Source organism: Haliotis rubra, unplaced genomic scaffold, assembly GCF_003918875.1.
Source record: "Haliotis rubra isolate DU_JTF1 unplaced genomic scaffold, ASM391887v1 Scf161, whole genome shotgun sequence".
NCBI lineage: Eukaryota > Metazoa > Mollusca > Gastropoda > Lepetellida > Haliotidae > Haliotis > Haliotis rubra.
The window spans coordinates 1,282,691-1,385,795 of record NW_025765570.1 but is presented as its reverse complement, the minus strand read 5'-3'; the positions used below and the strand labels follow the sequence as shown (position 1 = coordinate 1,385,795).

The 103,105-nt window shown below is 39.4% G+C and overlaps 3 protein-coding genes and 1 long non-coding RNA gene across 5 annotated transcripts; 2 read left to right on the top strand and 2 right to left on the bottom strand.

Moving 5' to 3' along the window:
• Positions 1-2,150: 2,150 nt before the first annotated feature.
• Positions 2,151-35,283, bottom strand: LOC124271567 (myocyte-specific enhancer factor 2A-like). Of its 2 annotated transcripts, XM_046706721.1 has the most exons (10): positions 35,149-35,283; positions 34,833-34,912; positions 21,685-21,758; positions 20,634-20,837; positions 20,183-20,323; positions 18,059-18,248; positions 16,881-17,029; positions 10,157-10,253; positions 8,300-8,423; positions 2,151-8,041 (listed from the first exon to the last, which is right to left on the bottom strand). In XM_046706721.1, the coding sequence occupies exons 3-10, from the start codon at positions 21,736-21,738 to the stop codon at positions 7,855-7,857; spliced, it is 1,146 nt and encodes a 381-aa protein (XP_046562677.1). In that variant the 5' UTR covers positions 21,739-21,758; positions 34,833-34,912; positions 35,149-35,283; the 3' UTR covers positions 2,151-7,854. The 2 variants fall into 2 exon arrangements, with proteins under 2 accessions (XP_046562677.1, XP_046562678.1); XM_046706722.1 differs by lacking the exons at positions 34,833-34,912; positions 35,149-35,283 and adding an exon at positions 24,858-24,921.
• Positions 35,284-47,263: 11,980 nt separating this feature from the next.
• LOC124271564 lies at positions 47,264-47,820 on the top strand. Its single transcript, XR_006897078.1, has 3 exons — positions 47,264-47,339; positions 47,385-47,478; positions 47,801-47,820. It is a non-coding gene; the product is annotated as an uncharacterized LOC124271564 (long non-coding RNA).
• Positions 47,821-58,659: 10,839 nt separating this feature from the next.
• On the bottom strand, positions 58,660-91,229 carry LOC124271563 (E3 SUMO-protein ligase PIAS2-like). Its single transcript, XM_046706702.1, has 14 exons — positions 90,966-91,229; positions 88,351-88,511; positions 86,586-86,701; positions 78,705-78,734; positions 68,059-68,202; positions 67,557-67,641; positions 66,629-66,679; positions 66,450-66,540; positions 65,905-66,039; positions 64,429-64,540; positions 63,918-63,991; positions 63,270-63,430; positions 62,348-62,526; positions 58,660-61,897 (listed from the first exon to the last, which is right to left on the bottom strand). The coding sequence occupies exons 1-14, from the start codon at positions 90,999-91,001 to the stop codon at positions 61,329-61,331; spliced, it is 1,944 nt and encodes a 647-aa protein (XP_046562658.1). The 5' UTR covers positions 91,002-91,229; the 3' UTR covers positions 58,660-61,328.
• LOC124271562 (NADH-quinone oxidoreductase subunit B-like) lies at positions 90,717-102,450 on the top strand. Its single transcript, XM_046706701.1, has 7 exons — positions 90,717-90,790; positions 95,479-95,605; positions 96,319-96,454; positions 96,912-97,091; positions 98,016-98,151; positions 100,827-100,961; positions 102,221-102,450. The coding sequence occupies exons 1-6, from the start codon at positions 90,733-90,735 to the stop codon at positions 100,922-100,924; spliced, it is 735 nt and encodes a 244-aa protein (XP_046562657.1). The 5' UTR covers positions 90,717-90,732; the 3' UTR covers positions 100,925-100,961; positions 102,221-102,450.
• The last annotated feature ends 655 nt before the right edge of the window (positions 102,451-103,105 follow it).

Below are 103,105 nucleotides of genomic sequence, written 5' to 3'. Positions count from 1 at the left end.
AGAATCCCGGGATCCATGTGAGCTTTAGCGGCTTCAGATTGATCAACAGATGATAAGTATTTCCAATTAACGTTTTTACCTAACCCAGTATTGTGATTACTGGCCCTGGGAAGCAAGCAAGGGAGCTATTGGATTTTCTCTTTCGTGAACGGTAAAAATAAGTATGGTTTCTCTTGAACTTAAAACACAAAGAAACATTTTTAACAGCCATAATGCATAAAAAGTGATTAAAGTGCTAATCGTACATCCGCCCCTTCAATTTCGGGAAGGTCGGGGCAGGTTCACGAGGACGTCCCTCTGTATTCGACATGCTATTTAACTTATTTTAAATGTGTGTGGAAGAGACAAATCTCTTATACCAAATATATATATTCATCCAAGTTTGTGTGTGTAACTGTCATGTTGACTGATGTCTAACCTCTCGTCTCCGTCTATGCTTTAAACGCCCACCTTCCAGCGATGAGAAGCTGAAGTAGTAAGGCTACTTGTCTGTAGACAGAACTTTTCAACTGCTCAATGCTACAGATACTATTTTCAAAACTCATCACATAATTATTATGTTATCTGAATAATTCTGCAATTAACCCTGAGCAGACAGCGTCGCACATCCACCAAGAGACCACATGTGCATTCAGCCGTCGCCCAACACAAGCCAAGAATCCCTGTAGGGTTGCTTGAATGATGTACGAGGAGACATTTGCTTACAATGTTTCATGAAGAAATAATGAACGGCTTATGAGTTATGCTCCGGAAATGTGACGGACAGAGCCCGTTTCTACATCCCCGTTTGGACGGAGGATAAATATTCATCATTAGATTCCCGCATCATTTGCTCTGGTCGAGCTGGGGCGGATTTTACAAACGCTTCTGTCAACACCAACAGCTAACTTTTCCCCCTGCAGCCACTTCGGAGTTGTGCCCCTTGTCGGTGCTTTTCCCGTCCAGTAAGTTCCACGAAACCTCACACTGTTCGTATTCAAATTCTCTGATTTGTTAACCATCATCTTAAGTTTTACATTACCCCTGATTAAGGAAACGGTATTATTAATATACACATAAAACTCATAACACATACATAACATAAACTCACCAAAATCTATTTATTCATTCACGAGAATTACACACTCTGCATGCATTACATTGTATTAGTGAAATATTTCCAAAGCAGTCGTATTGTATGCTAAGTTGAAAACAAATCAAAGAAAATAACATAAAGAATTACCCAAATTTCCAGACCCAAGATTGTTTAGCACAAAGTACAGCTAGCCACCTGACCAAGAAATCTGCCTTTTCTTGTGATCCGTCATACCAAGACCTCTTGCTCAAGCAGCAAACTTGCCTTAGCAACTGCACCAAACCCTTCCCTATCAATCATCCTGCCTTACCACACTATACACTTATCAAATCCTTCTGCAGTTGTCATTACCCCTCATGTGCTTTCCATGTTTACAGGCATGGAGATATTCTAACATTCGAAGACTGTTAAAAGACATCCAGTTCTTCAGGGTGCTGACACACTGAAGGAACATGAGGAGGCATTCTGTATCTCCCGGGTTAACAATGCTGCTTGTCCATTTGTCCCAGCCTGGAGAACATGAGGGATAAGTTCTTTTCCACCAATGAGTGAGTGAGTTTAGTTTTACGCCACTTTTAGCAATATTCCAGCAATATCATGGCTGGGGACACCACAAATGGGCTTCACACACTGTACCAATGTGGGTAATCGAACCCAGGTCTTCAGCGTGACGAGCGAACACTTTAACCACAAGGCTACCCCATCTTTTGCACCAAAATGTGTATATTTTGCAAAACCGAACAGTTTGATATGAGCTCTGGACCAGTTGGATGTGACCAAGGGTGTGTGATCTCTTTGACTGAAATTGGACAACCATCACTCCTGTGGGGATTCCAGATCAGAACTGGTATGATGCCTTGCTGGTTGTATCAGGTGGTAAGGCCTCACTCAGCAATATTCCAGCTATATGGCGGCGGTCTGTAAATAATGGAGTCTGGTCCAGACAATCCAGTGATCAACAGCATGTGCATCGATCTGCGCAATTGGGAACCGATGACGTGTCATCAATAATCTAACCCGGACCTTCACGGGTCAGAAAAGAACTCAGCTTCTCATGAACAACACAACAAATAAATATGTACAAAAGGCATTTATTGACTACCAGTATGTATCTAACCTCATATGACAGAAAACTGATTGATGATTCACTAGGTATTATGAAAAAGTCTGAATAAGATACATGTCACGCGAAGCACCAAATACGAAGTACTTATGTTCCATCAAATCATGCACGTCTTCCTCCTCCCAGTCTCATGACCATGTCAGATCTATGAAGGTGAGTCGTGAGGACAGTAGGACACACATCTGTTAGTACTGTACAAACTCCCTGGCCACCAGTTTACACCGGCATCACTTATATCACAACAACTATCCACTGTTTATAAAACAGGACCAACACAACAGTCACTTACCTGTGTAGTTCAAATAGTAATGACATATATAATTTGATCATTTGTATGTGTACCATCATGTGTTGCTTGTGTGTCAGTACTGATAATATATGAGAGCTTGTTTTTTAACATTACTTACTGTTCATGAAAACTGTAGTCCAGTAATCTGACACCAGTAGAATTCAAGGACATTTCATTGCCGACTACTACTTTCTCTGTATGTGACATGTGCACTCTGATAATTCCTTGCAAACTGGTGAAAATATAAATGAATTTCTAACCGTGTATGTTTTCTGCAACTGACTTAAACCACTCTGAACTGTATTAATGTCTGTCCTACAACAGATTTTCTGTAAAGAGAGAGATTTTGTCGTGGTAAAGGGACACAACTCTGCACAGCAAACTGTGGTCTTTCAGAACACCCATGACCACTGTCACAAATTACAATTATCTTAGGCATGCATCAAACATAATGTATACTTAACAAGACCTAAATATGGTGCTAAAATAGAGAATTTACTCTAGCCAGGGACTTGACCTATTCCACTGAGAAAAACAGCTTCTGCTGAAAATATGAGGTGACATGCAAGCATTTTTGTGCAATATTTAGAAATAGAAAAGAAGAAGCACAAATCAGAGACTATCTTTCTTCAACAGATAGTCTCTGCTTTAAAAATTCAATGTACAAAGAAAAAACCTGTTCCATATGAAAGTCCGGAATGACAAACATCCATGTTAGTGAGTTATTCCCTGGAAACTTTGAGTCCTCACTCAGTGGGCCTGGTTCCAAACAGCAGTAACATCCTGTGTTCGGACAGCATCAAAGACAGGCACAGTAGTGTCTCCTTTGGTCTATGACTCTTCTTTGCAAAGGTTACACTTAATAATGAAAATACTCTGACAATTATCCAAAATAACACCTCAGCCATTTTCACAAAATAATGTTTGGTACTCATTACTGAAACATACAGCACTTCTTGCAGTGGCTACTTTTATCATTTCCATCTTTCTAATTGTGTTAAAAAAGAGGACTGGTTTGTTGTAAAATGAAATGTGAATGAAATATTGATAAAACATAACCAGGTAAAATTTCATCATCACATTTATATAAACTGCCTTGATATATCTATCAATTACAAATGTTTATAATAATGTTTAGTCAATAACAGACTATAATTACCTCTTGTCCAGAAACTGCTGTAAAACATGAACATTGCAGAGAGCCCAGCGATCCTCCCTACTCTGTATAATCATTACACCATGATGGCATTATCCAAATATGTGCATCAAGATTAAGGCAAATTATTTCTGCACAACCTTTAGCAATGATAAATGAACGTATGAAAAATGAAAACAAAAATAGTCAATGTTATTTTCTTATATTTGAATGATATGGAGGTTAAATCTGTGATGATTGCATGACATGGCTCCATTACTGGTGTTGAGATGCTGCACTGTCAATGGGACATATAGGCCTAAAAGGCATACAAGGGAAATGTGTTTATAGCTGATGAGGAGTACATTTAGAAAATCACAAACTGTCTAGTGCTTGGCCCCATTACACAAAGTCATCTCAGAGCTATGATGATTGTCAGCTCAAGATACAATTATCTTAGTTCTAAGACTGCATGGTGTAAAGGTGCACTGGTGTAGTATATGGCACGAGAACATCACCTGCGCCAGTCAGATGATCAAGTGTAGTCAGGTGGATATAAAAAGTGTATATTTCCTGTTCAGCTATGAAGATATACATGATATGCACACAGTATGTATGATACAATGTCAGAAGGTTGAACCAATAGGACAAGTGAAATCTACATGTGGTAATACTTGTCACACTATCATAAGAAATAAGCTAGTCAATAACACCTGCCTACATACATCACACTTCTGTACAAGTCTAGTAATCTAATGGATGAAAAATGTCAAACCAAAATATTCACAAGAGTAATACAACAATCTGATGATTAAAGACGTTTCTGTTACATGAGAGTGAGACTCAAAATATGAGTGTAAATGGTAAGTAGGACAAGGTCTGCCGAACAAAACTGATTTGTATAACAACTCTTCTTATAGTTTTCAAAAATAGATTTGCCTTTCTACATATACACACACGTAATGAATAGAGTGTTAATCAACTGAGCACATCAAGGGACATGTCCATGTTTCACCAGGAACTAACGGGGGAGTATAACTGTATATTCTTGAGTCCGAGATCTCACCCAGTCAGACTAAGTCCAACCAGTTATTCAATGACGAGATGCCAGCCATATATTCTGTGGTTTTAGTAAAAATTCTTATTAAAATCCATTAAAATGAGTAATTTTGATACAAAAAACTAAAATAGTAATCATATACCCCTGTACTTTATGACTACATCCACAGTGAGAAGCAGTTATGGAATCTTATAACATTTTCAAAAGAATCGTTCCACCAAGAGTTTGTAACTGTTGCACTAGCCTGCTATTGCTCATCATCTGATTTCAAAAAGTATGGTGTCATTTACTGTTCGGTACATTTATTAGGCTTTAGTCTTGCTGATTTTTTCATTACTAATTAAGACTCATTGCAATTTTTGACAAAAGCATTTGTCAGATAAATGATAATTGTACCCACATTTAGTCTTTTCGCAACAATACCCAAACTAAAGAGTTGGCATCTTGACACAATGTTGCCACTATCCATGGTCTTAGATTTTGTATGAATGTCACAGAAGAAGGAACAGTATACTGCAGGTTTAGTTCTTATATTCTTAATTTTGACTGAGGATTGGTCTCAAATGTCTACTAAGTGTTGGTTGTAGGAGTCAGAAAATTAAACTTACCTAAAGCTGGAATTCCAGTAGCCAAAGTTTGGAACAAGTTCAAGATTTCTAGCATGAAATCACTATCATTTAATGAACTTAATCTGTTAAGATCAGAACTCACTTTTCACTGTTCTTTTGGATATTACATTTGATAAAATTCAGAAGTAACAATTCTTGAAACAATGTAAAAGATTACACCAAATGAACACAGAGTTTAAGTACATTGGCTCCTAAAACATATTATGCATTTTCAAATGCAGTTAACATAGATATATAAATGACATTAGGTACTTGATGGCAAATGTATTCCTGATAAAACATGGATGACATACAAATATTGCTTTGTATATATAACATGAAGTCTGTGAAAATCTGGGGGGATATACGAGTAATAACCCTACATGGTATAGGTTAACAATCCTTAATAACACAAAATAACAACCCACACTCTCACACATGCAAGTGTGTATCTACAATACACCTGATAATTTACACTGCCCCAGGGACTGGTCATTTGTTATCGATGTCAATATCAAAGTATCAAGAAAACAGGTATTGCTCGGTTTCCCAGACAAAAACAATGACCCTCTCAATATTATTATTATCATCTTTAAAAACCTAATTTTTGGAAGAAGATTAAAAAAACAGTGTGCCACCATTCCATGTTTTCCAGAATGAAATTAGACATTATTATATGATAACAAAGTGCTCTTCTTTAATGGAGTGTAATATCAGCGCCTTTTATAAGTTCTGGTCTTCATGTCCCAAACTGTTCACATGATTTGTACATCATATGCTTGTATTGTATTGTAACCTGAATGTCCTTTGTTGAGTTTTCGGAATAGACTGTAAAACATCTTTTAAAAACAATAAAATTATAAATAAAATTAATTTTTTTGGTTATAGATGGAAGGGACACTTTTTAAATTGTAGTTGTTCTTTAAATCTTGTCAATAACAATGATTCAAAACTCAGGCTTAGTATCTTCCCGTTCACAAGTTATCTTCACATATTGAACAGCTTGTCAGTCAAGACAGTATATTCAGTTTTGTATTCTGACATTAACTGTACTTAGTTTTCTGTCGGTGAACACATAACTTAATAAAATATATCATGTTTTTCAGGTTTAAATGTCTTCCTCCAGTTTTTGTTTTTATAAAGATGAGTGGGTCCTTCAACATGTTTGAAAGGATTTCTGTATGGTCAAAATACTGAAAGCAAAGAACATCACCTCTCCAAATGGGTTATACAGTCAGAACAACAGTGTGGGAATAGTACTGAAGATTCCCATCAGTTTTGGGCACTAATGGTGTTATTTGTCAAAGTCTCATGATTCACATAGCAAGTGACCAGTTCCTTACAAGGGTGGAAACAACAGACAGGCATTGTGGGTAGCCTTGAGTACATTTCCAATAGGTTGTCAGTCAATTAATTGAAACAAAAGAGACTGAGACATTCCTCTCTAGAGATACAGACTTGGCGGTGTCAGCTGCCTCCAACCCTGCAGTGGCGGAGTTCTGAAAGTGTGTTATCAATCAGAAACTGTACACTAATATTATACATAGCACTGGTGGAGGGAGATGCTTCGAACCCCTATCTAATACTATTGATAATGAAACTTGGTATACTGTACTGTACTGTACATAAACAGCATAAACAAATTGTACGATTAGAAATTCTAAAAGGTTTCAGGATCAAGCTTACAATGTGCCCCCAAAGTAACGGTGATAAAATACACATAAAACTTAACAATGTTTTACATACATAAAAACAAGATGCCATTTCTCAATTTCGCCAGATACATTCTTATAGAAATCAATTTGAACATTTTTCATCTCATTTTGTAAAAGTTGACACGTAGACAAAGAGATGTCAAAATTTGTTAACAAAGTCTGAGAGACAGTAAGGGTCTCAGATGATAATACATTTTTCAACAAGTCCCACGCAGGTGAGTAAGGCATTCGTAGCATCACAGATGGGTCCTCTCTTGTACTTGGCAAAGTTGGAAATGTTAGAATCAGCTGGCAATAAATGCCAATGCAATTTAAGATGTTTACATGAAAATGGTATCAATAGTCAATAAATGTCCAGTGAATATCATTAATTTCACATAATTGAATTCATCCTGTAAATGTCATTAGAATGGCAGATATTGAAGTGCTATGGGCTGTGTTAGCTATATAGACATGTGACAAAGAGTTTATTTCATTATACTGTTAGCATCATTACCGTACTGTACAAGAAACAGAATGTGAGCAGTTATCTAGATGTATACTACACAACACTCGATAGGATTCTCAGATATTTATGTTTGGTATAAAACTAGATGACAATTACCAAAATAATTGTGTCTTTTCTTTTTCTTAAAGCTGACACAAAGCTGAAACTGCAGTTTTATGACCGAATCCCAAACTGTTGTCTGAAGATCCCCATCAAGAGTTGAGTTGTATGTTCCATTGATGAGCTATAGCTTCCATTAGTACACAATATACACTTGTATCAAACAGGTTCACATCCCCTATCAGTGCTATATATCTCAAAATGCACCCCATAATTTACATTCCTCCTAGAGCACGGTTGCATCAACCATCTCGTGTCCGCTTCTCTGGCGGTTCATCTGATGCTCCAGGAGAAGGTGTGGGTCTAGCTTGGGCATTCGAGGAGTTAGGTGACACCGGCTCAGTTTTTATACCCATTCCTGCTGTTCGAACGGGTAATGTGGTTGTTAAGATGGGCACTCCTGATGTTGTGGCAAATGTTAATGAACCTCTGAAACAATGAAATGACAAGATCACTACTTGTAATTGATAAAATTATAAAGATCAGTGTTCCCATGCAATTATGTAGGACAGTGAAAAAGTGAATGTTGTCTTACACATAAGTCAGCAGTATTCCAGTCATATCTCCGAATAATAAATTATTCTGAGGATTGCTGCAAGTGACAGTGTCTGTCATCTCAACAAACAAGTTGTGCTGGTGGTTCATCAATGGCAAACTGGAGAATGGGTAACAGTGACAGTGACATACCCTGGAGTGAATTGTAGACCCGATGCTTGAACAGCTGCTGTAAGAGGGCCAGGACATTGCCCACTTGACCATTGGACAAGGGGAGACAATCCTGTCAGGTCTGCACTTGTTAACTGGAACTCGCCTGCAAACGAACAAAACATGACAACCTGTACACGAAGAATTCTCTTCAAACACGTTTTTACAAAGCGAGATTAAATCTAACAGTGAATTTATATATAGCTGAACTTTCTATGAGGATAAATCTACTGCAAGGCCATGACAAGACACAAAAGAACAACATGTAGGACGACATGTAGGAATGACAGACTCCACACGTCTTGATATTACCATCATACAGTAAACTAAGTTTATAACTAAGGGGCCGTTCATAATTTATGGCTAGGGGTGGGGTGGGGTGGGCTGGGTTGTAATTGATTTTGTTTATGACATGCAGGGGGGTTCACTTATTTTGTACATAAATTTTAAGGGGGTGTGGTGGGGTGGGGTGTGGTGTGGGTGTGTGTGGTGGTTTGTTGTTGTCATTCACATTGTACATGCTTCTCCATAAAAATCATCATCAACCCTCCTAGCCATAAATTATGAACGGTCCCTAATTCACTTGTAACAAATTACTATTCGGTCTAAACTAGTTGCCGTATGTTTTAGTTGAAATGCATTCCTATAACAAAGTAAAATGTGTTGTCTCTTTGAGTTTGTTGAAACCATAGGTTACCCTGCTTACACATGATCGACAAAATGATTTAGATAATTCCCATAGACTTAATATTTTATACATTAGAAATGGAAGCAAACTGTGAAACACTGAGAGACAAAAAAACAACAACCCAAAACACAGAAACGGAATTACGATGAGGAAGGGGTTTGAAAGACATGTCTGGTCATGTCGACACAAGAGAAAATAATGATTGCAAATGGCGTCTAATGTTTCGATGCATCAACCTGGTTTCTGGCAGGTATGACCAAATCCTTGAAATACGGCCTAAAACCCAAACTACAGTAACACAAATGTTTATAGTCAATTGGAAAAAGGAAAAGGGGCATAACTGTCTATGTTCAGGATAAATGTGGATAAAAATAATTCAGTAGTTAAGTTGTTACTGTGAAAACATGTCCCCGTTGCAAACATCATGCATTACATTAAGTATCACTGATCAAGGTGAGTGAGTTTAGTTTGAGTTTAGGTGGGGGACACCTGAAATGAGCTTCACACATTGTACCCATGTGGGGTATCAAACCCGGATCTTCAGGTGATGAGCAAACACCAGTGATCAAGGGCTGCATCTGTGTACTTTTTTACAACACTAATTTTCAGTCTGTCTTCACATGTACCTCTTAGCACACAAACTGTTATTAATGTGCCCTCATTAGTTCCTCAGACTGACTGAGTTTGGTTTTACGCCGCTTTTAGCAATATTCCAGCAACATCACGGCGGGGGACACCAGAAATGGGCTTCACACATTGTACCCATGTGGGGATTCGAACCCGGGTCTTTGGCGTGACGAGCCAACGCTTTAACCACTAGGCTACCCCGACGCCCCAGTTCCTCAGAAGACTTGTCTCCAAGTCATGCATTTTGCTTTAAGTTAGTATGGAAGAAGGGTCACAACTCAATGAAAAATTCATTTAAGAATGTAATTTTGTGAACACATTTTAGATCATGACCAGTAACATCAGTGTGTTAAATTTCAGGTCTCTAACTTCAACAGAATTCAAGAAAACTTGTCCCCATTTCACAAAGTATGGCTAAAAGGGCTATCAATGTGTAAAAACCAATTTAAGACAGCAACTTATTTTAGACCATGACCGTCACAACAGTGTATAAAATTTCATGAACTGGAACAATTGTTTCTCACCAGACAGAAGGGACGTTGGTATGGACGGATTCGTATTAGCAGCCGGGGTAGCCATAGTTGACACAATAGGAGTTTCCAACGTCGTTCGAGGATGACCCTGTGAAAAAATATGTTCATTTAATGGGAAGAAGCAACTAAGAGACCAGTTCTTCTGTTTGTTGTCAAAAGCATAGCTTAATTCAACATGTTGAGAAAACACCTCATTATCAGGGTGTACTGCCAGCCTAGGGAGGATCATTATCAGGGTGTACTGCCAGCCTAGTGAGGATCATTATCAGGGTATACAGCCAGCCTAGTGAGGATCATTATAAGGATGTACTGCCAGCCTAGTGAGGATCATTATCAAGGTGTACTGCCAGCCTAATGAGGGTCATTATCAGGGTGTACTGCCAGCCTAGTGAAGATCATTATCAGGGTGTACTGCCAGTCTAGTGAAGATCATTATCAGGGTGTAGTGCCAGCCTAGTGAGGATCATTATCAGGATGTACTGCCAGGCTAGTGAGGATCATTATCAGGGTATATTGCCAGCCTAGTGAGGGTCATTATCAGGGTATAAGCCAGCTTAGCGAGGGTCATTATTAGGGTGTACTGCCAGGCTAGTGAGGATCATTATCAGGGTATACAGCCAGCCTAGTGAGGATCATTATCAGGGTGTACTGCCAGCCTAGTAAGGATCATTATCAGGGTGTACTGACAGCCAAGCGAGGGTCTTTATCAGGGTATACAGCCAGCCTAATGAGGGTCATTATCAGGGTGTACTGCCAGGCTAGTGAGGGTCATTATCAGGGTATACTGCCAGCCTAGTGAGGGTCATTATCAGGGTATACTGCCAAGCTAGTGAAGGTCACTATAAGGATGTACAGCCAGCCTAGTGAGGATCATTATCAGGGTATACAGCCAGCCTAGTGAGGATCATTATCAGGGTATACAGCCAGCCTAGTGAGGATCATTATCAGGGTGTACTGCCAGCCTAGTGAAGATCATTATCAGGGTGTACTGCCAGCCTAGTGAGGATCATTATCAGGGTATACAGCCAGCCTAGTGAGGATCATTATCAGGGTATACAGCCAGCCTAGTGAGGATCATTATCAGGGTGTACTGCCAGCCTAGTGAAGATCATTATCAGGGTGTACTGCCAGCCTAATGAGGATCATTATCAGGGTATACAGCCAGCCTAGTGAGGGTCATTATCAGGGTGTACTGCCAGGCTAGTGAGGATCATTATCAGGGTGTACTGCCAGCCTAGTGAGGATCATTATCAGGGTATACAGCCAGCCTAGTGAGGATCATTATCAGGGTGTAGTGCCAGTCTAGTGAAGATCATTATCAGGGTATACAGCCAGCCTAGTGAGGATCATTATAAGGATGTACTGCCAGCCTAGTGAGGATCATTATCAAGGTGTACTGCCAGCCTAATGAGGGTCATTATCAGGGTGTACTGCCAGCCTAGTGAAGATCATTATCAGGGTGTACTGCCAGTCTAGTGAGGATCATTATCAGGGTATATTGCCAGCCTCGTGAGGGTCATTATCAGGGTATAAGCCAGCCTAGTGAGGGTCATTATTAGGGTGTACTGTCAGCCTAATGAGGGTCATTATCAGGGTGTACTGCCAGCCTAGTGAAGATCATTATCAGGATGTACTGCCAGGCTAGTGAGGATCATTATCAGGGTATATTGCCAGCCTAGTGAGGGTCATTATCAGGGTATAAGCCAGCCTAGTGAGGGTCATTATTAGGGTGTACTGCCAGCCTAGTGAGGATCATTATCAGGGTGTACTGCCAGGCTAGTAAGGATCATTATCAGGGTGTACTGACAGCCAAGTGAGGGTCTTTATCAGGGTATACAGCCAGCCTAATGAGGGTCATTATCAGGGTGTACTGCCAGGCTAGTGAGGGTCATTATCAGGGTTTACTGCCAGCCTAGTGAGGATCATTATCACGGTGTACTGCCAGCCTAGTGAGGATCATTATCAGGGTGTACTGCCAGCCTAGTAAGGATCATTATCAGGGTGTAGTGACAGCCAAGTGAGGGTCTTTATCAGGGTATACAGCCAGCCTAATGAGGGTCATTATCAGGGTGTACTGCCAGGCTAGTGAGGGTCATTATCAGGGTATACTGCCAGGCTAGTGAGGGTCATTATCAGGGTATACTGCCAGGCTAGTGAAGGTCACTATAAGGGTGTACTGCCAGCCTAGTGAGGATCACTATCAGGGTATACAGCCAGCCTAGTGAGGATCATTATCAGGGTGTACTGCCAGGCTAGTGAGAGTCATTATCAGGGTGTACTGCCAGCCTAGTGAGGATGATTATCAGGGTATACTGCCAGCCTAGTGGGGATCATTATTAGGGTGTACTGCCAGGCTAGTGAGGATCATTATCAGGGTGTACTGCCAGCCAAGTGAGGATCATTATCAGGGTATAAGCCAGCCTAGTGAGGGTCATTATTAGGGTGTACTGCCAGGCTAGTGAGGATCATTATCAGGGTGTACTGCCAGCCTAGTGAGGATCATTATCAGGGGTGAGGTGAGGGTCATTATTAAGGTGTACTGCCAGGCTAGTGAGGAGGGTCATTATCATTATTAGGGTGTACTGCCAGCCTAGTGAGGAACATTATCAGGGTATACAGCCAGCCTAGTGAGGATCATTATCAGGGTGTACTGCCAGCCTAGTGAGGGTCATTATCAGGGTGTACAGCCAGCCTAGTGAGGATCATTATAAGGATGTACTGCCAGCTTAGGGAGGATCATTATCAGGGTGTAGTGCCAGTCTAGTGAAGATCATTATCAGGGTGTACTGCCAGCCTAGTGAGGATCATTATCAGGGTGTACTGCCAGCCTAGTGAGGATCATTATCAGGGTGTACTGCCAGCCTAGTGAGGATCATTATAAGGATGTACTGCCAGGCTAGTGAGGATCATTATCAGGGTATACAGCCAGCCTAGTGAGGGTCATTATCAGGGTATACTGCCAGGCTAGTGAGGGTCATTATCAGGGTGTACTGGCAGCCTAGTGAGGGTCACTATAAGGATGTACTGCCAGGCTAGTGAGGGTCATTATCAGGGTATACTGCCAGGCTAGTGAGGGTCACTATAAGGATGTACTGCCAGGCTAGTGAGGGTCATTATCAGGGTATACTGCCAGGCTAGTGAGGGTCATTATCAGGGTATACTGACAGGCTAGTGAGGATCATTATCAGGGTGTACTGCCAGCCTAGTGAGGATCAGGATCAGGGTATACTGCCAGCCTAGTGAGAGTCATTATCAGGGTGTACTGCCAGGCTAGTGAGGGTCATTATCAGGGTATACTGCCAGTCTAGTGAGGGTCATTATCAGGGTGTACTGCCAGCCTAGTGAGGATCATTATCAGGGTGTACTGCCAGCCTAGTAAGGATCATTATCAGGGTGTATTGCCAGCCTAGTGAGGATCATTATCAGGGTATACAGCCAGCCTAGTGAGGATCATTATCAGGATGTACTGCCAGGCTAGTGAGGGTCATTATCAGCATATAAAGCCAGCCTAGTGAGGGTCATTATCAGGGTGTACTGCCAGCCTAGTGAGAGTCATTATCAGGGTGTACTGCCAGCCTAGTGAGGGTCATTATCAGGGTGTACAGCCAGCCTAGTGAGGATCATTATAAGGATGTACTGCCAGCTTAGTGAGGATCATTATCAGGGTGTAGTGCCAGTCTAGTGAAGATCATTATCAGGGTGTACTGCCAGCCTAGTGAGGATCATTATACTGCCAGCCTAGTACCGCCAGCCAAGTGAGGATCATTATCAGGGTGTACTGCCAGCCTAGTGAGGATCATTATCAGGGTGTACTGCCAGCCTAGTGAGGATCATTATAAGGATGTACTGCCAGGCTAGTGAGGATCATTATCAGGGTATACAGCCAGCCTAGTGAGGGTCATTATCAGGGTATACTGCCAGGCTAGTGAGGGTCATTATCAGGGTGTACTGGCAGCCTAGTGAGGGTCACTATAAGGATGTACTGCCAGGCTAGGAGGGTCTTATCAGGGTATACTGCCAGCCTATCAGGGCCATACTGCCAGGCTAGTGAGGGTCATTATAAGGATGTACCGCCAGGCTAGTGAGGGTCATTATCAGGGTATACCGCCAGGCTAGTGAGGAGGATCATTATCAGGGTATACTGACAGGCCAGTGAGGATCATTATCAGGGTGTACTGCCAGCCTAGTGAGGATCAGGGTATCAGGGTATACCAGCCAGCCTAGTGAGGATCATTATCAGGGTATACCGCCAGCCTAGTGAGGATCATTATCAGGGTAGGGTGTACAGGTGCCAGGCTAGTGAGGATCATTATCAGGGTGTACTGCCAGCCTAGTGAGGATCATTATCAGGGTATAAGCCAGCCTAGTGAGGGTCATTATTAAGGTGTACTGCCAGGCTAGTGAGGATCATTATCAGGGTATACAGCCAGCCTAGTGAGGATCATTATTAGGGTGTACTGCCAGCCTAGTGAGGAACATTATCAGGGTATACAGCCAGCCTAGTGAGGATCATTATCAGGTGTACCGCCAGGCTAGTGAGGGTCATTATCAGGGTGTATAAAGCCAGCCTAGTGAGGGTCATTATCAGGGTGTACCGCCAGCCTAGTGAGGGAGGATCATTATCAGGGGTATACAGCCAGCCTAGTGAGGATCATTATAAGGATGTACTGCCAGCTTAGGGAGGATCACTATCAGGGTGTAGTGCCAGTCTAGTGAAGATCATTATCAGGGTGTACTGCCAGCCAAGTGAGGATCATTATCAGGGTGTACTGCCAGCCTAGTGAGGATCATTATCAGGGTGTACTGCCAGCCTAGTGAGGATCATTATAAGGATGTACTGCCAGGCTAGTGAGGATCATTATCAGGGTATACAGCCAGCCTAGTGAGGGTCATTATCAGGGTATACTGCCAGGCTAGTGAGGGTCATTATCAGGGTGTACTGGCAGCCTAGTGAGGGTCACTATAAGGATGTACTGCCAGGCTAGTGAGGGTCATTATCAGGGTATACTGCCAGGCTAGTGAGGGTCACTATAAGGATTTACTGCCAGGCTAGTGAGGGTCATTATCAGGGTATACTGCCAGGCTAGTGAGGGGATCATTATCAGGGTATACCGACAGGCTAGTGAGGATCATTATCAGGGTGTACTGCCAGCCTAGTGAGGATCAGGATCAGGGTATACCGCCAGCCTGGTGAGAGTCATTATCAGGGGTGTACTGCCAGGCTAGTGAGGGTCATTATCAGGGTATACCGCCAGTCTAGTGAGGGTCATTATCAGGGTGTACTGCCAGCCTAGTGAGGATCATTATCAGGGTGTACTGCCAGCCTAGTAAGGATCATTATCAGGGTGTATTGCCAGCCTAGTGAGGATCATTATCAGGGTATACAGCCAGCCTAGTGAGGATCATTATCAGGATGTACTGCCAGGCTAGTGAGGGTCATTATCAGCATATAAAGCCAGCCTAGTGAGGGTCATTATCAGGGTGTACTGCCAGCCTAGTGAGAGTCATTATCAGGGTGTACTGCCAGCCTAGTGAGGGTCATTATCAGGGTGTACAGCCAGCCTAGTGAGGATCATTATAAGGATGTACTGCCAGCTTAGTGAGGATCATTATCAGGGTGTAGTGCCAGTCTAGTGAAGATCATTATCAGGGTGTACTGCCAGCCTAGTGAGGATCATTATAAGGATGTACTGCCAGCCAAGTGAGGATCATTATCAGGGTGTACTGCCAGCCTAGTGAGGATCATTATCAGGGTGTACTGCCAGCCTAGTGAGGATCATTATAAGGATGTACTGCCAGGCTAGTGAGGATCATTATCAGGGTATACAGCCAGCCTAGTGAGGGTCATTATCAGGCTATACTGCCAGGCTAGTGAGGGTCATTATCAGGGTGTACTGGCAGCCTAGTGAGGGTCACTATAAGGATGTACTGCCAGGCTAGTGAGGGTCATTATCAGGGTATACTGCCAGGCTAGTGAGGGTCATTATAAGGATGTACTGCCAGGCTAGTGAGGGTCATTATCAGGGTATACTGCCAGGCTAGTGAGGGTCATTATCAGGGTATACTGACAGGCTAGTGAGGATCATTATCAGGGTGTACTGCCAGCCTAGTGAGGATCAGGATCAGGGTATACTGCCAGCCTAGTAAGAGTCATTATCAGGGTGTACTGCCAGCCTAGTGAGGGTCATTATCAGGGTATACTGCCAGTCTAGTGAGGGTCATTATCAGGGTGTACTGCCAGCCTAGTGAGGATCATTATCAGGGTGTACTGCCAGCCTAGTAAGGATCATTATCAGGGTGTATTGCCAGCCTAGTGAGGATCATTATCAGGGTGTAGTGACAGCCTAGTGAGGATCATTATCAGGGTATACTGCCAGGCTAGTGAGGATCATTATCAGGGTATACTGCCAGCCAACAGATTGATACATCCAAAACACTTGTTGTCCACGGGCAAGTGATTAAGTACAAGGATGCCTCTCTGGGATTAGGGTACCAGACAAACTAGATTGATGTAAAAACCTATAGGACCCGTGGGCATTACATGGTGTACATTACCCAGAGAGGTGAGAATGATAACTAAAATACCTACAATCATCAGGTCAAGGATATTTGGATGCGGTCTACAAATATACAATACAATAATACTGTGGAAGACAAGTTCCATTCTAACATATGATTACATTTTTCCCAACAATAGAGTGAAGAATGAACTAACAAAGTTGGACTGTCTTTCTGGTATGAGCACTTTCAGGTTTGGTTTCTTTTCTCCAGCAGCTTCCCTTGGTGATTCTCGAGGGGCTGGCGAGGTGCTAGGTGGTGCTGGCGACGTTCGTGCAGGTAGAGGGCTGGATGTCAATCGGACTCCTGAAACAAAGTCTGCCTATTAGTTTGATTTTCAGGAATATAAAACAAACAGATGGCTCATGATGTTGACAAGGTTGTGGACATATATCTGAAATAGCTTAACAAGTATATCCCAAAAAAACCACTGCTGTTGAGGTTACAGAATAAGAAAAACATGTTAAGTAGACAATGACTCCAATGACTCCAACACAATGTTTAGAGAGGGTCCAAGAAATATAGCATGGTTCAGAATAGAAGATACTGTATTGAAAGTGGTGACAGTTTGACAAAGACGTTTTTGACTTGTCTAATGCTGACTTCCAGTAAGACATTTCATTTGTCATTTAAAGTTTGAGAATGGTTGTTTTGATGTGACCTGTTAAAACGTATCCTTATATATTGATGCAGCAACAATTAGCATCTTATCTGAATGCCACGGAATACAGGAACTGTTGGAACAGGAGAAGTGAATGTGCATCAGGTGTTATCCAGGATAACCAAACAATGGTAATATCTATTATTACTTGCCCGTGGAAGATACTGCAGTGTAATATTTTTACGGCAATATTACACTAGTGTAATTCCGCTAGACATATGACGTCATAATGATTACAGTTATGACTTCACAAAGCAAATGCCTCTATTGCAATGGTATTAGACCTTGCTTGACTCGCGGAAAATTGACATGAGAGTCAGCACACTGTAGGCAGTTTCTATCAATTTATGTTGGAGAGTAATAAACAGAATACTAAACTAGCTTTCGTGAAATACCATTTTTCTTAAACTCGTGAAAGATTAAGCATCAAATCATTAACTCGTTTAATAAAATTGGTATTACACGGAAGGTTGTTTAGTATCCTCTATATATACTTTTATTTGTTTAGTGATCATGACAAGAAGGTAGGTTGATGGTCCAGCATACTTACCGGACATATCATTTGATACAGATTTCAAGGATCAAATTTAATACCTCCACCTATTTGTGAGATCAGCATATCTGTGCTCATATACAGGACATGGATAGTAAGAAACTACACCACCCTCACTGACCTGATCCTCCTGAGGGACTTGCATTGGAAACTGGTGTCCCAGGGGGTTGCAGGAGGACGACCGTAGGGGCCACGCTGGCCCCTGTGGCGGTCTGTGTGACAGCTGTTGTGGTGAAGGTCTGGGAGGAGCTGAACTGGGACTGCACTGGCACTGCCACAGGCATGGATGCTGGCTGGTACGTGGCCAGGCTCTGCAGCAAGAGACAACCTCATACAACGCATAGCAGGACACACACTGCTGGGTCATCAACATGTCACCACCAGTGGTTATTGTGAGCACATTACCAAGATATCCAATATGTATAGTGTAAAATGCAGGTCAGCAAATGTCTGGCTACATCAAGTAAGCCTGGAAATAATATCCCATGGTAACCACTTCACTGTAACTTACCTGGAGATGTAGTGAACAGTTTGAAATGTCAACAAAGACAGACACTCTTTAGCTTTCTCATTCGAAGAAAGATACACAGGCTTGAGATCAGCTACCTAAGCCACATATGCCTTTGAAAAATGTTAAAAACATGACAAAAACAAGGTCGAAATATATAATATTGCATGAAAAACAAAGAACTTATGTTTAAAACAATTACCACATTTTATCAAATTTGCAAACAAAATTAGGCAGAGTAATAGAGTTCATAAGAAAATATTCATACCTCATTTATCAATATGAAATCACAATTCATGTGTTCACATGACACTAAACTTCACAACCTTAAATTAGGTGCTTAATTATTCATGAAAAGTAGCTGTCCATTACTTTCATCACAGTTGACAGGAAAGTGATACAGGGAACTTTGTATCATAATCTGGATTCTGCCATCTATTTCCAACACAAAATGAAACCATCACCATTCATGAGAATGTCCTTGTATTTGTCATATGTTTCATTTCCATCTCACATTCAAGATACCCATTCTGTACTTCTACCTTATCTTCATAACAGCTGAAAGGCTTGCTGTATCTACAACATCCCACCCTCAATTCAGCTTACCTGAACTTCATCAGCCTTTCCTGAAGGTGTATTCCCAGAGTGGCCCCCCTGTCTATTACGTAACAACCAAATTCAGGGTCCACTCCGGGACAACTCGTTAAGAAGGTGTGAACATGGGGCTCAGGGACCATTGTGGGAAGGGCCACTCCGGGCATAAACCTTTCCTGAACCCTTTCCATTGACACTCACTCCCTATGCAGCATATGGGAAAATCTACTCAACGCTTAAGGGAACACTCATCCCCCAATTAATTAGTGTTGGGAATTGGTAGAAATCTCACAACTGATGACTGGTTTATTACCAATGAGCAATCATCGTAAAAAATTGGTTAACATCATTTTTAACATTTTCTTGTTGAGGTTGTTATTGCAGATAAGTATAACATGGTTCTCTATTGTTTTTTGTTTTACTTAGATATTGCGAAAATTGCACTTGTAAATTTCACATCCAATGTAAAATGATGCAACTTGCTACTTTAAAGTGATGATTAATATATCATGAACATAAACCTCATAGAGTCTTCAAGAAATATTCAGTCATGACTTTTCAGTAAATGAAGTCAGTTTTCTAAGAATTAAACACGTTTTCAGGCCCTGACAACTTCTACGATATGTTCCACCATCAACTGTTTCAAGCACTAAAACAGTGGGTACAAATTCATTTATGTTCGATTGAGAGAAAATGTGATCGATTGCTTGGTCGTTTGGTCACTGAGATTTCTTCAATTATTTCAATTAATCTGACCATCATTACAATCAATGCTGTCTTCAAAACACCTCTCCCTCCACCAATATCCAATATCTCATATCTATCAACCCTGCCTACCTGAACATCCCCAACACAATACCACTGCTTTTGACCCACACACATTCAATCACACAACTGAACAATGCTTCCTCTAAAAAGCTATACAACCAGCAGCCTAACCCAACAGCATGCATCCAGTCAAATTTTAGACAAGGCAGTCAGACCGTGTACTCATTAGATGAAACTTTCCCCTATTGCAATGGTTTCACACATTGTACCCAAGTGGGAATCGAACCCAGGCCTTCAGCGTGATGAGCGAACGCTTTAACCACAAGGCTACCCCACCGCCCCATTTGAGATACAGATCCACCCCGTTCTGCATACCTTGACTCCCCCGTGCTGCATGACCCGAGCATACTCTTGATCTATCCGCTTGTAGGATTCTTCTGTGCGTGGTGTCAATGTGTAGTCCTCATCCTCGCCGTCCATGGAGTCATTGCCTCTGTGCTCTTTCTTACTGAGCAGCTGGAATACACACACGTTCAGTATAGGAACATTTGCATCTACTATCCGACAAAAAAACACAACCCAAAACAAATTGCTCCATAATTTTCACTTTCAACCCTCAATTTTTAATGTCTTTCAGATGTCAAAGGAGTGAGTGAGTTTAGTTTTACGCCGAACTCAGCAATATTCCAGCCATATGGTGGTGAGATGTCAAAAGAACTCATGTAACCTTTTATCAAAACCTAGAATTTACCACAATTAACAGAAACTGATTAACATTGTGGAACCATATAGTGGCCCTCCCCCAGATACCAGTTGAGGTACTCACATCAACAATGTCCTTGTTAGTCTGGCTGACCACCGTGTCGTTATACTCTGTGTACTTGAGCAATACCTTGTCCATATCGGAGCTAGCATACTGATACAGCTTGTTGTTGCTGGTGAAGATGATCAGGGCAATTTCACAGTCGCAAAGAACACTCAGTTCATATGCTTTCTTCATCAAACCAAATTTACGCTTGGTGAACGTCACCTGAAGAAACAATGAAAGCATTTATTATGTTTGCTCACTATTCAACGGAGAAATTTTTGAAATATATTTTGTTTTACTGGTGTGTCTATGACTTTCGCATATTTTTGGGTCAGAGTTGTCAAAAGAACATCATTTTTATGATTAAATGCCAGTAAGTCACCCGTCACTCATGACCTGAAGACATATAGCTCTGATAATGCCTTTTCCCTCCCATTTGTATTCCAAAAACAGTTAAAGGTAACAATAATCCTTATGGTATATGTTAAGAACAAATGGGGATCTTTGATGGAGATACTATACAACACCTCAGATGCTTATTTTCTAACACTGTTTGAAAGTCTTGTCAATGTTTGGAAATTAACCACTAATGTCAAGAGGTCTTCATCAAACCTAATTATAGACACTGAAGATTTACGGTGTCACTAGATTCACATCTGGATAAGTACAATAATTTCGAACACTCTTCGTATTACTTAAAACTCTTTTTACGCCAGTTAAAGCAATATTCAAGCAACATGACAATTGGAACACAAGATCTTACATTTTTGGGGAGATTTAAAAACATCATTGTCATCATACCAAGTTTGAACAAAATATAACTGTTTTGTCATTTCCATAAGAAGAAAAGAATTAGGCCATCACCCACTCATCAAAAATCCACTTCATCTTTCATTAGAAACTTAGACATTCATGCTTGCTGTTTCTAGATAACAGGAGGTTAGCAATACAACAAGAGTGAAAGTCCTCATTTCCCATTTCCATGAATCTAATAATCAGACACTACCGCATCCTGCTTCAGGCAAAACTTGCAGGATGTCCCGCCATACAGGAAGAAGAAGGACAATACCTGACGATTCCTCTCGTCATTGATACGAGCAATTTGTATCTTCTTTCTGCCCATCTTGCTTCAGGATGATCTCACTGAAAGATGAAAGAACCAAGCTACACATTAAATTCAAATCATGCTTATCATTTGAAACAAGTGGTGCATGCACTTAAAATGTTTCTTTGAGTATTACACGCTAAGAGGGAATTTTCCAGGATTAAAAACAAAGTGCCCCTGGCAAGAAAACTGGGAAACAATGACCATTTTGTCCAAATTGGGACTTTTCAAAATTTGAATTTTCTTAACACTCTTGAGTTTGGATGTCTTTTAACATTATTATTAACATTACATTTGATCCAAAAAATGTATAACTAAACAAGAAAGCATCTCAACGTACACAATACCATAATGCAAGTTGTTTTTTCCAAAGTTTATTTAAACTTATTTAAAAAAATAAATATGTTTTGATACAGTATTCTAACTTTAAGCGACCTTTCAGAAAGAATGATGACAGATGACCCATGGATTTCAACTTCTGTTATTCTTTTCTTGCTCAAAAAAGTTAAGCAGTTAAGTACTGTACATTTGCAGTCTTAAAATATAAGAAGTTGAAATCCGAGAACAATGCGGTCCTCACAGGTGTGGTACTGGCATTTGTTGGTAATTGCCCTGAACACATTGATGGTCAGTGCTTTTAAATGTATTATTTAACAATTCTGATCAGACCTTTATTTCATGAAATTGTTCGTCACCCAGATACAGTCTAAGGCAGGAATTACGATTTACCGTATATTACCGTCTATAAGCCGACCCCATAGATAAGCCGACCCCCAAACTTGACCCTTAAAATCAGTGTCAAAATGGTATGTTTCGTGAATAAGCTGACCCCCCGTGATTGGGTCCTAATCGCGGCAAACACAGACCACAGACAACTTGCGGTTACCAATAATTATAACTTTGGTCCACATTATTAAAAAAATTCAAAATTATCTTGCGTCTACTCACGCATAGAAATGAAGTGTTGTTGACAGAAAATGGATAATATATTTTGTTTCGCTAAATATAATACACATTGTAGTTAGACGATAACATGTCAACAAACTGGCTTGCTTATTATCGCCTTGTTTTCCATGGACTGCTAGTTTACAGTAACATCGGTAAAAATGTGTGAATTTAAATGGCTTGCTTATTTTGCCCCATTCCATGTGCGTACAACTTACCACGTTCATGAGGGTCAGTATAACCTTAGTGTTGATTATATATTTTACATTTATAGTGCAAAAACTGTAATTAAAATTAAACAATGCTAGGATATATTTCTTTGGTTTAAATAATAGTACTCTGGATTATATTTTACTGATGACTGCGCCAGAATTCATCCCGCTATATTATTGTGCATGTTTGAACTTGATGGCCGGGAAACGTGTGCACAGCTGATTGTACGATAAATGTCATAATGACTAATATGTAATAATATGTTGAAATAACGTACAGGTTAATATGTATTTTATTCATCATTCACAACATAAACGCTGTAATCGAGGCAAACATCCTGACAGATGTACCGGTAACCTGTAACATCGTCCTGGCAGGGCACTGGCGAGCTAAAAAATACTTCCTTGAAATTGTATCTCATAGATAAGACGACCCCCCTTCTACAGACATATTTTTTTGGGTCCTCAAAATTAGGCTTATAGATGGTAATATATACAGTACTTAACATTTATCCTTCAATAATAATCACGGGTCAGGTCAAAGTTGCAGTGTGTTGGCTCAGTGACTGCACATGAAAGGGTAATTGCTAATTGTTCTAGCAGCAAACTTGCTGAATGAAATTGCTTTATCAATAAAACAGACTGTCCTTGTATAACTATTTTGGTGGTCCAGACTGATCGTCTATTATTGCATGTATTGGGATACATAGAAGATTGGGCTGTGTAAACCATGCCACTGTTACTGCAGGCTTTAGTGTGTAACTCCTTGATGTAATACAAGTAAACCCTATTGACACATACACCATGACATAAATACAGTGACTTTGGTGGAGATAAATTGGACATTTTCATGATATTTGCAAAGTTTGATAGGACCTATACATATACCATTATCTATCGGATATCATGTATAACATTTTGTCAACATCCGAGAAATGAGTCCATCAGAAAGCCCCAACATAGACTTAAGTCAAAGAATCATTTAAGACTCTGTTAACATCAGCAACGGTGTCTAAATCTGAATTGAATCAAACAACCTGTCTTATGATGAAATAAGGGAATACATGAAGGGAATGATGAATAATGATAGAATGATAAGAGACACGTTGTCAACATTTGCGCAAGATGTTTCAAGTAAATATTCAGATTTACATCATGAGACCTGGCTGATAGAAATTAGTTGTAGAAACAAGGCATGAACGTCAACAAGTTCTTGTCATAATGATTAACTACGTAACAGGGGTCCATAATTCTACAGAAAACTTCATGGACACCCTTTAATACCACACTGGAGGTTGACATTGTTGGGTCAGGATATGCTGCTCTAAATCATGTCTACACCTCAAACATACATGATTGATGCAAACAGTAAACCAAGGCACAGCATAATCACAAGCTGTATTTATAGGCATGATAGTGTACCACATAACAGTGTACAGGTCAGACATATACATAACATACAGGTACAATAACAGTTTTGAGGAAATGGATAACTATATACAGTAAAGTTTGGTCTTTGTCGTCAAAATTTGAAGTCTCCCATTACAAAACAATTCCTCAGACTGTCAAAAAGATTATTTTTATCTGACCTACATGAGGTATCTTCCCTGCAGGCTACACAAGAAAGTTACATTTGTGATCAAACTTAATGTCAGCCTCTATTCTTGACAACAAGGAGATGTGAGGATTACATCCATAAGATTTCTTCATATTCAAAATTCACAATTCAAGCCCAGAAACAAAGAATTACTAAAAAGATGACATTTCTATATTAAGATTTCTGTGTCACTCACATCCAAACCAGGAAGAAGGCATTGTGGGGGAAATATCAGACTCAAAAATAGCTATCTTCCAATCAGATACTCCTAACACTTTCAGAACATCACTACAGTCTTCAAAGTTCCACAAGTGCCAACCTGACAGAGTGAGTGACATCCCTGAATATGTAAACACATCTCATGAACACACTTAAACACTGACCTTCATTCAACAACTTCTCCCGACAGTGAAAGAAAATGTCTGCCAAGCCTGTGTCATGATAGAGGGGAATCCCCTGCTAAAAATAGCAATGACATCAGTGCATTGAGCCAGCTTGTCCGATCATGACACAAGACACATGCAGACATTTTGCATAAGCCCTGGACACATCATTGGGCCACAATTGTCAATTCACAAACAATGGTTAAGTGATTATTGATCTGACCCCAGCCATCCTGTCTCTCAGCTGTATTTAAAGTGATGTGGAGAATATATTCCAAACCACTGAACAGTTCCATAACTGAGTTAAATGCTCATGATCTTCAGAGGAAACTTTGTTTGAACTAAACACTAAACATACAACAGGCCTGTCATGAAATATCCTCATGGCAGTTCAAAATGAAGAAAACTAAGGACTATATCTGTGCCTAGACTGATAACTAGTCATCAACTTTCTGCTCGAGTCTATGAATCTACTTCAGTATCTACTTCACTCATCCTTATCATCACCTCGAATGATTGACCATTTGATCAATGACAACTACCATTTGATTGCCACAGGTTCATTGACAACTTCAGAAATCACAGATGTTGCAATGATGGCAATTTTTAAAATGTATTTCAATATTTTCACAACTTATTTTTCTTCGCATGATACTATTATTTGGAAATGCTAGATTGAAATAGATTTTACTTGAAGACCGTTTTGAGCATTCATTCACTCATGCCATCTCTTTTTTTTGAAGAACTGTTTCTGCAATAGAGCTGGTTGTCAGTCTGAACATACATAATCAACCAAACCAAAAACCTGACATTTAACTCAACCTCACAACAAGTGTTTGGGACTAAAGTACTGTCGGAAATGCTAGAAAAATGCTTTTCAGCCTTACTATCTTTATAAAGGTGATAAATGTACTATGATGTCAATATATCAACTCGCCTATAGTGTACCTAATTTTTATTTCAATCGATTTAATATTCCCATGCATTTAAAGGGCAGTTTACAGGAGAGAATTTCGTACCAAAACAACTCAACAACAGAAATCTTAAATAGTCTTTACATTAATGCTAATAATACAGGCGGTGTAAAAATATGAATTAGCGTTTTTCTTAAACAAATAAATGTTGAATGTTTCTGTTACTTTAATTTATTATAATGTTAGTCTTGATAAATAAGTTTCCCGTCATGCATGCACATCTTTATCACACTTCACTATGGCCAACTATTTGCAGTCGATTGTTGCAAAGGTTTATAAGTTTTTTGTGCGTGAAAAAGACAGAGGTACACCTTTCATTAGTTTAGAAAGGGTTTATTACAGAACTTGTAGAGCTGTTGGTATGTCTTACCAACAAGTTTACAATATTGTAAACAAATCAGATAAGACAGGGACCGTCCCTCAAGAGCAAAACCGGGACGTAAAACCATCCTTGACAACTTTGACAAGGGAGTACTAAGAAGAATATATATAGTCTAGACGAAGCTACACCAGTGACTTCGTTAAATCTTTGGCCAGTGTTCACAACTAGATTAAACTGACCAAATTACATCCATATTTTTGCACTGAAATATACTGTTGACATGCAAAACATTTATTTAAACGTTGCACATTTCTACAATCAATCGATAAGATAACACAAGTGATAGGATTCTTTCCAATGTACAGTAGTTCATATGTTTATTTCAAAACAAACACACACACACACACATACATATATGTATATATTAGGTATTGTTGGTGTGCGAAATTTGGATATCACATGATCCCTTACATAACCAACACGTATACTTACACATATTCAACATTTTGAAGAAAACATCTATTGAGATGACCCCTCGCACGAGCGTGTGCTCAGGTGTCAATTTCACCTGTCGATACCGTGCATGCTGATGACATAACACAGGCAGTTAATGTTTGTATCAAATAACGTCCCACTACCGCTTATTTTTCTAAGTTTTTGGTATTTTCATCAGTAAAAACACATTTTAGGGCATGTCTCAAAATTTATTCCCTCGGTCTACATTAGGTAGATGTTTCTTAAAGTGATATTTGTTACTTAAGTAACTGTAATACCTCTGAATTTTAAATATGAGTCAAAAAGCATTTTTCTAGCATTTCCGACAGCACTTTAACATGACAATGTTCCCCCACTGCTAAAGAAGAATGAAACATAACATATTTACTAGTTCTTATCTTTTCGTCACATAGAAGACTACCTTTTGTGTGATGCAATTATCGTTTTAACAAGATTTTGAAAAGTGTCATGTGACCTTGAAAATATGATCAAGGTCAACCTGAAATGACGGGTGTCTGCGGAATCACCCAATGAAGACTGTCTACATAACTGAGGACATTGGGTAGTGTTGGGAATCGGAAACCAAAACCACTATCAATTATCGGAGGACTTGAGGTGAATGATCATCGAAATATATACATTTTTAATGAAATCACCAATTATAAGGATATTTCCCCAGGTTTTTTCTAATTAATGTTTTTTCTAACTAATACTGTCATGCCATAAAATGCACACATGCAAGAAAGACACTGGAATTGTAATTAAACAATAAAAGTGGTTAAAATTTTACAATGCGCATAACGTTACGTTCTCGAGCACGTTTGTTCTTGAATATTCGTCAAATTTAATGGTTAGCTTAATTCATTCAGGTGTGTTATACTAAAACAACCAAATTCCGATTAATAGAAAATATGTTTTTTTACAATCGATCATCATTCTTAATCCTTCTTTCGATCGATTTTCGATCATCGGAACATCACTAACATTGGGTGTAACTTTTTATGAAATATTGCATTTACATAAGTTTGAAAAGTGGTTAAAGTGTCAAGGTGGTCTTGAAGATAAAGTCAAGGTCACCCAAATCGATTGGTGTCTGTGCAATTCCCAAATGTAGGCTGTCACCAATTTTGAAGACATTGGGTACAACAGTTAATGAGATATCACTTTAACATGAGTCGGGACATACGTACACAAGATGCTGAATACAGCCCCCCGTTCCATGTTGCAGCGGGAGGACAATGAAAGTAGTTTGCATTATTATCATTATGAATATAGATGTGTATCATACTGCCATCATCCACATAACAATAAAGACAATGAAAAAGGATTGCACTACAATATCAATTTATTGGGAAAATGATGCCGGACGTTCCATGACCTCTCCATGCAAACATAGCTCTGATTAAACTGTTTGAACAGAAGTAGACATTGCTGATTGTGATCTCCTTGGTGTGATCTTACAGCAACATAACGTCTCCTCATGGACAGAAGCACCTGTTGGAAGTTGGAACACTCTCACTGTATTCACCTGGCTTCAAGTCTGGGGAACAGGAAGGCCATTCGATGACATCAACATTATGTAAGAAGTTGCAGATGGGGCATAGAAGTGTCATATGGTGAGTGAACGAGTTTAGTTTTACGCTGCTTTTAGCAATATCACTGCAGGGGACACCAGAAATGGGCTTCTTACATTGTGATGAGGGGAATCGAGCCTGGGTCTTTGGCGGGACGAGCAAATGCCTTAACCACTGGGCTACCCCCACCACCCCGGTGGCAGGTGGAAATGTCAATTCCTGACATGTAGATGCATGAATGGCACAAAGGTCAAAACTTTGGCCAGATGCTTCTGGCAGTAAGATGCTGGACTACAATCAATTGAGGTCTCCCCAAACTATTATGCCTCCCCTTCCAAATCTCTCAACCTCACAAATACAACACTGTTCAATGTGCAAAGTTCAATGTGAAGCATGTCATGTCACTGAAGACAATCATGTTCCACTGCTGGTTGAATCTAGTATGACATATCTTAAACGTTGAGCACAAAATGAACTTGAGTCAGGATAGCTGTAAGTGTGCATGGTCTAGCTCAGAGACTGGAGATGTCGAGTTGAAGCCTGATAATCTGTGCTGACATTCTACGTCTGAACAACTGTCTCCTAGTGGAGGTTGCAGTCACAAGTCTGTTGCGGAGAAGACATAACCTGCTTTGTATGTCATCTTCACGTCTAATACGGCATCCCAGGTCTAGTTTGATCTGCAACACTGCCATCTTTTGCACTGTATAATGTCTGATGCCTACAGACCTGGGCTGGTACTACTGTTGCCATGGACTGACCAGCATTCAGCCTCACTTTGCTGTTTTGTCAGTCACAGCATACTTGCTTTTTGTAAAAGTTGCAATTTTCATGCTTTTTCAGTTTAACATTCCTGTTTAACAATATTTGTGTGCTTGTAAAATCTTTGCATTCTTAAAACGCATAGCCCCTGGAATCTTTCCTGAGTCCTTCCTTTCCCCACTTCCTTGCAGAGCATTTTATCATCATTCACAAGTTAAATCATCCTCGATAACCTACAGGGTATATGTTACGATCACTCTCCACTATACTCTGGATGCATCCACAGCTTGGCCCGATAATTATATTACCTCCCTTTGCTCGCTCCGCATTCTCACAGTAGCCAATCAGCTAAGCCGCCGTTACATCCGAGCTTGCCAGTGTCAACAAAGATAGTGGTCGCAGTCGCGAAGATTTGTTCGCAGTGCCACTCAGATTTTTGGGGAAATCATACAGACAAATTGACAGATCTGAAACTAAAATAATATATGAAAGAGCTCCTTCTACCTCTTTCAGAGTACCATCTGCATCAATTGTGTTGCCAAGTTTAATAGGTTAGAAAGTTTAAAAAGTGAAAGGGAGTTGTGATTGGTTAGCTCAACTTCCCAGTGTAGACACCTGATTGGATAAAAAGCCAGCAAAGGGAGGTAATAAAATCATCGGGCCAAGCCGTGGATGCATCCAGGGTATAGTGGAGAGTGATCGTAACGTATACCCTCGAGATTATCGAGGATGAACTCAAAGTAGCTGAGAGAAAGTATATTTTATTTTTTTTGTTACCTTAGAGAAAATATGTTTTTCAGTTACCTCTTGTGTTTCACGAACCATCCGTTCACATGTCCACAGTCATCGTCATTATTTTGCAGAAGAATCAACTTAACTTTCACCCATTCAACGAGTTTTACAGTTACATAAACAATTTGGGGTAAGTTTGCTGCATGACAAAAAATTCTTACGGAAACTCCAGCGATAACAACAAACATTACAGTAACGGGGAGATGTGGCCCACAAGAGGTGACTCAAAAATGTTATCTGAAAATCGTGAATAACAATATGGTATGAATTCGTGATATATATGGTCATACACGGTTCAGAGTTTTGCACGCCATCTGGCAGGACGCTATTTATAAATGGGGAATTCCAAGTTTTGGTAACATCACCATGTCAAAACGGACGATGTTACATCTTAGTATCCTGAGAGTTAAGGAAGTAATTTAGAAATGTAACTATCCACAACACAAAATGCCTTGTGTGCAGAACATGCAGGTAGAAAATACCGTGCGTGAAATGTAGATGTATTTGCGTAAAACATGCAAGTTTTTGCATTAACATGAACACTGACTGGTATTCGCTCCATTGTGTATCAGGGTTCAAAATACCCCATATATTAGCGTACCATGGCACGGTAAATATAGAAATGGCATGGATAAAAAATGTTCTTGTGCCCTTATGGCATGCCTAATTTGTAAGAGATATAACTCACATTTAATCTCCAAAATATAATCCTTACGCAAATAACAAACAAGCAAAAACATTTATTGACTTTATCGCCCACTGGAATAATGATGGATGATGTAAAGAAATCTGGTTGTTTTTCCATTTAGTGTGACGGGAGTACTGTAGTTCGGTTACTGAAGAGGAAATAGTGTATGTTAGATATATTGAACAAGTGAACCTGTCACAAAATTCTTAGCTATTAAAGGTGTTGGGAATGCAGAATAAATGAAGCTTAAGAAAGGCATCATAAACAGAAGACATATCAGTGAAAACAGAAAACAGGTTACATTTGTTGTTTACTAACAATATATTTCAAATGATCATCATCATTGCTGTAGTCATTTATTCTAAAAACATGTGGGCACACTTGACTTCTGAAAGGCACATTTAAAATATTTTCCTGGTGCTTAAGGGAAACACAAAGGGATTTCTATCCCAGTGTATTATTTGCATCTTTGTTCCTATTTTTTCTAAAAGGAAGCTACAATACACTTTTCATTGGCTGCATATTAACCTGGGCCTAGATTTTCAAAGCTCTCTTAGCGCTAAGATAGTCATAACTGCCATACATAACTAACTGAAAATCCTTCCTCATATAACGTCCCTTCTGGTTTGCTGCTGTGCTCTGGCAACAAAGTTACGTAAACTCTATGTGGTTTCATTGGCGGGTGAGAGTGAAGCAGACGACATTTTGGCAACTTTTAATCGCTCGGTATTTATTAACCACAAGTTTTTAAGAATGAAAATTTCTTTCATATGTAATGGTTAAAAGAGTACAAAAAACCCAAAAGTTTATTTGTTCTTTTATGTGAATTATTAGTGTACTTGATATGTTATATAAATCAATAGATTAACAAATAGGTTATGTAATTTCTTTGGTTGACACATGAGAGTGATATTGTTTTGTAAAGCCAACAAGCAATACATCGTTATAATGCTGTGAATGTTTGGGAAAACTGTTGCAAGGTGCTATTGCCTAGCTTTTACACATTTCATGATTCATATCTCACTTTCATAAATAACACACAATTTCAAGTTACAAAAACCCCACTTGTTTAAAATAAATTCATACATATATAACCACGAATAATGAACTGAATTCACAAAGGGATATGATCTGATTCACTGAATATGTTGGTTGGTTTTTTTATTTTTTAACACCGCTCTTAGCACTATTCCAGCTATGTGGCGGCATAACCATGATAACAATTGAGTCTGGACCAGACAATCCTGTGATTAATATATCATGAACATCGATCTATGCAATTAGGATATGATGACATGTGTCAACCAAGTCAGAGAGTCTGACCACCTGATCCTGTTAGTCGCACCTTACAACAAGCATGGGTTACTGAAGACCAATTCTAACCCGGATATTCACGGGTGGACTGAATATGTGGGCATATGGTAACAAACCTAATACGTTAGCAAGACTTTATCAACAGGTTTGACAGACAAGGTGCAAGAAAAATGGGGATGAGATTGGGGAGCACATCCCCATGCAAGTATACCCTCTGGATCAGCAGACACTATTGAGCATAAATGTCGTCTTCTCAGCGTAATGATGAAAGTTAAAACAACGTCTAAGTGGTCCCTTAGAAGCTAATACTGCAGTAGAGTCTATACAAACTGTCACAGAAATATTTATTTCAGTTATTGTTTACACCATGTATATGCTAAAACAGCAGCTATTACTAACCACATGAAACTATAAAACACATTTACTCTGGAAGTTGTTTTGTATTTAAGTACTTTTCCACCACTTGCAGGTATTTATCAACAATTCAGTCTAAACACCTAGTGCAGTGACAAAACTATAAAGATACAGTTGCAAATGGCTTAAGTTCTCAGTTCATGTTGCAATCTGTCACCCTGGACTGAAGCAAATGAAAGTGAAACTAGGTAAAATGCACCAACATACCCTGTAGTCAGTAATCAGTAGAGAAACTGAAATGGCAATTTCTTGTCACACTATCAATAACATATGGACACATGAGATCATAGTTACGCTGATTCATTCTGATTAACAATATACTTAATGAAGATATTCATTGAAATATCTGGATCTATTGTGTGTTGTATACACCATTTGACCATGTTAGTCATTTTGTATAACATGAACTCATGTCATTAAGATTTCTTGAAAACAAAATAAAAACGGCTCTTAGCTGTCTTAAGATTTGTCAGGCTTTGAACATTTGTGACATTTTTCCTGTTGTAATTTAGTGGAATAGCAATTCTCCAGTGTTGAGTCTAATGGCAGTATTGGTGGAGTTCCCACTGAGACACTCAGGGATATCAATATTGTAAGGCGACACAGATACCTAAAAGCATTTTCAACAATCACTGTCCACCATATCCCAATTATGTTTAAATATCTAAAGCACAAGTGACTTGAAAAATGTTCTATCACAAGGTATTTTACCTATACATGACATACTGACAACAATCAGAGCAAGGTCTTTTGTTCCAATACCCTAACAAAGTACACTGTACAAGTATCTCTCTACAGTGTCTCAATATTTAGAGGGATCTGTACAGTTTTTGATACAGTATGTGAACTTAGGGACCATTTACACCTTAACTCAACAATAGGACCACAGTATGAAAACCTTGAAATTCAGGCTTAATGTCAAACACTGATAAATATAAACACCAAAACATATAAAAGGAAGTGGAATGATGACATTAAACTGAAAATTTGGTACTGACAGTTGGTACAGTGCACTCTTTTCCTTCTCATCTGAATGTTGCAAAATGTCCTGTATAACAGTATATGTTTCCAAGGACTTTAATGTAATGTATACAAAGCTGTAAACTACTGACAGGCTGTATGCAAAATGAAACATGACAATGGAACTAAAAAAGTGTAAGATAACCTTACAGGGGTGGAAATAACTTTAAAATTGCTAGTGTACTCCGGTACAGTGGCACATGTAAAATCACTTGCCCTGATAATTTTTCCGCTATACTGACCGATTTTCTTGGTGATTGTTTAAATAAAAAACATAATTAAAATTGGAATGTCAAATGGACACTGGTACTGCATGATGTACAAATGTGCTTGCCCGACAAAAAAACCCACTGGACTCGGACAATGGGTTATTTCCACCCCTGCCTTAATGTTGATAAGTGAAAACATCATTACGTTACCACCTCATTTCCTAACAATTATACTCCACAATATCCATTCACAACATGAAAACCTTAAGTTCCATTAATTACAGTGTGGGGAAAAGATGTGAACACATAAAGATGATTAATAGATCACAACACACAAATTATTGTGGGTTGCACTTGCAGCATTGTTTCATATGCAGATGGCATATATGCCATTCCCTGGGATTGGGAAAGGCAGTGGCCATGGGCCATTTTGCACATTAGAATATAAAATGGCCCATTAAAATTTTGAAGTTTACTATTGATACAAGGGCAGTGACCCATTCTAAATTCAGAAAATGTTTAATAATCCTTAAAACTGGCCCACTGTCAAAGTTCTCTATCCCAATCCCTACATTCCCATATTGTGCTGGGAATAATACCCATAATATCCTAATACACTCTCCACAAAAGCTTTTTCAGTCAACTGATTCAAACTTGTAACTTGACTTGTCTATTAATCCCAAATCTCAATGGGCCAAACTAACTTCCACTATACACTTGATCTTCAGATCAAAATGTGCAGACTGTCTTGGACAATATTAAAATATATATTGACTAAATGGAAGGATGACCTACTGAAGCTGATAATGCAGAGGCATCTCATGCACACTTATAACATGAAAACAATGTTTTCATTCTATTCGCTTGTGAGCGTATGAAAGCCACACTACAAATACTGCAGTTGTCTACAATTAACTCTGTATCATGAGCATATAAAACAAACCATGTTCATCATATCAGCCTTACTTCCCAGATGGATTATATAGCTTAAGATTCTAATTTCAAGGTGCATGGGTCGCCACCAACTGTCATTGAAACAACAGTCAAAACTTTGAGGAAATAGGATAATATTTACCATACACTAGAGGATGCATTTGTAAATTCAGAAGTGAAACTCTCAACATGTACATCAGGGGGCTAACAGTTAAACTTTAAGCTCATAATACAAAAATCAATTAATGGAGACAGATCTTCACTCAACTTACGTATATAATAGCCTTATATAAATATGACCTAGGAATTTCTATACAACATTTACTACGGGAGCTGAAAAAATCAACAATTAAGAATCATTTTTTCCTAGATATTCCATCATGACTTGGAACAGAAATATAAAGGCAACTGATATTCACGCCTTACACATATTAAACACTGTGGCCTCCAGAATGAAGTTAAAACCCCACAAACTCACCCAAGCAGAGAAGTAGCCAAATATGTCAAGGTCTGTGCCTGAAAACTTCAAACTTCTTGGTGACACAATTTGACGATAATCTGTCAGAACAGAGAAATGAAGGCATTGAAAAGGTTGTCAAAGTGATTCATGACAGCACATGGCATCAACAACAGAGAGGGAAGTATACGAAAACGACATGGAAGACGGCATAGTCGAGAAGCGAACACAGCGGCTTGGCGACTCGAATTCCTTCTCAAAGTACGAAGCCATTTTTCCTCGGAAAGCCCGACAACTTTACACAACATCATTTCGACTAAGTTTCCATCAATCTTACCAAAACAATACCACGAGATGAGCAAAAATATCCGTGCGGTGTCTATTTTTAGTGTCCAGTAAAATGTTGCTCAGTGAAAAATCTACAACTTGTGCTATTTTAGGGAATGGAAATTACGATGGTATTTATAGCTATTTCCAATATGGCGATCCTTGCGCATGTCAATGTGGTGTCAAATTTCCTTTCAGATCCACTTTTTAAATCGGGAAATATTTAATATGAAATTATATAATATGCCAATGATAGTTACACCATCCAGATACACGATAGAGTATTGTGGTCGGAAAAAAGACACACAACATAACTAAACATAGAACTATATTATTCGGCGGATTGTCATGGCGACCAATTCCATACGTTGTGTGTCACATCCGGTTCTTAATAACACATAAATTGGTAACTTTTAGGATATATGAAGTTCCCAAAACGTACTTAAGAAAACATATTGTCAAACACGTTCAACGTCATACATATTAGGTTCACGGAAACAGTAACTAGAAAGAATGAAAGAAAGATGGCGGGAATCTATCTGATAAATGACGTCATATCATCGCGCACTGAAGAAGGGGGAGATAATTGTGGACTACTTTCGTCAGCAACTGACAGGGGGCACCTGTCACACATAGAGAATGATTGTACTAATGATAGGTGGTATTTTTCATTTTACACGTAACACGGGCCTATTTGTTATTTGGGCAATTGAGAATCAATGTAACTGACACTATTTTGGGTTGAGAAAAATACTACAGTGTCTATAGTTAAGACAAAAGATTAACAGCTTGATTACCTGTAAGTGGCCAAAAGCTCATTTTCAAATGTTGTGTAAATTATAGTGACGGGTTGACTTGAAAATAAATACAAAGATAGCTGTATTCGTAATTCAATACGTGCTGCTTGCAAAAGAAAGTTTCAAATGTCTCTATACTTTACAGGACAAACAAAAGAACTACCACATTTCTTTAAGAAAATGGAAAAAAATGAGTAAATGAAAGAAAACGTACAATATTCAAATGATTTAACACCAATCAAATAAATAGTCCAGGATAATTGTAAATGACTAAAACGCATATAATCGATTCCAAAATCGGAACCATTTAGACACTCTCTCTCTAAATCATTTCTCAATTTATCTCCATATTACTCTTACCACCTTATTCCATCGCAAGTACCATAACACTATACCGCCAGAAACACAACACCGTTCCGTTCCGTTCCTACAATGCTATTCCAATGCTCAAACAACCTGACCTGTCCAACACTGTACCCATGCCAAAACACAATGCCAGAGATGCAAAATCACTACCGATAACGCAAACCCATGTCCCTGTCAATAACATAAAACATAACAACACTATATACCTACCAATTAATAACAACACTTTACCACAAGAAATAACACAATCATACTATCATTGACACAAGACTATACCCTTACCTAAACACAACACATTGGCAATACAAACAACACAACACTATCATGACTATGCTATTATCAATAACAACTACAATAAACACATATCAATAACCAAACGCTATTTATAGAACTGTCAGCAACAATACCCTACAATTTGTCCAGTAACTGAGTGACTTTAGTTTTAGGCAGCACTCAGCAATATTCCAGCTATACGGCGGCGGTCTGTAAATAATCGAGTCTGGACCAGACTATCCAGTGATCAACAGCATAAGCATCGATCTACCCAACTGGGATACGATGACATGTGTCAACCAAGTCAGCGAGCCTGACCACCAGATCCCGTTAGTCGCCTCTTACGACAAGCATGGGTTACTGAAGATCAATTCTTACATCACCACATCTCGTCACTACCAATAACACAGTCCTATCCCATGTATGTATCTAAAGCACAGCTAAGAAGTCAAGAAAGTATAGGGTATCATATATAATATTGCTCAATTTCATTTTTCAAAAAGTGGACTAACACGGTTGATATTGTTCCCCATGGCTAGTTTTCGAGCTGAAGACTGACTGACTGACTGAGTTTAGTTTTACGCCGCTTTTAGCAATATTCCAGCAATATCACGGCGGGGGACACCAGAAATGAGCTTAACACATTGTGCCCATCGAGCTGAGGAGAAAGTTCACCAGACACGACCACAGTGTTATCTTAAGGATTTTGCTGGGATTTATATCATATTAAAATGGAGACACGAAACCCTAGATAACTTGGCACAACCAATACTACAACTGGTGCAGTGGGGACTACAGTAGAGTGGTCAAAGCGTTCGCACGTCACGCCCAAGACCAAAGACGCTGAGTAAATATAGAGTGCACATGCATTTGTACATGCACACACGTAGACAACAAGAGCGAAAATCCATTCCTACAATCAATAGAAATCTCCACCATGGTTCGATTCCGACTGTATCAGGACCACGTGTTTTTGAAGTACTGTATGTAAAAGAAAGACAGTATTCATATATACCTTGAATCAATTTGAACAAACTTTGAGAAAATGACATACCATGTCGCCATTGGCAGTTGTGACAAGAATGGTCTTCTATCGTAAATATGTGACTGTTCATGTTTGACGGTGACGTCAGGGGCATTTCCCGCTAACCTTTGGACTTCATGATGTATGTGCTACCCCCCTTCTAAAAATCATGGATCGCCCCTGGAGGGCATGCAAATTACAAAATACAGTAGGTTCATCTGGGTTTAAACCTGCTGTTTTTTTTGCAATGAATGATAATTATCTGTGAACATAACATACAGGAGGCTATCAGAGGTGGAACTGATTAGACTAGCTTACCCTACAAAGTTATCTGGTCCACACAGCTCTGTTAAGGGCCTTCCTCGACGAGCCCCCACCCCGTTGTTTTTACGTCACAGGGTTAAGGCAGGGCCCTGCTTCAATTATTATACGACGGTCATACATCGAGTCCATACGTCCTGAAGTGACACTGGCTATCCAATCGACGTCAGTTAAAATTAAGGTTACTTCCACAAAAATGTAAAACAAAATTCGTCGTCTAGATTACCAGCTGTCCGACTTCCAGTTTTGTGGAAGCCGCGGCGGGCGAGCGGGTTCGACGGCTGACTTTGTGTGCTGGCGATTAGGTGCCTCACTCTAAGGGTGTGGCTTCGAATCCCGCATGGGACTCCACCCAAAAACAAAAGTACTAGAATCTGTACTTTACTAGGAAAGTGTAATCCCAAATATTATATGTTACATTTGACCACTTTCTAAATGGCCTTGTGTATTCATAACTTACGAATCAGCTGTACCGCTTCAGTGCTTTGACGAAACGTCAGTCTGTATTCCACCCAGAGTATATACAGGACAGTAGATTCTATAGTGATTGTGGTTGCAAGGGTCGATATACTGCAGACACACCCAAGACATTATTGGCAGTGTCCGACTGCAGTTGGAATGTTCAGAAGCTCACTTCACAATCTGGGAAGACAGGGACACCGACCCAGCCTCATCTCCTGAAGTAAATGTCCAAGAATGAAACAATGCAGAAACTGGGAGACTGGCGAAGAAACTACCATTTCTCCAGGACGTACCAGTCACATGCTTTCAAAACGTCCCTTATATTATAGTGACTGAGTATATGTGAATTAGAGGTGCATAATCATACAAAAATGTATTGAGCGCCAAATGGTATTCTAAAGAACTTATGAATTATGACAAACTCTTGCGGACATGGTGCTGTGTAGTCGTCAGTGTATTTCTCTAAGAAACTTCAGAATCTGGACTCTATATGGTAAATATACCTCACCACTAAATCGTTTAAACTGTACCCAGTGCTACTGTGCCACACAAACAAGAGAATCAGCCTAAACATTTTAAAGCCCGAATGAAATGCTATTGCATGGAAAGACAGATGTTTCAAGGTATGGTAACGATCAACAGTCGAAAAGAACAGTGTACCTGGTATATGCAAATGAGCCATAACACAATGAGGTCGTGTGTTTGTGCGCGCGTGTGACATACACATTCAGCTGGTGAGTACCGAGTGTGTCCACCTTGTGTGCTGATGCAGTCCTGGTACCTTTGCCCTATTGAGGTCCCAAAACATCGATGAAAGTCTTGGGGAAGATCATTAATGATTACATACCCCAGGAAGGGTTTGACGGAGTTCTTACAGAAGATTCGGTTGACCTCAGGTGAGGTGTGAAGGGGAGGGCGGTGTGTGTGTGTGTGTGTGTGTGTGTGTGTGTGTGTGTGACAGATCGGGGGATGTCTTGCAGGCCAGAGCAACACATTAACATTCTTCTGAGTAAGATACTGGGTCCCGTTTCACAAAGCCCTCGTAAGCCTAAGATCTCGTCACTTTTCTCGTAGTATTCGTACTTCCCATACTATAACACAGGAACTTCGAATGCTACGAGGAAAGTTACGAGATCTTAGGCTTACAAGAGCTTTGTGAAACAGCGCCCTGGTGTACAACTCGAGGAATATATGTGGTCTGACGTTATGGTGTAGAAACGTCACTCAAGGGTTCTGTTGCCCAAAATGATAAAGCGATCCTTTGTAAAATCTCGTCTCTGTACCTCAAAGCATTCAAGCCTCCCTCTACCACAATCACTGGTGTCCTTTCAGTTGCCGGTATCAGCACCACAGATCATAACGCCTCAACCCCCAAAACTTCTGCCCTTTGTAAGACTTCACTGAGTGGGAATGAGAAGCGTCTTTTTGTCTGGCCTTATAAAGTGAATATTATTGGCTATCTCTCTTGTAAATTAAATGCTTTTTGAAAATTTTATGCCATTCGAACAACAGCTTTGTTGCCTTTCATCTACCATTTTAATACCCTTTCTCTGGTTCAAACATAAAACATCATCCTCTAAATTAACAAAAGAAAAATGCTTCATGTCACTATAAGTTCGGCCTCTGAGAGTATATTTAGTTTGGTTTTTGGTTTTGCCAGCTTGAATTTCATATTGTGTTGCATACCTCTGTTGTAACCTTCAGTGTGTGCACGGCAGTATATTGCTGGAAATAGCGTTGATGTGTTGTCAGGAGAGATGCAGGGCAGTATGTTGTTGGAAATAGCGTTGCTGTGTTGTCAGGAGAGATGCAGGGCAGTATATTGTTGGAAATAGCGTTGCTGTGTTGTCAGGAGAGATGCAGGGCAGTATATTGTTGGAAATAGCGTTGCTGTGTTGTCAGGAGAGATGCAGGGCAGTATATTGTTGGAAATAGCGTTGAAGTGTTGTCAGGAGAAGATGCAGGGCAGTATATTGTTGGAAATAGCGTTGCTGTGTTGTCAGGAGAGATGCAGGGCAGTATATTGTTGGAAATAGCGTTGATGTGTTGTCAGGAGAGATGCAGGGCAGTATATTGCTGGAAATAGCGTTGCTGTGTTGTCAGGAAAGATGCAGGGCAGTATATTGTTGGAAATAGCGTTGAAGTGTTGTCAGGAGAGATGCAGGGCAGTATATTGCTGGAAATAGCGTGTTGGTGTTGTCAGGAGAGATGCAGGGCAGTATATTGTTGGAAATAGCGTTGCTGTGTTGTCAGGAGAGATGCAGGGCAGTATATTGTTGGAAATAGCGTTGCTGTGTTGTCAGGAGAGATGCAGGGCAGTATGTTGTTGGAAATAGCGTTGATGTGTTGTCAGGAGAGATGCAGGGCAGTATATTGTTGGAAATAGCGTTGCAGTATATTGTTGGAAATAGCGTTGATGTGTTGTCAGGAGAGATGCAGGGCAGTATATTGTTGGAAATAGCGTTGAAGTGTTGTCAGGAAAGATGCAGGGCAGTATTTTGTTGGAAATAGCTTTGATGTTTTGTCAGGAGAGGTGAGGTGAGGTGAAATTGGGTTTATCGTCATGCTTGAGAATATTTCGCTCATATGACGATGTGCATGCGTGTGCATGTGTATGTGCGGCTGCTTGTACTAGCCCAGACTTAAGCTGGTTTTATAGTGCTAGCCCACTGAGATACCATGCCGCAGTGAAGCATGAATACCCCACTCAGACACATTATATTGACTCCGAGCCGACCAGTCCTTGCTGTACCCATTAATGCCGAGCGCCAGGCAGGGACCAACAAGTACCATATTTTAACGTCTTTTGGTATGACGCGGTCGGGGATCGAACCCGCGACCTTCCACTCTCCGGGCGGATGCTCTAACCACTACACCACAGAGGCGGTTTGTCAGGAGCAATGCAGGGCGGTATATTGTTGGAAAAAGCGTTGATGTGTTGTCAGGAGGGAAACCAAACAGGATCAGGATGTAAATTGTCACAATCAGTTGTATAACGTTGGTTAAATGTAGTATTCTCTTGTACTATGACAGCAAGATACTTCCTGGTCTGATGATTATTGAATTCCTTCACACACAGTGCATTCTGAACATCCTGAATGAATACAGCTGAATACATCCCTTTGATTATGACAAATATCACCAGTTTCATCAATCAGTCAACTTAAGTGTGCTGGAACGTTCATCACTGGGTGTGGTTTGAAGAAGACATTACTAATCATTATTGCTGAAATACAGATGCTCATATCCCCTTCCATCTCCTTTGAAAAACATTGTCATTAATATAGGTCATGGTTAAAGGCATGATTACATGTGACTGTTCCATACCTACTTGAGGTGAGGTGAAAGTGGGTTTAACGTCGTGCTTGAGAATATTTCGCTCATATGACGATGTGCATGCGTGTGTGTATGTATGTGCAGCTGCTTGTACTAGCCCAGACTGAAACTGGTTTTATAGTACTAGCCCACTGAGATACCATGCTGCAGTGAAGCATGAATACCCCACTCAGACACATTATACTGACTCAGAGCCGACCAGTCCTTGTTGTACCCATTAATGCTGAGCGCCAGGCAGGGACCAACAAGTACCATATTTTAACGTCTTTTGGTATGACGCGGCCGGGGATCGAACCCGCGACCTTCCGCTTTCTGGGCAGACGCTCTAACCATTACACCACGGAGGCGGTCATACCAACTTGAAGCTATATAGCACTGCTTTATGCCACTGAAATGAGTATCTGGTTGCTAACTACAGTGAAATAGTAAAAGCAGAGCTGTACTTATATATATTGATTTTTGAACATAAAGTGACAGGTCCCAGAGTGTTTGGTTAATGCCTGCTAAATTGCACCTACTTCTGCACATGTTCATGAGGGGACAATAGCTTTTTGCACACAATATCTACATAATGGGCCAGCATGTCAATCCACCGACTACTTCGAACAACAAACACCAGCATAATGTACAAGTGTGTCAGAAATACATGTAGTTTTTTCACAAAAAAACCCACACTTCCTCTTCCTGGTGACACTGATAAGAAACTATTGTAAAAGGTTTTGTAGCTGATCTGAAAGCTTGTTGAATATTATGCTTTAAATATTTAATGTCTCAAAAAGGCAAACATAGGTATGCAGAAAGCAGAACATTGCCCTGGCTGTTTTGTGATACTTATGTTACCATTGCAAGTCTTAGCAAGACACTGCAATGTTAAACTGAACTCACTTGCACCAACTTAATCGCTCACCAAGGCATTATTGGCCAACTGTAGATGGAATGTTCAGGTCCCTGTAGATCTGAGAGGAACACTGCTCCAGGCCTCATCTTGTGAAGCAAATGTCCATGGATCAAAAAGTGAAAGGACTGAGAGAGAAAATTTCATTTCCCACAGGCTTTGTGAAATGTCAGCAATATCCTTAAGAATAAATTACTGTGTGGGTGTGTGCATTTGATCATGCTCCAAAATCGTGTGCATTAAGCATTAAAGGTATAGAAAAAAACACCTTTATATGAATGCTGTTGCCACAAGTGAGTCTGTCAGGTTTAATATTGCCATGAGCAGTATTCCAGGAGTGAATGAGTGAGTGAGGTTAGTTTTACGCCTCACTCAGCAATATTTCAGCTATATGGCGGCGGTCTGTAAATAATCGAGTCTAGACCAGACAATCCAGTCATCAACATAAGCATCGATCTGCACAATTGGGAACCGATGACATGTGTCAACCAAGTCAGCGAGCCTGACCACCTGATCACGTTAGCTGCCTCTTACAACAAGTATGGGTTACTGAAGATTAATATTCTAACCCGGACCTTCACGGGTCCAGGAAAAAGCTCAAGTGGTGTTTGTTTCTTCAATAAGAAGAGTACAGTAGGTCCATCCTGTCACATCATAAGCCAAAGTTATAAAGGTTGATAAGAAAAATGAATGAAAAGTATGCGTTTTCAAAAGCATATCCCCACATCTAATGTTCAGTAAATTGATCCTACAGAATCACGACAAACACAAATACTTTTATATAATTATTTATTTGCATGAATAGTTGTCAGTTTGAACATTTTCAAGTGAATGCCAGGAAATGAGTGAGGTGAGCATCAAGGAGTGGAACCCATCTCGGGTCGGTCTCTCATGGATTTACTTCCGAATCAGCTGTCTTACCTGCTTCTAACAATGATGCATTCCACAACCTATATGTCAGTTGTCCTCCACACTAAGCATCTATCATTGATCACATTATAAAACATGTTATACATCAGAGCTGGAACAACCTGTCATAGTTCTGTCCTGATTGTTTGGATGAATTAACATGCATAACATTTAGACCCTGGATATCTTAGTTACTGCCACACCGTTTATTGTGAACCAAGTTTCTTGCAAAATAACACAATATCATATTTGGCAAGAGTAGTTTGATAAGGATTCTTTGATTCAAAGCTATCTATAATCATTATATAGTTTCTTATTACAAAACATGTAGATATTTACAGTGAAATTTGTACAGAAAAGATACACAAAAAGACAGAAATAAAATGAATGAAAAAAAAAATCACACAATAGGATCAAGAATGTCTTTTTCAAAAAAGGAAGTTGCTGCCAGACCTGATATAGCCACAAAACAGGGAAATGGTATGGCATAAGAACTGATATTCGATTAATTTACATTTACAATCAATTCAATAAAACCTTGCAACAAATGACATTTATATACACTTAGTAACAATATACATAAATATCAACCCGTATCATGTCAGATTTGACTATCAATAAAACACTTTCATCCACAAATGTTTGCAGATGCACATTTCAAAGAAAAAAAATATTTATACAGACTTTCCATCTCAGGGTGTCTTACTCGGGTATGCCAGTGCCACGGTACGCAGAGTGACGTAACAAGCAGCTAGTCTGCAATATCAACCATAAAACTTAACATATCACAGAATGGGAGGGTCAATGATGAAATGAAATATTGACATTTTGTTATCAATTTAAATGTTTGAAGGATGTGTCCTGAAGACTAGGTGGAAATATTACATATCGGTTAATCATATCCTTTCACTGTTGCAGTGCTTCCACCTGTCATACAGTTTTCATATCCGATCAGTTGTAACTGTGGGTATTACAAACACAAGCATGCTGTCTTTACACAGACTAATAGAGACAGGGTTGACACAGATTCCAACTACTTCCTTCTTTCAGTGTGACATTCAGTGCATATGTACAAGACAGTTGGAGTCCACACATCCACCCAGCTTCACTGTTACTAGGGCTCCTCAATACCACTTTAGAAGGTGGTAAGGGAATATTTATCACTGCTGTTTTCAATAATGTGTATGCCCTTATGTTTGCTGATGATGTTTCGGCTCTTTCAGACACTTGTATTCAATTGCAGAAAAAGATAAATGCCCTTGAATTATTTTGCAAGGAAACAGGAATGAAAGTAAACCTAAGAAAACAAAAGTGGTTGTTTTCAGAAATGGAGAGCCTCTTAGATCATATGAAAAGTGGTATTTTAATGGGGAACAAATAGAAACACTATCTTTTTATAAATATATTGGCATTATATTTACACCAAAACTTGTTTGGTCCAGGGCACAATTGTGTTTAGCATCTCAGGCTAGAAAGGCAATTTTATCAGTTAATCACTTTCAAAAGAAATTCGGAAACATTAACTGTACAGATTTATTCAAAATTTTTGATGCATTGATCACACCAATATTATGCTATGGCTCAGAAATATGGGGAACTTCTTATTGTAAAAGTATTGAATCGGTACAGCTTGATTTTTGTAAAAAGTATCTTAAAATAAATATGTCATCTTGTAATTCCATGGCCCTGGGTGAATGTGGCAGATTGCTAATTATATGACCCGTGTAATCAAATATTGGTGTAGATTGTTACAACTTCCTCATGACAGATTACCTTTTCAAAGCTACCTAAAGCTTAAGTCATTAGATGATAGTGGTAGAACAACATGGGCGTCAAAAGTTAAGTCTTCTTTTTAATTTTGGTTTTGGATATGTTTGGTTGAGCCAAGATGTTGGTGATGTAAAGATGTTTATAAGCTTATTTAAACAAAGATTATCAGATAATTAAAAACAGTCCTGGTACTCTTCCCTGAGTAATTCCCCCAAATGCAACTATTATCAGTATTTTAAATCTGCGTTAAATGTTGAACGTTATTTATCGTTTAACCTTTCTACACATTTAAGAGCTGTTTTAGCACAATTTAGGCGTAGTAAGTTTAAAATAGCTGTAGAAACTGGGCGTTATAACAACACTGAACAAACATTTCGTACATAATGTAAATCTAAAGGTCTTACCTATATTGAAGATGAATTTCATGTACTGTTCATTTGTGAATCCTATTCACAACTAAGAGAGAGATTTATTACAAAATGTGTTAAAAAGCCTTATACTGTATATTCTTTAGCAAATCTTTGCAAGAACACTAACATGTATCTATTTTATGTTAAAAGGATTGCTACAAACACACTTGAATGATCATTGTGCCCCTGACTACAATGTGATTTCCTTTTGAATGTATTTTGGGCCTACGGCCTTTTACTGGAAATAAACTCACTCTGTCTCTGTCTGTCTGAATGCCACTTTATGACATTTCACACAGGAGAGACAAAATAAGAAAAGTACATTTCCAGAGAACAAACACACAAACAGATGTATTCAAGAATTCAAACCCTTATTTACCTCTGCATCTGTTTATGAAACCCCATACTCATTCCTATACTCAAAGTATCTTTGACAACAGCCAATATAGTCAGCTGTTGGCAAACAACTACTGTTTTTACTTTTTTTCATAAGAATGGGTGACAACATGTTTTCCTTGATGAAAGTACTATGTATGATAATGCCTTGGTATGACTAGATTTCAGATGTTCAGGTGTGTCCACCAGTCCAGGGTCCCGTTCCTCAAAGCGATCGTAGCGCTACGACAGTCATAAGTCTATATTAAAGTATGGGAGTAACGATCACCTTAGCGTTACGGTCGCTTTCAGGAACAGGGCCCTGATCCTGAATTGCTGTTCAGATTGGCAAAGTAAAAACAAGGTAATTTGTCCAAGAAGTTTCTGCTTCAGGTACATTGATGATCTGAACAGTCGATATCCTCTTTTCCACTGATTTACCAACCTGAATGAGAAATAATGGAAGCCACATAGCACCATTCACTGTTCATAGATAGCTCTCCACGACACATATTGTCTGTTACTGGTTCAGACATGACCATGTACTCTGCATGTAAGCAGGGTTTCAGCATGTCAGAAAACAACAACCCAGACTCACATATGAACAACTGCTGGTCAAGCATATGAACAACTGCTGGTCAAGCAAAGGCAAAGTAGCTGACTCACATATGAACAACTGCTGGACAAGCCAAGGCAAGGTAGCTGACTCACATATGAACAACTGCTGGACAAGCCAAGGCAAGGTAGCTGACTCACATTTGAACAACTGCTAGACAAGCCAAGGCAAGGTAGCTGACTCACTCACATCTGAACAACTGCTGGACAAGCCAAGGCCTGATTCACTCACATCTGAACAACTCACAAGCCATATGAACAACTGCTGGACAAGCCAAGGCAAGGTAGCTGACTCACATATGAACAACTGCTGGACAAGCCAAGGCAAGGTAGCTGACTCACTCACATCTGAACAACTGCTGGACAAGCCAAGGCCTGATTCGTAACTCATATATGAACAACTGCTGGACAAGCCAAGGCAAGGTAGCTGACTCACATATGAACAACTGCTGGACAAGCCAAGGCAAGGTAGCTGACTCACATATGAACAACTGCTGGACAAGCCAAGGCAAGGTAGCTACTCTCACATATGAACAACTGCTGGACAAGCCAAGGCAAGGTAGCTGACTCACAATGAACAACTGCTGGACAAGCCAAGGCCTGATTCGTAACTCATATATGAACAACTGCTGGACAAGCCAAGGCAAGGTAGCTGACTCACATATGAACAACTGCTGGACAAGCCAAGGCAAGGTAGCTGACTCACTCACATCTGAACAACTGCTGGACAAGCCAAGGCCTGATTCGTAACTCATATATGAACAACTGCTGGACAAGCCAAGGCAAGGTAGCTGACTCACTCATCTGAACAACTGCTGGACAAGCCAAGGCCTGATTCGTAACTCATATATGAACAACTGCTGGACAAGCTAAGGCAAGGTAGCTGACTCACTTATGAACAACTGCTGGACAAGCCAAGGCCTGATTCGTAACTCATATATGAACAACTGCTGGACAAGCTAAGGCAATGTAGCTGACTCACTCACATATGAACAACTGCTGGACAAGCCAAGGCAAGGTAGCTGACTCACATCTGAACAACTGCTGGACAAGCCAAGGCCTGATTGACTAACTCATATATGAACAACTGCTGGACAAGCCAAGGCAAGGTAGCTGACTCACATATGAACAACTGCTGGACAAGCCAGCTGACTCTGACTCACATATGAACAACTGCTGGACAAGCCAAGGCAAGGTAGCTGACTCACATCTGAACAACTGCTGGACAAGCCAAGGCAAGGTAGCTGACTCACATCTGAACAACTGCTGGACAAGCCAAGGCAAGGTAGCTGACTCACATCTGAACAACTGCTGGACAAGCCAAGGCAAGGTAGCTGACTCACATCTGAACAACTGCTGGACAAGCCAAGGCAAGGTAGCTGACTCACATCTGAACAACTGCTGGACAAGCCATATTAAAGTAGCTGACTCACATCTGAACAACTGCTGGACAAGCCATATTAAGGTAGCTGACTCACATCTGAACAACTGCTGGACAAGCTGACTCACATATGAACAACTGCTGGACAAGCCAAGGTGACTGACTCACATCTGAACAACTGCTGGACAAGCCATATTAAGGTAGCTGACTCACATCTGAACAACTGCTGGACAAGCCATATTAAAGGTAGCTGACTCACATCTGAACAACTGCTGGACAAGCCAAGTCAAGGTAGCTGACTCAAATCTGAACAACTGCTGGACAAGCCAAGGCAAGGTAGCTGACTCACATCTGAACAACTGCTGGACAAGCCATATTAAAGTAGCTGACTCACATCTGAACAACTGCTGGACAAGCCATATTAAGGTAGGTGACTCACATCCCCAGACAGGCTTCATGAGCATTAGCTTATTAGCATATTTGCCCAGCTGGAATGCTTACAATACAAAGCTTAGACACACAAAAACAATAAATACATGGTGATATACAAATCTTAAACAAAGACCCGTTTCATTCATGAAAACAACAAACGATGTGTGATGTATTTCCATGTACAGTATACCTTCAAACAGGGTATTCTTGAGAGCACCATTTCCTGTGTTTCTGATTAAGACACTCCCAATTCCCTAAAGTTATTTTTTATTATTTTTTTTGAAATCATCATATCTGATCCTGTTACTGCATTGAACCAGCATTCGAAATACCTGCCTGCCCGACTGTCCTGGACGGGTTATTTTTAACACAGACTGCCAGATTCTCAAATTCACCTGCCCGACAGAAAGGTTAAAATTTAGACATGTATATGAAGATATTCATCATATTTCTGGATAATAAGTCATTATTAATTCACTCGTAAAAATAATGATGAATTCCAATTGGATGATAAACTTGTCACTTGTCAAACCTAAATTATTTGCGGGCAGGTAAGTTTTGGTCAGGAATGACAAGTTTTACATCTAACCAGCCCTGTGGTCTGGCTGACATTTTTGGGAGTTTCATACCCCGATTGAACATGAATATATTTTCATATCAATAATTAAGGTAATTTTGACAATTATCACCAAGAATTATGTAAACAGAATTACAGATTATACAACCCTCACTAACAAGAAGACAAAGTCATCAATATCCCCCTCAATGGCAAAATACTCTTCATGATTATGTCTACGAGTTATGATTATGTCAAACATTTAGGTGTGTATATAGAAAAATGGAAGGTATTGAAAGTTTTTTAAAGTTCTGCTCCAGAATGGAGCACTATCACCAATTTCAGTCTAAGTCAAACTTGTTGCCATGGAAATGCCAAAACTATTTTATTCAGAATTCCAAAACTACCAAAAGGCACCAGTACACCACCAGACCAATCTATGTGCCAAGTTTGGTGAAGAAATAGTGAACGGTTTTAGAGTTCTGCTCCGAAAAAGAGCACTATCACCAATTTCAGTTTAAGTCAAACTTGTTGCTATGGAAACGCCAAAACTATTTTATTCAGAATTCCAAAACTACCAAAAGGCACCAGTACACCACCAGATCTATCCATGTGCCAAGTTTGGTGAAGAAATATTGAATGGTTTTAGAGTTCTGCTCCAGAAAAGACAAATGTGCACGGACGGGCAGACGGACACATGCACGCACGGAGTCCATTTTAATACCCCCCGCAAAACGCTGCGTTGGGGGGAAAAAAAAATATTGTCTAGAAATACTTGATCTGGACCTACTAGAAAATGTCATGTAATTATGCAGTATGATATGCTTGTCTGCAGCAGAGGAAGGAGACACATCCAGTGTTCGAAATAATCGCCAGCCTGGAGGCCCAGCATTGGCTGTTATTGTATCGGTTTCAAATATGTGCAGGCCCTTGCGGCCTTCAGTAAATTATTTGTCATTTTTTTTTCAATTGGAATCTTTCCCATAATTTTTTTCTTTATTAACATTTGGGAATCATCCATGATCCACCATGTTACGATACTTACAGTTTCACTTCCTGGTATTTCAGCACTTTGCACATAGGAATGTCAACACCAGTCTTTAACAAATAAAAACTTCTCCCTGCGACATAGGCTTCGCTAGTTGATTTTGCAGAAAGTGTGTACTGTGTAGTCTATTTTGTTTTTACTGGTTTGACTTTAACAAAATGGACCGGTAGATTTCATTCAGGGCCAGAAGATTTTAAAGCCTGCAGGCAGCAGCAGGCCCTGATAGCTAACTGGCAAATTAAAGTATTGCAAACACTGGACACATCCCTGTAATAACGAGTAATCTGATTCCATATTACCTCACAGTTCTACCTAATGTGAAAACATCTGTTTGGTTACTGGTCCTAAGCCAGGGATTCAGATATAATTAACGTTATCTCCTTTTAGAAAAACAAATCGTATCACACTCTTATTATCAGGATACAGTCTCATCACATCATTAGACCTCTACTGGAAACACAGGTTCATTCTTCTTGAGCCTACGAATGTGTTTTTTTAAATTGAAACAGCATGTTAATTTAAACTAAAATGAGGATGCAAAGTGGTTATTTAAACTTAGCTTCCAGTGGGTTATGGGTTATTTATTTGAAATAATTCTCCAAATGTGACGGTTCTATGATACCAAGATGAACACGGACAAGACGACAATATCTCAAAGCAGCTGGTTCACCTAAACAAACTGGAGTATCCCAATCCAAATTTGAATATATTTTGTCAAGATGGTTGACAGATATTATTTCAGATATTACTGTTATGGTTAGTTCATATATTACTGTAATGGCTTGCATAAGTATAAGTATGTGAGGATTCTGTTGACTGGAGTTGTTCCTTCTGTATCCTATGTATATTCTTCATAAAACTGTTAAAACAGTTGGTTCTTGTGAGTATTGACATATAAGGCAAGACAGTCTCCAACAGACCTAAAAGTGGATGAAAATAGCCTTATAAAGTAAGGAAATGTTCAACAATTTCTACTTTTACGACAGCTACCTAGGTGGCATTGTATAACAATACAGGATGACAGCCACCATGTATTGGCTACTGCTGAGTCAAGAATGTAGTGTATTAATGAGATAATGTACATATTAGTGACATGTCACATGGTCAAGTCACTGGCTGTGTCAAGAAAGTGGACACATGGCAAGTCACCCAACACGTGGTCACGTCATATCAGATGTATTTGTATTTAGGTGTAGAAATAACAAGCATAGAAATATACAAAGACTCTGTCATCCAAAAAATAAACATAAACTATTTACAGAATTATACATAAACTGACAAAGTTTGTAGTGAGTTGACCCTGTATAGTTCCCAGATTATGTCGCACATCAAGGAGAGAGGATACACAGTGAGATTACACTGCATGAACGATACAACACAGGTGTTTCTCGCTGCTCACTAGTAGATGCATGAAACACATGTAGACAAGCTGTCCTCTGTGACCAGTACTCCAACTTTGGCACAGGATTTGACTATTTCGTTTGCTTGGGACATGTTACATACATAAAAGATGACAGATTCACCTCACTGATGCTCCGTTAAGCCAATGTAACCTAATTCTGATCAACAGGCAAATGGTCTTTGTTTCAAGTGTACATATATATTCGAAAATATTGTGCACTACCAACATAACAGTACAGGCATATCAAGAATATAGCCTTTGTATGATATAGTCACTGTGATCAGCACCATCTGAGAATCCTGCCTCTACTGTTTCCACGATTGTGTCGTCCATCTTCTTGTGTTATCCCTTGGAAACTACAATAAATAATCCTACAGCTTCCCTCGTGACTAGATGAGCATCTCACGGACTCTCCTCACAGACAAGTCCTTCTACTTCAATGGAAAGTGGTGGAAACTGACAGTACATTATGACACATGCAGTTACCAAGATGTCAAGTCATCTACTGGATAATACAAAACTACATGTGTTTGAATCCCTGAAAATGTTTTGGCCCAGGAAATACTTGAACTTATTGAGCCAAGTGTCAGTGCCCACAGCACGCAGATCCCTTCTGTTCATATGGATTTCAGTCACTCATCATTTGCACTTCATCTGCTTAAACTCTTCCAGTCACCTTTGTTTGTCAGTCTAATGATATCACATCATTATACAGGTTAAAAGTATGCTGTGAGGAACTCGTGGAAGATGGCGGCCGGAAGTTGAGCATTGAGGCTGACTGAGAGAGAAAATCAGGAATCTGAAATAGACATACAGAATATAAAGCAAGGTTATATTTCTAAATTCATTTACGTAAGTTTGCAGATGAAAACTACATTGGGTAAATGACTTTAATCAGAACAAGGGACCCGTGAAGGTCCAGGTTAGAATATTGGCCTTCAGTAACCCATGCTTGTCATAAGAGGCGACTAACGGGATTGGGTGGTCAGGCTTGCTGACTTGGTTGACACATGTCATCGGTTCCTAATTGCGCAGATCGATGCTCATGCTGTTCATGCTGTTGATCACTGGATTGTCTGGTCCAAACTCAATTATTTACAGACCACCGCCATATAGCTGGATTATTGCTGAGTGCGGCGTAAAACTAAACTAACTCACTCACTAATCAGAACTGTTGTTTGTCATATGCCAGCTTCATGTGAGGTGAGGTTTGAAGGGACCCACACCAGTAATGACCACTCCTGCGGGTCAGCACAAGAATGCTTCTCACAGACCAACTGGGGCAGATCTTCCATTCAAATCAATGACCAGCAGATCCTGGTTTTTTGAAGGAACTCATCTTGTATAAATATAGATCAAACATCTTATATCTCAAGGATTTAGGTTATCTCCCTAAGATGTTATTGTAGAGCATCAAAACAGGTGAAAGCAAACATAGTCATATGGTTGAATTACTGTTATCAAATGTACATTTCTAATATCTTTTACTGTTTCATGTTCATTGTACAATTCTGCTAGTAACAGCTTCTTCCTGAATACAATGGTCAGATAGAAAGTGAAGGAGGGTCAAGTGTCCCTCTCTTCTGAGGTATTTGAATCTAGGGAGCTTTACGAGGGACGAGTGGGTATGGTTTTATGCTGCTTTTAGCAACATTCCAGCAATATAATGGATGGGGACACCAGAAATGGGCTTTACACATTGTATCCCTGTGGGGAATTGAACCCGGGTCTTTGGCGTGACGAGCGAAAACATTAACTTAGACTACCCCCGGCCCCCTAGGGAGCTTTTAGCCATTACATGAAAGCCCGTGATCAATATAGTGAGCAACGATCCACAATGAGGCACATAATCATTAAAGTCACCAAGTCAGACCACAAGATCTATTTGGCCATGTCTTAAGCCATCATGGGTTTCTTGGGACCACTTCTAACCTGCAGTCCACACAGGGCAGGGTTTTCACAAGCACCATTTGCTTGAAACTAAGGAAGAACCTGTGGTATTTGATTCCAGTGAACCCGATCTTCAACTTTTAAGATTACGGTAAGGATACTGATCCCTTGGGCTTTGGTGTTACATTTTAAACACTGTTTACCCATGTCCATGCATGTAACCACATAATGTGTAACAACAAGGGCAGGCGAGAGGGAAAGGTCATACTTACACCGACCTCCTCATCTGATGCTAGGATTGGCAAGAGGTCATCATCTGATACAAACAAAAACTACATTAACCACAAAAATGTTCAATGTCAAATCACCTAATGAGTATGCAAAGGAATAATAAACTTATTGGATCAACAACAAATACAGGGAAATATTCGTTGTACCCCAAACTATAATCCTATACCCTTTACTTTACCCATAGCAGAAACTACTTATAAATCTTATATCAGAAGGACATACAACCAACCCTACCTGGGCTATCTAGAGACTGATGGAGATTAGAACTTGTTTGATGGACATAAAATCCTCTTATTATCAAGGCTTATTTTTTCTCTCTCATTTTTCTCCATAAGTGAATACAGCAATATTTGCTTTAGTACTACTCTTTGTTTTCACCAACAGCGTAAATCCTCAACTAAATAGAACAAAACAATATTTTATGCTATATACAGTAGATGGGAAAGGGAATACAAACTGAAGCGTTCAACAACTTATCCTGTAAGTTGGATGCAACAGAAGAACATACAATCCATGCACTAACACCAAGAAAGAAGACTTGACATGATTCACAATAAGTTAACTTGATGTGATTAACTTAAAGCACATTTACTGTTTTCTGAGAAAACACTGTTTTGGTATGGTCAACTGGTCAAACACAAGCAATGTCTGTGATTCCATACTATGGTAATGTTATGATCATGATTTATGATTTGAACTATGGATATTATTCTTATAATTTCAAGATTTGAACATGTCACAAGATAACTCCCTGTGTCATGTCAGTTCGGACCTGGAAAGTGACTGGATTGTGTTCTCAAGGTCATAAGTCAACAAGAAAACAAGGAAACAAGAATAACTTCAACACTTCAAATATCCAAGCTCATTTTGACACTTCCAAAAGTATGTTCTTTTGACAAACAGAAAATCTTATCTTAATTTTTCCCTTAGTTTACTGTCCTGATTGAAAACTTCACGAGAAATGTAAGTGAACTTCAAATAACTTCAGATATTTAATCCTGAAGTAAATCCCCCCAAACGATTCTTTACTTAGTTCACAGATTCTTGGAAGTCTGGGTGAAATGTATTTCAGTTGTAAAACTGTTTCACTGATGAGCCTGGTTGAATTGTTGCAGATGAACTAGAACAGCATAAAGGAACAAGGTAACTGTGTTGGAGGGGCTACTTTGTATTGATGTCCTGCATGTGTGATAAGGCTGTGCACTGGAGACAGCCCCTCAACATAATGTACACTGACTTATTCATGGGGCGGCTGGACTATCAAAACAAACGTTCACCGACGCTAGATGGATCTAAGTATCTTGTTTGAGTGGTATTTTAGAAGTTGAGACGTACAATACAAGTTTTAATGGATAACAACTTCTCTTGCTTGACAACGGTACAAGAATTTGAATCTGTATCGAAACGTCGCACTCACGAAATAAAGAAGTTGTTATCCATAAAAACTTGTTCCATATTGGATCTAAGTATCTCGTACTGAAGGTTCTAACTTACCAAATGAAGGCACATTTGCAAAGGGATGAAAATTTGAGACCCCATTCCTGTTGAGACCTGATGCAAGAGACAATGGAGCTGGTCTGGGTATCGTCAGACATGATGACATTGGCACAGCCGCCATCATACTCAGGGGCGATGTCATCATGGGATGGACGTAGCCAAACGGGGGATACATTTTCGCTGTTGGAAGGTGAGTAGGTAATGGTCTTGGTACAGGTGACCGTTGTTTGGCAGGTGGTGAGGATATTTTTGTCGGAGACTCTCTTTTACAAGGAGAAGAGGAGAGACTCTCAAGAGATTCATGTTTAACTGTCGTGCCAAAATGTATTGGTGACTGCAGATGAGATTCCAGTTTTGGTGGTGAGGCAATGTTGTTTGGTGACCGCAGTCTAGAATGATAATCAAACAGCGATGCTGAGCTCAAGAGGGAGGATTGTGATCGCAGTCGACACAAGGTGTCCAGTTTTGGTGAGCTGAGGGGTGGGGAGCATATGCCCCGCGGTGACTCCAGTATCCTGGGGGAGCCTATGTGTGGTGGAGATCCCAGGTTGTTAGGGGTGCTCATGTTAGAGAGTGAGGGGGAGGTCGAGGGAGTTCTGTTAAAACAAAAAAGTCAGTATGAACAGGTGCTTTAAAAAATCTCATCAACAAGTTGTGAATGTGATGTGTTTACAAAAAAAATCATACACTATCCACAGTTTATCAAATATGGGAATATACCCAAAACATGTTTCTCAAACGAAACTGAACAAGTGTTCAGAGGGCCTATTCTGTAAATGCATCACAGACATTATCAAACACAATCCCAATACCAACAGCAAGACTCATCAAGTGCAAAGATAGGATTACTACTCTATGCGTATTTCACTGTGCTCCTGGGATGCACCACGCTGCTGGTAACACCTGGCCCGAGCTCTGCAATAGGTATACACGCAAGGTATCATACAATTAGGTCATCACAACTAACTGTGTACTCTGTCATCTTCAAAACAAATACTTAGCCATATGTATATTTAAGTCAAAATGTAGGATGACAGCTGTTTATCTGCCATGGTCAGAAATGGTACATTCAAGCTGTTTTCAAAGATAATGTTCTTTCATGTATGAATGGGTACAATGAAGTATTTTACTGGAACTCTAAGTGAGCAGGGCTAGACAGTTAGCACTTCCGTTGAACCTATTCTGAGTGGTGTGGTAACATTTATGAAACCTCGAAAGAATATCTGGAGAACCTATGGCTGTGTTGAATCCTGATTCAGTGGAGGTCCAAATCAAATCTTGATGTACTTAGATGTTAGTGCTCCGTATCGCCACATTCAGATCCTATGAAACATCCGCGAGCTTTGACCGACCAATTAATGACTACCACGAAATTGACATTGGCCAATCAGAGAGCTGTTTCTCAAGCTTTACAGAATTAGCTCAAAACTGGTGACCTTCAGACTAAACGTTGAAGAATATCTATTTAAAATTTGAAAATCAAACAAAAGTAAATTCTGCAAAATCTTCCAGATAGCCAAGCACTTCCTTCAGGATATGAAAAGTCTCTTCCATTTCTTAAGTTTATCCACTTGCAGTGAAAGGTAGATGAAGTCACTGGACATCTGAACCACCCCATGCTAACCTTGTACAATTAAAAGACGCATTCAGACCGTCACTTTCCATATCAGGTTAGTGACACTCTGATTGCTTGGATAATAAGTGACTTGTAATTTGTTGTTTGCAGATCTATGTTATGCGGTAGTGAGATCTATGATCTCATTTGTTTAGGGTTGGACAAGATGAAAGCTATCGTCTTACTGCTGTCCCAATTGAGAAGTTATTAACAGCTCAATTGGCCACAAGTTTCACTGGGTGTTTTTTTCAAGTTGCTTGATTTGTACATGTTGATTTTGGAAAGGGTTGGATCATATAGTTTCCTGAATGCAATGAAACGTTTACGTCAACATTTATCACTTGAACACACATGGTACCAGCCATCTAAGGTTTTCACATCCATCTGATCTGGCAGAGCTGACCTTGTTATCTAACCTGTCCACAAACATTGGAATTTGTCAGTTGTAAAACAGGACTACAAATCACAAAAATATACCTAAATGGTCGAACGGTGGAGCACACTGGTGACTACTGATACACCTCAGTCCACTAGCAGTTACAGTTTTTAACGACCGACATGTGAGACATGTAAGAGTGTACCAGTAACATGGCAGTGGCCCAAATCAAATTGTGATGATTATCAAAAGGCTCAGGCCGCACGGAAAGGAGAATGCTCTTCAGTGTTTGACATTTCTGTTGGCCTTCGGTTGACAATTAAATGAAACATGGCCTCACAAACAGGTCTGTCCAAATTCAAAGCACTTCTGATTTCCTTACAAACTCCCATGAAAAAATAGGTATTCGTGTCAGAAATATGGCCAAAACAGACCACCAGCAACAGAATCAAAATCTAAATCTAACAATCTGACATAGCAACACTTTATCAACCAGGTTTTTGTGTGCACAAAGTTTCAGGAAAGAATATCATTTGTTTTAGAACGAGAGCCAGACAAAATTGAGTATAGACAGACAGAGCTGATTGATATACACTCTTGCATTGCACATTGGGGGACAAAATATATTTCCTTGATTGAAACGGCAGGGTTATTTTCAGCTGTGTAGCCCCATGTCTTTACTGTTACTTTGGTGATGAATTTCTTGAACAGATGAAGCAAACGTGTGTGTTGTATCTCTACAGAAAGACTCTGAAAACACATTCAATGTTGTTGCTCTGGATGTTGATGTTTTCCGGATCATATAACCGGTTCATATCTCATCGGAGGTGTTTGAAGATGTACATGAGTACAGGAATACTCATTTTGTATTTCAAATCTGTTTTCATAATGAGTTTCCATTGAGTCAGAACATGCTGTGGATCTAACCTTTGTTCAGTGAACAGTCAAACCTTGATAGTCCACAACCTTTCATCTAGGAACTCTACCTTATTTCCTACTTCGAACAATCACATATCTGTGTTCATGTGTCAGGAATCAAGAGGACTTCACAGAGAAAAAGGCTGTTTCACTGTATTTGTAAATTCACAACAAATGTAAAACCTGCACTGAAACAGTGTTCATGTGTGGTTCATCAACTCCAATAACCTTTAAAGCAAATATTCACTATATGGATGTTTAATGTGTGATTTGTGCGAGAAACCTCAATTATTTTTATAAACTGGTTAAGTTTGTGTAATACCACCAGACTATTGCGAAGGTACAGTAAACAGAAACATAAACTAAGTTCACCTGTCCTGCAGAGATTAAACAACTGGCACTGGATGGTTCCTTGGTGACGTGTGAGCTGCAACAGTGCCTTACACCACGCTGATACAACCACAACACATATTTGTCTTGGCTATTCCACCTCCTTCACAGAACTAGCTAGATCTTGTGCCCAAATAAAAGACGCTTGGAAAGGACAACAGACAATGAAGGATCTGTTTTAATGATAACTTTAATTACACTTTGTACAAGTCTGTTATAGCCCTTTACCAACTGATTTGACAAAGAGAAATGAGTTGGTTTGAGCCGACATAAATGACCAGTGGATGTCATAGGCAAGAGATTATGTACAGTAAGAAATGTACACAGAAAATAGTCTTCCTAGTGATTAATGGACAACAAGCAAAAAGCAGCGTCTTTTACAAGAGCACAAAATGCAAGCTAGAACTATTCCTAACATCATCACAAACTTCCTGCACCAACTTCATGAGAACTGGATTGTTTTGACGAAACTGAAAATTCTCAAGATGGCATCTGTCCTTAAATTGGAACTGATGTCTTTGATCTGGGCAGTTTTGGTAATTTTGTCGAAAAGGTATCACAGGAATGTTTTTGCTCAAATTAGAAAGAATGCATACCTGTGAAGTATTGTTGAGCCCATGAAAAATGCCATGTTAAAGTTGAGATGATGTTGAGATGCAGAGATTTGCTATCTACAATGCAGATTTCAAATTTGAAGCCGAACATTCGCCCCAACATAAATATCTGACACTATGTACATAATCTCTTTAGCTGAGACACATGAAAATAATTGATGCAGTTGAGTGTGAACATACACGTGGCTAACAATGCATGCAGGTGGGAGCAGGGGGAGACTCTGCACAATAGAAGCAAGAGAACAGCCATTTGTCTGCTGCTGCCACTGAAGAAGAACATAAACATCACCCTTCAACAATTACCAAAACAGAAGCACTAAACATGGCTTTGTGTTCATTCCCGGATGAAGTCTCCATCCTGCTCTCACATGTATCCTCCGATAATACAATGCATCAAACTATGAAACATATCTTGAGTATCAAGCCACACTCCAGACACGTCAGTTTTTGCAATGAAGGATAATCCCAATTGATGTTATGAGTTTTTGTCACTATAACTGAGAAAAAAATGGTTATTGCTGTGTAAAAGTCCTGCTTTTCCAAAAGCTTTTTAAGTCATCCTTTATTCGTGTGAAATATGGTGTAAAAGATAACCGTTGTGATACAACATCCTGTATTGGCCATGTATGTCATCATTAACAATAAGATGTGTGAATATTCTAGGTTTGAATGCCTCCACTAGTATGTACAGTCCACATAGTCAACCAGTATGTACATTTCTACACATTAAAAAAACCCCACTTGCATGTGCTTAACAGAGGAAATCAACATACACTAATAAAACATTTAGACACTTGGCAATTCAACGTACTAAGTGTTCACATAAAACATAAATATAGTACTCTATATTGCAATCGTACCTACATTAGTACAATACGACGAACAACAGGCTATCAAATAATATTTATCTCTGGCAGTATGTAGCAGTTCTATTTGTCTTTCATAGACAGTGAACTTCCATTGTAGTATGCAGTTAAGGGGTTCATGAAACTGGAAGTTGTGTGTTTGAATGTAATTTTTAGCACTTTTGCTGTCAAGCTTTGGAAACCAATTTGCTGACAATAAATGGGTGGGTTGGTGAGTCGGGTAAAGGTAGCCCATAATGTTGACAACACTGAATATTACTGATCTCATATGTATATCATAAACATGATGGCACAAGAACACACACTAAGCACTTGCAATATCTGAAAATTAATGTGAGAGGGAAGAGGGTAAAGATAGGGGTGTGTTTGGGGCCAAAGTTGGGTGATGGGTGAAGTTTTGATAGGGGGTGGGATATGATATTGGAGAATGAACATGGCTGTCAATGATTCGAAACAGCTGTTTATGTTTTAGGGGAGATACAGACCCACAAATGCAAAAGAAAGTCAGGTCATGAAGGTTATTATACTATGGTCTTGCTGGGGTAAGGGGTAAGTGTTTTTAAATTGTAAAAAATATTTGCACAACCATAAAACAGATTTGATATTTGTCAAGGTATATACAGATTTGTAGAAATTCATTGCAATTAGAATTTTCATTTTCAGATCTGAAATACTGAAATAAGTTCAAATTTAATACACATGAATGTGGAGTAAAGTGTTTTAATTTTTAAAAATATATCAGAAATGTACAGTTCTTTATGCAACTACACATTTGTCAAGGGCCCCAGGACCCAGTCCAAATGTGCAGTTTTTGAGAAGCATCCCCCTTGACCTCCATCAGGCAAATTGAAAAACATCTCCAGGTATCTCATTAGCTGGGCCAACAGTGGCCCCCTGCTATGTTATTACAGCACCAAGCATAGCAGAGAGGTCACCTGAACACTGCTCTGATCAAATGCAACAGACATATCATTAAGAATTAATTCAGATCTATGAGTACAATTTCATGCCAAAGGTTCTACCAGTCACAGGTTAATAGCAGGTCAAAGTAAATGTCTTGTAATCTTTAATACAGATATGTTTTGGCTTTGTTAATGTGCTGCCTTTGATGAATAATAGGACAAAATATTGCGTAATATCGAAGTTGTTTATCTGTGACGAAAATAAAAGTAGGAGAGGCTTGTACTGGAATCATGGATTGAGATGTTCTGAATGTTCCTTATAAAACACTTGCATTCAAAATAAATACGCCAAATGATACCAGCTTGCACACACACAGACAGCTGTCTTACTTGGAAGCGTGTGAACTGATACTCAAGCAGAGTGATAACCTGAGTTTGTTGTTTTTGTGGGTTGCCGTTTCACCAAGATAAACCCTGAAGAAACTCCTCAAACTCACGATCCGATAATGCATCAAGATTAAGTGTCCCGTACTGATTGTGACTTGGCCCTTGCGTCTGAGATGATGGTATTAGGGAGGGAGGACGGTGCTGGGGGATAGGAGGAGCAGGAATTGACGGGGCAAGGGGTGGGGGCAGGAGGGAAGGAGAGGAATTAGGCAGCATGCTGTTGGTTGGGAGGAGTGGAGGAACAGAGGGCATAAAACTCATGACATTTGCTGCCGAAGGTGACTCAACAGATGAGAAGGAGGCAACTGAGTTGGGGGAAGGGGAAGGTTGGGGTGAGGTAAGGGGGGACTGGGGGTTTGACTGAGTTGTGGATAGCGCCACCCCTGAAGGGCTGCTAGATACAGAGTGTGTGGAGCTCGCATGTGGGGGCGTCGGTGTGTCCAGGTTTATAACGGGGGGACTCACACACCCTTGTTCTGACGGTCGACTGCTGGACACGGATGCTGGGGGCGATGATTGATCATCATCTGAACTGTCAATCGTAAGGTCAATAATTTCGACAGATTTCTTTTTGGATGAACCTACAAAGAGAAAAAAAATAAATGACATTAATATTCAAAGTTACGAATTACTACAAATGAAATATCAGCCAATTTTCAAGTTATATCACAGTGTCCTTCTAAATTGTCAAACCAATGGCTAAAAGACTAACCAGTGCTTACCTGTGCAGGTTTGCAATACACACTTCCATGTGCATCAAATGATGTTTCAAGTATTACAAGGATGTCAATACATGTCATCAATATGTTTTCTTGCTGTGTCGACACAAATCTACACCATATCCCAAATAATTCAATGCCCCAGAAACATTCACACTTATGATGACAACCACAGTGAAGATGGGAGCGGGAAGGCCAAATCCAGTTTCAAATGTTTAACAGATAATCTTCGCACCTACTTAGTCTTAACTTGTACGCAGATCATTTTACCTATATACAGAGAGAATCTATTTCTAGTGCACGAAGGGTTACCTTTGTCTGATGAGGGGGCAGTTGAGGCTGATGCAGCTGACGTGGAACTTGAGGCTTTCACTGAGGGACTAGATATCACATGTGTTTCCTTGCTGTGCTTCATGGGGCTCCAGCTGCCATCCTCATGGAACTGAATCTCACTTCCCTCTGGGGACTTCCGGAAGATCTCCACAAAATACCTACAACAGTTCAAAGTTCATTGAAGATTTCCACATCATCAAAGCAAAGGTAATTTTACAAGATTAATGTAACAACAAATTTGTGTCATGTCAAATCAGAATTGGAGGCAATATCAATGATTATCACTGACTTCAAAAAAGCAATAGATAATCAACTGAAAATCAAGCAATGATTTGAAGGTGAATGAGAGAAGCCAAATTGATTTGTTACTGTACTCTGAAATACTTACAGGCCCTGAAACCTCAGTGAATTAGATTCAAAAATGAATTATCATATGAGCTTAATATGTAACATGATGGAAAGTCATCAACCACACAGGTTGGGACCCTGAAACAGGCAATCAATAATTGGTGTACCAAATTAATTTTCACACTATTCTTGTAATGCACTGTGGTAGTAAGTCATTTGTGGTAATATATTTTAGTTTAGTGAGTATGGTTTAACGCCGCTTTTGGCAATATTCCAGCAATATCACGGCAGGGGATACCAGAAATGGGCTTCACACATTATACCCATGTGGGGAATCAAACCGGGGCCTTCGGCGTGACGAGCCAAAGCCTTAACCACTAGGCTACTCCACAGCCTCAGGTAAAAGTTTAAAAATCACAATAATTTCCCTATGTCCTGCTCCTGACACTGCAGTTAGGAATTCGTCACATTTACTCTACTCTGAAACAAAGAACGATTCTTCTTTTGTGTTGCAAACACTCCCTACAGAAGCTAGCAGGTACTTCATACATACCCATCTATCAATAGCTTGTCAAAAGGAGCAGGTTTATCACACACAGGGCACACCCATGTCGGCTTCTTCTCATTCATCATGAGGAACGTTGTGGCATCAAAACACTGGAGGTGAGTGCACGTACTTGCTCGACATGGAATCTGCATGCGCATCTTGCCCAACTGGAATCAACACAATCAGTTAATGTCATCCAAGAGACAACTAAGGCACCTAGCATGGGACCCTACACAACTGAATAATGATGTAAAATATAGGCGAGCTATTCCTACTATCCCAATGCATTCAATAACATCAATCTCTCACAAAATGTGCATGTGAATGTGGTTTGATGCCACACTCAGTATTATGATGCCCTGTGGGGGAAGTTATGTTAAGATCAGACAATCCACTGATTGACATTGCAGGCAAGTAAGGCACTGAGTCTGACAACCTGATACAGCCTGACGCCCTCTTCATAAGTTGCTGGACACCAATTCGAACCTAGAAGTCTAACAGGGGTGGACTAAGACCAGGTCGCTTCAATGATCATCCATGAAGGGGAAAGGAATGTATATAAGGGGGAACATCTTGAAGTGTTCTGTCAATGCCAGGGTGTACAACCAAAGACTACTGACAGGTGTCTTACATCATCTCAGTGTGAATACTTACAGGACAGACCAGAGATACTCGTAGACTTGTGGTTGCTATTTCACTGTCTGGATCATGCGCTAATTTTTCTTTGACTGAAAGAAACAAGTTACAAAATGTAATATATTCTACGCTTGGTATGTGACAACTTGATATATCTGCAATAATGCTGTTAACACATAGTGATTTTGTTCCATGATAACAAGTTGGGAGGAATTAAAGGAGAAAAATATGATATCAACCATATCCACTATACAGACTATATTCTCTGTATTGCCAGATTATGTCATTATTGTGAAGAGGTAAAGCTGAATACTAATATACATGTGAATCAGAGGCACATTATCATGATTTCACGCATCACATAAACAGTAATTCTTGGATCCAACATGTTCAACAGTCATTGTAGATGGGAGAGGAAGATAGGAGCTATATTGATTGAAAACTGACAGCTCTTGGAAATATCCCCAAGTACTTTAGGTAATCACCCAATTACTCAAAGGAGTTTCAGTGTTTGTTTCCAGAAAGGAACTTACTAAGCGCGCTCTTGTATGATCTGGATGTCGATTTCCAAACTGTTTTAACCTCTGTAACAATATATCTGATGTGAGTCTCCGCACCAAGTAAATAGCCAGACAGTAGCCCTGAAACAAACAACGAATGCATAAGATGTAGAACAAGGTATATGGAAGCAGGTCTGTGGGGTATACAATTCTAGTAATTAGGTATAATGCCCCCTGAACAGTTTTAACAAGGCATGCAGAGTATTTCCCTAGGTCCCAGGCATCAGATGCTTCAACCTTTGCGAATCCCATGGGCATTCAAGATCAATGCCCACTACTGGGGTAAATCTAGAAAATAAATCCACAACCTGAAACTCTGGACATGAAGTTCCACTATGGAACACTGCGTAAATTGTATAGAACATTTACTATCATCCACATACATATATATGTTTGCATCATGGACATTGTTACATTTCCACAGTATTAGAACTGGCTAAAATGTGGCTAAACACAGCTTTTAAAAAAACAAAAACAAAGAAGAGATTTGTCAAAATACTATTAAAAAATTTGTCTAGAGTGATTAACATATTTCTTTTTCTATCTCCAAGAGTGTCATAATCATCAATAATGATTTTCTGTTGTTCTTCTATCAGTTGAAATCAAGTCATGCATAGGAACTTTTTATTTCTGAAGGAAAAGGTGTCTTGGCACCAAGCACCTTTGCTCCGTTAATGAGATTCCCATCACCCAGAAATATAACAAAAACAGAATGTCAAATAAGGTCAACAACTGTGCCATGCCAGACATAATTCCATTTGTACACATCAACAAACAACAAACATAGGAAAGCATTCAGATAATAAAATATCCTAGATCAAATTATTAAAAAGGTTCATGGTTCTTTAGATCTTTGTCTTACTTTGAAATACATAAAACTTCAAAATAGCTCTTTAAAAAGCTTTTATGCAACTCTGTATTATCAGAATAAATATTATTTATCCACTGGTTATATCTTCAATGCAGTGATTAAGCTCGAACATCTTGTCATCAAAACAGTTAAACAAGTATCTTTACATACATATAATAGGAAAATTACTAAAGTGTTTAGTGAGAATGACATAACTAACTTATAAAGAACCCTGGAGATTAAACATTTGAGGACATTTCTGAGGTTTTTCGGATGATTGTTGTGTCAACAGTTAGTAGCAGTGAGGTGGAACAATGTAACATTTGTCGGTGACTAGTTATAGTCTGGGGTGTTAAGGAACAATGCTCAACTGTGCCGTGAGTTTTCATTTTCCTATATACCTACCACCCCCGTTTTCATTTTCTACCGACCATGACAAGTGAAGTTGTTGTGTTATATTCTCTATTTTGGATGTGAGAAAAGAAATGTCCAGTGGGCGCGCCACACATGGTTTGCTTCTATTGGTGATTATCTGAAAGAGAAGTACAGTTGTGGGACAGCTGTGTACTACACTAGGACATACGACATGACGTACCCGTCCAAACTCGGAGGCCCATGAAACATCCAACTGATTAGATACGGTTGGTGATAAGCGACATATGGAGGTTATGTCGACTGACCTGCCCGGTCGTTTGGGTTCTATACCTGGTTTACTTGTGGGAATGGGATTCTGAAAAGTAGCAAATGTTGATCAAACAATGTAAAAAACATATATGAATCAGCACTAGTGTGATAGCACAAACCATCTGCATCTTTCTGGTATCACAAGTTGTGTAACCTTTTCAGGAAGTGAATGTGTAACACACTTTACCCAGGTATATTCTACACCAGCAACATGGGAATACCAGAGGAGGCAATCAATCAGATAGAGCTGACACCACAAAATTGTAAGGACAAAATCAGAATTGGTATTAAAATTATTTGAGTTATTTATCAGTTTAAGAATTCATTGTTTGTTTTTTCTTTGTTTAATAATGTTTCTTGGAGCCATGAATTTGACTCACTTTAAAAATGAAAATGCAGTTCACAACAATATTTAACAATTAGAAATATTTCTCTGAAAAGCCAAGAAAAACTCACAGGCAATGGTGCCATTTTTCCATTGACCCGCTCACAGATGCTAGGAGGGAAATTGTCCTCTTGTTCACAACTTGTTTCTAGCAAACAAAACCTGCAACAAATATCATCATATTTACATAGGAGCCATTCGGGAGACTGAACAAGCAATGGTAACTGACACCAAATAGTTCCAGACCTACCTGAGCTGTACTTGGACTGTATATTCACACTTGGCCCCAGGCCGGAAATCCCTATAATGAGAACATAGTCATTTAGATATACTGGACATTAATGATGCATAGTGTCATAAAATTAGAGAAAATCAATTCAATAAAAGTGGGTTCGAGGGAATAGCCATCTATAAACAGATGCTGTCACGTGGGTGCATGTGACTGGAGCATGCTAGTCAAAACCTTTCTGCCTCATTGGAAACTTGATTCCAGGAGGTTGCCTGACACTCTGTAATGCTTTTCACCCAAAATACCTGTGTAAACACAAAGCAGGGTTTTAAGCGATGCACAAATGTGCTTCCAGTACACACAAATGTAGATAATGGACTCAGAAAAATCATTCACTGCATCCACAGGGACGCACAATATTATTCATTGTACCCACAACACATCTAGGACTTTGTAAATTGGTTGGCTGTTTGTTTCTGAGCAGTTATGTGTATCATTCATACATCAGTCCACATGCTCAATGATTCATTCCAGCCTCTAAAGAAATTATCAAACACATGATTACCCTCTACACAGTTACTTTACAGGACCCTCAAAGACCCTTAAAACTAATAATTAGGGGTCCACGGGACCTCCATGTTCTTGTGTCAAGGTAAAACCTAGCAAAGTAACCAGACAGTCAAAAATGAATAGAACAGGTGACATTTATCACCTCCGTCCTGTGACTGTCATGACTCCTAATCTGTTGCCGGTCAATCCTACATATCTTCTGGCTACTCCATCTCAAAACAGATCACAGATGTTCATGCTACTCCATTACATTTACATCCTTCCCCCTTTAACATATTCCATCAGAATCATGTCCACATCAACTCTGGTCAAGATGCATATTCCATCAGTTTCAGGCCCAGCCCACCTTGTTAAGACTCTAAGTTATGTATCCACTTACCTTGACATGGCAATATCTTGTGCTTGCTGAGGTGTCAGGTGAAAGACAAAGAAGGACTCTTGGAATCTGCCATTGTTCTTTGGAACTGTTAAAAGATTTCACACATTCACAACAACAAATTTAAAGAAATATATCCTCATCTAGATATGGGATAATGATTAACTAATCCAACAACTGTTAAAACTTTATTTTGTGTTTTCTTAACACATTGAGACTCATAAAAATGTATGAATTGCCATCGACAATATGGACTGCAAGAGCACAATACACTGAAAGCAGGCAAACTGAAACTGTCTTGATGTATCGCCTGACACAATTTAACATTTCCAGATATTACATTTTTACGCATCATTGATTTATCTCAACTCAAGCCTTTTTGGGTCAAAGTCTCATGGCCACATATATTTGATAAGACATTGAGTATTTAGTATTTAGTGACTGAGCCACTGTATACATTCTTCTGTCTGCAGCAGTCATGGCTACAATGATGCCTTCAACTTACCTAGACTAGTTGGCTTCATCAGTTCAGCAAGGACGTCATAGAAAGGCAGGTGCTTGAATCGCACATCAGGGTGGACGGGTAGACCTGAAGGTGTGGGGTCTGGATGACTACTTGACAAGTGTTTGTTACTGAAGTCTATGGGACCTGAAACATACACAACAACACATGTCAGACAGAAGGGCAACTTGCTGTTGGACATTCACCTGGGAGTGAGTGAGTGAGTGAGTGAGTGAGTTGGGCTTAGTTCACTCCTTGTAAAAAAAAAAGTTACCCATATCTTCAACAAAACAATCGCTTTTCTTTAAACAACTTTGCTGCTTGGAAACCTTTTTAAGAGAAATGAAATTGTTCATTTATTAAATTTAGAAAATTGAATAGTTTCCACTGTCTCTGAACAAACTGAAACCATGTTTAACATTTCTCAGTGATCTTGACTAAAACACACAAATGAAAATAATTTTCATGTCTTCAAAAGTGTATGCCTATAAATTAAGTTGTTGTTATTTTAAACTACTGTCAGCAACATTACCCTTTTGACCTGTAACTGACAAGGGTGATGGTCTGTAAAATTGAAAATTTTAACTATAAATTGTATATTTATAAAACTTATCCTATCTCACGTATTGTACTCTCTCTCTTAGGTTCGACAGTTGAGTGGAAACGAACTGTAACAAAGTTTTTATGCCTCTCTGAACAGCTGCCCCAAACACACCCCTGCCTCCCTATCAGGTCTGGACAGCTGAGGCAGCTCTTGGGAAGCGTGCAGATTGTCCCCTGATTGGTCATGTGACGCTCCTTCATAGTCATTCTCGAATTGGAGCAGATAGTAGTAATCTGTGTAGTGTTGTTGGTCGGGTGGGAATCCATCACGTGAGATAGGAAAAGTATTATATACAATTTATAGTTCAAATTTTCAAATTTTTAAACTTATCCTACATCACGTATTGTACTTATCCCATGGTTGGACGGTTGATTACCCTGCTTCTATGTTGATAGATGACAACCGTGATGATAATGGTGATGTAACACAAGGAGGCCAGCTTGAATGCAATCTTCCATTAACTTGCATAAGCTCACTTGTGACGGTTGCTCCATGGAAAACCCCTTAGCACAAAACTCCCAGGGTTTTGGCGATCCCGAGTTTACGTGTTTTTTGCCCTATCAGTTGTCAATACAAATGATGGAACTCAGACAGGTACTCCTGCTTCGTGACGATTTGAAAAGTACCCCAGAATCCACCATCTTTCAACCCCTGCTTCGAAACTGTCTATGACCTAACCGCCCTGTTGTGATTGCAGTGTGATGACCCAGAGTGTTGCTGATGAAGTCCTTCAACGTCCAGAACTGATAGGTCGCGTAGGTAGTGGGAAGCAAAGACCATCTCCAACCTCCAAAAAACATCCCTCCATAATCGATGTTAAAGAGCAGTTGCAATGAATAGCCATCATTGATGCTTGGGCCCCATACTCATGAGGGTTCGATGCAGCTGGAGGGGGAAGTCTGGCGAATGTGTAGGCTTGCAAGATATGTAGTACAGGAGACTTCTGCTTAGGAGTCTTTTGAAAGCGGGATGAACAGGCGTTTATGTAGCCTGCGATCTTGCAAGAAAGTTAGTTATGTACATCTTCAAAGCTTTGACAGGACAGTGAGATCTATGTTGTCAGGCCTGAGTATCATGGACAACAGCGGTATAGCAGTGTCTATCCGGTTGTCTTGGCAGTTATTTTTCAATATGAAGACCCAGAAAATAACTCTGCCATGCTTTTTCCTCTCAAACTGCCTAGGCATGGAGTTCTGACATACGTGCAGCAGTCGGTAACGGTACCAGGAAGAAAGTCTTGAAGGTAATGCGATCAAAGTTCTTTTCCTGTAGAGGTTCATAAACATCCGAGATGAGATGTCGTAGAACGATGGAGAGGTCCCAGGTCGGAAACTTCTTGGATTGATCAGACAACTTGTAGGAACGCAGTAGGGACTGGAGTTCAGGTACAGTGGAAATCTTAATTCCTGTTGCGTAGCTACAACAGTGTTGATAGCTACTAAATAGGTAGCAAGGGTACGCATTCAATTTCCTAGACATTCTCAGATGTTGTAGATATATTCAGCAACAATCTGGGAAAGGCATAAGCAATTAGGTTCTCCCATGAGATTGCAAGAGCGCCTTGATCCCATGCGAGTGTCCAGGGATAGGTGATACAAATCTGGGTAGCTGATAGTTAAACCTATTCGCAAATAGATCTATATGATGGTTGGTGATTGGGAGACAAACAGATCTGAAGATAGGAGACGGCTGATCTGGTCGAGAAAGAGCATCGGCAATGACATTCTTTACTCCCGGTATGTGTCTGGCTCTTGCGGAACTTGACAGGGAGTCTATCAGTTGGAAGATGTGCATCGCCCCATTTAGAAGGTGTGACGATCTTGTTGAACCCAGATGATTGATGTACCACACTGCCGTTGAGTTGTCTGATTGTATGAGAAGACCGGTCGATTGTAGATCCTTAGCCCAATGTTGTATGGCTAGGATAACTGTTTTGAACTGAAGTTTGTTTATGTGTAGGGATTGGTCGGTGAACGACCAAAGCCCTGCCACTTGACGATTGTGAAGATGAGCTCCCCATCCTTGAGGTGATGCATCAACGAACAGGTGATGAGTGGGTCGAGCCACCATTGAAGCTACTGATGGAGTGACGAAGGTAGTAGGATCGATGATCCCCATGCGTCGATCCTGCTACTTTCGTCACTCCATTGACCAGACGTATAAATCTCTGGCTTGGGCGCATTTGTTGTTGACCTCTGATTGTGAGGGCTTGGGCTGATGTTAGCAGACCGAGTAACTCCTGCCATTGCCACTGCCACTGAGTTCTCTCTTGAGCCAACGCTAGTGGTACTATGCGTTGAATCTTGACCATCTGTCGTTGGGAACGAACAGCTTCCCCAGATGAGTGTTGAACATGGCCCTGATGAACTGAGGTCGTTGAGTTGGAATCAACTCTGACTTCTTGGTGTTGATAATCCACACTAGCTGGTGAAGCAGCTTGGCAGTGAATTGTAGATGTTGTAGGAGGATCTGTCGATTACTGTGGGCCTTTACAAAATCTTTGATGTAAGCCTCGAAGGCGATTCTCCGGCAATGTAGAAACTTCCCGATGGGTTTCGTGATGCGGGTAAATAGCCACAGAGCCTTAGAAATGCTAAATGGGAGGACCTTCCATTGGTAATGGATGCCTTGAAACATGAACCACAGGTACTTCCGATGGTCAGGGAAAATCAGAACATTTACACATCTTGTAGATCAAGACTGATCATGAAGTCTCATGGTTTGAGGATCGTTCGAAGCAGAGCAACAGAGGACATTCTCAAGTGTGGGGGAGGTTCGAGATATGTGGCATTGAAGATCTTCATGATGAATATCAGCTGAAGTTTGTCTGAATCTTTGTTTGGTACCAGGACTACCAGGTACTAAGAGAGATTCGATTGCTCATTTCTGTAGTAACAAACTCAGAATGGCTTGAAGAGCTAATACCTGTGCTGAAGGATAGGTTCGTTGAATTGGCATGTTTGTCAAAGGTAGAGATCTGATGATAGGTAGTTAGTAGCCCAAGCTGACTAGATACGATGAAGGGGTCTCCCCAAACTGTCCAGTTGTACGCATATGCGCCAATTCTCCCACCCACTGGAGAATCTAGTGTCAGAACGACTAAGGGTGGAGCATCCAAGTTGTGCAAAAGTCTCTGACACTCTTTATTTACTTGACTCACCTTTGTGAGCTGAGTTCGAGCTTCGCGAAACTCTGTCATAGGGTTGTCTTCTTGTCCTGGGATGAAAAGAACCTTTGTGTCGCAATGCTGCCTGCAGATCAGGGTTCTTCGGAGGAGTTGTATGGCGAGGCATCAAAGGAGATCCTAGTCATGTGAAAGTCTCTGACAGTCTTTGTTCACTTGACTCAACTTTGTGAGCTGAGTTCCAGCTTCGCGAATGTTTGTTGTAGGGTTGTCCTTTGCGTCGCAATGCTTCCCGCCGATCAGGGTTCTTTGGAACATTGTGCGTCGGTCGTTTGCATCGCATTGATTCTTCAACCTGCAGTTTTTGACGTTTCAAAGGTTCCGACAGTGTAGTTGATGAAGGAGTTGTATGGCGAGGCATCAAAGGTCTCCCCAAACTGTCCAGTTGTACGCATATGCCCCAATTCTCCCACCCACTGGAGAATCTAGGATGGGAACTACTAAGAGCAGAAGATCCTAGTCGTGTGAAAGTCTCTGACAGTCTTTGTTCACTTGACTCAACTTTGTGAGCTGAGTTCCAGCTTCGCGAATGTTTGTTGTAGGGTTGTCCTTTGCGTCGCAATGCTTCCCTCAGATCAGGGTTCTTTGGAACATTGTGTACCGGTCGTTTGCGTCGCATTGATTCTTCAACCTGCAGTTTTTGACGTTTCAAAGGTTCTGATAGTGTAGGTGATGGAGGAGTTATATGGCGTGGCATCAAAGGTCGGCGCGACAAACTTGGAGGTTGGACTTGGGGGCGTTGATCCGTAGACTTAGGTTGCGACTGCTGAGTACTCTTCAACGCTAGGAGTATAGCCCGCACTATCATATCAACGTCATCATTGGGATTCGACTGTGTATCTTGGGAACGATGGTTCCAAGACACTGGAATTATTGGCTGCATCGGTGTAGCAGCTTGTAACATCTGGGTGCCTGTTGCAATGGTAGGCTGAGTGATTAATGAAACTATAGGGATCATCTCATTCAGGAAATCTTCTTGGCCAAAGAGGGACCAAATTTGTCTGGATTCTGTCTGGAATCCCGGTCAGAAAGGTGTCTACTTCCCACCTTCCCATAGCTAGCAAAGCTATCGTCGTCCATTTTGTGGCATAAGCTGCAATGGCTCTCCCTGCCAGAAAGTCCAATGCAGTAACTGCAAGATTCATGAGGGTCTAATGCAGACAAGGTTTTCCTACATTTGGCGCAAACGTTCCTTTTCCTTGAAGAAGAGCCTTCTTTTCCCATGATCACAGAATAAGGCAACAATATACCAGTCAATGTATTTGATAAAGTCACAGCACATCTGCACTCAAGTGAGAATGACTACAAAGGAGCGTCACATGACCAATCAGGGGACAAGCTGCATGCTTCCCAGGAGCTACCCAAGCTACCTGATGGGGTAGCAGGGGTGTGTTCCGGGCCAGCTGTTGAGAGAGGCTGAAAACTTTGTTACAGTTCATTTTCACTCAACTGTTGAATCTAAGAGAGAGATAGAGTACAATATGTGAGATATGATAAATTTAAAAATCTAGAGTTTGCTAAATGTGTCTGGCCACCCAAAAAGGATTTTCCACTTCATTTGGTGGCATTTGACAAAGTATAAAGACAAACTTGCAACTGTCAAACCTCAATGAAAATGTGATGACAAACATGGCCCATCAAAAGTTGAAATTTAAGATACAACTACACAACATAATGATTTATAATAATAAATTGTATTTCCTGTTCTAACACTAGTGACAGGAATTATTTTATACACAGATTAAGATTTGTGTATTTTTTTTAGTAAACCATATACACTTACCTACAAGTGATTTGGTCAACAACTTTGATGCATCACAAGAATTTTAATTATAGAATAAGGAACAGTATATTCCAAAATTGTGTTTTCTTAAGAAAAAGAAAAGCAAGATTTTATGGATGTCAGCTTCTTTATTGTGAATAACATGACGTTTCGGAGTATGTTTGCTGCTTCATCAGGTGAAAACGTTGTGTTACTCACAATAAAGAAGTTGACATCCATAAAATCTTGCTTTCTTATGCATTCCACATCTAAATGCCCTTCAAAGATGTGTTTTCATAGTTCCAGCCTTTACAATACATATTTTAAAAAATCTTTCCATAAGCTTAGCACTTTGGTACATGTGACTTGATATGTTTCAAAATATTGAACAGTTAGACAAGCCACTGTTAATGGATTACAAAAAACATTGTCGACTTATATTAGTTAAGGAAAAACAAAGGATTTTTCACAAGTCAAAGTATGGAATTTATGATGACTATATCCAATCTGTCAACTGAAGTTGCTGTCAGTGCATAAATCGCAGTAAACTCTTAAAGAATGGTGGGTTGGCACACAATTTCAATAAAATAATACAAGCAAAACTGATTGAAAGTTTCAATATAATCATTAAAATATATTACTAACATAATTCCTGATATACAAACACTTTTCCAAACATAGTGTATAATAACAGGATGATTAAACTGTGTAATTCAGTACAGACCTGCAGAACATGGTGTTACATGCTCACAGTAATGTTTTAGAATGAGGGTGAAACATCATGATTCATTATGGAGTGTATAATTTACTTATCCCCTGCATAGCTGTGTTTTTTACATATACATATACACTGAAAATATGGAAATGGATTGGTTTGTACAACCACAATGTTTAAACACAGCCATGTGGGTATATCTACATACTGACAACACCGCTTTGATGACACAGGTCCTACAGGTGGGCCACAGACATCCTTATCTATGACATTTATACCACTCTTGGCAAAGGCATGTTGAAATTTATCACTGATGTTTTAATTCAGCAAAAACTGTAACATATGTTATATTTGGGATTACACTTTCTTAGTAAAGTACAGATGCTAGTACTTTTTGGGCAGAGTCCCATCTATGACTCGAACCCACACCCTCAGAGTCAGGCACCTAATCGCCAGGACACAAAGTCAGCTGCCTAACCCGCTCCGCCACCTTGACTTCAACTGAAAATGTGTGCTGGTGTTTAGGTGCCTAACTCTGAAGGTGTGGGTTCCTATCCCAGATGGGACTCTGCCCAAAACGTACTAGAATCTGTACTTTACTAAGAAAGTGTAATCCCAAATATAACATATGTTACATTTGACCACTTTCTAAATGGCATTGTGTAATCAGCAAAATCTATTTTAAGACCTAACTTTCTCCTACTGAGATTGACTCATTTATTCTACTGATATTGAGCAACTCTGTTACTTCATGTCATTCAACATCTATGTTTGTAACGATGAAAATGTAGTTGTCACACACATTTATCTGAGGGACACACGGTAATTGAAGAGTATTTTGAACACGTTTATTCTTATCCATTCTATGTGTTATTTAGAACATGGTGATAATCCAAATCTGTGGCCATGCTGGTCAGATGACAACTAATCTAATACAAGTAAGAGATGACATTTAAAGCAAGGCAGAATGCCAGAAGACAATTCAATTACTGCTGAGTTACAGCGAGACTGTGACACACTATAGTCAATTATCTCTTTTTAATAGTTGGCTACCTCGGGCTACACTCCTAATTACTTGATTCTCTAATGGGAAAAAGATCAATGTGGCTACTCCATATGATACGTTGATTCCATATTGGTAGTAACTTTACTGGTAGGCCAAATAGTGTTCATGATGCACTCCCACATTCAGGAGAAATGCCAGCACTGACCCTACCAAACATTTTCACTCTCTTCATTTCCTTTGTGAAAATCATCTAAAATAGGAGGAGAAGAGGAGGAGAAATAAACAACTGTTGGTAGGGAAGAGGTAGCCATCATGATTTACCTATCAAACAATTAACCTATTGTATGTAAGAGAGTTAATTCACATCTTGGAGACAGGAATAAAATACATTTTAAAGTTAGAAGCAAACTAAGAAACACACATGGGATTATTTCGGACCATTCAGAATTATTATTAACAAATGTTTTTTCAGACAATTACACACATGTCATCATATCCCATAGGGCGGTGGGGTAGCCTAGTGGTTAAGGTGTTCGCTCGTCACGCCGAAGACCTGGGTTAGATTCCCCACATGGGTACAATGTGTTAAGCCCATTTCTGGTGTTCCCCGGCGTGATATTGCTGGAATATTGCTAAAAGCGGCGTAAAACCAAACTCACTCACACTCACTCACCCAATTTTGTAAATCGACGTTCATGCTGTTGATCACAGGATTGTCTGATCCAGACTGGCATATTTACAAATAAAACAAATCTTGCACATGCAACTCACTACTGATTTATGACAGTGAATTTCAGAGTTAAACAATGTTGTAATTGTATAATACTATTTCAGTTAAGATGCAGATGGGAGTTTATAAGATTGAGTTTGAACAATAATCAGGTGTCAGAAACTCCATCTGATGTATGCAGTGGTGTGAAAGTTTGGTGCTTTTAAGTCTAGTGTAATCTGGAATCTTCTAGAACAGCTTTCAATTAATCCAGAATAAACTTCATATTTCTTTTGACCACATTAGCTCAAGTTCATGCCTTTCTCATCTAATATTACATCAAGACAAGCAGGGGTGTGAAAATCTTATTTTCAATATAAGTTATATGTTGGTTTTGTATTATACTTTCTCAGTAGAGTAATGACTCACGTTTTGGGTTGATTCAAACTCACACTCGCAGAGTAAGTCACCCAAATCACCAGCACCAAATCAACCAACTTGTTTTTTCCCCAACCTAAGTTTGATGACTAGCAGTCCAGGTCACATATTTTCACCCTTGGTATCATCTTAGGCTTATTTTAGAAGCTTTGCCACAGAGCCAGGTGAATAATTATTATCATTGCTAATACCACACATATTGCAGTTTATACTGCCAATGTATTTTGCAGTATTTTGAAGTAATTTTTACATCTAGTTGATTTTCTTACACAATTGTTAATATTATACCATTACGTTATTTGTTGACTTCACACTACATTTTGTGTGCAAAGAATTCTGGGTTTTGGAAGTCAACCAATAAACATATGAAGGGAGCGTATTTACATCAGCAGCCAGAGCTGGAACTTAGTACAGCATGTGGTTCAAAGCATTTTATCCAATGTTCAAAGATATCCCAGGGACAAGTAGAATTTCAGGAGTTTTATAAGGGTGAATATTGATCAGAATTGTTACAGGTGAAATTGCATCTCTTCTTTTATTTCATTAACTGGTTGTTTGGATACATGCATTGCTTAGAATACAGTAAATTCTGGTGGCCATTGCTAGGTACCCCTTAGACTTTTAAGGACCCTTGACATTCCTGCTTTATTCAACAACCTTGTGTGGTTGTTAGTCCCTGAGGTCCCAGCTACATCCCTGTGTTGTGATACCACAGGCATGACCATAATAACACACAAGTTGACAGATGGCTGTCTTGTTCTGCTGTCAGCAGCATTACTGATACATTAACACAGAGCAAACTAGTGGCTGACATTATGAGCAACAACCCTCACCACTGAGAACAATCACACAATCAGTTAGGTTACACATCTTAACCACACAATCTGCCTACAAGTTAGCTCTTGCACTGCTTTCTTAATCATAATAAATAATAATAAATGTGCATTTATAATGAGTGCAATCCAGACAGATATGCCTGCTCAAAGCACTACAAAGGGAAATATGTACAGATAAAAATCAGAGGAAGTGTTCACTGGATTTAAACGTCATTGTTATACTTGAAGAACATATGGGTCTTCAGTCTTGATTTGAAATTGAATTGCTCAAAGGTTGGACTAGAGCTGTTCCTTCCAAACTTGCAAGCATAATTTTTTTAACCATATCTAAGAAAAGGAACATTTTACGGCTCATTACAAAGACAATGCAATGGCATGGTCATCCAAATTCCGCTTGAGGTAAGCCCCTCCAGTAAACAGGCACAGATATACTGGATTTCACCAGTAGAGTTAGAACCATTTACCTCCTCACATAAATCTACATATAACTGATTCAACATAAAGTGATAAATGAACAGAAAATGTTACTGAATGATTTAAGCTATTCAGTTTCCACTGTTGGCAGATCTCTTCACATAAAAATGACCATGTAATCAAAAGGATCAACACACAATTGTTTTATATGCACAGAATTATCATCTGTTAAACTCATGCCTACACTGGGCATGAGAGACATTTGAAATACATTCTGTCCACTAACTAACATACGCAGAGGAAATACCAGGTTATCTTTGTTTCGCAGATCACACAACCCAATAACCACAAGCAGAATCTAATCCAGGATAGCAAATTCTCAACAGAAATATAATACTGCAGTTTGATCCATATACTTTCTGTGAAATAACCCTCGAAACATACGCTAGTACACTAGCCTGAGACTAATTTGTGCTGAGTACGAGTTGAAATCAAATGATAATAATCACTGATGAGTAGCAATTGATGGCCATGATTCTTGAACAGTTCTCAAAGTATCAATTTTGCTACCAATTGGAATTAAAAGTAACTGACAAAAACAAAAATACAGTAAACATTTGTTTTCTAGTCCAGGCAGGGGCAGGGCAAAACTCTAAGGACAAGTAAAGAGGGCTGTGTTCAAATGGCCAAGATTTTAATAATAATAATAATGACTTGTTATTTTCTTGATTCTCCTATCCTGGAGTAGACCCTATACAAGCAACATACAATGCATACATGATTACAGCATAAAGGTGCTTTACAACAGTAAAGATTGGAAAGACAAAGACAAGGATAAGCTTGGTGAAGTATATTTCCTGAATTGTGAAATGAGAAAATCATTATGAAAATGTTATAGATGAGCGAGTGATAACCATGACCCTATAGCGACCCTTGACCCAACACAGACTGACCATGATATTGATGATCAAGATCACTCACCTGCAGGGTCAGAGGTGTAAGTGCCGTAACCTGAAATGAATGTTAGGTAAACAATTGTTAATCATTTGCCTAAATTTCAGCTGTCAAAATGACTTATGTGCAGAAAGAAATTGTACAAAGTTAAGAAAACATAACAAAATAACTACACAGAAACAAAATGTAAACATAAACATCAAGAGACACCATGCCTCTGGTTGAATTTATCAAGGATGTTAAAACGACAGATTTTGTTTCAAAGTCAAATACCTGTGCCTGTTCAGCAGTTAAACCCTTAAAAAAGTTCATTCATTAATGCTTCAGAGCATACAATGTCCCTTCCAAACTGACAGAGGTACTGAAGCTCACTCTAGCAACATTGCTTTGACATACAGAAATAAAGAAAAGAACAACCAGTAAACTACATGAAAGAAAGCATACACACTTTGTGTCTGCACAGTTCACACTTCAAACAGCTTCACTTAAAGGTGAGGTGAGATTGGGTTTTACGTCGTGCTTGAGAATATTTCCCTCATATGACGACGTGCATGCGTGTGTATGTGTATGTGTGGCTGCTTGTACTAGCCCAGACTTAAGCTGGTTTTATAGCGCTAGCCCACTGAGATACCATGCCGCAGTGAAGCATGAATACCCCACTCAGACACATTATACTGACTCCGAGCCGACCAGTCCTTGTTGTACCCATTAATGCTGAGCGCCAGGCAGGGACCAACAAGTACCATATTTTAACGTCTGTTGGTATGACGCGGTCGGGGATCGAACCCGCGACCTTCCACTCTCAGGGCAGACGCTCTAACCACTACACCACGGAGGCGGTGCTTCACTTAAAAGGTAACAATCCCATATACATGCAAAATGCAGGTAAATATACTCATGGAAACAAATAAGGGAACACATGAAAGTACAAGTGTTCTTTTATTCTTTCCCAGAATTTCACCCGCAGTGCTTGTGAAGAAACCTGGAAAATAATAAAGGAACACTTTCATCAGATTTTTTAGGCCATAGTATTGTGCATCTTATAGGCTCTTTCTTATGTCAGCAGAAACAGATACTATTTTTCATAATACTGCTCCATAACAGCTTTTAATAATGCCTCTAACATTCTTCAGGCCATTTTCAAGCAAACAAACATGCAGACTCTAAGACCCTATGATTCTTAATCATGTCAATATATATTTGAAGCAGATCAAAACTTGATCACTTTGGTTGAAACGAGTCAAGAAACTGTCCAAATTGATGAAAGTATTCGTTCTTAATCTGTCCATCCCTGTCTGCAAGAGTATTTATTCAGCTACGAAAAAAAAAAAAGAATTGGGCTTCTGAACATTGTATTTGTATGTCAAGTCATTTTCTGCATCGATATGAGTTAATGGATGTCACATAAGAATGACAAATTTTCCATCAACAATATCAGCACCAGTTTACATTAGGTCTTGGTGCATGTGTATTAGGGCAACAATGAATGAGTTAAGTTTTGCGCCACTTTTTGCAATATTCCAGCAATATCAGCGGGAGATGCCAGAAAATGGGCTTCACACATCGTACACATGTGGGGAACCAAACCGGGGTCTTCGGTGTGATGAGCAAACGCTTTAACCACTAGGCTACCCCACCACCGCTGCAATGAATGAGTTTTTATGTTTTACGAATATATAGTAATGGCGAGGTGAAATGGGGTTTAATGTTGTATTTTGCTCACATGACGATGTGCATGCGTGTATGTGTGGCTGTGTGTACTTGTCCAGTCTTCAACTGGTTTTATGGTGCTGGCTCACTGAGATACCATGCTGCAGTTAAGCATGAATACACATTATACTGACTATCGGGCCAACCAGTCCTTGTACCCATTAATGCCGAGCGCCAGGCAGGGACCAACAAGTACCATATTTTAACGTCTTTTGGTATGACACAGCCAGGGATTATACCAGTGACCTGCTCTCCTGGCGGATGCTCTAACCACTACACCACAAAGGCGGTCTATATAGTGATGAATCCGAATATTTATTCATGAATGCATATCAAGAATGTAAAATAACAAACATCTCATGTAATTGCTTAACTTGAAACATATGATACTTACTATATAAAAAAAAAGAGAAAAATGCTGCTTACAGCTTAATAACATTGCTGTAATCAGTCTGGCAAACTAACACAAGTTACTCTACTGTGTGGCTTGAATATATTCCATTTTGCGTATCTCACTCAGATAAACAACAAACTTATTATAAGTAGATCTCCCATAAAAATATCTGATTCTAGTGAGCACAAATAATGAATTCAAGAGAGATATGGTTCCATTCACCAAATACAAGAGTGAATTGTCTCAGGACTAAAGTGCATGTATGTGTATTTACTTCATCGATATTTCTCAGTTACGATTATAACTGTTGCTTTCTGCAAAAACACATTCCTATTAAATGAGTCAAAGTCACACTTGTTACCATGGAAACGAAAAACAAAGATTTAAAAAATCCCACATAGCAAAATGTACCAGTTGACCACCTTATCTACGTATTTCATCTTTTATCACTTATTGTACCTTGTCACATCTGTTGCTATGGACACATAACTGTGAATTCAAATTGTGAACTATTTTAGGCATTATCCATTCCAAGTATCTACTACAAGATATCTAGTGTAGATATGTGATGAAACATGTAAAATATTCTGTCCACAGTCAAAATGCTGCAACATGATAAAAATTCAAAGTGTCGAAAAGATTGGTACATCAATGCATGCAACAAACTATAGGTCATGTATTATATGATGTATTCTATAAATAAATCTGAATGATGAAAACATGTTACACAAAACAGCTGGAGCTATATACCTTCTAACCCTGCCATAACAGGACATGAGTTTCAAACATTACTACTGTTTTCAATGAAATTACACGTTCGATTCCAAACCCTATGAAATGCCACCTACAGATAGTGACCTGCTCACAATCAAGGACACCCCAGACATGGTGATAGAACCTGTCTGTACTGTGGACATTGCCAATACACAAATCACTGACCCACATACACAAACCAAGAACACAAACAACAGGCCACACAAATTTTGAACTTGAAGAATTCACCTCCAATTTACACTGACATATAAACAAGATAAGTGCAGATTCTAACATGACAATGCAATGTAGGACACAAACATGGCAAAGAGAATTTGGATAAAAGGAAGCAGTTCACTGCTGTTCTATAACATGCCATTCTGTTTTTGTTGGCCATGGAACAGACAAAAACGATTAAGTTTGTTGAAATATTGGCCTCCAAATACTACTGTGGGCTCCATCTTCACTTTACCCATTGTCATAGAATTCAATCCCAGGTAGCAAGAAAACTCCCCAACCCCCCACACATTTGCTGTTACAGCCAATTAGAGAAAACTACCTTGACTAAAGCCTGAAACCAAGAAACCTGTGAAAATCCCACTCATTCTTCAAACTTGATCAGAGTGACAGAATATCGATCAAGGACAAGAAGCCTTACAAATGGACGCAATTCTTGCACAGACTGACGACTTGTCTAATGTTTCCTGGAGACGCCATCATGTTTTGACAACTTATTGAGACAATACTGTATTTGTAGTGCCTTTGTAGAAAGTCGTTAGGATGTACCTCGTTAGGATGAGAAAGCCACAATAACTCGGTGCGCCTAGTGGCTGCAAGAGTTGTATACTCCCAAGGGAGTTGAGATTGATAATACGATGTGCCGTTGAGATTGACATCCAATGATCGAGGGGAAAATACCAGCGCCTTGAGCATGCACTAGTTGCCTGGATATGTGCGCTATATAAATATCCTATAATAATAATAATAAAAAGTCCTTGGGAGTTCAAGGGTGAGAGCATTGTTAAATTACTGTGTGTTTTTTTCATCTCAAGGGTAAACATTAAGAGTCTATTTGTGAAAGAAATTCAGCTTATACATTATTATCACTATGATAACCAGGTTTGGTTGAGTTGATTGATGCAGCACTCAGCAATATTCCAGCTATATGACAGCAGTCTGCAAATAATTGAGTCTGGAACCAGACCATCCAGATGAACAGCATGAGCATCGATCTATGCAACTGAGATGCAATGTCGTGTGAACCAAGTGAGTCGAGTGAGTATGGTTTTATGCCACTTTTAGCAATATTCCAGCAATATTCCACCAGAAATGGACTTCACACAATGTACTCATGTGGGAATCGAACCCGGGTCTTCAGCATGAAGAGCGAACGCTTTAACCACTAGGCTACCCAATTGCCCCTTCAACCAAGAGAAATGATGTTAGCAAATAGAGATTACAAAGTTCAGGCCTGACACATTGTTACAACATTACAAAATGAGCCGTGTACTTGGGACAACATAGATGGAGACACACCTAACCAATCATGAGGAGACGACAAGGACAATGTATGACACGGAAGACTGCAACACATCATGCCCATATCTGTAGGTCATCAAGGCTATTTGCCCGTCATGATCAGAAATCAATGCTGGCAGACTGTAAGACAGATCCTTCATAAAATACTTCTGCTGGTGACAAGATTGATTTAGACTTACTTGCAACTAATATCATTAATAAAGGATGTCTGGCTTTGGATGATGTGAAAGTGAGTGAGGTAACTGGATCCTACACCACTGACAGCGACATCACAGTTGCATGATCAAGGTTGCCTGCAGTGTTAATGTGCCAGTCAGCCAAGCAGGCAAATTAGCTGGATAAATCAACCAGTCACAGCTCCATCTGACAGCACCATCCATGAGGGTTGAGAATGTGATTAAACCAAAAATATTAAGATGCCAATATAAAATTACGGTATACACAAATGAAGGAGACAGGCTTATGAACAATATGCAACATTTAAAATTTTGGGCATGAGAAAAGTTATTCATGTCACAAACATCAAAACAATGTTTTTCATGTGCTTGATGACACAGTTAACCTATTCGATCATGTGGAGAAGACGTTCGACTTTGGATGAGGTCAGTGGTTCACATTCCTCTTCACAGGACGTCATAGCCGCAACACTGCATCAACATTGGGCTGACCATGTTCAAAACATATTTGAGAAATGTGTCCGAGAAACCTACTAAACAGTCTTGGAAGTGCCTTCTGCAGACAGCAGACAATGTAGCAGGGCACAGCATCATCCTTAACTTTTCAGCTTACTATCAGACTTCTTTGGTCATGCGAACACGTCATCCAAAGGCATATCAGAAGGTCCATGGTTCGAATCCCATCACAGAACTCAGAAATTGTAACAATAGTTTGCATGGAGACACATTTAATTGATTCCGTGACATTTCAGTAAACAAAACTACAGCCCTACTTGTTACTAATTTCTCCCTCTTTCATTAACATAATGACACATACCAGTAACTGTAACAGTGGAAGCCAAACATACATTGTTCTTTAAGTAAATAAGGGTACACCAACCATTTCTGCTGGCATTCTCTGTTTCAATTACTTGTTGGATGTGATGTCTATCTCTTTCCAGTATTGATAGTCTCTCAATGTCAGTTCCACTTGACTGATACATTAGATCAGCTCTAACATTTGCTCCAGGAGTCGTCATTACCAAAGACACCTCTGGCACTACAGCATATCCTGGCCTTACTGTGGAGGCTGTTGCCATTAAGGTAGATGAAACTGGTATGGGGGATTCTTCAGGAACACTATCATAACTCTCACTAGAAGTACTGAATCTGCTTGCAACAGAGAAAAAGCTTTCTTCCGAGATGGAGCCAGCTGTCATCCTACATTGTGATGTTCTGGCACAAGGCTGATTGTAAGGAATATTGTCTCTCCTGGCACTACCAGGTAGTGAATTAGAGGAATCAATATTGTCAGCCCTAGAGTTTGAAACATCCACACAATCAGATTCCTGAGCAGCTGTATGCCCATCTGAAGGACAACTCTCAGGCAGTGCTTGTACTGTTACAATGCTCTCTTCTGTACCAGATTCTGAAGGGAATGTGAATGAAGTCATACCAGATGTGCTATCTGACACTGTGTTGCTGACTTCTTCAGACCCTCCCATACAAGCACCAACACTTGCACCAGAAACAGAGGCAACAACTTCAGGTCTATTTCTACGACGCTGGACTCTGCTGTTTGGTTTGTAACGCGTTGATCGTTCACTGTGCATAAATGTATCAGTTATATTTTCCTTATCAAGACCAAGTCTTTTCATAATGCAACTTGTTTTGGAATTTGGCACAACTTTGGAAGGCAATGAATATGAGGAATGTTTTTCTTTCCCATGATCACTCTGATTGGTTCGATCCTTCAGGGAATTTGTTCTTGCTCCACTTCTTGTCACAACCATCATGCAAGAGCTCTAACACAACAAAGCTGATACAACTACCAGCACTGGCCCAACCAACACTGTGCAGTAATAACCTTGCCTTACACCATCAAGCTGTTACATAATAGCTTGGACTACCAATCACATGGGAGTGTCAAGACAATTATTTTATGCAACAAGCCTTGAGCTCGGGTTATGTAATGCTGTGTAATGGGATACAAGGTTGTCATGGAGACTCCTGTCCTCACACTATGTCCCAACAAATACACCACTATCACATTAATGTTCAGCCAATACACCTCAAGAGCCTTAGATGACTGTCTGCAAATGGCTGTCCTCTCATGCCTACAGTGCAATGATCAATATTTTTTTCAGCAATGTTTTCTCATATTGTTTTCCGATCATAAACACACTGGTAAAACAACTGGTGAAACCAATCCCCCACCTATCTGAAACATCAACACAATCTCAGTATTGCTTAGATTGACAGGAACGTAAAACACACACGTCAATATCACTTTACAACAGCTGGACCACAATCAATTTGCACTTTTCAAACTCAGGTTACACTTGGACAAAGCATGTAACCGACCAATACATTCTCCTTTTACACTTGTGACAATCTTACAAAAATATAAAGCTTACAAAAATATAACGCTGCTAGACTATTTCAGCACTATCATGAGTGGAATAGATGCAGATTTAATCTAAATGGTGAACATGTGAACAGCATTTCAATTCTGAATGTTTAATTTGGTCATGAGTGAGTGAGTGAGTTAATATTTAATGTCACATTGGCAATATAATTTGGTCATGAAGTAGGTCAATGATATTTGCCACTTTTGGTCAATCCAAGAGTTATATTACAATGTCCCACTTTGTTGAAGTCAACAATCAACCATGTGACAAAACCTAACCACCCAATTCTCAAACCAAGCATAAGTGGCTGAAATCTGACCTGCAATTCCAACAGGGTTGTATCATCAATACAACTAGATGTACTTTCAAAGTTTTTATGATGATGTTTGAAATTATTATCAGCGTTGCTTCAGCAGGTGAACCCTCATTTGAGTCGAAATTCACTTGTTACTGCCTTAGAAGGCAACACAAAATTTAACAGATAAAAATACAAATAACAAACCCCAAAGAAGAAAAGAACAACAAAAAAGAATAAGAAAAGATTCCAATCCAGTTTAGAACACGTCTGATGCGCATACAAAGTTTCACCCAAAAAATGAAAAGTTTCAGAGTATGCACAGGAAAATTATTCACACCCTAACATGAACCCCAGCTCTTTCTGCCTGGGACATGCTGGAAATGCTAAAATACAGTTTCAGAAGGGCAAAATTCAGCAGTTCACATCATGCCGCATGTGGATGCAAAGTTCCATGATGATGTATTAAAGGGTTTATGATGCTCCAGAACACTAGTTCAAGTTACTGTCACTGGAAAAAGATGCAAGTCAAGATTTCCTGAGGTTTAGCCCCTGAATGTATTTTTCTGTCATTGTTTTCCCATTTACAGTCATGGGTACATATTCTGTCAGAATCTGTCCTCACATAAACCATGAAGTAGGTGTACTCACATGTCCCAAGTCCTGCGGAGGTGGGGGGAGCATCTGTCTGCGGTCTCACTTGAGGGGGACTTGTGCCCGGACCACCAGGATATCTTCTTCGATGCAGGTTGGAAGAAAATATTTGCCTGTTGGCAATAAGTGTTAATGTTCAACCTTTGTCATGTGCAAATTCATTTAATGAAACAAGGTAACACCAATGTGATAGTTAATATTAAAGGCAATATCTATCAATCCACAATATGTTACAAATACTAGAGGTAGCATCTTGACACACACAAATATTTTCTGTGATCAAATACTGACTATTCTAATGACAATATTTTCTGATCTTAAATTTTCCATCTTTTCAACTTGAAATTATCAGATGTCCCTGCCAAGAGAGCATTTCAAAATCAGATATCATATGCACAATTCCTCCCAACAGTCAGAATGGTTTCTGGAATGACTGTGTTCAAAGTATCATTATATCAGCGAAACTTGGTCAAACCAATAGCATAATCAGACAAACAAACAGCATCTGAAACATGGTCTTCCCTGGTTGTCAATCGTTTAGCATACCAATACTTAGTATTCATACTAACTAGACTCCCTATTCCAATTTTTACCATTGCCATGTTTAAAGTATTCCACAATATTTGAGATGGCTGACTGACAGTTTGGTTTTACGCCGCTTTTAGCAATATTCCAGCTACATCACGGCGGGGAAAATGGGTTTCACACATTGTACCCATGTGGGGATTCGAACCCGGGTCTTCAGCGTGACGAGCCAACATTTTAAGACCTAGGCTACCCTACCGCCCCTTATGTTCTAAGAAGCACATGATCATGCATGTACCTAAGGGAGGTAACAGAGAATAAATCCCTGTCTTTGTGACAGGGACTGGAAGAAGGTATTTGACATTGACATAGCATTACACACATGTTAAACATTGTTATATGTAATAATCTGATTTACTGAGCATTCCAAAATTGAGACTGTGAAACTATTGTGCAAGAAATAAACCTCAGTTCACCAATATTCCATTTACTGCACAATCCCTATGACCATCCTGCGACTTCTCTTTTTTACAATCAACGGCATATTCTGCTGTGGTTTTAGTGGACATATTTACACACACTTCATATCAAACTGCATGTAGCATTGATTCATCCAATGATACACCATGACTTCTCTGATGTAATTAAAAAGCTTTGCATTTATACCCCCACACAAGTTTCATAGGTGTTAAAAATGAGGTAACAGAGGCACCTGTACTGCAATATATAATCAGTGTTCAAAATCAAACATGAAAGGCACAAAGGGGTCCTTGTCAACCATGATAATAGCTAGCACAAATAATGACTCCTTGAAGAAAAAAATGAAATACCTGTAAAGTTGTCATAGTCCTGATACTAAATGTTTAGAATGAACAGGACCCTCAAGGGTGAGCGAGTGAGTATAGTTTTACGCTGCACTCAGCAATATTCCAGCTATATGGCGGCAGTCTGTAAATAATCAAGTAAGGACCAGACAATCCAGTGGTCAACAACATGACCATTGATCTGCGCAGTTGGGAACCAATGACATGTGTCAACCAAGTCAGCGAGCCTGACCCACCGATCCCATTAATCGCCTCTTCTTACGACAAGCATGGGTTACTGAAGATCAATATTCTAAGCCGGATCTTCATGGGTAAGGACCCTCAAGGACCCTCATTTCTCATAATTAATGTTTTGCATCAACCATGTTAATAACTAGCACAACTAATGACTCCTTGAAGAAAAAATGAAATACCTGTAAAGTTCCCTAATTTTTATCTGCACAGGCATTGTGCAGCCTTTCTGTACAAGTTGTAGTGCTCTCTGGAGTAGTTCTTGTTTGCGGCCGCTTTTGTTCCTCCCTGCAAAGCCCAAAAGGACTTGCAGTTCGGACACCCGAAAGCTCATTATCATGTGCTGAAAAGACAACATCAGTGCTTATATATTAATAAAAACTGATACAACTACATCAAAAGTAAATATGATACGATAATGTTCTTGTCTGTTTACAGTAATTTACTATGTTGCCAATTAGTGATCAAAAGAGTATATTTAAAAGATCTAATCATGAGTTCATTGTATGATTATTCAAGACGAAACTATATGTTTTATACCTTACACACGGCTGTGCAACATCTAGATGTCACTTGTTCCGAATCAATGAATGAATGCATTGCATTCCTACATACATCAGCAATATCATTTGATGACGTACATGAATAATTTTTGGTATTAAACATTACAAACATGTTCAGAAGTCATCTTGTAAAATACATTGTAATTTTAACACAGAATAAACAATCTTGATGCACAATCATTAGACAAACTGCACAGGTAATCCACCTAAAACCTTGCCAAAGTGAGAATAATATTCAAGCTAACTTTTGATCATGTATGATGTATGTATTCTCCACTTTCTCTTTTTTGATGGCATTGTTTATAGCGATCAATTTCAAGAGTGTGAAAGACCTGAGGTTGATAAGATGTAAACAATGTAAGTAACAAATATAAGTACAAAGACAACATATTTCATATCAGTTGTTTGATGGGCATTCTAGAAGTTGGCGACTCAAAAATGAAACATACAACTTTATGGATGACAACTTCTTATTTATTGCATAGAGTGACATTTCGATGTAGAAACTTACATTGCTATCAACCTAAAAGTGAATACAACCAGATGATGAGGGGTATATATACATAGTATGTTTTGACAACAGCAGATTAACATTAACAACAACATGTAATTGAATAACAACTGGTACATAATTATGACAGGCCAGTGGGAGACTAAGAACAACAAATGAGACTGGCGATGAAGCCAATAAACAAGGGGGATTAAGTTGTAATAACAAGCTGATTGGGTGCTTTTTATAGAGTCTATAGTTTGATTAATTCTTTTAGCTTGATAACAATGTCAGAATCTACATCGAAACGTCACTCTATGCAATAAATAAGAAGCTGTCATCCATAAAGATGTATGTTTCATTTTCATACCAGTCTTTCTAATTACCAAATTGGTTAATCACTAATAACCATTTTCAACAGTAAAATCTCAAAACATCCCCAACTTCACACTTGTCTACTACACAGCTAAATCCAAAAGTAGATAATATAAACCCTTAACATGGCCAGGTGCATGTGCAAGCAAATGTTTCAAAAAGCTTTGTGGCTCAAAATACAAAATCTTAAATTCGTAAGACTGTACGACATCACACTTGGTAGACAGTTTTCTGCTTTGTTATCTTAGTCATAATTTGAGCTCCAATAATACATTTTTATGTCAAGAATGGTTTCCTCCTTCATTCTTGGGTCTTTTCAATGCATTGTTTCACCCATTGACAAACTCTTGAACTTAATGCACTGCAGCCTAACTTTGTTTGGTATGATTTTCATCATGAAGGGCTCCAGATACTTTTTCAACATCAGGAGTATGTACTCTTTATTTTTTCAATACAGGAGTACTGGAAAACCTTAAGAGTACATTTAGAGTACCGAATGGAATTTAATGGAGTATCAGTAATCTTGTGTTTCGTTTCAAATATGCACCACAACATTGCTACTCTTGTGTAAACAGGTCAATAAACAATAAATTTTCAGATAAATATGTCTGTAAATGATTCTAAGACAATATACCATTGCTGTGGTGTATATCTGCTTACACGACTTTGTGTGTATTTTCTAAATTATTTGCTACCACAAATTTTGTATCGTTTAGTGATATTTGATATATCCTATTTGAAAAAAGGTGACACCGATGAGAATGGCCCTTATCTGGAGCCCTGATCATGGTAAGAGCAGACTTCCTTACGACAATAAACATGACTTTGTGTGTAATCTATATAAGACAGTCTAAATGCATCTGAATCACAAATTGATGATCTATTGGTAAAGTAAGAAGCATAAGACTTTTCTACAAATTTTTCAACCTCTGGAGCTCAAAATAAATCTTTCACATGTCAACTGCTAAAAACAAGGAAGTTGATTTAGTGATAGTTGACATGTCCTTGACCTTTGAAAAAAGCCTGGCCAGCCACGGCCCGACATGGTGGTCAGAAATGAAAACATTGTTTAGATTTGGTCAAAATTGAGTGGAGAGTTTCTAGAAACCTGCCCCAGATTTTTGGCCATATCGCTTATGAGTTTGTTAGTCAAATTGACCCAGGAGAGGGTAGTCAAAATGGCGACCTCCAGTGGTAAGTGTCCTCTACATGTCTTTGCGAGAGTGATGATTTGATGTTTGTTCGTGGTAGTGTGTGAACAGCATCAGTTTCGACATCAGTTCCAATGTGCAAGAATTTAACGAAGTTGTGACTTGAGCAATAAACTGACAACTGTTTTCGAAGAAGTTATGCAACGCAAATTGTTTACCCTGTGCTGCTGATCCATCCCAGTTTTCGTGCACATCTCTTCATTATATCATTAACTTTGGAATTATTATATCGTTCCCTTTTCTCTGTGGCTTCTGACGACTGAGAAGGAATGTCGTAATTTTCTTTACCATCGGTTGAGACCAATTTCAAAGAAAGCTGAACTCTATACTGTTTTGAATGTTTTTTTGTGTACTGATCAGGTGCCTGAGTGATTAGGAAGGCGTTTCCTATTCTCGCGGTACTTACGGATATATGATACGTATCACAAATAATGGGTAACGAATGAACGAATTTGTTATTAAATGACGAATACAATATTGTAGTTCAGCTGATTCCATCAGTTGAACGTCCATGTGACCCGTTGATTGCCATCCCAATAACCAGTGACGAAACGAAATTTGGCTTCTCCCATTCTCGACAATTAACGTGCGGCCTATAACCTAACATGACTACTGCAGTGCTATGTACAGATTCCATCCTTGCATCTCACATTTCAAAAGTAACAAGAGTTCAATAAAACCACGCTCCTTCCCAAATATTCGTGAATATTCGGTTCTGCCACGAATAACGAATTGAATTCATGAAGAAGCACTTGGTCCGATTCACTAGAATACCAGTCGGTGATGTAAACAACCGCTAAGCGTCACGCATCAGCGTGAGATTTCTAGCAAAAGGGTGTAGGTTACCGCAGATGGGACTAGGAAACCACTAGGGCTAGAATGCACTTGGAGACGGACCTATATAACTAGTATGAGGGTGTAGGTTCGAATCTCAGATGGGACTACATGCAACAAAAATACTAGAATCTGTACTTGACTGAGAAAGTGTAATCCCCAAGATGACATGTTACATTTGACCACATTCTTAATGACATGGTGTATTCACAGAATGTTTTTATGTTTAACTTCTCTCTCACCGAGACGGCGAGAGCCACGATGGGATCTTACAGTCAAGTCATGACCCAACTTCACCATGTTCACAGCTGAAAAGACCACCTTCATAAATCCTATTCAGATTGTGGTGGCTGTATAACCCTTGTATTTTCTTGTGATTTTTAGAAATATATCTCCTGTGGGCTTTTGACTGAAAAATTGATACTGATGTACCCCCAGGTCATTTCCCTGCCTGGACCCCTGTATATACATGTACCTGCCATCATTCATCACAAATTTAGGTAGAAACAGCTCAATAACCTGTTTACTTTGTTTCAACAGTAGCCAGCTGACATGTTGACAATGCATGCATGGTTTTGCAAGATTACACAGTTGCACTGTGATGTTTTTGAAATATAGTCCTTTGTAACTTTCACTGACTTAAGTCTAACCCTTAAGATTGTACTTTTTTATGGATTGGTGTTTGAAGTAAGGCAATGTATTTTGTAATACATGTAATATGTATATGTTTGTTTGTTGTTTAACATCGCATTTAACAATACTCCATCAAGTCCAGTGTCAGATCAACAGCATGAGCAACGATCAACACAATTGGGATACAATGACCACCTGATCCTGTTAGTCGCCTCTTTCAACAAGCTTGGCTTAATGCCAATTTTTACCCAGACCTTCATGGGTCATACAATATGTGCAGAGTAATGTTTTGAAGAACACAGATAAGAGTAACAAAAGCATTTAGTGTTTTGAACTGGATTTATTTTTCCCATGTAGATTTAGGGTTACATATAACAGTCGTATTCAGATCATTCATATCAGTGGTTAGTTGTTTTTTTTAAAAAATAATAAATTATGATGTATATACAATGAGGAATATTTTTCCATTTTGTTATTACTAAATGATTTTCTAATTGTCAGTAACATTTGCCACTGGCAGCCCCCCTTCCATAGTTAAAAGATCAGAGTTTCGAACTGATTTATATTTGGTAAGTTTATTTATGATCCTGTTAGCTGATTCAGTTTTAGCACATGATAATAAAACTTCATTTCATAGTTCATATCCATCAGTTTAGACTTGATATATCTGTTCATGATATAAAGTTACCCTTCTAAATGGATGTTTTTGTTCATCTAGTCCCATGTCATTCTCTTCCCACAGAGGTTACTCCTGTCATATCTTCCTACGTAACCTCTGTTCTAATACGGCCCTTTCATGGTGTGAGCATTTAAGACTCGTGATTGGAGGTAATCAGATTTAGTTGTGCAATCAGCAACGTTGTTTCAAAAGTAATCAATCGCAAGGCCTCAGTAATTTCCGTATGCTTCGAGAAAAACTAAACTTCTTCCCCTGCGCGATGCGCAAACGTTTCTTCTAGACAGAACTCAGTCATGTTATGGCGGATCAGTGGCGTCTCCATCGCCCTCGTTGACAACGGACAAGGTAGCCATTAAACGTCTTGTGTGTAACATCAACACAATTCCCCGGCAGATGGGGAATATTTGTGGCCCCACATTTGCTTGTGTTAGTCAAGTTGAATCTAAGTCGATGTAACACGTGTTCTGATTGGATAGAAAGAAGGGAGATAATTCGTGTTGCGATCTTTTGCCGCTAGGGGATTTTCCGAGAACCAAGAAATATGGCCGTATTAGAACAGAGGTTGATAGGAAGATATGACAAGTAACCTCTGTGGGAAGAGAATGGTCCCATGTATCCTTTTGCATATTTTTATGCCAATTCTTTCTAACTTATCAGAGAGCAGTTAAGTTTGTCCTCCTAATTCCCACCCCAAAATCATATGGTGTGGTCTGTAATAGCCATCCTATATATTTTGTCAACATCATTAATACAAGTGTTTTCACATGGCTATGGTCTGTTTGCATTCAGTGAACAGAATACTTTCTTTAATTAATTTATCACAACAATGTCCAGTGACTACATTGACTGACTAATATCCTGCCTGTCTTGATATATTCAATTTTGCAGTCTCATTGAGATGAAAGCATACCATATCTGTATCCTGCAAAAAATATATGTATTTGTTTGAATAGAGGGTCTGAAAATAATCCTTTTCATTGGCTCCGAAGTTTGTGTGCATTAGTACTGAGACTTATTTACAATAATCACAATAAAATTATAGTATTTTTGTGTATTTGATACACCTTTGTTAGTAGATGTATATTATCTATGGCATATACACATATACATGTAGTTAATGTGTAAACAAACCCGTGAAGATCCGGGTTAGAATATTGATCTTCAGTAACCCATGCTTGTTGTAAGAGGCGACTAACGGGATCGGGTGGTCAGGCTTGCTGGCTTGGTTGACACATGTCATTGGTTCCCCATTGCGCAGATTGATGCTCATGTTGTTGATCATTGGATTGTCTGGTCCCAGACTTGATTATTTACAGATTGCCGCCATATAGCTGGAATATTGCTGAGTGCAGCGTAAAACTCACTCACAAATGTGCAAACACACTGCAAGTAAGTGTGTGTGTATTTTCAACCAATGTTGGTAATTGCTGAGTGAGTACTGCATACAGCTAGAAGAAGAACCTCCTCAAACAGACTATAGAAATCCTGTGATGCGAACAATATGTCAACATGTCAGCTCACTGCAGTTGAAACATGAAGTGAACAGTTTACTGGGCTGTTTCTACCTAAATTTGTGGTAATAAGATAATGAGAGGTTCCCTTATAGAATGGGAAGTGATCTGGGACAGGGAGAATCCTGATATCAACTATTCAATTAAAAACCCACAGGAAATAGTTGGGTTTTTGTTGAAAATCTTAAGAAAATATGAGGGGTAATCGGCCACAACAATCTGAATAGGGTTTATGAAAATGGTGTTGTGCATTCCTACATTTAAGACAGGAACCTACATTGCATCTGAGCTTTTGGCTTATCAGCTACCTGTGCTGATATTGGATATTGTGTGTTAAACTTCTAAACTGTTTGTTTACAATTAACAGTTGCCCTCAGTGTCTTTGTAAGGATCTTACATCAGTATCTTCAAGGCAGAGCTCCAGATAAGATTTAGCTCATGTGGGTACTGTACCCACTGTATTTTTTTGGAGTGGGTATTATAAATGTTGAGTGGGTATTTCATTTTCCGTTACCCACTGCTTCCAAATATGTGCGTATTTCAGTCATTTTACTCACCTAAGTATTATGTCATTGAGTAAGTTTACTAAGCAGGTATGTTCTGCCTTATGTCATACCTAATCAAAAGCAACTTAAATATATTGGAAATGATTTCATGAAAAATCACTCATCCTATACTGACAGTACAACACTAGTCCTATACTAACAGTACAACTTGATAGCAATTGATGTCTTTGTCATTATGCAAGTGATTTTTATAAATATATTCCGTACGCATTTGTTTTAAACTGTTTGCGTACATAACATTGTAAATGCGTAATTGGTACGCAACCATTATTCTTCAATGCGTAATTTGAAATTTTCTATGCATATTTTACCTGGATACGCAGCTTATCTGGGCCTCTGTTCAAGGTTTGAACCTGTTCAATATTTTCTGTCAAGAACTCATTTCCTTTGCCAGGTGAAGGTGATGGAGGCTATAATTTGTATAAAGCGTATGCTATTTGTGTTTTAGTTTTGCGACTTTCGGGTCTGTTTTCTCCGACTTTGGGGTCCCTGGTGAGTCGGCAATCCCCAGCACTAGCAGTTCAATGTCGCAGTCTCTTCACGGACAACAAAGAGGATGACAAGACAAGTGTCAGGTACTCACCACGTTTTCATTCATGCATATATATTTTCCATTTGTAGTGTTTGTTTATAAACCAGAGTTTTGTAATGTGAAAAAACCCATCATTTCTGTTCTATATTAGGCATAACTCAAGCAGTAACAAATATGACAAATAACAAGTCCAGAAATGTTTTTGTTTCCAATGAGAAAGATGAACTGCAACATAATTCAATACTGAAACAGGGTTCTACATAGCCCTGTAAAACTGGGAGTCCTGGTCACTCAGGGCATATTTTTGGGGGAGTCCATTTCCAAAATTGGGAGTCCATCAATTTGCATGAAATCAATTATCATAGACACTTCCCATTTAATAATGATTATGTTATAATATGTGTTACTTTCAAAGTCATTAGAATAATAATTGTAAACAGAATGTTTATATTTTAATATGGGATATCATTACCAACTTAGAAAGTATTTTACCAGAAAAAAGATATATTGCGTCCACAAGGACCCACGTGATTTTAGTTTGGGGGTACTTCATCAAATGTCTGCATCCAATACAAAGAATCACGCATCCCATAAAACCCTGCCAAAGTAACCTACCAATGTGTAACTCCTCTATTAGAGATGTCACACATAACCATGATAACAGCATGATAGTTTCTTACTTTCTTCAAGTGATGGGTATAAGGTGAAATTTCAAAACTGTCAGTGTCAAATTAAATTAATTGTTTCACATTTCAGTGTTGTTCCAAGTAGAGGGCAGAGCACAAGCCAAGGAATTGTGCCAAAGAAAACATATTCCCCTTTCCAGAACACTAGCAATAAGGCCGAATATGCACTGGCCAGGGTGGATGACCTCCTCAACTGGGCCCGGAAGGTCAGCAGTTTACCTTCAAATAGAATCAATGAATTGTAGATTGCTGGTCAGCTAAAATAAGGTCACTCTTACACTGTAAAGGATTATGTTTATTGATTACGCCATGTTTATCTCACACGATTTAAGGCAGGCCTCATCAGATAAACCTCTTTTGTAAGACAACCAAAATAAGGCGTTACTTGCAAATAGAAATTGTTTTTGTGAACAAAAGTTCAGTATTCACTGATAGTGTGTGGACATGTGTCCTTTAAGAAGCTGATTGTGGGTTCTAGATAACAGATTCGTCTTTTGAAGCCCGAAGGATTGGTTTCAGAGAATATCAAATGGAAATATGCCCATTGGACAATGTCAATGAGAAAATAAGGATTTCTGATATCCAGTGACCATGATTTAAATCTGGGACTGAGATATGGCCATCATGATGCTGGCAGTATAATGATGTGCATTGTCCTCTCAGAGCTCCTTGTGGCCCGTCACGTTTGGCTTGGCCTGCTGTGCTGTAGAGATGATGCACTTCGCTGCCCCCAGATATGACATGGACAGGTTTGGAGTTCTGTTTCGGGCCAGCCCTCGACAGGCTGACCTCATCATTGTAGCAGGAACACTCACAAACAAGATGGCTCCAGCTCTGAGAAAAGTAAGTATGAAGAAATGTAGGAAGGTCACTGTAATTCCTAAGTAAGACAGTGCTGTGACCTGTACCTGGCCTTACATGTTGCTGGTGACCTGTACCTTACTTTACATGTTGCTGGTGACCTGTACCTGACTTTACATGTTACTGGTGACCTGTACCTGGCCTTACATGTTGCTGGTGACGTGTACCTGACTTTACAAGTTGCTGGTGACCTGTACCTGACTTTACAAGTTGCAGGTGATCTGTACCTGACTTTACATGTTGCTGGTGACCTGTACCTGACTTTACATGTTGCAGGTGACCTGTACCTGACTTTACATGTTGCAGGTGACCTGTACCTGACTTTACATGTTGCAGGTGATCTGTACCCGACTTTACATGTTGCTGGTGACCTGTACCTGACTTTACAAGTTGCAGGTGACCTGTACCTGACTGTACATGTTGCTGGTGACCTGTACCTGACTGTACATGTTGCTGGTGACCTGTACCTGACTTTACATGTTACTGGTGACCTGTACCTGACTTTACATGTTGCGAGTGACCTGTACCTGACTTTACATGTTACTGGTGACCTGTACCTCTCTTCACATGTTACTGGTGACCTGTACCTGACTTTACATGTTGCAAGTGACCTGTACCTGACTGTACATGTTGCTGGTGACCTGTACCTGACTTTACATGTTGCAGGTGACCTGTACCTGACTTTACATGCTGCAGGTGACCTGTACCTGACTTTACATGTTGCAGGTGACCTGTACCTGACTTTACATGTTGCAGGTGACCTGTACCTGACTGTACATGTTGCTGGTGACCTGTACCTGACTTTACATGTTGTGGGTGACCTGTACCTCTCTTTACATGTTGCAGGTGACCTGTACCTGACTTTACATGTTGCAGGTGACCTGTACCTCTCTTTACATGTTGCAGGTGTACGACCAGATGCCTGAGCCAAGGTGGGTGATCTCTATGGGCAGCTGTGCCAATGGTGGAGGCTACTACCACTACTCGTATGCAGTAGTCCGAGGCTGTGACAGGGTTATTCCTGTGGATATATATGTTCCAGGTAGGTTCAAAGCCTTCATTTGTAACTTCCTGTTGTAGAGGATCATAGAAGACATCATTGAACACCAGCTAGGACATCATGTCCCCTTGTGTATCCACACCATACCTCGTAATACAGCAAACATTTAATGCTGAAGTAACATAGTGTTGAATTTAAGTCCTTCTTTACTGATGAGGAATATTTTTGGGGACACTTTCTTAGTCAATACTGTGTGCAATTTGATAATAATATTCATGATCTCTGATGTTTTACTTATTCAGTATACTTTACATTAAATTCTGCCCTTTAATTAGTAAGCCATGACACTGATATATATACCCATGCATTAATTAAGCACCACCCTATTTTGAAAATAAGATGTGATGCTTCAGAAAACTTAGGGTATAGCCAGCAATTTAATTAACCTATAGTTAAAGAAGATTTATCCATTAATAATAATAATAATAATAATAATAATCTACTTCTATAGCGCCGAGTTCCAGCTAGACTGCTCACATGCTCTTGTGCAGTTCAGTTTATTTCATTTCAAATAGATGTGTCTTTAGATATTTTCGGAAAGTTTGTAGACTTGGAGCAGATTTTAGCGACATAGGGAGGTTGTTCCATAGCATGGGAGCTGCACATTCAAAGCAGCGTTCCCCGTATTTGGTCCTGGATGGTCTGGTGATAAGCAGATCTTTATCTTGTGATCTAAGAGTTCTTGTTGGTCTATGGTTGTTAAGAAGAGATGACAAGTAAGATGGAGCAGTGTTGGTCTTCAGGCACTTGTAGATAATGGTGAGCACCTTGAAGTTTATGCGTCTAGCAACAGGTAGCCAATGCAGTTCTCTTAACCTGGGTGTGATGTGGTCTCTTTGAGGACAACAAGTTATTATCCTGGCGGCCATATTTTGTATAACCTGGAGTCGATGAACCAGGGAAGCTGTTATCCCATACAAAAGTGAATTGGCATAGTCAAGGCGAGATATGACTGTTGCTTGAGTGAGAGTTTTGGCGGTTTCATCTGAAAGATATCGTCTTAGTTTACCAATCTGATGAAGATGGTAATGAGAAGACTGGCACATTTGGGTGACCTGTATGTTCATGGTCATGTGGGAGTCGAAAACAACTCCTAGATTCTTCACTTGAGAAGAGGCAGGCCCATTCACAGGTCCAATATTGACTGAGAATTCTGTCATACGTTCCTGTAAGTGCTTTGGCCCAGTCAATCCATTGACAGTTTTACAAATACCATGACCTTTTCTATTCTTTATGAAAGAATATGTTGATGAAAATGTGATGGGACTGAATTTTTACCTAAAATAACTATTCCACTCCTGCTCAAACTACACAATTAAATTAAGTTTTGACTAAAAATAACAATTCTGTTATATACCAAGATGACATTTACACATCAAGTAAGCTTTAATTATGCATAATCAGGAAGAACCCGAATGTCAAAGATTCAGACCTTTTTCCAACAATTCAGATTGCTAATTGACAAGAACTGAAATGGACACATTGATAAGATTTTGGAATAAATCTTTTATGATTTTGAGTTTATTGTATTGAATAAACACTTCTCCTTGCCAGATACTGATAATTACAGCTAAAATCTGTTTTGTTTGTAAAGCAACTGTTACTGCATTTTAAAAAAATGTCTTTTTAGTTTGACTGTAACTTTTTCTAAATCTTAGTTTTACAAACTTTCATCCAATCACAATAAATAACGAATTTATAGGTCACATAACAATCAATTATTACTTTCACTTTTCAAAATAAGGTAACTTGTTGTAGGACAGAAAAACACCTGTTTTAAATATAGGCAATTATCCTAATTAAAGTACATGGTAATTTCAATGATGTTTTCGTTTATGAAATGTTAAATGCTTGTTCTCTCAAATTATAAAGGTTGGAAAGAGTTTAGAATTTCATTTCATCCAAAATTAATTGGTAAAATACAGGGTGGTGCTTATTTTATGCAAATATTTTGAGTACTGCTGCATTTTTACAGGCAATCAGTGATTTGTTTCATGTAACTCAATATGACGCCTTTATTTCTCCATCCATAGCGCTACCTGAGGTGATTAATGAGGAAAGGGAAATAACTCTTTGACATGTCTTTTCAAGACACTATTCAGGCAACAGATCTTTCACTGATGTTAGTTTTAAAATATATTTTAGGGATGCTGTTTTAACTACCAATATGCTAGAACCTAGCTCAGTGACTAACATTCAGGCTGGAGTCACAATGTAATTTTAAAAATGTCTGTATAATTTAAAAGTTTGAATACGGAATTCGAACTTCAAGTTATAATAATAGTGACTAATGCTAGGGTTTGGAGAGGTGATCTGTATTTCACTGATAACAAACTAACAAAGAAGGAAGAGGTTATAATGACTGATTTTACCTTATTGCATTGAATACAGTATTTAACAACATTTTAGAAAATAAGAACATCTAAAACTCCCGTTTTTGAACAAACATTTTTCTCAAATTTGGCTGTCACTGCCATTTAGTTTTGGATCCTTAACATATCCCTGAATATTCCTGCATGAAACCATCTCTGATTATCAAGGGCAGTATACCTCCAATTTTCCATGACAATAGCATTTAGCAAATTAGGTAAGTCAGTCTTATAACACTAACAAAATCTGATACCATGAGCAGGTACTCTGATTTCTCCTGTTGCCAGGTTGCCCCCCGACGGCAGAAGCGTTGTTGTATGGAGTTATGCAGCTGCAGAAGAAGATAAAGAAGATGAAGTCCGTACAGATGTGGTACCGGAAGTAGTGGGCCTGGTATCCTGTACATAGACTACTTATGTTATTTTGGAGATAAACCTAGTGTGTTTGAAAATCAGAGACATGCTTTACTGAATTGATGGCGACTAAATTTCAATTGGAACCGAACGCGTAGCGTGAGGTTTCAATTGAAATATTTAATCGCCATCAATTCAGTAAAGCATGTCTCCGATTTTCAAACACACTAGGGTTATCTCCATTCTACCATGACCCATTTAAAATCGAACTTCCTCGCTCTGCGGAAAGACACTGCGTAATCCGGCATGGGACGAGAGGCGAATTGAACTTCGTCTGTGAAGGGGCGGTAGGTGCCGTTCGTATTTTTTTAACATTACAACATAACAATATTCTGTCCAAAGAAATCAAACTACTGTTTATTCAATGCAATTATGTAATACCTGAGATCTTGGGGTTTTTTTCATCCCAACTCCACACGACTAAAACCAGCCTATTGTTTTGTATGCCGTGAAACTGTACCCCCCTGGCCACACTATAATGGAATCGTCTGACCTACTTATTTTCTTCCAAGTAGACAGTTACGCAACAGTTTGAAATGGCGGACGAGCCAGTGTTTACATTTTGCGAAAGGTTGAAATTTGAAGTGACAGTGGACAATACTTGACTGACTGTCGAATCTGAACCCTGCAGAATCGAAGAATAGATCCTTTACTGATCATCCTACGACCTGTAACTCATCAAAGACTGTTGATTTTTATGACCGGCCGATCATGATTTCACGTACTGCCTCCACCCCGGCATGCGAAAAGAGAGTGACAGTGCTGCTGCTTAGTGTACATGCGACTGACTTGTGATTCCTTGGAACTTTGTTTTTATCGTTTGGGACTGGACTGTGTCCAAGCGTTTTTCAAAGTAGATGAACATAACAGTGACAATCATATAATTGTATTTTTCAAGTTTAAATAAATGTTTTATCAGCATTTCCATCATGTCTGTTGTGTTGGTATTAGTCATGTTGGTGGTCAAGCTGAAGTAGTGCGGCAGTGTTCTATACGTGCGCAGTGAAGCGCAATGAAATCAAACGCATTTATAATCCAAAAATTTCCAATTGCCTATGTGGAATATTCGAAAGTCAGCGTCAAAATCCACGGAGTTGTTGTTATGATCCGCCATCATTGTGGTCAAACGGAAGTAGTTCTCAAAATAAGATTTGTCAATGCACGGTGAAGCGGCCTTACAATCAGATGAGCGTCAATCCACAATTGATGCCGTCTGCTTTTTCTGAACAACCAATCAGAATCTAGTATTTTCTTGATTCATGGTAGAATTGTACATATTTGTTGTGTTAGTGCAAACAGTAGCACACTTGGAACACTTGAACTTTTGACCAGTGTGGGTATAGGGAAGCCTCGCATTTGAAGTCCCCCCTTGAAATAACTCTGGATGTGAAAGTACATGAAGATTTTTCATGTTTCGGATACGAATCTTCAGTGCCACAATGGACTTGTTTTGAAAAATGCGAATTAAAGAGAAACTGTGAAATAAAAACTTTCCAATAAAGTTTTCAGAGCATATTTTGTATTAAGCTGAGCATACATGTTCCAAATGACTTTGGGCATTGTCTGTTGATGAATTTACGACAGAAGACACGTATGTTGATATATGTAATGTATATTGAAGTTTTTGAGTGTTGACAAAGACCTTCACTTGTTGTTGACCATTAACATGTTCAAGGGCAGTTATACCACTTTTCACAAAGACCTTGACAAGCCATTTGCCTTTGCACGCTGGTACTTTGATGTACAGTGAATCTTGAACACTTTATTGAATGATGCAAGTCATTACTTCCTTTATCATGGAAGTATTTGAAAACATTTTAGACAAGATGACAGAATGTTTGAATGCAGTGAAAGTGTAACATAGCATCTGTTTGGGTAGTTCATGTCCATAATAAGCACTGCAGTAAGGTCCTCGACGGAGCAAGACTCACACTTAGTGTTAAACAACAATCCATGGAACGAGGTATCATTGACGTCTCCTTCCAACAGTAAGTACTGATCATATGGCTATGAGTCATCGATACTTACATGCAACTGAATGTCATTATTTGTCAGATCCCCTTTTAATAACAGGTTTGTTTGGACAATTATAAAATATGAAATATTAATGTTCAAAATGTAACTGAATTTATGCAATGCCGCGAAAATAGGTA

What these genes read in the sequence shown, in the direction of transcription:
- LOC124271567 (XM_046706721.1), bottom strand. Translation starts at nt 21,738, where the DNA reads ATGGGCAGAAAGAAGATACAAATTGCTCGTATCAATGACGAGAGGAAT. An exon ending in TGCAGCACGGGGGAGTCAAG is followed by an intron (nt 18,249 to 20,182) that starts GTATGCAGAACG and finishes CTCTTGCTGCAG; the next exon opens with AGCCTGGCCACGTACCAGCC. An exon ending in CAGAAAGACAGTCCAACTTT is followed by an intron (nt 10,254 to 16,880) that starts GTTAGTTCATTC and finishes ATTTTTTCACAG; the next exon opens with GGTCATCCTCGAACGACGTT.
- LOC124271562 (XM_046706701.1), top strand. Translation starts at nt 90,733, where the DNA reads ATGAGTTTGTTAGTCAAATTGACCCAGGAGAGGGTAGTCAAAATGGCG. An exon ending in GATGACAAGACAAGTGTCAG is followed by an intron (nt 95,606 to 96,318) that starts GTACTCACCACG and finishes TTCACATTTCAG; the next exon opens with TGTTGTTCCAAGTAGAGGGC. An exon ending in TGGCTCCAGCTCTGAGAAAA is followed by an intron (nt 97,092 to 98,015) that starts GTAAGTATGAAG and finishes TACATGTTGCAG; the next exon opens with GTGTACGACCAGATGCCTGA.
- LOC124271563 (XM_046706702.1), bottom strand. Translation starts at nt 91,001, where the DNA reads ATGTGCACGAAAACTGGGATGGATCAGCAGCACAGG. An exon ending in TTACACCTCTGACCCTGCAG is followed by an intron (nt 68,203 to 78,704) that starts GTGAGTGATCTT and finishes TGTATGTTTCAG; the next exon opens with GTCCCATAGACTTCAGTAAC. An exon ending in GATGAAGCCAACTAGTCTAG is followed by an intron (nt 67,642 to 68,058) that starts GTAAGTTGAAGG and finishes ATCTTTTAACAG; the next exon opens with TTCCAAAGAACAATGGCAGA.